A 144,179-nucleotide genomic window follows, 5' to 3' on the forward strand; every position below is an offset into this window, starting at 1 on the left:
ATGGGGGAACACTACCATCAAAGCCAGCTTCTACTGCAATCGGCCAGTCGCTGTTGGCTGTTGACATAGCTGGGTTCAAAACCAGACCATAGGACTCAGTCTGCACTTGTAAGGAGCAGTTAATGATTATTCCTGATATGTGAGCATGCTTAATTTGGAGGGGTGGTTATTGGACAAAAGGGGAGTAAAACTGTGTTAGTTTATCTGTTTTTCAGCATTTCTGACAAATAGAGGTGTAAAAGGTATGTCTCATGCAAGCATCAAATGAAATGTGTGGATAAGCGAGGTATTGGACATCAGATAATAGATTTAATCGATTTCAGACCTCCAGGACATGGTTTGAGATCCACTGACTTGAGCAATCAGTTCAGTGCCCATTTTTCCCAGGTCGTCACCATACACAAGACATTAATTCTTAGTTATCCTGGTTAAAAACTGATTTTACTGTGCATAGTACTAGTAGATGTAAGATCTAATGCGATATTTATGCCAAAATAACAGGCAAGGAATTTACTAATTATGGACAAGCATAGATAACTCAAAGCTGAGAAAGTAGTATTCCTATAGGACAGCTACAATTTGAATTAAACACAAATCACAAGTGCAAGAAGGGACATCCTTCAGTAAGCGCAGCTTAGTGATCTTTCTAATACTTGGCATCTACATCACTCACATAATTGATTACACAGTACGTCCTCATTACTTCCACAGCTACAGAGGCAGGAGCACTTGTAGTTGTGTCTAGAGTACAAGAAAACTCGGAGACAAAAGCTATATTTTGAAAATTTATTTACGAACATAATCTCTGAGGGACAACAGAATTTCTCGCGCTCTCTGTACATGCAACTGTAGAAAATAACCATTTTTATTTTTTATTTTTTTTTTACTTATTCTCAGTTTCTTATTGTTTTTGCAGGAAATCAACACAGCTAGAGGTGACAGTACTGATTCTGTGACAGCACTGACAACAGTATCAACAAACCCCTGCCCTCCCCCCTCCCCCATAGCTGCTCCAACAATATGTACACAATTCAACTACATTGTACAAAAAATTACATTGTTACATCACCGGCAGCGAGCTCATTGTCTCCTCGCTGTTTGAACCCCACATTCTACGCAAGTTTAGACTAGTACAAAGAGAAGGGTGCAAAACGTCCTGGGAGATATTTACAGATATGTACAATGTCTCATTTAAGCATTACAAGAGGAAAATTTACACAGCAGAGACTTAGACTCCAACATACCACAGGTGTCAGAAAGATAATAAATAGGTTTTTTTTTTTACACCATTTAAAGAGTAGTTCTCCATGCTTTATTATCAATTAAAATTTTTTCAACACAGCTACTGTCCGGTTTAAGTTAATACAGAAAAAAAATGAGAAAAAGGCTTGAAATTGTGATATTATCTGTAATAACAATCCATTCAGTTAATAAACAATTAGCTTTATTGAATAGTAGAGGTAAGGTGCTGCAGATTGAGGTGGTCACAGAACAGTCTAGCTAATTGCTAAGTGCACTGCTGGTCAGGTATGGGGTTGAGGTGAGGTCACTCAACTTAGACACAGATGATCCTTAATAAATAAAACAGCTAAAATGTGAATTTCTATGTTCATAAGAGGTCATACGAAATGGACATATTTAAATATGCAAGAGAATAGCTTATGAATGTGTACTGTGAAAGGAACTAACATACTAGACCCTGACGTATTCCTGACCAACAGCCAACCAGACAGGAGCTGAATTTATGTTTTTTCAGAATTCTTGGGCATATCTTTCAAATGGTGTCATTAACGTATACATGCTATGCACTCTAGGGAAGCATGCAAAGCAGTCATCATTCAAATATGACAAAATAAATTTGAATCGTTCAGTAATGTCTGTGTCTGCAGTGGATTCCATCTATTACATGACAGGAATCCAAGACACAAGAAGTCTTCACGATTTCAAGCCTTTGCTGGTAAAGAAACAGTTTAGAAATAAAAGGCAGGGCTCAAACCAGAGACACGCACAACTGAAACACAATATCTTGTAAACAATAGTAAGGATGCAGAGCATAGTGACGGTATACATTCTGTTCATAAGCAACGCAGTTAAACATGCTACAAGTGTTTGTTTCGTACAGAATAAGACAACATTATCACCCAATATACGGACCCAAAAGTGCACAGACACACAGAATTCTGTCTGAATAAGGAAAATGTAAGATGTTTTTGATGAGCCTAATTTTTGGCTATTTTGGTGAGTCTAATCCTTAAATTCTAGATAGGTATATGGATTAAATATGTATGTCTCACCACACCAAATATATCACCAAGTGACTGCTACACACTGTGACAAGTGGTTGTGGTTGAGTAGAGGCATCTGCACACATTTATTATTTCTCTGTTGTTGGTGCATTTATAGATTGTTCTTGCCTGGTCAATTGAAAGTAAAACATTGCACTCCTTTTACAAAAATTTGCCTCAAAGACCTATGTTACTGTTTGTGTGCGTATGATTCTGTTTCCACTGACTGTTAGCTATATGGACACTTGCAACAATGTGATACTACAGTAAGGACAGTCAATGTAGTTAGGTAAACAGTGTTAAAGTTACATGTAAAAATCACCCCACCCAAAACAAACCCAATGTAAAAGCAAATTACATTTCAACCTGTAGCAGTCTGGTAATAATGACATTTTATGCAGATTATCTAGACATCCCAAATTTTCTATGATTTGCCACATTTTCCAATCCTTCCCTCCCATGTGTATGAGAATACTGTGTGTCTGTACTTGAAAGAAGGAACAGTAATGCTAAGATGTGGCTAAAAAGGGAAAAGCAATAATTGCCTGACTGAGCCCTACACTTTAACATTTAAATGAGAACAAGATACATAGAGTGCTTCCTAACACAAGGGCAGAATCTAAAAAAAATGAATAAACTCTGAAACATTCATACAATCCTGATTAGATGTCTTGTCATCAAAAAAAAAAAAACCAAACAAAAAAAAAACATGGAAGTAAAACGTAAAAAGACAATATATAGATAGACTTTAGACTTTTAGACTGCTCTTTCACTGAGCTCTTCTTTCATGTACACATGTACACAAGTAGTTTCACCAAAACAATTTTTGCTTTTCACATGTAAATAATTCAAGGCTAATTCAAGGCAAATGATTGAAGGAAAACAACCTATGTGATCTCTCTGGTTATTCATTTGTGCATCTCACTTCCACTGTGGTTTGTAATAAAATTTTAAAAAGCCACCCTCTGGCTAACTGAAGAACTGGCTGACTGGCTACCATAGATTATGGTATGAAGTCTTTTTAAATTATTATTAAAATAAAATTAAAGCACAAACAGTGAAAGCTGACTTCTGGATCAAATGAGATGAAAATCAACACAAAGACATTTACAATAAAGCTCAGAGAAAGAGGCAAGTATGAAAACATAAAAAAAGGGGAAGTCTTGGAACAAAAAAAGAAAGAAAAAAAAAAAGACAAAAGAAAACAAAAATAAGTCTACCACATCCATAGTCGTGGGAATTATGGCCCTTAGCACAACGTGAATTCTCAATAGACCCACTGACTAATGCACAACTCTGAAATGCTTTGATAATTACACTGCCATTATTATACATGGGTAACATATTGTGGTTTGATTCTGAATATTATAACATCTCCATTACAGGGCACAAACAAAATGAGAATTGAGTTCAAAGTTATTTGATGTTATCTGTTGCCTGGTGTACCTTAATTTTACTTGTGCAATGTCTGAGAAAATTAAATGCTGACTGTAAAAAGGCATTTTCTTGGTTTCAATTTTTAATTAAATAGTTCTGTAATAAAGCAAAGCATAATATACCTTTTCTTTAAATAAATTCTTAACCATTCTGCTACATCTGACACTAGGATTGTGGTTGTTAAAGTCTGAATGGGAAGGGGATTTTCTAATGATGTCAGTTACGGCTGTGAAGACCCAGATGACTGGTTCTGACAAACCCTGGGCAGAATGTGGAGGACTTTTATGACCATGCACAGGAGACCGTATTTAAATACTGAAAATGTGTACATATTTTGGCCCATTGTTATAAGGGAAAAGTGCTGCCCAAAAGTGAACTGTACATACAAAGATAATTTTATTCATTTTTTACACTTAACTGAGAGTGATGTTACAGTACATAAGTTATTTACAACTGTGCAGTAATGTGTGGCAAAATAAATTATCTAGAAGGCAGCGAGAATACATTGGTTAACGCATACAAAACTGTACAGAATTTACGTGATACAATTTTTTTTTTCAATTTTTGTTTTCCATTTAACTAATATTGGCTCCGTAGTGTTTCAAGTCACTTTCTCAGAAAGAGAAACAATGAAATGCCCAAGTAAAGAGAAAGACAAAAAGAGGATATTGTCTGCTCACACCATCTCTGATAGTCTTTGCCTCTTGAGTTGCAACATTCTTCTTTATCTTATGCAGTTTGCATTTAACAAGTGTTTTACACCTAGCTGTTGAAAGAGGGGCATGCAAACTCATGATCGGGAGACTTCCATCAGCTGCTTCCATTTCCCCTCCAGTCAGACAGACCCATAAACACCGTGGACCCCCTCCACCTGTTCTCACTCTGCACTGGTACACCATTTCAGCTGGATAATTCTGTCTGGATTCCTGCTGTGCAGTGTTGCATGGGCAGTAAGATGCAGATGTCCTGTGTAGGTCCCTTTGCAGAGACTTCTAGGGACAGCATCTACAGATCCCCTCTCCTTCATGTGGGAGCCACAGATGGTTCCTACAGGACCCCTTCTCCCTGGCGTGTCTGAAGTTGTATTTGCAGCGGTTCTTCCTGCCACTGGTTCTGATCTGCACTGATGGAAGGGTTTTCTGTCTACCCCTTTATTTTGTCATTTTATTTAAGGGAACCAAAAATGAAAAAATACTGCTCATCCTCCCATTTCTAAAAATCAAACAGAGGCTGTAAGCTTCAAAACAAAGCCATTTCGATCTTTTTCTGAGAACAAAAAACTCATATGATTGAAAGTGCAAGTTGTGTTTTTCCCGGTAAAAAGATGCTTCCTCCTCTTGTGGAAGGGAATCATTAGCAAGTTTTTTTTTCTTTTTATAATATATATATGTTTTCTCAAGAAAGAATGTTTCTTTTCAAACTGGCTAGCCCTTACCATACGATCTATTTGATGTCTTTTGAATGGTGATATTAGACAGCTGCTACATTCCTGTCATGCAGGCAACAGCACAAAGTCATCATTGACATCAACCATTGGCACGTAGAAGGAAGGAACCTCATTCACGCAGAGGGACTTGTGACCAGCAGGGTCCAGCTCTTGCACTTTGAGTTGCCACTCCATCCTCTGCACAGCATTGAGGGCTGCTGCCTCATGCTGCTGTCGCATCAACAGACATGTCTGGCGGAATGAGGGAGAGAGGGCTGTTACGCACCATCAAAACAGGTGCAATGCAAAGCTGCAAAAAATGAATGCTCAACAAAAACTCACAATCTATCAAATGGTGCTTTGACTCATTTCTTCCTTATAGCTCATCTTCATAACATACGCTGCACTATATGTTTTATGGTGTGGGACCAAGTACAGATGTGTTTAGAAAGTGCTTTAGGTGACATAGCTAAAAAGCCATCAGAACCCTTACCTTCATGCGGTCATACTTGTCGTCTACATCTTGGATCCAGGATATGAATTGACGGGCATTGAAGCGATCTCTCACTGACTTGTTCTCATCACCCTGAGGTACAGGAATACATTATTATTAATATTAGTATTAATATTCATATTCATATATCTCCTGCAGGTGCCCTGACAGACAGTTAGAAGGGTGTGGTTCAAGGGTCGGCCACTCCATTTTTTAGGAGGCTACATTCTTACTTTTAAGGTCACCTTTCAACAATCCAACTAGCAGACAAAGCAGCTCCTCAGAACTAGAGTTGTCTAGTACTTTTTGTACTGGACTCACTTGATTCTCAGAGGGCATGTTGTAGACCTCCGAATCCAGCAGCATCGTGCAGGCACTAAAAGGGACGGCCTGATTGGCTATTGTCCTTGCTGCTCGGCAGTGGACCCGGAGGACTTCCTGTTCACATGACACAATCAGCTTCTCCTGCACAATAAAAGAATGGACACAGATGAGAGGTAGAAAGAAAGAGTCAAGACAGAATATTCAACAAGAGCTGGAAATGTTATACCCTTCTATAACTAATTCTGACAGTAGTGGAGCAAACTGATATAGTGCACCTTTCCAATATAAAATCTTATTTAAACATTATAGTGTTTCAAAAGTTAACATATACAGTACCTATAAGCCTTTCTTTTTCTTTTGGGAAATGGTGAATTTTTTTGGTTGAACTGTAATACTCCTGCTATAAGAGAAATGCATAATTTTTGTCTTAGACCCTTTCCTGACTTTAGGAAATTTGCAACAGGCAAAGAGTACAGACAAGGAGACCTTTCACTTACCCTTTCAATGCTGTGCTGCAGCCTTAGCTTCCCCCTCACTGCCTCCTGCTGTCTGAATAGCTCCTTCAAGGGCTCTGATAAAGATGGAGGTGGAGCAATCTGAGGAATCAGAACAAACAGTTATCCAGAAATGCCTCTTCAGTTCTCTGATACATATATACATATAAAGAATGTTCACTGCTTTAAATGGCATACAGACACATAGTATCCAATGACAACAATAAAATTAGATCAAACACAATTACAAAAAGGATCCTTTTGTGAATCCAAATTCATTTAAAAAATCTGAAGGTTTTATAAAGTAGTGCATTCTAGGAAGACATATGGCCACTTTAAAAAGCACTTACCACAGGGATGTGCAACTTGCTGAGTGGCTTGCCATCAAGGAGATAGGACCCAGTATAGGTCACATACTCGGCATAGCACTGTGGGGCCTGGGGTGTGATGTAGCACAGGATCTTCCGTTTCTCCTCAATCTTCTTGCGGATTTGAAGGTATTCAAAGTAGGGATTGGAGCGGTCACTGTGGTAGGGCTCGATGTCATCCAGTTTGATTGCATTGACAATGACGGCCAGTGTCTGCTGGATCATCTCCCGTGTTTGCTGCATGGCTGTGTTGACAAGCTGTACCTGCACCTGCTGCTGGCCAGAACGGGGGAACTTCCTCTTCCGTGGGTGCTGTGCCTGGGCATCCTCCTCCTCCGTGAGCCGACTTTTGTTCTTGCTGGCGATGGCTGGGGTGGAGCTAGGAGCAGTGATGACAGGTTCCTTTTCTCTTTCCAATGGAATTGAGGAGCAGGTGGTGACTACTGTGGGGGTGTTGGTAGTGCTGTGTGATGGGGCGGACGATGTTGTGCTGGTCGTGACGGAAGAGTTATTCTGCTTGCTTTGGTTGGCTAACATTTGAGCCCGGTTCCTTGTTATTCTCTGTGGGATCTCCTCCACCTTCTTCTGAATTTCAGCAGCAGTCATGGTGATGGCTGCCTTGGGCGATGTCTCATGAGGCTCAGACACTTGGACTGTGGTGGACTGTGTGACTGCTGATACAGGAGCCAACTGGACTGGACTGCACTGAGCTGGTTCTGTGGTGGCTGGACTTTGTCCACTGTTGTTGGTTTCCCTGTTAGTCACAGTATCAGGACAAGCAGTCACAGTAACCAATGAAGGTGTCTCCATTGATGAGTCTGCTGCCATGTGATCCTGGTTGTTATTGGCATCAGCTGTGGGTAATAAATGATTTCCATCACTTTCGTCTCTCTCATCAAACTGTGTCTCATTCTCTGCCATGGCAGTAGAGCTGCTCTCTGGGACTTTCTGGGGTTCCAGCTCCAACTCATTCCCTGACTTGCAGTCTTCTTCAGAAGGTGCAAATATATTGTGCGCAGTTTCACTCAGTGGGACAACAGCAGGGGAACAGGGGGCTTTTGTCATAGCAGGCAAATCAAACTCCAGATCTGGTTCTTCTTTCATATCATTAGCTGGAGATGCAATACAAGCGGGAGGTTGTTTCAATTCTTGCAGCCTTGAATCTGTGATATCAGGCTCCTGTTCCTTGTCTTGAAAAGGCAAGTCTGGGAGAGAGAAGGGCCCCAAATCATCCAGCTCATCGACTGCAGTAGAGAAGGGGTCTGCCCAGGGCACCACCGGCTCCTGATTTACAGCGGGAGCCACACTGCCCTCTGCTATGTACTTGAGGGCGTCTTGCCGGTTGTCTGTTGTCAAGCACGGAGACTCGGAGACCATCTGACTTTGTTCAGGGATCGACTTACATTCAGTAAAAAAAGATTCCAGCCTGTTGGAGGAGGAAGGCAAAGATTCAGACTCGATGGGTACTGTAACAGGCTTTAGTGAAGTTGTGACGTCTTCTACTGTGCCTTTATGCCCAACATAGTCAGAGCCAGGAACATGCGTGGAACAGTAAGACCTAGGGAAGACAGAATAGGGTGAGGTTGCTGACAATGGACAAGGTAGCACTGTGGAGAGCTGATGCTGCAAATTATCCTCTGGATGTGGGATGGTCTTTGAGGTTGATGTCAAGTCTACGAATGACCTTTGAGGAGATTTCAGAAGGATCTCAGAATTTGTGGTCCAACTAATTGAGTGATCACAGGAGTTTTCCATTAGGCTCACAGGGGGGTGATTAGTCGTGAGAGTAAGCACATCCTCTGTACCCCTTCTGTCTGGAGTTTTACCCCAGTCCTTTTTCATTAACTCCACAGCACATGGGGTAAAAGATGAGTCATCCCTTGGGTGCTCCACATTGTCATTGCCTAGATCCTCACATTCTTCTGCCTCCCCTGGGTCATCTTCCTCTTCATCTTCTTCATCTTCTCCCTCCTCTTCCTCATCTTCTTCCCTTTGTTCCTCCACAACAGATGGCGGGAACACACTAGCAGTGTCAGAGGCGATGACACCAGGATCGTTGTGCGGTGACAGCGGCAATGGATGGTGGGGCTCAGAGAGCTCATCGATGTCCAGCGGTGGTAGAGCTGCTGGGGCAGGGGTAGGAGGAGCAGCAATGTCCAAACAAGGCTCCTGAGGGTCGAGCCTATGTACTGGAGATGAGGGTTTTGACACTAAGTTACTATAGATGCTGTCAGGAAGGTGTTCTCCACCATCGAAAGCAATGAGGGCAGCAGAGGGCCCTTCTGACATAGGCTGGGCTGGCTCAAGCCTTGGAGAGCGCATCCCTGTGTGAGGAGAGAAAACCGGAGACAAACAGTTGAGCCGATCCACTGATGTAGACTCCTCAGCAGGGTGTGGGGCTGAATACTGGAATTCAGAGGCAGCAGGAACACTTTGCTGTCGGAGAAACTTATTTGTATCTGCGTTTAAGTCCTCTTCTAAAGACCTTCTGACATCTGCTGAAGCTGAACGACTGAGGATGGGCATCGGAACATTCTTAGCAGGGGTCAGACAGCTGTTCTCTTGAAAGCTGTGTGGCATATTGGAATACCTATCAAAGAAAGACGGAGAGCAAGCATTCATGGACATCGTCATAGCGGATGTGTTCTGGCAGTCAATGCTGTCAAACATGAGATCAGGATAATCCTCTGCACTGCAGGATGGAGTACGTGGAGTCTGCAAGACCTCCTCATAGCTGGGACATGAAATCACTGATGTAGGAGTGGGCACCCCAGTAGGCCTGCTCTGATCTGGTCTTGGAGAAGCTGGGAGATTCTCCTTCATCTGATGTCCTGCTAACCAGTCTTTTGAATTCTGACTGTCCACAGGCTGTGACTTTCGATCAGGAGACATCATCTGAGCTGGAAGACTAACATCCTTGGGCTTCTTATCTTTTAATGCAGTTTCTAAAGAATTTGCTTTTTTAGATGACAGATCAGAGCGGTTTTTTCGCAGGTCTTCACTGGATTTGGTTTTATCTTTCAATTTAGGATCTCCTGACCTGTGCCTCAGTTTCTCAATCTGTTTCATTCTCTCCTTATGTCTTTTATGCCGTTCTTCAATTTCCTGGTCCTTTTGACTAAGCATTTTCCCAAAGCTAGTCAACCAAGCTTTTTTCTCAAGGTCACCATCAACTAGGAGCTTTTCCCGTGGGCGGCAGTCTTTCCGATTTGTGTCTCTGGACTGACTGACCCGGTCATTCTCGTCCTTTGATTTTAACTTCATGTAATCAGATCTGTCTTTGTCCATTATTTCTTTGCTTCTGTCCTTGTTTTTGACCTCAAATTTTGGACTGTCCTCCTTGGACTTTTCTTTCAAACTGATGACATGAGGACTCTCCTTCAATCCAGACTTTTGATCTTCCTTGTGTTTCAAAGCACTGAAGCCATCTGTGTATTTGTGTTTCTCATCTTTTGCTTTTTCTTTATGTTTTTCTTTTTTCTTTTTATCTTTGACCTTATCACTGGTGATAACACTGCTGGCTTTGTCAGCTTTTTTAGACATTTCTTTTTCAAACTCTATGGTCTTGTCCAAATCGTCATCTCCATCAGGCTTTCCTGGAAAAGTATAAGGGTCAGCCTCCAAAGGCATGAGCTCCTTTTCAAAGGGCAGGCTTTCTCTGCGCCCATACATCTCTTTGATTTCCTCAGGTTTGTCTCGTTTGTCAGCCTTCTCCTTTTTCACTTTGTCTTTCTCATGACTTTTTTTGGATGAGGATGAGGATGAATGCCTATGCCTCTCTTTCTCTCTGAATTTGTCCTGGGGGTAGGATAGAGAGAACAAATCTCTTCTCTCCTCTGAGATGTCTGGAAGGCTGATGTTGGATGAGTCGTAGAAGCTGCTGAGCACTGGCTCGTGGCCACGGTCTGTGAAGCTGTCTGATGAGATCTCGCTGATCTTGTCATTGAAGTCATCCTTGTAGTCGTTCAAGGCCTCCTCTTCCAACTTCTCCAGGAGGGATTTCTCATTTTCGCCACTTCCTTTGGAGGCCTTCCTGTCCTTTGGATGGTCTTTATCAAGCTTGTCCTTGTACTTGCCCTTGGCCTTCTCTTCACTTGAGTGCCTCTTATCCAGCAGCTTTGGCTTATTTTTCTTCTCTAGTACTGAATCAACAGATACCCGCTCTTTGCGGTCCTTATGTTTACCATCTCCACAGTCCTTCTCTTTCTTGTCTTTGTTTTTTTCAAGGGAGCCCTTTCTCTCTCTCACACTATCAAACATGGCTTTGTCTTTTTTCTTGTCTTTATAATCCTTTTCTTTTAGCTTCTCAGTGGAGTGCTGCTTCCCCTCTGCCAAGTACTTTCTGTGCTTTTCGTTTTGGAGGAGGTCTGCCTCATCCCTGTCAGGTGTTGATTCCTTACGATGGATTTCTGACAGGTTAAGTGAATCACTGAATTTAACTGCACAGTTGTAATTTTCTTCATCATCCTCACTCTCATCTGTAAAGATGTCTGGAATCTTGTACCAGGTTTTTTCCCTCCCTTTCTCTATTTTTCTGTCTTCTTTCTTTGTCTCCAGGAAATCCTTCTCTCTGTCGGCATACTTATCCAGTGAGGCCTTCTCCTTCTTGTCTTTTCCCTGCTCTGAAGACATTTTCCTCTCCTTTTCTTTACCGTGGGTGTCTTTATGTTTGTCTTTAGTTAACTCCTTCCTGTCTTTGGAGCCTCTGTCCATATCTTTTTCCTTAGGAGGTTTCTCAGTGGTATTTTTCTCAGCTTTCTCCTTCTCCAGCTTCTCCTTGTGTTTTTCACCTTTACATTTCTCTTTCTTCTCTTTATCCAGACACTCCACCTTCTTTTCCTTCTCTTTTCCAGAGTTACTCCTCTCTCTGAGCTCTGACAATTTGCCAAGAGAATCACTCTCAGATTTATCTTTGAAAAAGGTTTCACTTCCATATTCATCTCTTAATGTGTCATCTTGTTTATTTTTTGAGTCTTTCTTCTCTTTAGTAAATTCATATGAATCTTTTCTTTCCCTGCCATCCACAGAATCTTTCTCCTTTTTGTCTTTAAAGGACTCTGCAGAATCTTTCCTCCTCTTCTCCTTTTCCATCAAGGTGCTGGAATTTATTTTCTGTTTATCTGTCATGTCCTTTTTCTTTTCAATGACCTTTTCTGAGGAATCTTTTTCCTTCTTTTTGGCCGTGCCCTCTTTATCATTTCGTCTCTCACTATTTTCTAGCTTCTTCTCCTTAACTTTGTTTTCCTTCTTCCGATCTCGGCTCTCCTCTTTTACAGTCTCTACAATCAGTTTAACTGTACTGTTTGCTTTGTATTCTTTGTACTCTTTCACTGGAGCATCCCAGCTATCATCGCCACAGAGAGAAGATTCGGAAGAGAGATCTGACACCCATTGGTTGTGGGGATCATCAGAGGCACTAAGCTTGCTGTCTTCTTGGTCTAAAAAACGATTCTTGATATCAAAGCCCTCATATTCAGGCTCCTCCTTGAGTGCCTTTTCCTTTTTTGACTTTTCTTTCTCCTCTTTTGGGTTCTTTTCTTTCTCCAACTTCAGATATTTTTCCTCCTTTTGTTCATTCTTTCTGTCCACCTTAGAAGACTTGTCCTTGGACTTTTTCCGTTTTTCATCCTTGTGAGTCTTCTGCTTCTCCTCCTTAGGCTTGTCTTTTTCCTTGAGGCCTCTCTCTTTTTCTGCTTTGAAGGTTTTGTCCTCCTTCTCCTTGCTTGCCTTGTCCCTAGCCAAATCCTTTGTTTTCTTGGACTTCTCCTCTTTAGCAGCTCTGACACTATCTTTTCCAGAAGTCCAATCCTTGTCCTCCAATTTGCCCTTGGACCGATCTTCCTTTTTAAAATGATCTTTGTCATGCTTGGAGGTTTTAACTTTGTTATCAGTTGGAGATTCTGTCTCAACAATGTGTGACCTTTGTCGTGTGTCCTCAAAATCAAAGGAAAAGCTCTTGACAAATTTTTCATTCATGTCTTGGTTGAGCACCAGGCTTGGGGCCTTCTCTTTCTCTTTGCTTTTGTGTTTGTGTTTTACTTTATGCTTTTTCAACACTTTGCCATCTTTGTCCATCTTGGAGACTGCCCCATCTATACTGGAACTCTTATATAAGTCAGAGGAACTCTTTTTCTCACCTGAATTTGTGTGAACGTTGTTCTTCTTGCGGCTTACCTGTGCCTTCTTTTTCACTTGTTTCACAGATTCAACACTCGAGTCAGCTGAGGAGTACTCTGATTCAGTGGAAAGCTGGGTTCTGATGGAGTCAGAGAGGGAGCTAACATCAGACCATGCTGGGGAGGACACAGTTTTCCATCCATCTGTCCTCCACTGCTTTGGGTGCTGCTCAGCCAGTGACTGTGCCAGCTTTTGAGAGCCCAAGCTCCCATGAGAGGAGGAAGATGAGAGCGAACTGAAAACAGACGACTCTTTTAGGCTCAAAGCAGTAGAGTCCTTTACACAGTTTGAGCTCTGTATAGAGCCTTTGTCGTCCTCACTATCCATATCCTCAACCTCAGACTCAGAGGTGCAGAACTTATCACTTAGTTTGCCAAACCGCACCTCCTTGTTGGTGTTGTTTTTTGTTTCCTTCTTCCTCTTCTTTTTCACTTTGTTCTTCTCTTTCTGCTGCTTGGAGGTCAAGGTGGCAGAATCGCGGCTTTTGGCGTTGCTTGCCGCTGCCGGTTGCCGCACTGTGGGTGCTGGAGAGAAACACAAGGTTTGAACATCCTCGTCTGAGCTGTTTGTGTCAGAGAGGATACGCCGTGCAGCCTTCTTTGGTGTGAGCGAGTTGCTTTTGGAATAGGTTTTGACCTCCATTTTGGGGATGGAAATGAAACTGTTAGCTTTGCTCGCAGAGTCTTTGCGAAAATCTTTCTTGAGCAGGTGCTTGTCGTCCACAGGGGGGATCCGTTCCTCCTCATCATCCTCATCAAACTCATACTCGTCTTTCACGGGTGTAACTGTGGCTTTAGGTGGACCAAGAGTTTTTCCTTTCAGCTTCAGAGCCTTCTCAAACTCAGAGTCTGTGTTATTGCCATCGATAGAGCTGGATGGGCCAAAAGAAGGAGCATCTTCCTCCTCTGAAGAGTCTGTTTAAAAAAAGAAAAGCAATCAATATTCAGCAGGACAATTGCTACAGTCAGTCTCTAAAACTGAAACCATTAAGTCTGAGTACATAATGAAACCCTCCTCTACAACCTTACACAATTTTCGTGGCAAATTCTACATACTTCTTCAACCCATTCATACTAACCTGATGAACTCTCCTCGCTAGAGGTATAAGTGCCTTTGCCAAGCAACAGATTCAGCATAGTCGGGGAGTTTGCCACTTTCAGTGGGGTTTCACCCCTTCTGTTACTTTGACGAGGATCCCCTCCATATCGTAGTAGCAACTTCACTACCTACAAAGAAATACAAGGAACACAAGCATCAGCTATAAGTAAAAGAACATTAAAAAGTTGAGCTTCATAACAAATACCCCCAATAAAGAATTTAAATTCCATAGAAGTTTTTCCATGATTCTGTTCTGGGACATGAAAAGTGAAAACCTGAAACATCAACAGTAAGCACAATACAATGCTTCAATATTTATGTATTCAACAGATGCCCTTTTACAGGGGGACACATATACCTTAAATTTTATACTGTAGGTTAGTACAGCTGTACATTTTACTGAAGCAGTTTAGAAAAAGTACCCAGTTGAAGTGCACATTTCCAGGACTGGAAACCAGCAACCTTCTAATCAAAGTTTGGCTCCCACACACCCATGCCACTGATGCAATGGTTACATCCTTAAACCGAGGTCTCACTATTTAATCCATGCATGAACTCACCTTGAAGTGTCCATTGTTGGATGCGTCATGTAGAGGGGTGTCATCATCCAGACCTTTCGTATTAACCTCTGCCCCGGCTGCCAGCAGCTGTTTGGCCACATCATAGTAACCCCGGTTGCAGGCCTCATGCAGTGCAGTCCAGCCTGGCAATCACAATGGAGAGTTAAACAGGGACCTGGAGGTGGCAGAGGTGTCAGAGTACAGAACATCTATGGAAAGCAATGAATTAAAATACAAGATGCTGTTAGTGGTTGCACCAAGCTCCATGCTCAATTCTTGCCTCCCAGGGTATTATGGCTTCTGGTTTTCATTTAACCTGAACCTGACATAATTAAACCTTGTAACTGCACAAAATTCTTTGCCTTTTTGAACAATAAACAGAAACAGAAATAAAAATAAACAGAAATCATTTCTCTGAAGGCTGCAGTTACAGCTATGTTTATTTTTGTTCCCTTTAACAACAAAATGATTAAGTGGTATGCATTTCAACCCTACAAACTCCAACTCCAAACCCAAGGACAGGCCAGTCCACAGAGAGGGCTGTGCTCACCTGCAAAGTCTTTTACATTCACGTCAGCCCCCTCATTGATGAGCTCCTTGATGCGCCGTGCCTCACCACGGATGGCAGCCCGGTGCAGCCGTGTCTCACCCCTCTCGTTGCGCTTGTTCACTTTGTCTTTGGTTTTTGAGGCAGAGTTTGGCGTTCCCTTCTGACCCAGACTAGACTGTGACTGATGCTTTGGTGTTGTGTCTGGAAAAGAGCACCACATTTCAATTTCATATATGGCACTAATATGGTAGAAGGAAAGTATACTATGACTGAACTTCCAAAGAGAAAATAAACACGATCATTACCATTACCCACCAATGTGTGGCGCTCTTACACTGCCAGAAAAAAAGTCTGAGACCTGTTCACCTTTGTGAATGCGGTAAGCACAACACAGGCAAAGTAAATTCCCTCATAATTTGTACATTACTAAGTTTGTTAAGTATTCACCTTTTTGAATAACCAACATTATGTGAAAATCTCATTTTATCTCACTTGTGCCAACTTTACAATCCTTTTATAATGGTAAAACAGACCCCTTTCTGTGTCATAAACATGTTCCTCGATAAGATTTCATAGCAAACAAATAGAGCCTGAACAAATCTGGGTCACAAAACAGAAGCGAAGACACTGCAATGAAAAAACCTCTAGAAATCTGGTTTTGCAATGTTAACCTTTTCCTTCATACAACTGAAAGCAATCCATTGGTAATTTGGATTGTACTGTGTATTGGTTAAGTGTATACAAGAGACATAGGTCAAGAATTAGCAGATAATAATTTAATTACTGCTAGAAACCATTACACTAGCTAGCTTGAAATTTGGTATTTATTTAGACATTTTGACTTTCACATAAATTGATGATGTTATCACCATCATGGAAAACACCACCCAGCACAAATGATGCTGCAAGCACACCGTATATATTTGTGGAATGTTCACATGAACCTTTCAATTTATCGGCTCACCAAAAACTTTTGACTTCTTGAACGCAACACCAGGGTCATGGCGAAAGTTCTGTGCAAAAAGTTATGATGGTTACATTTAGCATTTTCAAAGATGAAGCCACACTTATGGATCAGTACATTCCTAGTAATTCTGTTTGAGACCCAATCTGTAATAGAGGTGCAAATAACAAACAAGCAAATCACACAACTTGAATTAATTTTAAACAATTTTCTGTAGATGAAATTACATGTCACTTTTAAATTTACCAGACCCTCTTATTCAGAGCAACTATAAATTTGTGACTATAAATTTTATAAATAAAGACCAAGCCGAAAAACTAAATGTGTCCAAACACATTCAAACTCATTCATCAGCTCCTCACATATAGGATAACTAATATTCCCATAAACACGAATGTGAAACACACAGAAGAATATAACAATAAATGAATGCAATAAATTATCACAAAGGTTGAACAAATAAAGGAAAGATGAGTGAACAGTGTGTTAGATGACAGTGCCTGAAAAAGCAAAGCAGGAAACAAAATGTTTATTGGCTATAATTAATGCTTTGATTCTTAAGAACCAATAAGTAGCATTAAACAGTGATTTTATTCCTTCAGTTCTGCCATAAACATGCTGATACTTTCAACACTGCTGACACCTGGACTGAGTGCCAGGCATACCCCTAGAAGGTTATATGGTATAACTGGCTGAATTTATTCTATCTGAGTGAAAGAGTTGAGGGTCCTAATTTGGGATCATGATGGCCTGAGAGGCGACATCATCAGTGGGCCTGTCATCTGTTATAGTTAATCTCAAAGGCCATCTGACTCTTTTGGGTCAGACAGTCCCTGATGCTATCTGTGCTCCAGGAGGAAAGTTAAAACATTGTTTTGGTTTAAGTTCCCAAGGCTGACCTCAATGTTTATAATTACATAGGCTGTATAAAATGCAAAAATGTTATTTGATTGGTTACCTAGAAGGGTCACTGCAGCCTCAGTAGATGATAACTCCTGATGTTTAATCTCTTATGGGTACTTTTAGTTTTCATCAAGTGGGAACACTGTGCTCCTCTGTGACTGCACCCTGAACAGATACCCTCTGGGCTCTGTGTCTTATTTTGCCAAGGTGTGATTTTGCCTTATTTTGTTTATACCCCTGTTAATTTCCCATTCCTTATGCTTTTCCCTCAATTTAATGCTCTCATGCCTTTTATTTTACCACTTGAAGCCCCTGCTATCCACGCATGAAAAGATCCTTGTTGAATTGAATTCTCTAGAAAAAAACTATAAAATTTAGACTTGAAATGATGTTACAGAAGTTATGCAATGTGGATATAGTGAGGCCTAGTATGAGAATGACATCGAAAGACACGGCTGTATACTGCACGTTAATGTTAGTTTAACGTTAGTTTTAACTAAAACCCACCTGGACTGTTGACCGATTCTTCAGCTGTCATCTGCATGAGAAGAGCCACCTGCTGCCGCTCAGAGAGGGGGTAACCAGCCCGGATCCCTGGCACACCCATCCCAAAAGGCAGGCCTGACTTCCTGGTGTTAGTGGGCTCCTTTTTAATTCGCTTCCGCTCTGGACCTTGCTTCTCTGTAAGGACAGGACAAGTGCAAGGTCATGGCTGAGGACAGAGGACTGATAACTGGGTAGCACAGTCACTGTGAGGGACAGAGAAAACTTCCACTCCAACTGAAATAAGTAATAAAAAAAAGCTGTCTGTGCCTCTCTTCTTATGCTCCAGCACAGAAACTGAGATTTGCCATTCCTAGTTGATAAAAACAACCCCATCATCCTGTCTTATGCACTGCTCCACCACTGAAATACAGAATTTTCAGCTTTGCACTATGTAAACCAATCAACTGATATGACTTTGTGTGTGTGTGTATGTGTGTGTGTTTGTTTGTGAGATTGAATGTATGTCTGACTGTGTTTACTGTATACAGTTATTCAGAGGGTCAGGTGAATCCTCCCCTAATTTCCTACCTCAATTTGAAAGTGGTGCCTCACTGAAACATTATCCAGTTATCTTGTGGGGGAAAGGGACACCAGAGTAGAGGACTGCTGGCCTTGTAACTGGCATTTTTCTAAGGGTAGACCTTGGCTTTATGACAGCATTACAAACAGGTTGTGGGTTCATTTCAATAAGGCCAAGCCAAGGCCATCGCGCCGGCAACTTACTGGACAAAAGCAGCTGCAAGACACACCCATTTATTATATTTGTGTTAACATACGATACTGCCACAATGGAGAGAGCCACTATTAGCAGCAGCTTTACAGCAAATCATTCCACACTTCTAACTGACACAAAAATGCCAGTGCTGAATTTCCCAGACTTTTCTGAAAGTATTTCTGACAGCAAAAGCTAAAAACAAAATGAAAATAACAGTCCTTCTGCCTCAAAAGATGCCTGAAATCTAAAGAACATCTACAACCATGCTTATATCTGCACACAACATGGTGATTTGCTCAAGGCCACAGCATAATTAATACGAATAGGAATCATGGCCATGATTACTCTCAGTCACTAACACTTTCCAGGGATTATTTTCTATAGTTAATGCTGATGAACTTCCATGAACATCTGTAAATGGGTAAATTTACCCACCTCTCCACCCCCCCTGCCCTTAAATGCATTTGGATACATTCCTTCTATTCAGACACACATTACAGAAACCACAGAAGCAGTCCTAACAAGTTTGCAGGCAGTGGAAGTTGAGGGAGATGAAAAATGCAGACATTGCCTTTTCAGCCTTTTAAAATTCAGGGGCCCTGTTCAGTAATGAGACTGGTATTATAAGGGGCTGGAAGGCTGTGTAATACTAATACTGCCTGGATTTCGGTAAAGGTCATTAGGAACTGACACAATGAACTATCGTTGTTAGAGCTGCTTTTCAAAATCTGGACAGACATGTCTCTGTATGGACTTTGGGGCCACTGAGGAGCTTAAAGCCTGCCATTGGCATTCCCCTAAGTAGGAAGGAGAGGCCGCAGATGTTAAAGCAGAAAAACCCAGATGTGGTGCAAAGTGCTAATACTGCCTGCTGCAGGTCTAATTCTGGCTTTGAGAGGAATAACTTCATTCCCTTCAGGTGGGTTCATGTCACAGTAAGCCTGAACACTAACGAAATGCCAGTGACAACCCAATGACAGGTCCAGTAAGGCTGTTCTGGTCCCAGTGACGTTTTAGGAGGACTTTGCACACAGAAGGTTCAGAACTGAGCTGAAAACTGCTGCAGTTTAATGAGGAAATGAGAGGTTTTTGTTACTTATCACATGCACATCAGTATCACCACTGTCCATCACCATTTTTAACAGGTTATTACTATTTACAAAGCATTTTAAGGCCTCTATACACCAACCCCATGGCCCCTGAGGTGCTAGGACAGGCCATTCTTCAGGAATAATTACCATTCTGCTACCCTACAAGATGGGTGAGGAAAGACCAGCCTGACACTTTCCTGAGCCCCCACTGTGAGAGGAGAGGAAAAACAGAAACTCCAGAACAGTACATGGTCGACAGGAAGCAAATTTTTTGCTCTAATTTTGACAAGCCAAGTGAAACAAAAATAATGTCAAATTTTGTCCATGCTTCATACTCTGCAACCAACAGATGGAGACAGTGCAAAGGGAAAGCAAAACCTCTCAAATAATGGTACAATTTCATTCATATGCGTGTTTGCATATGAATGAAATTGTACCATTTGAGTTTGCATTTGAGCACCTATGCATTAATTTTTAGAAGAGTTCACAGTCTTTTTCCTTTGTTTCTGATACTGAACGCTGACAGTACTACTTTGCACAAGCAGTAAAACAGTTTCAGAGGTCACAACCTCCAGACCACGATGTCTGTTCACAACCAACTCCAGACTTCAGAATGGACCAATTTCTTGGGTCTGACTTTTGCCTACAGTCTTCCATATCAGTGCTGGCCTTTGAGGCAGTAACTATGGCAAATGCAGAACCCTAACCCTAACACTAAGAGTTCTGTTTGAATATTGGGAACAGCATCTGGAGGGCTGGCTCACCCCAACAGCTTTGGGAGTTGGCAGCCTTTGGGTCTGCTCTATTCACAGTGAAAAAAAATATCCTTCAGCCTAGTCTGTCATCTGTAATTATGTCTGCTGATGAAAAAATGCTATGCATGTTCATGGTGTTCAGACTTCTTTATTCCCACAAAAATTCACAATCCACAAACAAAAATACACAATATGATCCTGCAGCATCCCAGAAAACAGTCGTCCCCCCCCCCCCAAGTTACTCCAGTGGCACAATGACAGAAAGGATTCAGACTAAGGTATTGTCGTGCTGAGTGCTGCTGTTACTGCGGGTTCATACGTGGCCATGAGAGTGGCGACAGTACTACTGGTGGTCTGTGTTGTGGCCTGAATGGCTAAAGGGTGCAGAGAATTTGGGTCAGCAGCTGAGGAGGATGGGACTGGAGCCCAGCAGAGGAGGGGACTTTCCTCCCTCCCCTCCCCCCAGATACACACAGATCCAGAGCGTGAATCCAGTTCAGTCTCAGCTTTATTCTTAGCAACACCCTCCCTCAGCTGTTCGATCATCCTAAAACATACGCCCTGACATTGAGAAACATAGTCCAGGACACAAAAGCACACAGATCAAACCATGCAGTATGGCACATTCCAGAGCCACAGAGCCACCCTGTGGATTAAACCCAAGGAAAACATCAAGGTTGGGGATATTGCAAAGCATTTCCTGCTGCCCCAACATATAACAATAGCGAATGGCTGCAGTTTCCCACCCTCAACGGCTGAGGCAGCGCTCTGGAGCTGGCTAGGGACAGTCAACAAACAAATGACGGAGGTACAGACAGGAAGTACACCTAGAATGTTGTGTCACTGTCTTTTCTGCTGTTAAAAAATTGAAACAAAATAATTGACCTTTTTCTGAACATAAAAAGTGTGTTTTCCTTGATCCATCTGAAAAGTCAGCAGACCACAGTGGGCATCCAGAAGGACTAATAACCTCTCTGATGGGTATGTACTCCTGGTTGGCCTTATACACACACACACACACACACACACACACATACATCTGTGAAAACAAGAAATTAAGTAAATGTTCTTCGTTGGTATGAATGTACCAAAAAAACACCAGGACAGATATAGAGCCTGTGCCTCAGAGCCTTTCTCCTGCAGTGATAAGGCATCCACATCATTTGAAAAGCCAAAATGTAATTATAACTTGCTACCGAAAACCAAACCAATCCATCCCAGCCAAAAGTTAAACACAGGTCTCATATGAGTCACAAACTTACAGAATGTACTGGCGTAAAATTACCAGTAGATGGCAAGTGCGACATTAATTACATTCTTCCCCTAAGGGAAATTCAGGTTTTGTGCACACTTTTAACAGAGGTCTCTGGTGCAGTGAAGGCGTCAGGCTTCAATACACTATTTAAAAGCCACAAGAGGCCCTTCAACTCACCGAAACAAATAAAAACTCTGCTCTGAAGTGGGACTGCTGATAGGTGACGTTAGCATTGTGCTAAAATGTGCGGGTGAATACACCTGCCTGTATATAAAGGATATTATCACCTTACATGCATGTCCATGTCTGTTAGTGCAAGGTACACACTCTATCTGCCTGTGTGTCTATCAGTCTGTCCATATTATGGAGTACACGGCTGAATGGTAAGCGCTACCGGTGTGTGCAGGAAGAGGGAGAGATGCCAAGGTCAACCCAGCAATGTTGCAAAGCTCCTCTATCTGCATCTCTGCCCAGTGACTTTACACTGGCCGCTGTCATCACTGCTGTCATTTACTGCTGCTGTAACTCTTGCGCCAACACTGTCCCCAGAAGGAACAGTGCCAGACGGCAGACATTTAATTATTTCACAGCACATTAAAAAACCCAAGTAATGCATTATTTAACATTTTTATATGTCCTTATCCAACCAAATATATCCAAAGTTTGATATTGAAGCATACTGAAACTACAGGATATTTAAAAGTTTTGATATTCAGAAGTCTGAGCAGCAATTACATTCCAGATCCATAACCTTAATAAACTTACAAAATAAGAAAGAAAATCGACTATTTCAGGGATAATTTGTTGCCTATGAATTTACAGAGGATACCCATCAGTTGGTAACAACTTTTGTCACACAGGGAACCACTGTTATAGCCTGCACTAACCGAAGTACGCACTGAAAGCAGCCGAGCAACAGTAAGTGAGCTACAAAAACACAGTTCTTCAGCCGGGTACAGCTGTTAAACAACAGCACAGAGCAGTGAGTCCAGCAGATTCAGATCTCCACTATCGAGGCCTGATCTAGAGCAATATTAGTGCGGCATCAGTATAGCCCTCCCTGACCTGATACAACACAACATCACTGTAGCATCACTACAGCTCTACTAAAGCTGAATTGCCACAATATCACCGCATTAACAGCGTTCTCACTTACCCAGGCCTATCAGGCCTATAATGTAACCATCTACTCCCCAGTGCCAGTCTAGCACTGACACAGGGCACCACATGATAACCTGCTCCTAGCATCAGACTCTTCTCCAGCAATGCAGACCATTCTTTCAAAGGAGCTCATAGCTAAATTACAGTCCCCAAAGTCCAGAAGTACAACTTCAGCTCTGAGAACAACACTTCACCCCTAGCCCTGGTCACTGTGTCCTTTCTTCCAAAAAAAATTGTCCTCCATTCCCCATAGAGCAGTCTCTCCTGGGCAGAAAAAAAAGCTGAATAAGGAAGGGTGGTGAGAGCTGGGTTTATAGCCAAATACAGTCCTCCACTCCTTCACAGCAGTGTCACGTCTGGTGGCTCTTTCCTCTTTCATCTCCTGCGCAACTGCTTTTTAGCCTTTTTAGCACAAATTGATCACAGTAACGGCAGAGATGAGGGAGTATATGAATTACTCCTTTTTCACGGTCAGATGAAACCGCCAAAATGTATTATTATGAGCTATTATATTATTACCGTTTTCTGCATCCCTGTACAATCTCACAGATGCCAGTATTCTACACACAAAATTACAAACTGCAAGACATTTATCTTCACTCCCCAGTTCAGACATAAATGCATCATGGCTCACAATCTTTTCCATCATTAGATCAACCTAAGCCTGGGTAGGGTTTGACCTTTGACCCTAGCAGTCTGGATGACTCATGTGGAAGTGAGGTGACTCCAGCGTGTAGCCTGCAGATGAAGAAGGGGTGGGAGGTGAGGGGGTGGAGCTGGAATGCTGCAGTCAAGTGGCACACAAAAAGAGAGAGTGAGTAAGAAATAGAGATAGAAGGTGGGCTGCTCACAGAGGATCCTGGAGAAGTGCAGCACCCAGAAGAGACAGAGGCGGGAGTGTTTACCTGAGAGCAGCCTGGAGGTGGAGAGTGAGGTGGCAGCGCTTGGGGGATCCCAGGCCTCCGACGACAGGCCAGGGTCACAGTCTACCAGTCCCAACAGAGGGGAGGGGCAGGGGGAGTGGTAACGAGCACACCCACACACATACAAAGCATGGACACACAGCGAGAGGCAAGGTCAGAGAGACCACAGACACCACACAGACACACCAGGCACACATACAAACAAGGGAAAATGACAGCAAGAAAACAGACATCAGCAAATAAAAGAAGTAGTTGGAACAAGATGCAAAGAATCAGGCAAATCCCATGGGGGGTTGTAGGTGGGAGACAATGACACAACAGTGGTGTCATCAAAACAAAGTTTGGCCCAAATTATTGTGGATGGTTCAACAAAGAAAGGACCCAATGGTAAACATATACAAAAAAGGAGTATGATAATGAGGAATATGTGTGGGTTTTCATGGAGCAAAGAAGCAGAGAATTGGAAAGAGAGAGAGGAAAGAAGAGGATCACATGGGACAAAAGAAAAGAGAAAAGCGTTAGAGAGATAAAGGGAGATACACTGTAAATCACCATGGATGCGTTTCTGTAGACAGGCAGATGCAGATAAGCGCTGCACACGAACAGACAGGGCTTCAGTGTGTATGATTCTATGAGACACGATGGCGATGTAGCTCCCTCCAAAACACCAGCGCAAGTCACAGGGAAGCTGACATCCTCTGCCCTGATAGAAAGCTCAGGGCTCCACCCCGTATTTACATCACAGTAAACAATCAGGGCTTTGTTTCAAAAAGCTAAACAAAATTTCACACCCCCTGGCTATGCCTAACAGACAGATACACCCTACTTTAAACAGCTCTGCACAAGTTACCATGGACTGTACCCAGCAAGCAAAAACTGCACCACAACCAAAACTTCACATCCATAAAAAAAAGATCCAGTTGGAGAATTCTGGGAAGAAAACAGCTGCTTTGGGTAGTTAACTCATGGCCCACAAATGAAAAGGAATGCTTTTGTTGACACCATGCTTCTCTCAAAGGGAAGTCTGATAAATACAATAGCAAGTGATACAACGTAAGCAAGACAATATTCCATAGATTTGGAGCAAAAAGAAAAAGTTCAGAACAAATACACAGGGTTTCCCCCTGAACGTTTTAACCCACATGTAACACAAACCAATCCAAGACACTATATTTTAGATCAGAAACAAACAAGATAATGGCAATAAAATGGCAATAAAACCTAAACATTTATGCTTGGGCTTTAATCAATACGCCCCTGAAAACATTATCACGCTCATCTTGGCTTTCTTGAATTGCTGTAAAAAATATATATATTTTATCCATACCAATATTTTTGGGCTCCTCTGCGGACAAATCTCTTGTTAACTGAATAATGTTCCATGTGGCCCTTTTCAGGGCTCTGTAGCAGACTTGGCAGAGAATGGACATATGGAGACACAAAGTCTGCAGTGGCTCTGTCAATCACAGCAGCCCATTCTCACACCTCCCAGCACGCTCTGCTGTTTCCTGTGATACTGACAGGATATGAGGCTGTACCGTCTACATGCTCTTCCCCTCTTTCTCACCTGAATCTGAATCTTTCTGATCTCCATTGGCTCCGACAGTAAAGGGCAGCTTCCTCTTCGGAGCCTTCTCTTTCATCTCTTTGACTCCATCACTACGGTCCAGTTTGGGAGTTTTGTTTGAAGAGATTTTGTCTTTATCCTGAAAAATGCAAACAAGAGCAATAAGTGATTTTTCTGACCTCCACTAGCTTATTTCAACCACAGAAACTTTTGTTAACCAAATCAGGAATTCAGAGCCTGACACACATCTGCGATGGACCTTCACAATAAATGAAAGGTGAAACCAAAGGTACAATACCAGAATAAAGCTAACTGAGGTTGAAAGAGAAAATTATCCTTTATACCAATGAGAGCTAATGATTGTAGCATGAAATTGTTACTCGCTTCATCTCTGAGGACAAGCACTACAATAAATATCAAGCTGTACTCTGTGCAGAGATGGAAAAGAATTGGTGTAGAGATGAAACAAAGATGAGATGAACATAGAGGGTGTTGTACACAGACAGGACACAGGGAGTGCTGTGTATAGAGGGACCCATGAAGCACTCTGTCCCTGCTGTACTTCCTCCGGCCACCAGCCATGAGACAGTGGGAACAGTGCTGTCCTTTAAATTCCCCTGGAGCGGAATTATGTCTGCTCAGAGACTTCCAGCAATTCCAGGATGTGCAATGCGTGACTTTTTCCTGGAATTTCCTCTCCATACTGCAAGCAGGACACAGGGAATTTCAGGTGGGAGGGAACTGCAACCGTGGGCTCAGTGGTCCATGGCAACAGGAACCCATCAGAAGCCCCAGTAACCACCAGGAATATCCTCCTCCAAAGGCTTAATCTGAAGGCCTGAAAAAGCCTGGCTTAGCATATCAACAATGTGAAGGGACAGGGGCTGTAAAAGTGCCCTACCCTTGTTTGAATCTGAATATGAAACAATGCACACAGATAAGCTGGAGAGGCATGAGCCTGAGCGTTACAATCATTTGAGAGACATTTAGCAACACCCTCAGTTTTACACTAAGCAGCAAAAACAAAATTCTGACACCCTGCAAATGGACCTTGCTTTTAAGTTGGGGGTAGGTATTCTCATAAACATATACTTTAATGAGTGATATAATACATTAATCAAGTCAGATTATAAAACCCCAAAAATGAAGCTTATGTAATTTTATTTTTGTTTCCAACAGCAGGATTTGCTTTCAGACTAAGCCAGCTGAGTTCTTGGCATGATCCTGTCTAGAATAACAGAGTAATTAGAGAGTTTACCGGGTTCAAACCTTTGTTTTTCTCCAGATGCTCAGTCCATATCAGCTGAATAAATCTAAAGCGCTCAGACACAGGACTGAGGGCAGTAATAGCAGGATCACAGCAGCATACTGCTCCCAGTTCCCACCATGTTACTTTTCCTACTGCTGGCAGGGAGAGCAGCTGCTTGCCCTTCATCAGTCATGAGATTATGATGTCACCATGTGCACACAGCTCTCTTCCCCTCCTCTGGGTGCTGCTTGGCACTGTACACAGTACAATGATAGGGCAGGAACCATCGGTGACCTGCTCACGGAGAGCCATACCCTATGTACACTCTGTAGAAACAAGCATGTGCATTGTGCGCACGCATGCGCACCGCGCACGCACGCACACACACACACACACACACACACACACACACACACACACACACACACACAGAGGAGCGAGCTAAATAATGAGATGGCAGCGTGCCGCCAATTCACTTGAAAGCTGCCTCCGTGGCCAGCCCTGTTTATAGGTCTCCTAGCAACTCTCCAGCTCTCTCTGTGTCTGATGCAATCCAGCACGGAATGCTGTACATGTACACCAGTCGCTTCACAGCACTGCTGCAGCTGCTTTAAGCCCAAATGCCCAGTCCTCCTCATTCAGCTCCTGACCCCACTGCTGCTAACAAGGACTCAGCCAACAGGCTGTCACTGCAAACAAACAGCACTGGGGCTGCCTTAATCTCTTGCCTTGCAGACTGCACCTCGACTGTGATATATTACTTATAATAATGTAACCCCATTAGAGTCCAAATCAATCAGAAAGGTAGACACTGATATGGATGAATAATCACTGAAAATTGTTCTTGTTTATTTTTTTAGCTTCATTTTCCAAGGATGACTGTTATTCATATGCACTCCTGAATGATGCTGACATAATACGGAAAAACACAAATTCACAGAATGACAACAGTTTCATATAGGAAAAAGGCTTTGGACCTACAAAGCCTAGGAAGACCAAAGCCCCTCAAACCAAAGCTTGAGCCATCTAAACCACAGAATTACTATATTGCACTGCTGAGAAGTAAGCCAAATCTAACAGGGCACAGTACAGCTGTTGCATTATCTATATTTATATATATATATATATATATATATATATATATATATATATAAATTAATTCTTTAACAAACATCAAAGTGGATAACCCTTTTTTGCCTTGCATTTGCACATCCAGCCACAGAACCATGAAACTGAGCACAAAAGTCAGAGAGATCACAATGGGGAAACTGTTTTCATGTCCCAGGACCCCATCTCCTTGCTACAGGGGGGTGCTGCTTATGAGGGTATCAGGCTCTAACTGAGGGGCATGGGCTCAATTGTGAAGAGGAAAACCACTGTACTTTTATGCAAGCTTCCAGGGAAAAGAGGAGCCCAGTGGTGTAATAGACAGAGAGGGGTTTGTGCTCACCTTCTTCCCAGCCTGCTTCTCCACCATGTCGGTGTTCAGTGGGAAATCCTCCAGCTGGGGTGTTTTCAAACCCCCGCCCTTGGGCATCATTCAGCTTTCGCCACGGCAACCCTCATTCACGCTTCCATCCCATCGTCATCCACCGTCTGCCAAAGAGAGAGAGACATATTAACCTCCTCACCTGGAAACACCTTTTCACCACTCCTCACAATGCCCCCATCAGCACGAAATCAAGCCTTTCATATAGGGCAATTAGCAGCCACGTCTGGTTGCATTCTGTGGCTGGTGATCCATGCAGTCTAATCTCCCCTCCCCATGGTTCTTTTCCATTTAAGGGTGGCCTGCGTTTGACTGCGTGGCCATACATAAATGTCTAAAATGTGGTGAAAAACTTCACCACAGAGAATTCTTCTGAGATCTTCTGGACCTCTACATTAACCACATTTTGATACCTTAAAGAAATTCTGCTTTTTGACAGCACAAGACAGAATGAGAAAATTAAGATGGAAGAAAAAAAACAGTAAGACTACTTCAGATGCAAACCTGCACTTGAGAAATGAAATACTTTGATTTTTGCAACCTGGCAGCCAAAAATCTATAAACATGTACCTGTAGTTTTAAAATACTAATGTTTAGTCCTGCATGGCTCAGTCTGAGCCCTATGGCCAGGGTTTGAAACCAGCCATGACCATAACAGCAAGGGAACAAAGTGACTTTGTTCCACTGGGGACAGGAGTGGGTATGATGGCCAAAGATTCCTTGTGTCACCACTCTCAGGCACCCCTGAGTTGCTTACTGTCCAATGAGTCCCCACTCTGCTATAGTGTGTTGTGTAGTGTGAAAAGTTCCAACTGAAAGTGTCTGTGACTGCATCAGTAGATTACACATGTGCACATACACATTAAGACTCTGAGGTATATTTTTATATATATGTGTTTTTGAGTGTAAGCAGAAAGCATTCATTGCAGAAACACAAACACACTATTAGTATGCTGACAGCACAGACCAGAGGGGAACAAAAACAAAAACTGACAAGTAATGGAGATGCTTTTCACTAACAACTGAGATTTTTTTCAGGAAGATCGAAGGTTGCAAAATGCCCCATCCAGGGAAAAGTGTCTTTGTGACCAGCCTCGACAAATGTGTTGCTGTTGCATGGTAACAGGACAGATCCTGTTAGGTCATTCATGACTGCAGCTCCTTCAAAATGCCACTCTCCCTATTTTCTTCTTTCTGAAATGTATTTACTCCCTCATACAGCAAGAAAAAGCACCACATAGGGAAGACCCGCTACAGTAATCAGTAACATGACTACATGATGTGTGAGAATATTTTCCCTTTCTTGATTCATGACATTTTAGCAGTGACATTTACAATGTGGAGTGATGTGGGTTTCCCTTTTCAAGAGGCAGTATTCCATGTTCAGTACCTGACATACAGCACACTGTTTCTGTTGAATTTCACATGTCTGAAATGTAGAAAAAATGCTTTATACAGGTAAGCTTGTAGAAAATGGTACATTAATGTGACAGTGAAACTACTAAGTGTACACAAAATGAATAAATGGGATCCTCCGATGGATTTGGAGTGTGTCAATTCAATTCATTTTCAGGGCTGATGCCAGCACCAGAATAACCACAAAGAATATAAATACAAGAAAACAGTAAGAATATAAGAACATCAGACATCCTATACAGGTACAGTTGAGCATTTAGATCCTGTACAGGGCCTTTGCAGCTTTTAGTGATGTGGGTGAACAGTATGCCACTGACTTCTCCGGTCCTCTGTTGAGAGTTTGTGAGGTTTTGGCGGTGTAACTAAATTGCATCTTATTTTTCTTCTCTTCAAGGGAAGTGGAACACACATGAAGAGGATATGCAAAACATTATTCATTCCAAACACACGACTCATTTTCAAAAGACTCCCTCCACTTACCCTAATGAAAAGCTCTGGAGCATCTGCAATCAGCATGTGTGTCAGACCCGGCTCTCCCCGCAAGCCATCACAGTCATCAAGCCAATCCTAATTCATCACACATGAGTATGCACTGTAGGTAGAGTATTGTATAGTGAGGCCAACTTCTAATGCAAAGATTCTGCTGTATTCTTCTTCCCACACATTTCCACTTGTATTGATGCAAATGTGAACAACAAAGCAGTGTTTCCCCAAGACTGCCCCCCTCCCCAACATGCAGTATGTGTGCAGTCTGCACAAGATCCCCTGTAGAGCACATAAGTACATCGCTCCTGGTGCTAGCTGTATACTCCCCCTCTGGCTGCAGAGTAGCAGGCCTTTCTCAGCCATTCTAATAGGTAAAAGGACAGGGAAGCCACCGCTCAAAACATTCTGGTTGGTGCACTGAATGAGTGGCAGTCATAGGCTTCTCAAAAAAGAAACCACCTTCTTGAAAAAGACTACAATAAATTCTAAAATACAGACTGACAAACACTTGTTTGGTTCTTTTAGCTCATCCAACAATTTGGGCAAAGCCGTGCACCATTCTTGGTAATAGTGTTTGTGGAGGACAGGATGGAGAGACTGACTGTATGAATACGAGGTCTCTTCTACTCAGACTGAGGAGTGCGGACTTAGGTCAGCTTCCTCTCGCTTCTCTGGGACAGCTTCGTGCCTACTCACAGACTTAGGAAGCCCCTTCTAACCCACACAACCCATCTTAATGCAAGCTAAGAAGTACTCTAAGATATAACACACATTATGCAGTATTATTGTACACAGTACTGCAACAAAACACTTCAGAATAACATACATAGTTTGCAAGATGTCCTTTCAATTTATTCCTGAACACCAGCCTTCGAGAGCACGCCATACTCTTGACTCCAGATTAGTTTGCATCATACTTTATTCTCTCTCTGTGAGAACTGACCCTGGTTCATCGACTGGATTCCCCATCTCACTTCCACTCAATTCTAACATGATATTAAATATACCTCCTAATGAGCTTCAGCCTTGTGAGAAAGATGAAAGCCAGATTTGGTTAGAACACACAGGGGTCAGCTTGTGATATCAGAAAATGGTGAGGACACAGTCTCTCTCTGCAGGGTCCGTGCAAAAGCCTGTGAATCACAGCCGAGCAGCGCTCTGTACCCAGACTGCCTCAGTTTATTCTGCAGTGAGAGATGAGCTTAAAAGCCTTCTAAATGCTTCGGCTTTCACCCCTGTTCATTTTGGCTGCAATGTTCGTTACTTTTGGAAACTTGACACATACATGGTAAGCATGCTGGCACATAGCCTAAACGGTGCAAATATTCAGTTTAGGAAAAATAAGCAAGAGCAAACACAACAAACACCACAACAAACCCCCCCCCCCCCCCCAAAAAAAAAAAAAAAAAGCTACCCACATGTTAGCACATCTGCAGTGATGAACTGAGCTTTTCCTGTGGGAGCCAGGCCTTTTTATAGCAGTACAGTACCACGTGACAGCCTAAGTAGTGTTTGTGAATGCACACAGTCCAGTGGGAAAGCACCTTCTTCTGCCTCTATCTGCTCACTGCTCAGTCCAACCAAGGGACCTGAAAGAATTAAGGGGTCATGATTTGAGGACTGTGATGACCTGAGAGGTGATATCACTAGCAAGGCTGCTCCTGTTTTCATGATTAGTATCAAAGGCCACCTGACTCTTATTTCAGGCAGTCCAGCATGCTATCTGTCTTCAGTGAGGAATGTCAGGACAACACATAGCCTGAAAGCCCACTTCAAGGTTTAAATAGACAAAAAGTAATTTGATTGGTTAACTGAAAGGGTGCTGGGGCCTTGGCAGACTATATTCCTAATATTTAATCTGTTATTGGTGTTTTTTGATTTCACATCAAGTGGGACAACTGTGCTTCAATGCGATTACCCTCTGGGTTCTGTGACTGTCTGATTTTATCGTCGTCTAGAAGACCATTTGTTTACACCTGGAAGAATCTTAGAGACCTCTTACACATCTTTAACCTAAGCCTTGCTATTTCCTGTCTGAGTAAGGGCCTGCTAAGGCCACACCATATTGCAGTGATTACTCCAGCCTTTTCCAGACAGACATCTTAACACTGTACTCTATTTTGGCCATCAGTGTCCATCTCGATACCTGTATGACCCAGCACCACTGAATCAATCTGTGAAAGATAGGGATCTGGGCATGTCACACTGTGGCATACTGGGTGTGTCATCTCAAAAACACAGGCAGGAAGACAGACAGGAAGGAAATACAAGAATATCACTGAGGCAGAGCTTACATGCAGGTCGGCAGTGCCACTCAAAATGGTTGTCATGGTCTGGGGGATGATGGGGCAGAAAATGGACACATACATATTCAAAATTAAAGATCCCGAGCAGAGGGAAGGAGTGTCGTGTCTCAAGTGCATTTTGCCTGAGCTCCACATAAGTTTGTGTCACCTGAAAACAGCAGGGCTAGCCAGGGTCCGGCCACTGACCCATATATTGCAGTGTACGTTAAACATACAGGTCGACCACAGCCACAAGGCCTATGTGTCAATGGCTGACATGACTTACAACACATAATTAACAGAGACATATTCGCCTTTAATACAATTGGTGTGCTCTGTTCTATTTTATTATGATGCAGCCCCAGTTTGAAACCTATACCCTCTGCCTATGCAAAAACCTAACTGGCCCACAGAACTTCCCATCTGTAGCCTATTTACATTTAATATAAAAGCTGGTATAGAATGCGCTGTTTGGTGTGCAAATAACTAGCTGCAGAAGCCAGCCAAGCCCACTCCGGTATCCAGGCAACCAGGCCTAGATTGGTTGTGTAGCCCATGACCTGTGCAAATTCATTTCATTAGGCCTCTTTTGTGCAGAGGGGGAAAGACAAACACAGAGTGTGGAAATACATGAGGCCTGTTATTAAGAGCTGGGCCACAGGGATGCCCTGCTCCTCTGCTCATACTCCCAGCTCATTACAACTCCACCTCAGAGAGGTGTGCAGGGCCACAGCAGGGCCAGAGGGGACAACATTCACCCCGACCAACAACCATTACACACAAACCTGCCTCTGGATCCAGCCAATCACAAGGCAGCTTCTGAGAGCAGTGAAATAGCTGCTAGTTTCAAAGGAATATGAGCATTTTAGTTTTACTCATTAAACTGGTCTAAGAAATACATTCTGCACCCTTCTCTTCAGAGTGCAGTGTGGACTCCAAGCAGACAGAATAGCCAAGGGGCAGCTTCTCTCCACCTCCTCCAATTCTAATTCTACGCCTTATCCAAATACTACTGCTGTGTGCTACAAACACAGCATACTGAGCATGAGCAGTGAACTGAGAGAACTGCTGCTGGGGCTGCATGTCTGTCATGTTCACTGGAAGCTGTTGCTGAGAGGAAGATGCTATCACATTTGACCCATTTCTCCTCACTCATCTTGCAAACTCTACCTTGTTCCTCTCTTTCACACTCTTTATTTTTTTTCCTCTTCTGCTTTTCTCCCCACATCAACAACAGATCCTGAAAACACCTACAAAAGATTCAGATATGAGAGTAATCAGAGTCAGAAACATCAGATATTGTTGCACTAATATGGTGTAAAGGATCCTTGAATCAATTTCAGCTTCCTGAGAAGAGGTCAGGATTGAGTTAGCCGATAATGGACCAGTGCTTATGCTTGCTACTTACACAGAGCCAATATTACACATGCAGGTCCTGTTGCCTAGTGATGCTTAACAGGAGCAAGAGGAGCCAGGCTCAAGTAGTAATCAAAATACATTCTTTCCTGCATACAATCTCATCCATGGTTTGGCGCTTTTCTTCTCTCTTACCCTACATTCAAGGTCCACTTTCTATGCATTTTTAACACAGGCTCCTCCATAACCACCCTGCTCTAACAAATGGGAGAAAAAGAGGGACACTGCACTCAGCTCTGCTTCAGTATCCTCTCTACAGGACATGTGATTACACATTGGCCAATGATCACCACACAATTCTTCCTGTGCTCCATTTTTCTGGGCACGACACAGACTGGCACATGACATATTTCATGCGTGTACACAGCAAGTTGAGTCCTAACCAGCTTCAAATAAGGCTCAGAAATACAGTCACTTTCCACACCTTTAGTAGGCAATTTGCTTCAATTCTTTCTGTAAATCTTGTGGAAAAACTGAGAACCTCTTCACTTAATCAGCATATGGACACACAGTAACAAGCATGGATTACACAGGAGAGACTGTCCAGCACTGTGATACCTGGAACGTCACATAGTTAAGTGAGAAGGGGTGGAGAAAAAGAACACAAAAATAAATGAATGAGAAATGTCAGAAACAAAATGCTGACTAAAATGGCAAACCATATCCTACACAAATTCTACTTTGGGAAATAAACAAACAATAGAATACAAGCAAATGAAATCATACAAAACATAGGTGGCTGTGTGGTTTTCAGAAAAACATGCTTTCATGCAATGAGTGGTCAGCCCAGAAGACTAAACTATGTTAAAAGTGCATAAAGGACAACACTGTGATTATCCAAAACACTATACCAAAGAGAATTTCATTGATGATTTCTCCAACTGACTGATTACAGTGACATAACCTAATGTTCATGCTGCTACCTCACCCCTGTGTATGCTTTATGTGCATTGTATATGTATTATGGGGCCTTCAGATTATTTCAAATTCTAAGTCAGTTTTCTACATCTAAGTGCAGTGCATCTGCATCTCTTCAGCTGGACAAAGGAACAGGCAGATCTAAGACACTGTAGTCTCTGTGCCCCGGCCTGATATCATGTACTGGTGATTACCACAGGTGCTCTCTTTGTGAAATACACAGTGTAATACACCTCTAAACTTGGGAAGAGGACTTTTGCACAATCGGCTGCATGCTTGGTATTTTTTCTTTTGGATGAGATGAAACTTAATCATAGACAAATGCACACTGTATCTTTTACCCTTTGTGTCCTTTAGCTTTCCCTGCTTCCCAGCAGGAACATTAGCACCAGCATGAGACCTTTTCTGACATTAGGTTCAGTACAGACAGTGAGTTGTTAGCGAGTGTGTGTGTGTCTGACACACATGCTCCATTGTATACATCCTCCTTCTTTGCTGATTTCCAAAACAAATTAGTAAATTGCGATCAACTCACTGCTACTCATCCAACTCCTAAACAAATGACATCAATAAGATATGTCACAGCTGGTGCAGACAAGAGGGGCATGACCATTTCATCAGATTTTGCTACTTATAAAATTTTGAAAAAAAAGGGATAAAAATGCCTTGGTTAATATCACTGAATTAAGGTAAATTATCTACACTTTACACCTCTTGGCACAGAAAAATAGAGAAAAATAGGGCCAGATGCTGTGTTCTACTTTCGTATTGTACACACACACACACACACACACACACACACACACACACCCTCTTCATATCAGCAGCTCATTGCAAAAGTAGCTCAGTTAGCCTCTCTCTCCCCCTCTCTCTACGATTGGTGTACGCTTAGTGCCTCACACAGTAACTCTGGATTTAAAATAAGACTCATTGTCACTCAGATGTGCAGAATGATATTAATCTGCCTGACTCACTTGCATAAATAATGGCCTTCATTTTGCATACTAATAGGAATAAAAGGTCCATGTACATTTGTGCATGTATCTAATGCATGTAAATCCTGTCTATCTAGAGCCAAGTCCCATGCACTATTTTACTTTGCTAAAAGCCATTTCAGGCTGCAGTCCCTCAAAGATCTGAGCTCTGGTGGGGCATCTGGATTCTACCTTAATTGAAATGTTATTCATTTAGAAGTACTCAGTTTAGCTCCATTATTGTAATTCACAGGGGCTCCCCTGTACGTCTAGCTTAATTGAATTATCAGTGATATAAATAAATCTTGCAGGGAAGTGCTGGAAGGGCAATCCAGCCTGCAGATAATAAAAATAATCACAACAATAATAAAGTGCAAGCAGTGCATTTCACCCAGACAGCAGCTGGATTATCTGGAGTGCCCCATCGTCTGGAGGGAGCTACTAGCACCGGCCATTCAGTCTGGCTGGAATGACAGACAGGAAGCCAGTCACACCACAGCTATTCAGCGCTCTTTAGTACACACACACCTCTACCAAGCACTGCACTTATCCTCCACCGCTTGCTTAGGAGGTAGTATCCAGAGCTACGCTGAAGTGGACAGTACAGAAAGATGTAATGTAAATGTAATGTAATCCACACTGCCTCCCAATGACTGAGGCAGGCTCCTGAGGAGATGCTCCCCCACTCAAGGTCCCAGTGCACACGCATGCATGCATGCACAGAGCTCAACAGGCCATACTGACCCCTGCCCAAGCTGTGACAGCGTGGGCCCCAGGCACAAAGCCCATTCTAATACTTCTCTTAACAGCCAGGCATTTACGCTGAAGCTTGAACAACGCCAGCTTTGTCCCTGACTGACGTGACAAACCTGCCCAGCTAAAGCCAGTGACAAAATCAAGTTCTGCTCATTTTTCAGCATAGACACACAGGCACACACGTCAGCCCATTGGCCCATTCAACTCTGCCTTAGGGGATCATGTGTTCCACACACACACACACAATCGCGATAACTGTTTCCCCTGCGTGATCCCTCTCGGAAATGGTCAGCTTTTCTGTGAGAAAATACAACACAGAGAGCCTGGACAATTGAAGTCACTGGCAGCTGCAACCATGCAACTCAAGCAGAGCTTGGGGGCACCTACAGCTCCTGCCACGCCAAATCAAGTCGTGGAAGTGGTTCCAGAGAGGCGGCTACAACAGTGCTGCTCTCAGTCTCAGAATCAGAATCATGCCAGTTTTAAGCACTCTACCCCCCTAACAAACTTTAGGTGAGGTATTTATTTTACTTTTCTCACTACTGTGGAAGGAAGCACACTCTCCACACTAATGGATTACTTCAGGGCCTTGCATCCCTCCTGAATGGCAGCAAGCTATTGCTCTTGCTGTTCCTGTCTTCAAAACTACAATTCTGAGTCCAAACACACTCACTTGGACCATGCTCAATCATAGGTAGACAAAACATCACATGTATTCATGGAAATCCAAGAAAGACTGGTCCATCAAAACAGTATTTTTCAATGGGTAACACTTTAAGTTGAACCAGAAGTAGAACAACCTATAGGAAAAATTTAACCATTTTAAAAATGATCAATAAATATGTCAATTTAACATGTCACACAGTTAAAAGTTTGAAATGTGATCAATCAACCTGATAAAACCTGATAAAAATGAGTTGCCATCAAGAACCAACACACATATGTGATGCTTTTCTGATAGCTTTGCAAAGCTCACTGTCCCCAGCCAAAGACAACACTGTTGTAGCAGTTGTAGCATTTTATAAAAATGTCATCTTCCAAAAGGTGGCAGCACTGTCTGTTTGGGAGTGGGGCACTGTGGCAGGTGGAGTACGGTGTGAAAGCTGTCAGACCCCATGGAAAGATGCATTTAAATAGTCATTGAAACTCTACACCAAATGCTACTGTGATCTGAGGAAGATGAAGACAATTTATGATTGCGAAGTCAGGCTGTCACCATACCAGAATGTTACTCCACAATGTCACTTAGTGTTTCCACACAAACAAAACTACGAAAGAAAACAACTTATGAAAACAAAGACGACAACTTTGTAAAAAATTATCTGAGAAAAAAAATCACTTTTAAAACGCCTGTAGCCAAATGACAAAAATTCCAAATTTTAAAATAAGGAACTAATACATGCAACTGACAATCAATTTAAGATTTTTGAAAATGTTAGCTAATTCATTTACAAAAGTAAATCTTTCCCCTCAGCTTATATTATAACTAATCAAAAAGACACAATATGAAGGTAAATTACAAAAGATAATTTAGTAGTCTTGAAATCTCACATAAAAGCTTCTTTAGAAACATTGATCAGACTAAGATATTTAGTTATCTGGCAACCTTTTCATGTTATTATGACACAAAATACAAAAATTAAAGTGCTAAGAAGGGAAATGGCACTAACCAGTAGATTGAAGTGCTGTGTAATGTTTACAGAAAACTTCACAAACATCCACTTAAGTTTTAAATTTTATCCCCTTGTGAGTGCCGTCACTACAGTTGAGTATGCGCTCTGACTACCATACCAACGAGCCTGGCTCTTTGGCGTCGTGGTCAAAGTGGCATGGTTGGTACCCCGTAGACCCGGGTTCGAGGCCGGGTGGGGTGACTGCTCTCGCCCTTTGCTACATCCCTATAAAAAGGATGTGTCAATGGTAAAATTGGTTCTTGCTTCGTCTGACAGTGAGAGGTGGTTCTGGAGCTAGCCCTCTCATGTCTGCCCAGAGGCAGGGCTGGAGGCCCAGCTGTGAGGCTACCCTGCTGTCAGCATTGTCCATCCCTCCTGTACTGTATCAATACCTGTGATCCTCTACAGGGGTCTCCTCGTACCCCTCTATCCCAAAATTAGAGGTCTACCTCCATCCCTGTTCCCAAACATCAGACCTCTTACAGAGGACTCCCTCCATACCTCTACCTTTGTAACAGCCTGTCCTGGGCCCTTCTTCCATGTTCCCATGGGGATGGCCAGCTGATCCAGAGGAATGCCTGCACACCTCTTTGTGTTGCCCTTAGCCTGTCTCTAGTTGGAAAAGGCTTCTAAGTAATTTCCTCCAGCCTCTGTCCAGGCTCCTCTATGCTCAAGCCTCCCGCCGCTGGCAGCAGCACACATTAGAATTCTCCTCAGGTGTTTCCCATCCATTGCACTACTGCTAAATGAAACAACGACAGCAATGGAATAGCTAACATGGTGTCCCACAGCTTGGATTCAGCAGGAACATCTCTGGTGTCATGAGAGAGAAATGTGAAGCACGCTGGTTGGGGCTGTGTTAATTAAGGCTTAGGTGAGGTAAAAATAAATGGTGAATGAAACAGAATAGTGAGAGAGGCACAGAGGAGGTACAGAGGGAGAAACTATTTGACCTTTATAAAAAATAAATGAACATTATTAAATAGTGTCAGGCATGCCCTCGCCTGCCCACTGTGCCAGGATGCTGTAGCTGTCAAAATCTCTCCAAACAGAATGAGGTTATGCAATGATGTGTGCAGACACACGTCCAAGATTACAACTGAAACACCTCCTTTTATGAGGTCAGAATCAGAAAATCCCTGAACCTTGTGGCCATACAGACATTCTTTATAGGCAGAATTACCTCAGGGTAACTACTGGAGCTTATCTGTAAGATGAACTGCACTCTGGGGTTTTACTCCTGGCAATGAATGGCTGGCAAAGCCATTATAAAGATGGCATTAACAACCACAATGAGAGAAACCTGATCTAGCTGGCAAACTTCAAAATTCAAAACAAAACAAACAAAAAAGAGCTACAACAACAGCAGCAGCCTAACAGACCAAGACAGGACATTTTGGTTGAACTCTACACTGAAAGGATATGTGCATGGGTATGCAAGTATTTAGAGATGTACACATTCAAATGAGAACCAGCCACAGTGATAGGATGGGATGAATTTGAATTCTAGACGGGCAGCAGTGACAGGAGCGGTGTCTCAGATCACAGATGAATAATATATCAATGGGAGGATAAAAGCAACAGCAGCTCCTGAGCACAGCACACTGGGGGGGCAGAGATGTGCCCGAGGGGCTGCCACGCTCTCTCTAGATGCCCACTGCAAACAGCCTGGTTTACGACAGCAGCTTTGGGATTTCTGGGCTGAAGGGATGTGGGCACTGCCCAGCGACGCCTGCAACAGTCCCCAATGCAGTGTGAGCATGAAAACAAAAGACTTTAAGTGCCGGGCAACACACTCTAATTTACTCTCAACTTTGTGTCACCCCAACTCACTACCTCATCGCCTGCATACCTTTAGTGCACGTATCCACGGAGATTCCCAGCTACTGCATACAAATATATCAGCTCTGTTGCTAGAATGGAACCAGCAGATTAACACAGTGTGATGCTGCTGAATTTTTCATAAAGTCACAGAAGTTTTCATCTCTGTCTGCGAGGCAACTTGTGTAACTCCTGCCTTTCATCGCTGCCCTGGAGTCTGCTGATAACTCTCCACTGTGCAACCTATCCCAGCATGCACTGCTGCTCACACACACAGTGGCATACTGTCTACTGCTAGCAGGCCACACAATGGAAGAATCAATACACTTGTTAGGCAAAGTAGACTAGGACCAATTAGTGGTTTGGATGAGTGCCTCGTCTGAATTTGAAACAAAACTAATTAAACCAGTCAAGAGAAAGCATACATCAATCAGATAACTGGATGTTCTAATAAGCTGTTAGATCTTTGCATATCACCTTAAAAACTCAAGGGGCTTTTATTATTTCAGTTTCTTGTATAGTCACTTTGTTTACTGGATTTAATCAGCTACAACTGTGTCCTCAGCAGGCGTAGAAGGCACCTCATGAAAAATTCACCTATTACCGTGACACCAAAGACTCCACAAAGACGGTGATGGACCAGTGGCTCCGTGGACTGATCACCTGGACACACTAAGCAGCCTCATGTGATCACACATCCAGCCGACCAGTAGAGTGGGGAGGGAGTCACTGCCTGTGTCCTGTTTTAATGATGAACATGCAGGCATGCTGGCGCATCCGTCATGCTGGGATGAACATAGCTGAATGTGGTGTCTGAGAGCTCTACACTGATCTTTTTGGCTCTGTGGAGCTGTGATCAACAACATGGTTTTGATTACTCTGAACTGTACTTTTTAACACAAAAAAGAGAACCAAACAAAGACAATTTCAACAAAAGAAAGAGACAAGAGAAAACCAACCAATCCCCACTGCAGAGGGCTCTGTATTGCATGGCAAGTCAGAGTGAGAGCATGTTCACCGGCAGCTGCTTGGCATTTAGAGTGCAGGGGCCCATGCTGCATTGCATGCTGGGAGCTCTTCTACACAGACACACAGGCATACACACATGGGCCTTGTTTAGCATTTAGGGGTGGGAGGGATGGGGTTGGGTGGGGGCAGAAGGCTCCTCTTCCAAAAAAAGGCATAACAGCCCCTTCATAGCCAGGAGCCCTGCTTAGAGGACAAGCAGTAGCAATCATGCCATGAGCCTGCTGGTGCTCCCGCTTGCTCTGGCAGCCATGCAAGGTCAGCAAACCACCACAGGGAAGACGTTGCATGTACACGCACGTGTGTGTGTGTAGGACTTGTGTAGCCCTGCCCCTGGAGTAAACCGGCCAACTCCCCTGTGAGATATAAATTTCATTTTTCCACTGCAAGTGATCAGCTGAGTAGCAGAAGTGCGTGAGCCACTTCAAGACCGCAAGCTTCAGCAAGGTAACATTATGTTAAATATCTGTAAACGGGGAGAAATAATAGTTAGCCTACAATAAACCTTCTCATTGGCTCCACACTTGACAACAAGACTAAGTGGTTATAAGAGGTTTGACGAAGACTCTCATTGCTTTTAATGCATGCCTTACTGTGAGTGCTTGAGCAGAGCAGTTTCTCACTTCAGGCGAATTACCTTCCATTTTATTTGCCCCCTATGACTCAGCACAGGCAGAAATTATCCTGATGAGTAACTAAAACAGGCTGAATTTAGCACTGCAAGCTTACAATGAGGAAATTTCTTTCAGATGAGATGTCAAACTGAGGTACCGACTCACTGTGGTCATTACAGATCACATGGCACTTACAGCAAAGAGAGGGGAGTTCCTCGGTGTCCTGTCTGAATTCCTAATTAGGCTCTTTCACCCTGGCCATCTAGTAGTCCCCCAATTTATTTGGCCAGCAATTCCTTCTCTTTCCTCGTCAGCCAGTGGATGGTGAGAGCTGTGGTGCAAAATGGACACAATGCATCACCCAGACATGCGCTACACCTTGGCACTGGTTGAGATAAGTCACCCCCATGCTGTAAAATGTTTTGAGGTCCTTATAAGGTACTACATGAAAGCAATTCATTATTGTTGAAGAAATGAAAGGTATAAAAAGACTGAGCAGCACACCTTAAGACTGCTGAGGGATCACAGCTTCAGTTCAAACACCTGAGTGTGTAGTCCTTGATGACACTCCCCACCTATGTGCCTCTCTGTCTTCTGGGAAAGTTTCGCAAGCAGGGATAGGTTCAGCAGGTGACCCAGGACAGCCTCACCCAATTTTGGAACAATGTCTACAGTCACATGATTCTGCTAGTGAAAACAGTCAGTTGAACATGCCTTGTTCGGAAGATGCCATGTGACAGGGTTTTCTGCCCAACAATGATTTGACAAATCCAGACATCAAAGTTACAGCCCCCCTTTGAGAACTGTAAACCATGCCAGTGTGCACATTTCTTTTGTTGAAAAATGCACTCCCCCTTGCTTGTCTTGGGAATTATAGAAAACAGGAGGGCTGTGATGTGTTCTGCTACAGAGGGGCTTTCAGGCCTCCTGTCCCCAGTCAGCACAAAGAGCCCTACCCATGGGGCAGACTGGAGGCTGGAGGCTGCCGCACTTGGCCTGCATTGGGTTTCAGCACATGCTGGGTGTATGGGCTGGCCTCTCTCTGCCCCTGAGTCGGCATTAGGGGGCAGGAGACAGCAGCTGGGCTGCATGTGGGCGGCGGGTTGTTTTCTGGTCAAAGTGCTACACAGTGATGGGGAGGCTGGGTCTGGTGGAACAAGTGCAGGACCTGAGGAGAGGGACTGCTCACTGCTGAGTTTCACCACAGGGCAGCTACCAAAATGTCAACTTACTCTCCACAGTTTCAGACACTTTGCATCTGGGTCATAACTTTTTTTTGTGCAGCAGAGGCCTGACATCTTGGGTCACTTATATTGATTAAACCCTCAGGCATTCAGCTGCAGTTTCAATGGAACAACTGAGGTAAAATGCCTAGCACAAGGTCACATCCTCAACATACCTAGGATTCAAGCCCATGACACTTCCACATTTTCTACTGTAGAGCTGGAGGCAGACCAGAATGAGCTGGAGCCAAAACTGCTTGACCCAGAGATTGATTTTCCATTGAATTACCCATAGTCAGAGCTAGTGCTGGGTGGTATGACCAAAAATGTGTATCACGGTATTTTTTAAGATTCTGGCGGTTTCACGGTATATCACGTTTTTTTTTTTTTTGCGCACGACTGGGCCCTTATATAGGTTTGTGGCTTATTCTACTGTCAGGAGTACATAGAATATAAAAACATTTTAATTTCATATGTATAATAATGAAGACTTTGATTACTATAGGGTTTGCTTGGCCCCACAAAATGACCCAATATATGAAGGAATCAGTAAGCATGAAACAGTTGCAGAATGTAAACAATTTTTATTGTGCAAACTGCAACGCAGTAAAAACATAACTTAAAAAAGTAGATATGTAAACAACTTTAACATTGCTTCCTTTTCAAAACAAAATGGATAATTCTATAATCACTATAAACTGACCTAAAACACTCAAAGTGTTTAAGCATTCAAAGAGATATTTCTCAAACGTTCTCTTCTGCACAGCACTCCGTAGCGCTTCTAGCGGCGAACAATATTATATAATTTGCTGCCTATTGAAGCATTATAACTGTAGTTTCAGCTATGCTATGGCATGGCAGTATATGAAAAATTCATACCATACGGGAAATTAAAACTGGTATACCGCCCAGCACTAGTCAGAGCCACAGCACACAATGGCATAGTGAATGCTGCAATCTTCCCAGATCAAGATGACTCCTTGGGCATTGTCTCCAGTCCAAGGATGCGATTTTCATGAAGAAGAAAGAAAAAAATAGACTCCATATAACTTCTATCTGCCACTGGTTGTTGGCTATGATTAGCGCCAGCAGTGTGATCCTTTCTCCCTTCCTGGTTCTCAGTTCTTAGCACAGATGGTGACACAAGCAATGGTGTAAAGCAACCTGCAGACTTGGCCTACAGCTCTCCAGTAATTGGGCAGGCGCTAGTACCCCAGTGGGCTGAGATAACATGAGGAAGCATGAAAGCATGGAAAACCAGCAGGAACCTGAAGTATGCAAGCCAGTCTGGTTACAACTCTGTACGCTCCCTACACAAAGCTGTAGTAAACATTTCTCCTGAATGAGTGCAGTGCATTACCTAAATGACGTCAGGCAGCCCAGATACTTGATTGAGGGGCACACCTTAGGGTTGGACTAGTGAGTAGTATGAATGAGGTAATCTGACATTATAACACATACTACATTCCGATATTCTTAACACTATCAGCTTACTGAAATAATTTAAAGACTCAAAAGTTGAGGTTGACAGGAGATATATTGAGAAAAGTGGCCATTGAACCCACTGAAGCCTAATTATTAAATTACTACGTTCACTGGGAATTTTTTTTGTGAACAACTTTTTATTTAAATTACGACTTTGTACACAAATACTGAGAATCACCTCACACATGTCTATAATATTTACAAATAATGCATACACTTACATTAGCTCATATTGATATACCAATTGCACTGTCTTCATCACACAACTGACTACTTCACAGATCTCTTATCAATCCTAAAAACATATTCCAGTGCTGCAATTAAACCAATGAGAAACCTTCTTCGGGGTGTAAGATAAGCTCTGTGTGTAAATTTAAAAATAATAAGGTGATGCGTCAAATTCTTTGATGATGAAAAGGAGTAATCCCAAACTCTCCTCCAATCAGGAGCTTCCTTATACACACCTAGTCAGCGGTTCCAACCTGTGTCTAACAAAGTGATTATATAAATGTGATACCAATCTTTTGTCTACTAAGAACCAGTCCAGTAACGGGTGAACGACTAAACCTCTGTCCAGGCCAACTTTACTACCACGAATAGCTGAGCAAATCTGTAAGGTTCATTGAGAATTTGTGCTCTGTAAAGTCTGTGGTTTGTGATCATGACAGTCATAATTCAGAGGCTGCTTCTACACTTCTACAACCAATTATCGAGTTGCATGTTCTGGCAGCAGCTGTTCACCCTCCCTGCAGTGTTAGCGAGAGGTAGTGAGAAAAGGTAAAATATGTGGCCAATCAGGTGAAAGGTGGGTTGTGAACCGAAGAAGACACGCCTGGTACATGTCACACCCAAGTACAGAGACATAATAAACACATACTGTGACAGAGTACTGTCACTACAGTTGAATATGCACTTCCCGAAGGGACCCGGGTTCAAGGTCGGGTGGGGTGACTGCTCTCGCCCTTCCCTACACATACCTTTCTATGGTTTGAGCCTATAATTATAAAGGAATCCTATTTTTACCCTTCTGTCCATCATGCCTGGTGTGGCTTGCCCATTTCAGTGGACAAGGGGGGGGTATCAAAAATATTGAGACCATTGGTCTAAATATGACCTCACAGAGCCAACTGCACTGCACAGTTGTGGGTGGGGGACATTTCATTTGTTTATCTGTATTTCAGTAACAAGTATCATGGATTCATTGTCAAGTTAAAATACTTGATTGCAACAAAAACAAATTCATGCACAATATATGTTATCCTCAGTAGAATATAATAAGAGATTTTTTAAGTACAGACTATTGCTTACTGGAATCCTAAAACTCCCACTCACATTGATTTTGCAACTAGCACTAGACTCTTTTCTCCTCAAGTGAACACACTAAATATAAATAAAATGCCCTTAGTATTAGCCTGACTATTCACCCTACAGTCTTGATTCTAAAGATTCTCACTACTAGAGAATGAAACCTTGTCCTTTCACATGTATCATCTATGGAAAAATGCAAAAAATGCGCCCCAGGCAACACCTCCACGTGTGTGAGTTCTATCCCTGCACTAGTGGAAGCTCCAGGAATAGAGGGAAAGGCTGCCTGAGGTAATCTATTTTCCTTCAATGGTGTTCGCCACTCATCATTTCAAAGCCGCACCTCTACATTGCTTTTAACCAAACGTACAAGATTTATACAACTAAACCTCAGACATCACCAAACTGGGGGGTCTCAGCAGCCACGGCTCTGAACATGCATGTGAGCTATGTGTCTTAGCCTTCCCTAATGGCATTTTCCACAAGGAACTACCCCATTCTACTCTGTGCTACTATACTTGCCCTGGCATAAAATGGACACAGCAGGACCAGAAGCAGCATACAGTATTCTCCATTTGCACTCTCCTCAAGAGCTACAGCTTCCCAGAATCTGCACGACTCTGCTCCTTCTCAGCTTGGAATTTCCTGTTGATGGCCCACTACTAACAGCTGATAGTTTAATGGAAAATTGTACAAGCACAACATACAAGTACAAATTGCATGGGACATCTACCCTGAGTAGGTAATTAGAACAACAGTACTAAAGAGGTACATGGGAAAATGAGATGGAGTGCACACAAGCACACACCATATGCCTACTGACTCCCTGCTCAGCAGCCACTGACACAGCCATTGCTTGTTCTGGTGAGTAAACACACACCAAGCAAAAGAAAATTACACTAAATAATGGAGAGGTGCAGGTGACTGTAAAGTAGTAAGGGTTGAGATTAGCTGCTGTGAGAAGTGATGTGGCCTCAGATGCTATAGTGCTAACCTCAGGTATACAGCCTGTAGAGTGAGACTCGTCCCAGGCTGCTGGTTTAACCAGACAGCAGCAGGGGGACAAGATTCGAAATTGCCTGGCTGCTCAGAGGACAAGGGGCACCCTGGGAATTGGTGTGAGGAAAAGTGATACGCGCTAATCTGCAGACGGCATACCCAGCTACTTGTGTTTCCTGTAAAAGCAATCCTTTTATCTCCCTCTTTTACTGTAATGCACAGCATCCTTCAGTTTTACTGTCTCAAACCCCAGACTTGTTTTGTTTCCTTCCACTGCATTCAGCCCACATTATAATAGGTAAATTCATTTCAGCCTGGCTCCACGCGGAACTGTTTGATTTTTATCACTTTTCCCTGGCCCTGTGTAGACGAGATGACTCATCAACACTGAATGCCTCTCACACGAGGAACAGCTCATATTAACAAAGGGAGGGGGGGAAGCACTCACACAGAGCAAAAAAATTAAATAAATATATTTAGGTCAGAGCAGTTTTACATTTTCAGTCCAGCTCTTTGATTCATAAAGAGCACCAGCAGCTGCCTGCCCCCTGCCCCCTGCAGTAGCCCCTCTCTATGCATTCCACTCCATTGCATAACAGGGCTGTGCTCCACAAGGCCCCCACTGACCAGCAGCACAATGAGAAGCTGCAGGAGGCACATATTCATATGGGGATACTTTGCCATGTGTGGAGAACATTTAAAAAAAAGATGACTTTCCCACATTTCAACAACCAGGCCATCACAAGACAGACAGAATATTTTTTCCTTTTCTAACACTGGGAGACAACTGAAAGAGAACTGGGATTGTTTCTAGCAGGAATGTCTGAGGTACACCGAGTCAAATAGATTGAATTCTCATGTGAAAACACAGCAGATACACAGCTTTTTCTATGAGGATAAATCCTGATCCTCTTTTGAGGCTGATGATCTGTCCTCATCAGATCAGCTACAGGAGCCTTCTGCTGTGTACAAAGCCACTACAGGCAACATGGCCCACAACACAACAATAAATTTGGTGTTTAATCCAGTGATCACCTATTATGGATAGGAAAATATATACAAACTTTTGTTTGTACATTTTTAGAATGCATGGGCTAAACCTTATACATATTATACAGTTCTGTGTATGTGCAATTTAACAAGAAGACGACCTGAATAATTTATTCAAATCTTCCTAAATAACTCAGCCAATATCTGTTGGCTTCTATTTGTTATGGGCATAAAGTTGAATATGGCTATTGAAGGACTGACAATTTCAACAACTGCTTGTAGGATTACACAGTTAACAAGACCACTACGAATTTCAAGATCATGATATTTAAATGCGACATCTGAGATGCTGAGAAAATCCTACAAAAAGCCTACAAATGCCTTTTGGAGCGTAGAAAGCACTTGTTTTTACCAGAGTTACATTAAATCCATTAAGAACAGACCAGCAAAGAGAGGAGTGAAATAAATTGGGGCCCATTAGCAGACACCCTTGTGAGAGGTAGCAATGTCTTCCTGAAAAGGCCACAGCAGCAGCAGAAGGTGGGAATAGGGGGACCTACTTCAATATCTTTCCTACCAGTCACAGACCAGGACTGGAAAGCATGGCTATGAGCAGACTATGCCCATCACATCTGTAATAAAACATAGCATCCTTACATGAGTACTGGGCAGGAAGACAGTGATTCACATGTGTTCCGCCACAACCTGCTCTATCCAACCATCCACTCTGCACTGCTGTCAGAAAATACACTCAAACTGGCTTAACATACAACTTTAGACACCTCCACTGCTATCAAAAACACAGAGTGACAGTAAAGTAGCAATATCACACTGCTATCACTGCATCAAATTTCTTGTGTTTGTCACCATCAGGACCCCCTCTTTTCAACAATACTCCCCCTCTTTTCAATACTCAACAATACTCATTATCAACAGACAACAAGTATGGATCTGTTCCTAAAAGAGTCCACCTCTCTGCTACCCGTAGAGGTTTTTCAAAGAGCAATCCAGCCACAGGGTGGTAATTTCACCAAGCCACTTGCAAACCTCCACATCTTTGCATTCTTCTTCCTTATTTCCACTACCATCTCAATATGCTTACAGCAGGCAATTTACCTTAATCCAGGTGCTCTGTGTCCCTCAACAGCCATTAACTCTATTGGCTCACCAATCTCTTATAAATGAATCTATATATCTCTTGTATGATCATGATCCATTTCTCCTTATGCTGCTTGAAATGGTTTAAGCCTATGCTTTGATCTGAGGGAGAGAGTATTGTGATAAGCTGTTTATGCTTAGGTCATTGTGATGTCACACAAGCAGGCAGAAGGACAGAAGGCAGTGCATGGCTGCAGACAGATTATGATATCTTTCATTACAGTATTAAGATCTTACTTACATTTAACTCCCATGAAAGTTAACAGTGACGCAAACTGTAGAGCGGAATTTGGATGAATTTTTTGACTTAATAAAATGTTCCAAATTGTTGTTGGGGAAGTGCAGCATTTCATGTTACAGTGCAAACTATTCCCTTCTTTGCATACATTGGTAGGGTGACTGTGTGACTGAACCGCACTTGAAGGGAAATAAACTGCCAGCTTCTCCCTAGGGGAGTGTGCCAAATCTCAGACAAAAAACAACAAATAAAGATATGGCATCAAAACAAGGGCACACGCAGAGCCCAACAACAGCAGCTCACAAACTGATCCATTTTTCTCCTATCAGTGAACCAATAGTGCTTCTCTGCAAGTCCACATTTTCAGAGCATGTGAGAAAAAAGAGGGTATTTGAAGTGTAAAAATGTCACTATGTCTTACATAGGCACAGTGTAGAAGAATTCTCCACTTCTGCATCTGTAACAATTCATAAAAAGCATTCTGAAAATCCCTATGGCACTAAAGTTAGCATGCAATTCCCTCCTATTTTCACAAAATATATTATGCACTTCACCAACTCATCTGGAAGACCAAGAATTTCAGACACCTTGGTCCATGCTTCATTTTTTTTATTTATGTCCCTGTACGCAAACAGGGACACATCATAAATAATGGGAAAACCCGCCACGGCAATTGTCAACCTCTCCTCCATTGTGCTTGGGAACTAATGTTTGGTGGGAACAAAAGTTTACACGTTGTGTTCTGTAGAATTCTCTAAAGTGGAGCACTTCTAAATTCCGATTGGTTGCCGCCAAACCGCGTCATAGCTCATTACCATTAAGTTGCCTGGACTTCAACTCTATTGTGACGCCCACACCGCCCAAGACATGCTGCCAACGGTCATGCCGCTGAGAGACGCTGGCTCACAGAAAATGAATGACTTCTGGTCTCTTTGACGCTCTCGCTGCTCCCGGTGTGAATGTAGTGTTACTCAAACACTAGTCTGAGATCTGGGAGGACCTGGGTAGCAAGAAGAAAGTGGGGTCTGCTATCATAATTGGCTGGGGGACAAAGGGAAAAAGAAGCACTCAGGAGGAGCAGTTTTTGAAATGGTCATTACTGGGACTTCCCGCCCATTACAATGAGCGCAAGACCGTCCAAGATGGTCACTACTGGGTCCTCCTACCTATTACCATGAGCACATGCTCGTCCAAAATGGTCATTACTGGGACTTCCTAGCCATTACCAAGTGCACATGTTAATCCGAGATGGTCATAACTGGGACTTCCAGCCCATTACCAAGAGTGCATGACTGTCCAAGATGGTCATTACTGGGACATCCTGTCTATTACCATGAGCACATGACCTCCAGTTTCTCTTCCCACCATCACTGCACTTAGTATGTAAAAAAGAGGGACCGACACCAGTCAGCTTCTCTTCATACACAGAACGAGTTGCAGCTCTCTAGGCAAATAAGCCTCTACTCTCTCAGAGAGATATACAAGAATATTTGCCTCTAAAAACAATTCTGGATTACTCAATTCATATGTAACGATATCACAAACCTTCTACGTATATTAAACATCTACAATTTCTAATTCTGCATTTGAGTGGCATGCAAGTCAGATAAATTAATTAGCATGGGTGACCCTGATCTTACACAATAGAACATTTCTGGCTTTTACAGAAGTGGAAAACCACCTTCACCAGCACTTATGCATGTTTCCTGTGAATGTTCAGGCTACAGAGTTCTAATTTCGCTCAGCTGACTCTGCAGAGGTAGACATTCAGTTCCCTTTGATGGCAGACTTGGATCGGGTTACCTAATCAGCCCCAATCCTCCCTTCCTTCCCAATACAATGGAGCCTTCCCCACGCACCATGTGAAGCCCAATCAGCAGGGGAAGCCTGTTTATAGAGGACAGCCCTGTTCGCTTAAAACGAGTCTGCAAAAACAGGCCAACATGACTGCATTCACAAAAGGAAAGGAAACCTGTCCGCTTCAGGAACATGAAACGGATAACACCCAGCCTAAATCAGAAAGCCCAGAAAGGTACAAAACACCAATCTGTACCTCCTATAAAGCCACAGCTACTTCCTGCTTTTGTTCAACAGAACAACCTAATGCAGGGTCTCGTTTGTTGCCCGATTCCTGAAAGAAAATACACTAGCTTCTTGGAAATTTAGAGTCCCACAGGACACATTTTGAATAGGGAAAGAACTGACCATGGTGGTTCCATTAATGCTTCTAATTGTCAAACATTGTTTTCACAATGTCTCTAAAGTACGGCCCAATATGTAGCATTGATCACCAAGAGGGGGAGAACTAAACATACCACGCGTGAGCCTTGCCCTACAGAGAAGCGTTGATGATCCTCAAAAGGCTGCTGCAAAGCTGGATTTCAGACATAATCGTGTCATTACAGCTACATCCTGATATTTTGATAATTTGAGAAGAGCAATTACTGAAACTTTCAGCCAGATTCTCTCATCCCTTGCATTTGGCATACATTACTGGTAACTGACCTGCAAATGGTCTTCTGGACTTAAATACTGGCCTTTTATGCTTGATGGTAGATTTTTCTGTTATTCTGATACATCACCATCAAAATTGCTGAAACAAGATGTGTGCCAAAACCTGATACAACAGCAGTGCTATCTACTTGAGAGATTTATGGTCAATGCTGGCTGCACCATACCTCAATTCATTTGACTCTAAGATGACCTGCGTGCATGCACACACACACACAAACAGCCGGGTCAAACGAGCAACATAAGGGCTAAGTGGGCCATATCACAGCGAAACAAAAGACAGCCAACTATGGCCACCGAGTCTTTCCAAGTCACACAGTAAACAACAACAGAAGCATCTCCTGGGAAACCAAACACCAGCAGAGCTGTTGAAGAGAGGCGTGCCGCACAACTTCCATGGCCTGAGTTACTGCTCCCTCCCCCTTTGTGATACTGCAGCATTCACCTCAATGAGAAGCAGCCTCCTCCATTCATTGCTCCACACTCACACAATCCATAACTCATCTGTGAGCCTGCACTCTATGCACATCTGTACTCCTGGGACCGTTCAGGTGTTGAAATCTCCATTGCCTTTGTGAGAGCAGTAATGACAGATCCCATCGAGCCACTTCTCTGCACCACCATCATCCTCAGCCCTGCTTTAAATCCAATTGTGTCGTATATCCACTTGTACCCTGTAGTGCTGCTGGTATCGTTCCAAGCTCCGAGCATTCACTACAGTTAAGAGTTCGCAGCGTATGAAAAGCCTTTTCTGCATCAGAATACTTGAGAACAGCACAGCTTGCTGTGAACAACAAATACCTTGTTTTTAATTTCCTTGTTGCATTTAGTCCTGCTCAAATGGAGAGAGATTATGGAGAGGAACATAGCACACGAGGCCACTGAGGACTGCTTTCAATCAGAAGGTTTCTTTGCTGTTCAAAACAAACAAGGCACTGACATGCAAAGATGTAAACAGATTTCTCTGAGCCTTTTTCCCCCAAAACCTCCAGGCCCCTAATAAGTGTCAAAAACAACATATTTACCATCTTGCATAAATAGTGCACTCAGTGAATAAGGGTTTTATTCCATGGCTGTATGTCATTTGAATTTCAATGTGTAGGTCTAATCCTTTGATATCTAAATCCTCCATTGTCATTTCCACCCTCAGCATTAATATAGGCCTAATCCTCTTCAGACACCAAAACCAGCTGTAGAGCTAGTGGTGGCTGAAGATGGAGAAGCCCTTGTCCAGCCTGGTTAATGGCAGTGCTTGACCCTGTGCATGCTGGGAAGTGTACTGATTGGGGGCAGATGGGCAAGAGGACATAACAATGGCAGGTAGCCCCTCAAGCACACAGTGGCATGACTCCCGGGTCTGCGAAATGCTGAATAGACTCCCTGAATTATTGATGGCTGCAATGGTAGCCTGGGCCAACATGCAGTAATGCATAGTACTCCTCAATAAGCCAGAGGAATACCATTACACATTACATCATCCCTTCACAAATGGCCCCTCCTCCCACTCCAACACACTCCACCATGACAGGCCAGCCCTCTGGATGCACCCTTCTTAGCATCATGCCTCTTCTGTGATCCATTATTAATCAAGACCAGGGATCACACAGTCTCGGAGGACTGAGAGATACAGTGCACACACTTGCACACAACCAGTTTGCACCTCACACAAAGAACAGAGGAATAATTTAAACAGCAAAAAAAAAAAAAAAAAAACACTGACTGTTAAATTATGAGACAACAAGACTTTACAAATAAACAGAAGCCAAGATCTATATCTAAAATTACACACAATCTGGCCGGTACTTATATCAATATTAATAATTTTCAGATAAGAGTACTGATTATGGCTACATGCAGAGAAATGTGTTTCAAATGCAACACGCTTACAACCTCTCCCCCATGATCCATGCTAGTGATAAAACAAATTACTGAGTGTGGTGCTTGCTAAGAAAACAGACCATTCTTAAAATAGGATGAGCACCGAAAAGGACACCGGCATAAATCAGTCAGTCTATACCATCTAAACAGGACACATTAAAGGAATTGACTACAGCCGGAATGCACAAGATTTTCCGTTTGTACATGTGACCGAGCTGGAATGTCGCTTGCTTTGTTGCTAGAGCACCACAGCATAGGCCTGTGACTGCGTATAATCAGGAGGACACCAGCTGGTGTTGTGGGCCACGGTGTACCCCAATGATTCCAGTATGAATGGGAACCAGGAAAAGCTTTCCTGTTTAGCATTACATAGGACCAAAGATTGAGGACCTGGGAGAAATAATGCTTATGGACATGATCACACATAAATCCTGGCCTACCGTAAATTACCAGAAAACCTGTGACATACTATGGAGAGTGTTTAAAACAGAGGATCTAGAGATGCTTCCCTGCATTCATAAATTCTGCAAAAGTTGTTGCCTCTGAACATCAATGTAGTTTCTGATGGATGCTTGACGTCCTCTCGCAGCAAGAAGACATCTGCTACTGTGTTGCAAAAACAGTCATGCAGTTAGCTAATCAGAGGATGAGAGAGGAAACATGAATCTCTGGTGTTGATATGTGAATGTTGGCCCTTTTCCCATGACCAGGCAGAGAGTTAAGGTCTGAGCTGGGACAGAGTGAAAACAGGGGCTGTGTGGAGCCAGATCTGGAGCTTTTTAATAAGAAGCCAAAATCAGCTGCAGTACAACTCAGCAGGTGGGGGAGCATATCAAACTTAAGGGGAGAGTGGGGGGGCAGAGAAAGCAGAGATGGAAGAGGAGTGGAAAACAGCAAATGTATATGACAGAGGTAGAAGGCTCAGGAGGGCATGACAGCAGAGAGAAGGAAGAGAGAGACAGGCAAAGAGCGGACAGAGAGATGAAGCAGAAGAATGTGAAAGCAGCTGGAGAAACAGAAGGAGAGGTAACATGCTGGGCCCAAAGAGGCCATAGATCTAGAGGAGGTCACTTCCCACACACTCCAGTCATTACAGAGGGCTTCCACTGCCCTGTAATAGCCTGTTTGCTTGGCTCTAGATGATGGAAGGATTTGGTGAAAGGGAATTGTCTTTCAGTCTGCAGCTTTAAGAGAGCTGAGCATGAGACAGCTATTTAAAAGATGTGGAATTTACTATGAGACCCAGCTTGAATACATAACTCTGTCTAATTATGGCAGTAAAATAATTACCACATGTGGAATTGTTTTTCACCAGCCGTGACACTTCTGTGCTAAAACTGTGTGGTAAATGAGGTCAATGTTTCAGCAACCAGAGGCTGACTGTGATAAATATGTGTTATCTGCTGTCCTTGAAGGGCCTTTAGATTGACCTATATGTCTTGAGGAATGTTTCACAGCCAAAGCACAGAGGCCCACTCCAGGGCTTAAATTAGCATTGTTACAATGTATTCATCTAACATAACAGTGCACAGCATGCAAGTCAGACAGTGCAAAGAGAACACTGTACAAACTCTCTCTCTCTCTCTCTAACACACACACACTTGGGGTTTTGTGAGAAGGGACCTCCAGAAATATGCAACATGAACAAACTCACCACAGAAGCCTGCAATTTGCTTCACTCTGTTAACCAAGCAGACCTTCCACCCTTCTTGTACACACAAGTTCTGAACATCTGAAGTACTTGGCTCCAAAACACAAAAGTTACAAAATATTTTGGCTCCAAAACACCAACTTTCCCTGCATGAAGGCTGAAATTGCACAGAGCCACTTCCCTGCAGGAGCGGCAGAGAAGGCAGGATAAGTGGACTTGGAAGCAGCATGCAAAGTCTTATTTAACCAGTAATACAGTTGGACTAAGAGAGAAAGTCAGAAAGACTGCAGAAAGACAGAATGAGAGAGAGAGAGAGAGAGAGAGAGAGAGAGAGAGAGAGGACAAAACAGGGGATGTGCTGAGAGAGCAATGTCTTGATAACATTTCAACTGAGGCCCGGTAAACCACAAACTTTTCAGTGTAACAGAACAAAAAGATTTCTGTAGAATTCTTAGGAGAGGTTATGAGAGGAGAGACCAGAAGGGGAAAAGTGGCCTGGTGTGTGCATGTGTGTGACTGCATACACTGCAGCAGCCAATTGCACCAGTCTTATTCCAAAAGAAAAGGGCAGATCTGATGAGGCAGTTGGCCTGTTAAAACAACCTGCACGCACAACTAGTGGCGTAGCTGCCCCTGGTTTCATTGTTGCCTGTGGAGCCTGTGCCGCCAGCCCGGCCCGCCCCTCCCCCCAGCCTGGCTCCCTGCCGGCTCCCCTCCCCCTCACTGCGGCAGCGCAGATGGTAGCTCTGTGACCTCGTCGTTCCTGCCTCCTTGTTTTGATCCTGCAGTCCTGATTGTTCAGTCTAATCCCACACTCCGAGTCCCTGGCTGTGTGCCAGGACTGTTATTAACCACACAAAGGCTTTTCATTCCAGCTACTGTCACTGCTGCCCCCCTCCCCCCTTTCTCTGTCTGTCGCTGGAGCCAGCTCTGCTGCTTTTAGCTCTGCATCTCTCCCCAGGCATGTGTGATCAGAAAGCTCCACCACGGCACATCGCACCCAACATGAAAGGCTGCCCCTCTCCCTCCCTGCCTGTGTTTCGCTCTGCCATCCTGTCACGTGTCCCCTTCTTCCTCTTAAATAATTGTTGTTTTGCAAAAGGTCATTTTTCTTCTTCCTACATGACGGGGGAAATGAACTGTTAGCTGAGACCAGGGGGCTGGGGTCTCCTACTGTTCTATGTGGCCCTAGTGCAATCTTCCTACTCAAGCCCAAATTGAAAACCTAATGAATGGTGGGACACGTCGCCTAGCAACAAAACAAGCCAAACAGATGTCCCTTGGAGAGGCTGGGCTGACCCAAACAGCTCCCCTGCCCCACCACACCCCCTTCACATAAACACAAACACACAACCTACCAGCCGAATGACAGATTTGTCTACAGTGCACTGAACAAGACTGCTTCTCTGCACCAGCTGGACTTTTGGCTGCATGTGACTATAACTGCAAACAATTGTTTGAATTACTCTAATCATTTAAAAAAACACATATTTGCAGGAACAATTCCACTGCCTCAGAGAGAGCTCAAGACCCTTTTTTGTTAGGAATAATAATCAAATGAAATACACTTAAAAGCTTGAAAGTTGCAAATCGAGCAAACATCAATCCAGGTACAAAAATTCAACATGAATGCAAGACAATCTCCATAGAAAACATCAGCATGTGTTCACCACCTAGAAGCTGAAGGCCACATACGTGTTTATTATTAGTGCGAGCTGATTTTTAGTTTAATGTTTTGATCTATTAGTGTACAGGTCTCATACTGTAACAGTAACAATACGACATTTATTTCATAGCAAAACATACTGGAACCACACCAAGATTCTGTTCAATTATTTATTATAATTCAAGCGAGCTTGTTATTTTTTATGTCTCATAAAACAGATTTTCCAGTGGTTTGTCTCATAGCTAATTAGTCGCGTAACCCTGTTAGCTAGACTACCTGTATTTAAAGATAAAGGCCTCTATATTGTCTCAGTTTTGCATTTCCCTTTATTAGCTGCAATCTAGTTACAAATCCTTTATTAGCTGCAATTTAGATACAAACTTCTCCACCCATGTAGTTACAGTAGTTTCAAGCTTTACATTATTTAGTGTGCTGCTATAGAGTAAATATATTTTCAAATGCTAAAGCAGCCAGTGAAATAAGTAATTGTTTGCAGGTCCTGTCATACCTTTTGAGAGGACAGCAGGAGACTAAAGAGACTACTTATTTCTGCTCTCCTTAAAGACACAGACAGAGGTCTCCCAAATAGCAATTACTTTTAAATTCACACTTATGGCTATCTTTTCTCCTAACATACGCTTCTGCAAGAAATTGATTGTACAAGCGTGCCACAAGTGTGAGCAAATTTACCTCATATTTAAAACTGCATTGTATGCAATGAATTCAGAAGAGCCAGCCCATATCCTCCTCTTCACATAAAGTGTAAAACAAAACTGCACATACAAATGGTAGTCTCAGGATACTAAATGATGGGCACCTGTTATTGTGGCCCTTTGCCAATGGCATTTTTTGGCAAAATCTGGCTCTTACTCTGGATGAGCTTTACGCAACATGTCAGAAACTTGAGGGTCTACCAATGTGACGTTCAGCTGGCACAGTCAACAACAATATTAATCTAAATGTGGTTGGAAGGTCGAAATTACAAGCGAAGTATTAACATTTCCTGTCATGTTTCATGTTTGCAGTTCAAGTAAAAACAACCCAAATATAAATGTTATATCACAGAAAATGCTAGATTTCCTAAGGATTAGGTGACTGAGTAAGATCTGTTGGCCAAGAGTAACTGGCATGTAGCTACTGGAAAGTAAAATCTTATTTTTCAGGACGTAATATAACATTAGCCCAATTATTTTATTACGTTATTATAAAACTAACACTAAGCAAGTATGTTTATAAACTAATATGATTTTATAGCTGATTAACAGGTTTTGCAACTTGCATAATCTGTTTAAATCAACAGAGATAGGGTCAACTATGTGCAACCAGACGGTCAGTCCAGAAATATTGTCTGGTTCACAATGTGAGTTGATTGTGAAACATCAACTCAAAAGCAGTCTCCCCTGTTTCTACTTGCTTGTGCATCAACCCAGAGCTGAGTCTGCACAAATCAGCTGGCCAGCTTGTTATCAGGGAGGGCTGATGGCAGACATGATTACAGGAAACTCTATATAAAATAAAGTTGTTCTGTGGAGCTTATGACGAAGTTTACGTTACTGTGCATACTGTGAACTGTGCATTTAAATATACAAGGTGTTTTCCTCAGCCTTACTCCTGATGGCCACACATAAGAGATCTAGACCAGGGGCAGAGGTGCAGCAGCAGGACTGCAAAGTAAGACTCCAGAAAGTACACTCACTGACAGCATCTGCCTGGTCCCGCATCCATTTCAGAAACACTCACACACAGCCCTTAGGGCATGGAGCAGCCTATCCCTCCATTTGGACTGTACTTAATGATACCTATGCTGAGAGGTGCAATCAAGATCATCACTGATGGCTAAAAAGCAAAGCAAAGCACATCACTGTTTTCAGCTATGTTGATGTTCACACACACTTCTTTCAGCGCTGCATGGAGCTGTGTGAGCCTCACCACCTTTACTGCTCCAGTCACGGCCAATTTCTATGGACAAATAAAATATGATTGAAGACTGAGAACAAATCTGACACTACTAACACATGCCATGCTGTGCCTGTACCAACACAGAGCTGTAGAAAATGCGGCTGCTTAATACAGTATTGCACCCTTAAGTGTTTACACAGCCTCAGACACACAGCAGTTACCCCACACAAGCTGTGTGACTCATCCCTGAGCGGGTGGAGCTGGGTGAGGGAGGGGTACAGACACACAAAGACACTTCATATGCATTTATGAGGACCTTGCAGCAGGCCTACAACAGTAGCAGAGATGTCACTCCCATAGCAAAGTAAAGACAAATCTGGAAAGGTTTTATTTTAAACTAATAGTAAAAATCAGACAGATGTGAAGCCTTTAAAAGAATGTCCGCCCTTAGGCTTATTTTAGTAAACAGTATTTTATCTCTGATGTATATTCTGATTAGCCAGCTCATGTATGTGTTCACAGCTTACTAGAATACTGAAACACACCCTTTAACTGAAATTGACTGTTAGTTACTACAGAATGCTTGATAACATTAACACCAACTACCAGTGATTAAACTGTTGTGGCTCACCACAGTGGTGTGCAAGCACTTTTTTAATTTCAGGCAAAACTCAGTGAATGCTGGCTTTCCTGTAAGAAGCTGCCACTTAGCTGGTATTCTGTTCAGCCAGAATTGCAATGGCAAAAGTCCTTATCTCATCACTTGGGCAAGCAGAGAGTTTTGCTGCCAGGGCTCCACTAAAAGAGCTCTATAGTAAGCTAGTGCCATAGTGAATTTTAAGCAATACCACTTTACGATTTCAGCAAGTGTGTTTTAACTAGCAGATAAAATCTATTAAGGCAAATACTTAATACTGTGACAAAGCGAAGACCAGACAGTTCATCAATCACTACTTATTTTTCTACTCTGTTCAAGACTGTACAAGATCTTCTTAAAGCAATCTGACACCTCCCAATTTCCTTTGACTGGCTGGCTATTGAGGGGAGTGGGAGTGGCTAGGAGCAGCTCTGTGAAAGGAAATGTATCTGAAGCACAAAAGGGATTGTGGTTCATGTATCTAGTTACCCAATGCTGTGAGAATGGCGTCTCAAACAGACAGGGTTGTGGGGCTGATGGGGGGCATTCCCATGTGACTGTCCCCCAAGGCATGAAAGCCAAGTGAGGAGGGCAAAGTCAGCACCTGCCCCAACAGCAGCTGTTCTCCCCACACTCTCCCCTCATTATTGCTCAACACTGTGTGGCTGCTGTTTACTGTGGGAACTGTTACCACCAGCCACGCTGGAGCAATCTGCCCGGGGCAAGCCAACCCCATGCTCCTCTTATTACCTCATAATCACTACAATCAGACAACCAAAATGAGGAAACGGAACACCCTGTGATACAGCATATGCGACTGCCCGGCTTATGTGAGTAAGGGTGAGTCTGATATTGAAGATGGGGCGTGATCCCTTGGTGCTGGTCTCAATACACCAGTGCTGTGCTCTGAAATGATCTGCTTTCGATTAACTGCATCTGTGGTTTTCCGTTCTTGACCTTGAGGCAGGGGTTGGGGCGTGGAGCTCCATGTAAACAAACCTCTCACACACAACCGTGCTGGGGAGTGGTGGAGTTGTGCAACCTTGGCATGAGCCTCGAGTTCCATGCCTGTGTGTCAGGCTGCACTGAGGGCACTGCTACACCACAATGCTCTTCTACCTATCATTATCCACAAAGATTTTCAGGTACAAGAAGAGTTATCATGCCTAATCTGGTTCATGGCCACTGCAATAAAGATGTGATCAGAAAAATACAGAGGGTCTAAGAGGCTCATTCTACCTCTGACTAAAAGTCATCATTTCAAAACCAAGGACAAGTCACCACTCCTGGGATGACATAAATGCTATGTAATCTTATCTTTATTCTTGTGCCAAACACAGTCAATTTATGTACCCAGTGTTAAAGATGACGCAATATTAATGATGATACAATATTAGTGTTGTGAGTGCTTGTCGAGCAAATGGTATCTGCACAACATGACAAAAGCTCAGAAACTATAATCACCACCAAACAAGTTCATTCATTTAGTCATGAGATGAAGGAACACACCAGCATAGCTGTCTAAATGGGACAGAACCTACCTGATTCTCTCTGAGCCGTGGTCACTCTCCCTTTAACTTGAACTGTAGTGTCTCTGATGACCTCCCTTCAGTGTGTCTCTTGTAATGTCCCTGCTCTGCCTGTGTAACAGTCCTGTTAAGAATAGTGATGCAAGTGTCTTTTAGTCTGGTGTTTACAGAATAAAAAAAAAAAACAAAAAAAACATTCAATTCAGTGCGATGTTCCGATTTTATTGCTTTAATTCTTTTGATATCTCATGGAGGGAACACAGATAGAAAATGGAATGTTTTCTTTTGTATACATCCACCGGATTCACATACTTCTAGGTGATCCACAACATGTTTTTAAATGTTTCATTTAGGCAGTATTTTATGTCATTAATAGACTGTTTAATCCTCTCAATGGAATTGTCCTATATATTGGAAATCATGTCATTAATAACAGATCTGTGAACATTACACTAAATTTTTTTTTTTTTTTTTTTTACAATGTTATCTATTTATGCAGCTGGATATTTACTGAGGCAATTATGGGTTAAGTACCTTGCTCAAGGGTACAGCAGCTTGCTGGCAGGAATCAAACCAACAACCTTTCGGTTACAAGTCTTGCTCCTTAACCACTATGTCACTCACACACTCTCTCTCACACACACACACACACACACACACACACACACACACACACACACACACACAGTGGTTATTGTGTGACTTTTGAAGTGATGGCTGCTGTAGGTGGTTTTATGCAGGTTGTTAAAATTAAAAAGACTGTAAAAACAGCACTTAATTACTCTGACCTCTCATTCACATGTAGCTAATAATCAACTCTTGCAATTATTAAAATAAACCCTGAGCTGAGTTTTTTGGATTTATGCTTTCAACAAAGCATAATCCTCATTACTTGATCAAATGTCCACAGTTGACAGCAGAACAGTATATGAAGCAAACCTGTACTAGGAAAACAATTTAGTATGACAAAAGTAAAGCAGGGCTGCACCAACTGTGAAATTCTGGGCCGATACTCATACCAATGTTTAAAATAACAATTTGGCCGATAACCGATGCCGATACCGATGTTTAAAGAAAGATCTGGCGCGCTTAGCTAACTAGCTAGCTAAAACACTCACTACAGATGGCAGTCAACAGGCGAATATTGGCCGATACTGATGTGCACAGCCGATATATTGGTGCATCTCTAAAGTAAAGTGCTTCCTTGTTTCAATAATCATAAACACAACTTGAAAATCTATCCATTCAGTGACATTTTGCCATTAATACAATGAAAATGAACATTCTGTTCATTCTTTTAAATAAATTATGGTGTATTCCATGGCATTCCTGATACCATGGCAACTTGGCAAGAATCAACATAATTGATATCCCTGTGTTTATTAAAATACCATTTTGACAAATGTCAGTCATCAGTTAAGGAATCAGAAATTTCAACAATGTGTTGGTGTCAGAAACTTCAAAAGCCATGCATAACGTCTATCATGCCATTCACATGTATTCAATATTTGTTTCCACAACCTTTGAGTTAAATTGTTATATACTGGAAATCTTGTGAAAATATGAAAATTAACAGAGGAGAGTTTTCTTGACTCTGTTTGATATCTTAAACAAGCAAAACAACCTTTAATTTTGCAGTTGGTAGGAAATATGTCTTACGTTGAGGCTAATGTTATACGTGAGTAAAGCTTTCTATGTGAAATCATAATACAATTATCTGAACCTGTTTTGCAGGTCCAAACATTACTGTTGGCAATGGCATTAATATTTGTCTTTCTATATGCACTGTACCTGCAAAAAAATCACAAGTCACATGTTACAACACCTATAATATTAACCTAGTATGACAATGTCCCATCACAGCTAAGTAATTAAAGGCACAGGTCTACAACGGTGCCTCTTCTCCTGAGATACACAGAAAACGAAAACATAAATAAATAAAAAATAAAACAATAAAAAACAGATTCCACAGCAGCTCTCAAATGAATATAATTAAAAAAAATCAGGAAAAGCCATGGATAGCTGTGCTGTTATGCTCTGACCATCTGCATCATCAGAGCAATCAGTGTTTTCCAAAAGAGGTTAGAAATTATTGTCATTTGGGAGCTGCTGACAATCCTTCTTAGCATTTTCCTTTTAACTTTCTGTCTTACATTTTCTCTTTGCATACCCACAAACTAGCCTGATCAGATACCAGTGGCAAATACTATGAGCAGGATCACATTGAATATGTCTTACATGGCTCTTGGCAGCAAACCCTGGCCCAGAGAATGAGTAGAACCGCACCTCTGAGCCAGCCAATGACATCACTTCAGTAAAGCTGCACTATATTTAGCTAATCACCCCTGCTGTGGCTCTCTCTCTCTCTCTCTCCCTCTCTCTCTCTCACTGCTTGGATCTGCCTCTTTCTTCTCAAAGTGCCCTGAAATCTCCCTGTGTTTTCCCCCTGGCCCATCTCTGAGGTGAAGCAAAGGGAGGGGGGAGGGGGGAAGAGTAGGTCGTAAAAAGGCACAGGAGAAAAGGAAGAGCCCTTGCTGTAGGGAGAGATAAAGAGAGGGCCATTGAGAAAGAAAGCAGGGAGTGGTGTGAATAATTGCACCATAAATCAGGCCTCTCCATAAACTCGCCTTTTCATCTCGGAAACCTTTCAATTTCACTCTTTCCATTTCATCCCCGGGCCTCACTATTCCCGGTGATCCTCCCTCGTCCACATGACTGCCAACATAAAATACACAGAAATCAACAGGATAAAACAGGAAGGCTTTCAGAGTTCTGTGCTGCAATAGTAGCCTTGTTCACAGAGGCGGACATGTGCATTGCATGCCTGAGACCTGCATTTCAAACATTCTACCAACACAGCATAACATCCTGTGAAGCTAATCTCCATGTGTGACTATTTATTTGGCATCACTTTTCTGCAGAATGATACAAACTATCATGCAAAAGAGAACACATTAGGCTCGCCTCTCCTCCAGCTCTACAGCCACCTCAGAGTGCTTTATTCAATACACTAAGGCAGGTCTGTTTGATTTCACAGACACAAGACACTCTGGCTGTACTGCATAATTTCGTCTCAGACCGTCATAATTTTATTTAGAAGAATAACATTTCTGAAAACATTTGGGGTGCTGGATGGGGCATATGCAGACTGCCATGTGAACACTATTCTAGCCAAATTCTTTCAAATCTGAGTTCAGCACAGAGATGAAAGCCCTGCATATAGGGCACCAGGAAGAACACTAGGGCCCACAGTCCTTAACTCTCATCATGAGCACTAGAGCACTACAGTCTGCAGCCCTTAGCTAACACCAGTGGCACTAGGATACTAGGGCCCACACTCCTTGGCTCTCATGAGCACTAGGGTCTGCAGGCTGAGACAGCCAGCCAAGAGAAACACGCCCATGATCTAAAACAGGGTCCCTCTGGAGACGGACTGAGGAGTGAGGCGGGAAGGGGGAAGGAGGTAAAGAACAAAGGCATGCAGGGAGGGAAGGGGGGGGGAGGAGACTGCTCTTATTTTACCTCCTACTGCAGTATTAGCCTTACGTGTGAAATCAAAGCAAGCCCTGGTTTAATGAAGAAATGAAGCTCATTTTCCTTTACATATCACTCCTTACAGCACCCTGTTCCTTGCCTTCTCTTCCCCAATTCACCATTTATCTGTGTACTGGCTAATGAAAGACTAATTGTAAGACTACCCAAAAATATCCCCTTCAATAACATCTTTGCTGCTGTATCACCAAAATGATTGGTGAAGCAGTTCTATGTAATCTATGGCAGGCACATGGTTTAATATTTCCAGAGGAGGCACAGAGCTTCACACGTGCTGAAAACAGTTTGGCAGGAAACCATGTCCTGCCCCTGCCCATCTCCTCCCCTCAGCTCGGCTGTTCAGCTGCTGTAATGTGCACCATTAGTCACTGGGTTACTTCCCCTGTTTGAGTGCTGGCACTGTGGATGAGCTCTCGCTTCTCTCACAGGGCAGACTTTGATCCTGGGCTGTGGCCCTGACTCAGGGGCTGTAATAGGGTGCGGCTTAAGGCAGGAAGGCCCCACACTGGTCAGGGAGCTGGAAAAACCCCAGGCGTGTACTTTGGGCCTGGAAATCCCTGCCTGGCCAGACAACAGTGGGCCATTCACTCCCTCCCTCATTCTTGGTCTTCACGAAGAAGCCACTGCCCCTCATACACAGCGCTTGTACCTCTCAGACAGTGCACAGAGACTCCTTGAGCCCATGCAGTGGAACTCGCACTGTGGCAGGCTGCTTTTGCACAAGTTAGAACAGTTCAGATAAAATGTTACAGCATTCAGTGTGTGTCAGCACAGACCCCCTGTGGGCCTTGCATATACTATAGTTATTGAACAATTTAGGAGCTGCCACAGTTAAATGAACCTGCTTAACCAATGGAATTGGAAGGGATATGTATGTGTGGCCTTGGGAATGCTGAAATAAGACAACTTATCAAACTAGTCCAAGAATGATTCTGACAATGAGATATTAGCAAAAGACATACTGAGATGATAGTGGTGAATCACATCTCAGTCAGACCACATCCAGACAACCCATCACTCCAATGTTTATCCATCCTCAATACATATTCACATTCCTACCACACATCCCCATTCCCACCCACATCCTCATTTTCTTACCAAGAATTCACAATCACTCATTTCCACTGAAATCCTCCTTTACCCACTATGCATTCACAATCCCTATTCCCAGTAGAATCTTCATTTTCCCACCACAAATTCAAAATAGCTATTCCCATTTCTAACCCAATTTACCCGTTTCTCATCAATGACCTGTTAATGAGTTCTGAGGAACACACACACACACTGCCTGCTGAAGCACAATCACACAAGCGTTCTCAGCCCTCTCCATAATCTATGAGGAGTTAGGGAGGCAACGTAGAGTGCAGTAACAGGTGGAACTGCACGTGATACTGATTTTATTAGATTATCCACAACGGGCTCAGGGAGTGCCTTTCTGCTGCCACACGGCTGTCTCTGCAGGCAGGTAAACACCACGTCCAGCTCATCACATTCCTCCTCACGTAGTGAGCCAGTGCACACTCCTCCACTCCCCTTACAACCACAGTGTCCGCTACACGGTCACTGTGGCAACAGCAAATGCATTAACCCATCAAGGAGCACATAGAGGGAAGCAAGCCATAACTATAAATTCTATAAATTACTATAAATTTAAAAAAAAAAAAAAAAAACAACTCTACACTAGTTCAGCACTTATTTTAACTTATTTTGCTGACCTACTCTTAGCATTGTGATGCACTTATTTGGAAGTTGCTCTGGATAAGAGCATCTGCTAAATGAAGAAATGTAATGTAATAAATGAGGATGCAGAGAGAACAAACGTGAGGGACAGGGATGCCGTCTCACAAACCAGTACAAAATGCACACTGGTTACATGTTACTCTGAGCACAGCATGCTATATATGCATGCAGGTGAAAGCTGACTGCTGAAGCTCCATAAGCAGACTGACAGCCCTCATCCTGCTCCGCTTCAGAGACCAACTTCCAGTACAAATCTGCCACTGCTCAAACTGAATCTTGCTAACCAAACTCCGACCCCCAGCAGAACCACATGTGCTGGAGGGAGACCCATCGCACTCAGTAACCTGTGGCTATTAGCAGCCTTGTAGTCTAGTGTTATTACTGATGCAGTCTGAGGTCACCACTACTGCTGGACTCAATGACCTCCTTCAGAGAAAATCAGATTAAGCAACATCCTTTAGCGATGCATTCCCTACTGCTGGGGACTCCATGCCATACCGGCCACTCTGTGATTGCATATTCTGCTTTATTACCTTGCAACAGCTGGTCCTGTTGAAAAATGCACACTCTTACATAGCAACATACTTTGGTTACATGGATATTGTTTAAATGCTTAATAAGGTTAAGTACATACAATGCCTTACAATACACATAAATGTGCAATGCAGTCAATTACATCTGCAAACATTTTAAAAGGATGTCCTATGTGCTATCTACCATTTATTGATACAAATTTTACATACCAATTTACACAATTCATTACACTGACTCAATATATTTCAGGCTGGCTCCTTAAAGTCAATGCACTCCTACGTTAGAGGACAATGGAACACACTGTGTGGACACAGTATGTTATCCCATTAAACTCACTCACTCCTGTAATGCACACACTCCACAAAGTCCTCTAATAAACTCTCTTAGCAGAGAGTCAGAGCTTGGCAACAACTCCAGCTCATGCATTCACTTTTTACCAAGACTGTTAACTTCACAAAAGATCATCATTTGAAGGAATATTCAATAGAAACAGGTACATTTAGACCTGGAATGTTTTAACATATATTCCAACTGATTCTTAATATGTACGACATCATGGGTTTTCTTTGTGTTCATTTATAGAAAATGTTGGTTGTAATGTTCTGAGAACCCAGAAATATCATTAGCGAAACTGTCAGGAGACTGGCTGGTTCAGCAATTGTGTCCTCATCAGCATGTTATAAACTGGTGTGCAGGTGTCATTGTTTCTAAAAATGCGTGTATCAGGAGACAACACACACTTGGGTGCTGCTGTATTGTGCATTTAAAAGAAGCCAAGGTGGTGCTGAGCTGGACCAATTTCATTCCTATTTGTTGTCAAGCTGGTGGTTCAAAGTTTGAGGTTTACCCTGAAAATGACATGCTTTTAATTCTATACTAATTATATAGTTCACTATATACTGTTTACATTAAACAGTTATTTGCTATTTTAGCAATGTAATCCATATTTTTTTAAAAAAGTGAAAAGCCTGAATATAAAATGTCTGTAATTTTGCCAATTACTCCTATTACCTGAAGCCCAGAAACACCTCCCTTCATGGCATTTACTCTGGTAACTACCAGTAACAAGAAAGTGAAGAAAGAAAGAAACTTACCCACATCCGCACCCCATAGATACTGGGTAGTTTGTCTCAAAACTCAAGAAAAAGCAGCAGAGTCAAAGGTAGAGTTAGTCAGCCATAGGTTGTAATCAGAGTGAAGAAACAGCTTTCAAATAATGAAAACATATGCAACAGCTAGTTTTGAAAGTAGTTATTTAGAGGCTTGTTAACATTTTTGTGATTTTAGTGTCAGTATTTTATATGCCAACTATATATCTGCCTTACCTGTTAAATTTCAAGTTTTATTACATATTTCTGAACTACAATTAGTGTTCTACATTCTTGATGAACTTTTAGTAAGGCATACTCCTCTGAAAAAAATATATAAATATATTAAATGGGAAAGTAAATTCTTCATTTAAAGTTAAAATGACTGCATGGCTGCATGAAAGCTTTATGTGAATGAAATAAACTTGAAAGATGATGCATTACTTTACTTTCCCAACTGTTTGTCCAACCATGGCATGAATCACAGAACTAGCCAAAAGACTCTTCCACTGGCTCCACACAACATGACTAAAGTTAAGCAGAATAGCAATAATTGTCAGGCTTGAGCTTGCCTTGACTGTTCTTGAGTCCTTTGCTGCTAATGTAGGGCCTCATGCCTCAGTGAGGGCCGTGACCACTAGGCCCTAGTGTCACTGCCGTACTGCTGTGATGCTAAACTGATGACAGCAGTGACTCTCAGGGTGATGAGAGTATTGACTGGCTGAAAGCATTAATGTCTTCTCATTTCATAAAGTCAAGGATCAAAAATGCACCTCCATACCAAAATGTTAACAAAAAAGACCAGCCCATGACTACTAAACACCTATTAACAGAATATGGAGAAAACTCTTATCCATTTATTCCCTTGATATGTTTCATCCAACCCTGTTTCCTCAGCATCTCTTCCTCAGCTACAGAAGAAAAGGCCAATGGCCTTAATACTCAAGATTCATATGATGAAAAATGATTTGCCTTTGAATGGAGGTTGTAATTATGAGGCTTCATTTGCAAAATTCCTAAATCAGGAACACAGGATAACATCATAACATCAAAGCTATGAGGGCAGTGTACTAGATACTGGTCTCAGGCTGGTAGGTTCCCTTTTCCCAGATCGCCATGCCACTGTCATTGGAGAACTTCACTTCCTCCCTCCAGGTGGGCGATACACACTCCCTCTAGAGGAGATCCTTTCACCATTTCATCACACTTTAGCCCCTTTCACACATGCACTGGATGCCGGAACTTATCTAGCCATTACCCGGAGGAGCTGTATATCAGAACACAAATGTCCGAATCAGTCGGACTGGACATGAGACGGACTTCACTCTGCCAGCTCCCTAGTACAAAATCCGTCTAATGTCGGATTGAGTCCATGTGTGAAAAGAGCAGGTCATGTTCCGGAGAATCCACGGTGAGCGAGTGGGCCTGTTGGTGACGTTTCTATCTTTCTATCATGTGACTGGCGTAAAACCGGAAGAATACAAACATCTGCTTCGTACTCTTTTCTGCTTGCCTGTGTATTGCTTTCCACTCTTTTGTTGATATTGCGGATATGTCCAAATACATGTTATTTTGAGTCCAACGATCGTTAAAGAGATAGTTAGCTATAGTTATAAATCTTGTCTCTTACGATGATTAATAATGTTGGCTAGTAGTTTATTATCTGGATTGTAGCTAGCTAAGCTGTAGCTAAGTAACAGTGATAGGTATAGTGAGATAGGTGAACTGGTGACCTAACATTACATAGCAAACAATAAAAACGTACCTTCCTGTTGTAATAAATAATAAATGTATAATTAATAGTGGTGTAACGGACCTTAGTCGATCCGTGATCTGTGATCCTTTTTTTCGCTGATCCGAAAAATGATCCGATCCGTGACTCAGAAACCATGATACGATCCAAACCGTGAGTTTTGTGATCCACTGCACCCCTACTAATTAATAATAAATTAAGTATATGTGTATCGGTAGCACCATTTGGATGGCTATGTGCGATATTTTTTATAGGCTACTCAAAAGTACAATAGCTTTGTTTGCCTTGTCCTCCTCCGTGCCACTCGCGAATGCTTTTCGTGAACTCGTAAATACTTTTCACTTGTGAGAATGCAAGTGTAATCTAACAGGAAAATACCACGAGGAAATCTGAACATTTCTAAACTCGCAATGATTTCATGCGACAATGTAACATACTACAAATGTAATCATTAATGGTCGCATACTAGGTACTACACTGAAAAAAAAGCATGCAATATACAGTATATACTTGTGTAGTAAGCAGTACACAGTATGCAGTAGGTGGTTTTGAATACAGCCACTGCGGTTTCTGTAGCGTACTTTTTGCATCATGTCCTGCCTCCTGCATGCTCTACCCAGGCACCACCCCTCTCCTAAACCAAACCGGAGTATTTCCAGTAGGTGAGAATGCGTTTGACACAGACGATCTCCTGTTGTGTGCTACATGTGTGAAAGGGCAACTCCGGACAATGTTGGGACCTGATTCTCTGGACAATTGCCTGGAGTTCATATGTGAAAACGACTTTTGAGATGCCTGGAGGAAATTCTCTATACGAACGCAAAATCATCATTGCATCTACTCCAGTTCTGAAATGTACTGTAAGAGCTGCACTAGTCATCTATGAACAAAATGAGTGAGAAAGCCATTCAGTTCCTCAGCACATTTCCCCTTGTCCTGTTCTCCTTTTCAAACAGGACACATATAAGAGCAGACTGCTCCACTCTGCCCACACTAGAACTTTAACACACAGGCCAAATCTTCCCTTTATTCAGAAACATAATTTTGTGAGGGAGGCTGATGTCACCAGCTGTTAAATTACCCAAAATTGGAATTCCACCATTGAGCACTCTAAATCCACAGCACAGCTCAGTTTAGTCTCAGACATGTCCTCTTTCTTCTGCGTCATTTCATTGCAATTTCCTCTGTAGTCTGCAGGTGTAAAGTGAGACAGCAGACCCTCTCCTCCTCTTTGCAGCATGGACTTATCACCCACAATGATCTGTTTCCATGCACAACTGGCATGCTGGAATCCACGAATCTGACCAGAGCTCAGTGAGAGAGTTCAGCTATAAATCTCGCTGATGCAATCTAATGGAACATTGTATTACGATGGGCTCGGTAAATAATGGAGTACTTAAAGCCAAGAAAGATAATACAACCCACCAGGGGGAAAAAGCTTCAGAAACTCCATTATAAGTATTCAATGGAAAAAAGTTCACAAAAACATATCTGCCTGACCGGAAGTCATTTCAATCGTGTCACATGCATTGCATTGTTGGAATCCCTTATAATAATGCCAGCTGTTTTCTGTACACACAAGCCCGTGTGGCAGTAATGCTGGACAAATCCTGCATCCTACCAGTTCAGCCAGCAGAAATTGGAGGGTTCAACAACAGTCTCTGCAAAAGGAGATTAAACAGCAAGAAAAGCCTACGTCCATCAACCCTATTGCAGTAACTGGGAGAAGCTAACCATGCAGCTATGATGCACTTTGTGGGGCCAAAACTCTGACCCCAGATCTGTCAGTTTGTTCAATGAACCATTTGTTCAGTTTTGAGCATGCATGGATTTGTCCAAACTGGGATTCTACCCTGAAAGGGGGCTCTAATGGAGGAACATGGCACAGAGACATCAGACGAATCCTCTGCCACTGCAAGTGAAATGATCCTATTTAGTTTTATTGCACCAATGCATATATTACGTTCTTTGATCAATCGCCTTAAATCTTTCATTAACCACAGAAAAAATTTGGATATTTGGATTGACTTTAACACAGCTAGCTAGAACAGTAACACAACTGTTCACCAGACAGGTGGTTATTGCCATGGTTAGCTGTGGACAGCACCTTAAGACCACCTAACGCTAGTACCTACCCAGTGGTACTCTGGATGTGAATGAGTATGAACCCAGCCTGAGGTTAATGTGCAAACCTCTGATTCAGACAGGCACTGTTTATCTAAATGGAAGCATGCGTGCATATGCATTTAGACCCATTTCCCAAGCCTAGGTTTAGAGCTGGATACTGAACTAGTGAAATTTCCGATTACTTTTTAACAGTCTAAATCCATGATGATTACCTCTCTGAAGTGGCATTACACCGTAAACACAGAACAAATGTTTGCCAGCAGTGAAAACGGGAATGAGAATTATGACAATAATAATGCTATTTTGGTTGAATATGTGTAACCTATTCCTCTGTTGTGAGTCACCCTAATTGCCTCCATGAAAACAAGCTGGTGCTTTGAACCCAGTGAACTCAGTAAACCAACAAGTACAACCCATTCTTTACATGCACTGAGAAAGGCTGGTAAAAGGCCATCTCTTCGTACTTGTACAGAATCACCAAACCTAGGAGCCTCCCCAAAGAATGGAAGAATGGAGTTGCAACATTATACCAGCCATCAAGAGCTACAGTTCCCTGATCATTTCTGAGAAGTTTTTAGCTAAACACATACGGTGAAACAAAAAGGACTGTCCATGGGTGCTTCTTTACTCCAGAATGCCACTGATGCACCATGTTGATTCCACAGCAGTAACAACAATTTGTTTATTTTCAAAGAGCTTAGTTTCAGTGGTGTTTTAACTCTAATATGAGATACCACTGTTTGATTGATTTAGCCATGGAACATAAGAAGATGGAACAATGGTTACATTTACATGCACACAGTATTCCAAATAATGGTTCTTACCCTGGTTAGGGTCATATTCTATATAATCCGTTTACATGCACCATGAAATGAATACAAATCAAAAGAATCCAAAAGAAATCCTGAAAAGGACAGGCCTGGATTTTCACACAAATTATCTAATTTGGGAAAACAACCTGGAAGACACTCACTTTTGCATTACCTTGTATTGTTTTCTTAGCAGTTTTGCAAAAAAGCTTACTACAAACCATGATTCTGATCAATATTCTCAACCATGGCAGACAACATTGTGAGAAAATAAAATACAGGTGTTCAGTAGTTCATATCTGCCACACTTCCCCCTTTGATGCCAGAGTGAAAAAACACATACACAATGGATGAATATGTCGAGCCAGTATTGGTGGCAGACGGTTGTAATGAATCTGTACAGATACAGAGTGGAAGGAAATGCCATAAGTAGCAAAGCTCATTCAGAAAGATACTCATTCAGAAATCGTATAACCGGAGATTTTTGTGGAGCTGGTATGAGCAGAAAACATGGCTACCAGGCTGCGAAGTAGTTAACACTTTGTTTGCAATGTAACAATATCAAGTTAGCTAGCTAACTAATTTGCACAATGCAATGTGACAATGTCTAGTTAGCTAGCTGTCAATTTACCCATTGAACGGATCACCTTAGCCAGCATCGTAACACCCCCCCCCCCCCCCCCCCCCCCGCGGCCCCGCCCCTCTGCCCCTAGAGAAAGGACATTTTTTCATCACTTTTCTTCATTTTTTAATATTGTGATCAATATCATGTTGTGGACTTTTTATTGTGGCATTATCGTACCATGAGTTTTTGGTATCGTTACATCCCTACTGGGTATAAATTCTGTGAAGAAATTCATCTGGTCAGCTCAGTGATCAACTGGTTAATTAAGATACGGACAATGGAAGATGCATGCTAAATTACTGAAAGATTTGAATGAATCCACTGCATTCCTGGGATCATACAGAGGCTGCCGGAATGGCCAAGTAACCTCCCAGTGATGGATACAGGGACTTTGTAAATAAAAGAGGATGGCCATCTTATATGTTACAAGGAGTATTGTGTAACAATTACTGTCATAGCTTTGGAGTGTAAACTGCAAGATGCAAGGTAGTGCCCACGATGACAAGATTCCTCGTAAATAACTGAAAATGCATAGACGCAAGCTTACAGAGGGAATATTCAAAAACAAGATGTTTACACGACTCATTAGGCCTAGTCTGTTTAAGAGATAGCACCCACTTTTTATTTGGGTTTTTTGTGACTGGAGTACTGGCTTACTCTGTTTGTGGTTATTAGAATAATGTGTTTACATGACTCCTGTCGCAGTAGGAATATTTGAATATTCAGGTTAACACTGAAATATTAATGTGCTTGCAAATGACAAAGTTCAGATATTACAACATTGCGTTACACATGGTTACACATGAATGAGTTTGCAAATTTTTAAGCATTAGCTCATACAGCTGACTGGAACATTGCTCTGACTGGACAAGTATAGTTGTAATACTGTTTACTGACAGGGTATTTACTTGCAGCAAGTACAGATATTTATTGTTTAAAGGTTTTTTATGTGAACTCTGGTTAAGGCAGTACTCAGAACCTTTGCAGATGTTACATGAGTAAACTGACTGTTGCAATCAAAAAGTTTGTTACAACCATTAAAAAGTAAAGAACCATACTGGTGCCTCTGAATTTAACATATATATCTATAACATATTTAACAATATATTGGATTTCCTAACATTTGAGCCATAAAATAGCCTTACAGAGGCAAAGACATATGCTCAGACTTGTACTGTATCAAAAATAAGCTACATTAAGGGTTTGCCACAGATGCATGTAAGAACAGGATTTTATTGAAACAAAAATACCCAGAATTCCTTACAAGGTATAAGAGCCAGATGTAACAACTTCATTTTCATGCCAGTTTATATTAAAGTCTAACTAAAATCCTGAGGCTAGCAAGAGCCCACCCCATCAAAAACAGCACAGTGAGCCTTCTCATAGGTGCCATTCCAGCAAACAGCACAGAGTGAGGGAACAAGAGAGGGTCCTCGCCCAGCCACTGGATGTCCTTTAGGACAAGAGCAACCCTGCAAGTGAACAGTGTGCACAAGAAGAGTTCACCAGGTCTGTCACCGTGGAAGAGCGAGAGGAACTCCTTCCTGACCCCCATTTGATTTATCTCATTTCCATGAACCTCACTCTTGCCCTCCCAGGCCGAAGGTCACTTGTCATTTTTGCTTCAGGGAGTGCAGCAGAGGCCATTCTTGCAATTGCTTGGAATCCCTCAAGTGATGACACCACTGGTTACAGGGTTGTCTGAAGTTCAAATTGTTAGTGATTGCTTACTGTTCTCACAGATTAATCTTCACAATGTCCTAAGATTTTCTCCGTGTTAGCCGTAATTTCCAAAAATCATAAGACATAAGATGAGCACATAAGATGAGCTGCTTATGTGCACGGGAGGAATGATAAAATCACACCTAAAGTGTAGTTTAGGTCTCTAGAGGGTCTGCCTCTTTCACCAATTCCTTTGACTCAATATTGACTTTCTCCCTACAACTTTTCTATTTTAAACTCTATTGCAGTGAAAAGTGAGTGTTTTCTAAACTTTGCTTAGCAATAATTGATTAGTTGTAAACCAAAGATTGTGTGGGATGCTCTCTGAGGAAACCCTACAATTTCTATTATATTTTGGTATGAAAAAGAAATGCTTACCACCACAGACATTTCAGACAATGCCACACATACTGTACCATAATATGGTTTACCTGGATAAGCCAACGTCATTGTATTTCAGTGGTAAGGTCTGCATCGATGTGATATGCTAACTCTGCTTGTGTTAGACATGGATCTTGACTGTTCTTACACTGACAGAAATCATGTGACCCAGCTGGTTGTTGGTCAAAGATTACCAAAGGAAGCTGGAGACAGCAATGTGGTGGGGTCGCTGCACTTTTCCCAACCTGGAGGGGTCCATCCCCTTTTGGCCTGCAGAGTGAGTGTTCTGATGGTTTAACCAGGCTGTTATGTTCTCCAGCAAAGATCTCCTGCACACATGCACACGTGTGCACGTACACACACACACACACACACACACACACACACACACACACACGTGTTTCTTGCATGTGGAGAACAACATAATGACAAGGATGCTTCAGAACTGTAATTCACAGTTTTTCAGATTTCCTGCAGTGAGAGTTATTCTTCCTAGAAAGCTGGCATGGTGTAGGAAGGGTTAAGCCCGTGGGGACCCATCTGTTGCCTCGTCTGTTCCTGGCTGGCGTCTGGCCCGGCTCTCGGTCAGAGAGCACGAACACAGAGAGGCACACTATGACTCCTCTTCTGCAGCTGACCCACCACAATGTCCACCCCCCCCCCCCCCCCAACTCCCCACCCAGACTGCTCAAAGTGCATCCTCTGTGTAAATCGTCACCTCTGAAGGCTTTTCTGGTGGTCGCACTGTTGAGACAGGACGAAAGAAGAATGACAAAATCATATTAGATAGAGAAAGGAACCACTCTTGCCTGCACAATGCTTTAGAATAATGTTAATTATGACTTTCCCTCTTCAAGAACAGTAATGGCCTGAGAGTGTCAGCTGTGCACCAAGGTTACACTGCACTGCACGAGAGTGAAGGAGGAATCAGTGAATGCATCCACACTTTTATTCTATACCTCCACTCTCTACCTGCAAAACAGCAATCACAGCATTCTTTACCTTGTTGTAAAGCTGAGGTCTGCACACTGTTGTGTTTCTTTGTGCATTGATGCTGCAACAAATATTTTCTGTTCTCCTTTCCAACAATCATGGTCAAGGGTCCATACCTCCCTTTTATGAGGTCTGCATGTAACCTACGTTAATGTTGGTCACACTGAGACTGCTCCACCAGTCAGCAGCACAGCACTTCCCGTCTGAGATGTTTAATTCATTAGGGGCAGGGGCGGGAGGAGAGGGGAACAGGCTCACTTTAAAGGGCTAAAAACAAAGGACTGGTGTTTTTAAAGGCAGTTAAAGAAAAGAGAAGTATTGCAGTGCTGCTTGGCAGCTTTGCCATCACTTTACAACAGTATTGTGTAGAAAGCTGTTAAAGCAATATTCTCTGTACTCAGCTGCTTGTACATGTGGAAACTTCAATGGAGAAAATAACACTATACATCAATTTTAATTCAAAGCATGAATTCTCTCTAGCATTTAAGTTGGGGGCTGATTCTGAGATTATTCCAGCAGGCCAGCTGTAGGGAATCAAAGCCAGGATTCGGGGAGAACACAGAGTGCCCACATGAAGTGGCTGCTGTTGCTCTGAACCCAATAATAGAGGAGCACCTGGATCCGGAGCAGCTCCAGTCTCATTAACCCTCTCAGCTGCTTTAAATGTGATGTGAAGGACGCAGCACTAATCACAGCTGTGAACCACAGTGCAGTGCTATGTGCTTAGAAGGTAACATGCAGGGACACGTGTGGACATCACACCTACACCACACTCCTCTTTGTGGGAACTGAGGAGTGTCTAATGGGGCACAGAGAACTGCAGGACACAGTCTGGTGCAGATATCCTTCAGTATAGCAGGGCATGATCATGCACAGACAGACAGAAGCCCTGGAGCTGAAGGACAGGTATACCCATTTTCACAGAGTAAGAGAGAGTGATTTAGAAGCATAAGAACTGAACAAACCGGATGTAAGGTACAAATAATTTAGATAGGGACACCTAGAATAAGTGGAGTTCTTGTTGCCTAACTCAAGAGATATGAACACGTGTTGGACGAAGGGAGCCAAAACGATGTTAATCAGCACAATGACAAAACATGCTTTAAAACAGAGGAGGAAAGTACAATCAAAATACTAGCATGGGGACTTCTGCTTTGATACAACCTCCTAATGGCTGTGGTGTTTACAAAATGATGCAACTGGAGATGTTCTGTGACATTGTGTATATGTGCACTATAAATAGCATGAGCAAGAAAGGAGCATTTCCTTATGATGAACACACACCTAAGACCTTCCTTCATGTAAATGAATACAATTTCAGACTACAAGCACTTTAAACAACACATTTTGTACGCAGGCACTTCAGTGCACAAAGGCAGCTGCTCAGCTTGCGCTCAACTGCTGCCAAATGATTTTCTAAATGTTTTTTTTTTTCTGGCAGCTTTAAAAACAGGCCATTCTGTAGTAATTGAAATACAGGCATATTTCATTTGTATAGCCAGTGTCTTCCTCATTTTACCCATATAAAGGGTTACTTTTAGGTGTTCTGTGAATCCTGCCATTTCCTGGTGGTATGAACTTTCCCAGGACTGTCAAATGTTAAAGACTGAGGTAAACAAGCTGTGACTCCAAGGTATATATGGTGTTGATCTTGCATTGAATTTGCACAGGAGGGAGTGGAGTCCAGTCAAGATAAGAGGGTAATCGACACACAACACGGGATTATTAACATGGGCACATAATCTCAAAGGAGTGTGGCTTGTCAGCAGTGCAAATGGCTCGATACCCAGCCGAAAATGCTTTTTCTTTCGGACCTGGACTGTGAACCAGCCGCAGACAGTTCGATCTAGTCTCAGTTTACCAATGTGAAAAATCCTCAAGTTACACCTCACAGCTCTAGCACTCCAGGGGATTTCAGTTGACTGCAGACTGTCCTGCAATAGATACTGCTTGACATAAATGATCAGACATTTTGCAGATATAGCTGCAGTTATGGTCAGATAAACAGCCGGAACACATGGACAGCAAGGCCTTCTGTTACTAGATCGGCCAGCTCCCTAAAATAGAACCAAACCCTCAGTGGATCCAGAACACCAGAGATTTCAGCTGTGTGGACAAAACTGAGATCGAAAGAGACTCTTAATATTCCACCACAATGGCATCTGGTAATTAAATAAATGTACTGCAATCCTTTCGGATTTTCCATTTCCTCTGCTGTGAGGAACGCTGGTGTACTCGGGCTCCTGCCTGACCACAGCAGGCCCAGGAGAGCGGGTCCCATCGGCACCAGTGTTTCCCACTCCCACGCAACATTAAACTTCTAATCTGCAGCCACAGTCAAACAGCACAGTCATTATTTTCCAGACAGAGAGAGAAGGCTGGCAGTGGCCGGGGGAAAAACAAGAACGCTGCTCAGGAGGGAGGGAGGGGGGAGGAGGGTCAGGCCGGCTTCTGTCCCACCCCCGCAGACAGAACCGCTCCACTGCACTGTTGCACTCGCATCAGAATGTGGAAAAAAGGCAGGGAGCACTCCCTCGCTGAAGTCACACGAGTGGTCGAAAAACGCTTTTAGTGTGATTCGGACAGGGCCAGAGCGGTAAAGCGACTTTGACGAATTAGAGGTGAGAGGAAAGGAGGTGACAGCCGATTTATCTTTCCTAAGAGCCTCTTAGCACTTGTGCCAAACATGAAGCAAATGCTGGCCATCAACAGCTACAAAACAAGCCGTGACTATATTTAGAGCATGAATGTTTGACATTTACTACATCTACCAATAATGGCAAAAACAGTAAAAAAAAAAAAAATTCTTGTTCTCAAGAAAGATTCCACAACCCAATTACAGATAGCAGGGTGAGCTGAGACAGAGTGATTCTAAAACAATGTGATGCTCTCAATGGCTTTACTTGTTTTTTAATCACCATCTCTAAGCACTTCATAACGCATACTAACACACAAACAGAAGCAGCCAGGAAACACCAAACTAGGGCCCCTTTCAGTCAAATTAAAACAGAAACACTCATTTGCTTCATTGGGTTTCGCAGTTCACAGGCCTTGCTCATCTAAGACATGAAGATCACTGTGATCCACTGTGGCATAGCAGCAGAAGCTCTGTAGAGCAGGCATTGCGGGGAAACCCTGGCCAGGCTTGTTGCTCTAAAACAACACCGAAGGAGTGATGAACGGTTGTTTTTCTTCAAAGAGTATTGAGAGTTGAAAGCCTTGAAAGAAAAAAAATGAAGCAGACCGGATTGGACACAATCCTTCTGTGAGACCATGGTGGGTCTGAGGCACACCGGAAGCTAATGGGCAAGGCTGCTGTCCTCCGTTTTTATTTACTCCGTTTACTTATTTACTTTTTATTCCTAAGTGTCTTTCTCTGTCTTCAGTTCAGGTCTCCTGCACGGGTACTAAGCAGGCTCTTGAAACCAAATTGCCATATAGCTGAGCTGTATTATTATTTATCCTTTTCGATCTTACACCTTCACTTCCATTTCTAAAACCTGTACTGGCACAGAACCAGAATAGCCATAAAAAAAGCTCTGAATGGCTGTGTAGCACATAAAGTATTGGTCTTCCAGAGGCTGCTCCTGACGAATGCACTCAGGAGAGAAGGAGGAAGCAGCAGCTCAACCATTCTGCATTGGTCCAGGGAGCTCCTCAACCATGCATGTAATTTGTGCCACTCATAATGGTGTGGCTTGGTGCTGGAAAAAAAAAATCAATTATCTAAGCAGAGACAGTTCTTAAGTGACAAGCAAACACTTATTCAGGAAAACCACGACATTCTTGCAAAATTGGGCAAAATATTGCTCGCAACCATTTTACAGGACAGACTGATGACAGCCTGAGTGTTGAGCCTCATGGCTGGTGCTGCTGTGGGACAGACAGAGTTGCACGATGTCCAGACCAAGTGTCGCCTTGGTGGGCTGGCAACAATCTCTGCCTTTCATGAGAGATTACTTTCACAGCACAGAACCTGACCTTCTACTGATACTCAGTCATACTATTCTCCACACTTCTGCAAAATGACTGGACCATGAAGTCAAGACCTCAATGGAGCAGGCTCAATCTGCCTAGCCTAGCCAAGCTCTGACACTGGCCCTCTATACTAGCTGCCACTCTATACTAGCTGCCACTGCTGTTAAATGACTTGTGGCCAGCTGCTATTCTGGACAAATTTACAGAAGATAGTTTTATAGCACTAAAAGATGTTTGTGTGATTGACTAACTTCCAGCACTTCTACTGTTATACATATGCACTATAAGCTAACTTGCTAGCTAACTCAGCAATGATATTAGATAAACTAGTTAGATATTTGTCCTTGGATTAGTCCAAGTCAAAACTTCCATCTGTTGCATCAGCCCTAACAGAAATGAAACTATCCTTGCCATTACTGAATTAGACACTGCTAACACTGACAGCAGCACCAAACATCAATATATGACCACTGAAAGAAATGCTAGTCACGCATACAACATGTAAGAGACCAATGAACAAAGCCTTGAATCAATACCATGGACCAGAAAAAAAGAATAATGCATCAAGGTGTCCTGAGCTATCCCTTTGCAAAGTGATTTCTGAATCACAGCCAATCAACAGCTATTGTGGGATGACTGCACTTTCTTGCATCACATCTTTACTGCTGATTGTCCTCGAATGCTGGACTGTAATGATACAGAGTGACTATAGCAAAATGGAAATGATTAGAAAGGTGGTCCACTTTACTTTCCTCCTCTTCCTCTCTTCCTCTTTTCTATTTTTGGCAAAGGTCTGCTCCTTTAATATTGCTAGTACTAGCATTGATGCAAACACAAACACACTGTCTTTTATGGGACAGTATTTTTGATACTCATATTCAAAACTCAATCGTCAGCAGATATTCAATGAATTGTGAAGCTTGCCAATTCATTAAAGTATCAAAAGAATATGTAAGATGAATGGCAACAGATTGTTACTTTGTGCTTAATATTTTAAACATTACTATTTGGTACTGTTTGAACATTAAGAAGTGCAAGATTAAGAAAGGAGAAGCATCAATCTTTCTGAAGGGTTCAATCATGATGATGACAGATGCTATATGAATAACTAGCTGGCCAGCAAACCAAATGAATATGTTTGGAGTTAGGCCATACATTGCTGGTTCAGCTTACTAGCTGCCTACTGTTTTGGCATTAATGTGCCAGATCCTTGCTATAAGATAGCAAAGTTATCTTAATTGTGTTCCCATTTTCTATTTTCTATTTTAATGATGTGGGGCTTGACTAGTAATCAGCAGATCTATTTAGGGAAAGTCAAGGACAGACACTGGTGCATGCATGTTCAACTAAGAGAGAATTTAAATGGAAAAGTGAAACAAACACACAAAATGACAGCTTGCTGGTTTCAGCATAAGCTCAGAATTTCACCCACATTAGGCAGTGCAGCATTCTTTCTCTAACACATCTCTGCTCACTCATGGGCATGTGAGGCCTAGACTGGGCTGCCCATGGAAAGAAGCCACAGACCTGAACAGGTGAAAATGATGAATATTCGGGAGACAACAGAGGTGAAAGTTCTTTTTTAAAATTCCATTTCTGAACAAGCTATAGATACCAAAGATGCATTCCTAGATCACAAAGCCTAATAAAAATATAGCTCTAGTATGGTTCCTGGCTCTCTGGGGCTGACACTGTGGCGTTCCAGTCCTCAGATGTGACTGAAATGCCCTTGTGTAGGGCGGTGCAGTGAGTTATGCTTCTCCTTCGCCCTCCACAGAGCGCTGCTTGTTTGAAGCACACAGACTCTTTCAATAAAGCATTAGTATGCGGCCTGTGAGGAGGAGAGAGCTGAGTATTAGGGAACAAAGCCCCTATAGTTGTCTCAACTTTAGCTATGCCAGTTATGTAATATGACTGGCAGCGACAACTTCCCGGTTCGGAGTATTGCAGACTAATCCCATTGAGGGCCAGGACTCATTTCAGAAAACCACTTGTAATGAGCAGAGCTGAAACAATGCCTGAAAAATGATCAGAGCAAAAGAGCCCCTTCATTCAAAAAACACCATCAGCACATACTGCTGCAAATGTAGATTTAGACACAATCTTGACTGCTGTGAACTGGAAAGTCATACCCAGACAGCTATGGCTCTGCAACACCATTTCTATGTGTGCAGGAAGGACAGGGATGGTTACATATGAAACTGATTTTCTTTCCAGCACAGGATACCTGGAAACCACACTAGCAGCATGTCCTGCAGAGAGAGAGAAAAAAAACAGCCCTACCGCCACAATAAGATTTGGAGTCAGTCTCCGTGGTTTCCACTGACAGTAAGCAGATATGGTCTGAATTAAGACATGAACACAAGACGCTCCCATAAGAGCAAATCTCCTGACTGCAGGGGATAAATACAGGGGGAAGGAAACTGGATTCTCTGCCTGGCAGATGTAGAGATCCTTTCACACGGCCTGGTCACTCTCAGTGCATTGGTTCACACTTGCAGAGAAGGCAGTGCTGCCCACACTGCGTACTGATGAAGGCACAGTGTCACATGAGCTCCATGCAGGCAAGGGACACTTCATTTGTGACTCCACTCCCCGGGTGGGGGGCTGGGGCTGGAGCTGCCGCCATGACCCACTTTTGCGTCCCTGCCTCCAGATTGAGGAGTATACAGACACAATCAGATGAAAAAAATATACACACATGCACACACAAGAACACACACACAAAAAGACCACTATGAGCACATACAAAAAAACCCCACATACCAGTAGCTAAAGAGGTCACTGTCATCACTGTCAGCTAGGCAGCACAGGTGCAGGACTAGACTTACACCGACGCGCAGAGCCGACCTGCAGTTTACAGATGTAGGCAGCTATGTCAAAGCAGCAGTGTGCCATAGCGGATAATAATAATAATGGTGTGCATTTTTATAAGACCTTTCATGGATCTCCAAGCACCTTAAAGTGAAGGGGAATGACTCACCACCAATGTTTAACACCCACCTGGTGATGCACAGTAGCCTTTTTTTTTTACCAGAACACTCACCATCCGCCAAGCTGAGGTAGAGAGGGAGGGAATTATTTAGGCAATTAACTTGGGTGACGATTAGACTAAGAGCCAGATTAGGAATGTGGCCAGAACATGGGAAACCCCCTGCACTTTGCAATGAGTGTCATGGGATCTTTAATGACTGGTGAGTCAGGACATGAGCTGAGTATCTCTTCCTAAAGCTGTTATTACCAACTTACATAACATGAATTGCTTCAGTAAATTTCCAGCTGTATGGAACACATGTAAAAATGTAAGACACGAGGCCTAAGAAAAAAGATTAAATAAATTTAAACACATAACTAAGTGCTTTTTGCTCACTGGGCTCTCCTCCCAACAGAATAATAAGCAGGCCCCCTTATTCAAAGCCAGAATAATCCCAGCTCTGCGCATATTCTCCAGGCAAAACAGGGCACAGTTATGGTTCATCAAGGCACTGGTCCACTGTATTAAAAGCTCTCCATGAACATTTAATACTGTTAAAGGTAATCTTCCACCACGGTTGACACTGCACACCAATTCAGAGGAATCCTGCAGCACTGAAGCCTCTTTCCCTCTCTCAGACACAGCTGACACCACTATTGCAATTCCAGCTGCACTGCACATAGCACTTCATAATCAGCCATAATCTTCCCAAAGATATAAAAGTCTAAGCTGCTTAGGTGAGAACACTTGTGTGGCATGTCCGTGCCTACGCCGACTCCAGATACGGGCATTTCAGCCCTGCGCAGATAAGAGCAGTGCTTCTGAGGATGAGGGAAATGAATCAGTGAAGAAGAAACTGAGTCCATCACTCAGGAGCAATAGGATGGAATGCAACCCATCTTGTCCCTCAGGCTACAGAGACTCACTGTGCCGGTGGCTATAAAAAGAACCGACTGCCTTCAACCTAATGCAAACCTTTGCCTAATACTCTTCAGTTTGCAATTCTGTGGTCATCACCGCACACTAACAAACAAAAAAAAACAAACAAAAAACGTATCACTCAAGCAGACCTGGTCAGTCACAGCAAAAAAAAAAAAAAAAATGAAAAGCAAGATATTTACCGATTCCATGGTTGTCTTCAGTGGGGTGAGGTTTAAATCCAACAAAAGGCTGCAGCAAATTCCAAAAGATCCTAAGAAGCAAAGGGAAAAGGTAGAAAAGCCTGGATTAGTTAACAGGACGTTTTGAGTTTCACATTCCTGACCCAATATGGCATGACGAGTCCTATTCCCCTCTTAGGTTTTCTCTACTTTGCAAACCCCCTCTGATGCATCTGCACAGGGCTTTGGCAAACTAGCACAAAGGAAAAGCTTTGCATGCAGAGTGTGGTTTCTGGGAACTAAACAGGCATGATGAGGATCTATGACAAAATTCTTACGTCAACGGTTAACAGTCAGATGACATCAAACTCCTTTCCATATGCCTTATAAGAGACCCCACACTCTATTGTCAGTGGGTATGCTGCAAGTGAAAAGATAGCTTTATTGCTTTTCAAAGACCATCCAATTATACCTGTCAAGTACTCAACATGAATGTGAAAAGGCAGATTTCTCCAGCAGACCCCCTTCACTTCTCAAGCAATGTGGTGATAACTTCATGAGAAGTCATTATCAAGTTTGTGGAGTCACTGTAGAAACCAATTGGAAATGTTCAATCAGACCAGCACTTCTGCTGTAGCTGAACACAATGGTGCTCATCTACAGCTTCAGTGGAGCTTAGCAGAGATGAGGAACACAATTAGCACAGCAGTGAAGGGAAGACTGAGGCTGGCACTCTTGTAGCATGGGGGGGACATCAGACAGTTTCTCAGCAGGGACATTTTGGATTGGTCTAATCAAGACTCATTAGAACTTCATTTTAACTGGGTTTCAATCCCCACACTTCCACAGTGAAGACAGGCACATGTGAATGGGTATTCACAAGCAAAGCCTTGAAACGGGTAATGTTCAAGACAAAACAGACTATATACTGAGTAATTTTAATCCTTAATGGCAACTCAGCAGATTCTCTGTCAGACCCAAATGATTCTTCCAGCAATTGATGCTGTACATATTAAAACTCATTATCTGGTGGTAGAGCCATGTCTTCAGTTTTCCCCTCCTCTGAGGACTGATATGCTAACCTTGAAAGCAAAGTCAGGCTACAGGATGCTGCATGCAAAGTTGGATTCAGTGCTTCAAACTGCAGCTGGAGAGCTGCTCCCTTTCCCCTGAAACAAAGTGCTTTCAAACTGCAGACAGCTCCAAAAGGGGCTGCACCTACAACTACTGAAATAGCGCGGCACTCAAGCTTGAGCACTTTGACGGGCAAGGCAGTTAAAAGAAGTGTCTGGAAAATTTCCAAATATACAACCAGCATTTTAAAAGTGTTTAGTCCCACAAGTATAATATGTTTATTTTCAGCATCAGAGCAAGAAAAACAAAAGTACTTTCAGCCACTAGTGGCCACATCTCTCTGCAAAGAAAGTGCCTCAAATGTTGGGCTAACCCCAGAATCAACAACTCTGTACGCCTAAAAACAATGTAACGTGATAAGACTGTAATATGACACAACTGCAACATATGCACCCGGTGGCCCCTAGTACCACCACACACATAAATCTGGTATGCATTCTAAGAATTAGACTGTTTTGCATGTTTTTTTGGTCTCATAAATACAACTACATTCTTGCATTTAGGCCTTCACACCCTGAACACTCTTAAGCCTTCATAAGGACCAATACAACTGAAGAAATCAGGAATAATTCAGGGGAACTGCTGGGTCTAAAATTAACTTTTCGGTCCACTAGCCAGGGTGGCTGCTGGTCGGACAAATTGTCATTAAACATTAAACTAAAGAAAATCACAGATGTATGCATAAGTTAGGGTATTATATTGTATCAACTCTCCATAAAATTCTTGCATTACAACTGACTATTCTTCGATGAACAATGTTTGTCAGTGACATGCCTTTCTTTCGTTCAATCTACAAACATAACATTCTTCCGAAATTAGTCATCAATGTTTGATTCCAGCTCATTTATGACTCCCACTAATCTTCATGTGGTAATTTAATACATCAACAATCTTCCTGACAAGCTGACAGTCTAAATTTTATTTAAATTTATTTTTTGAATTAAACAAATGCAAGAAGCACTTCAATATGAAATCATCAGACGCAAAACTTTAGCTAAGTTGCCAGAGAGATACACATCTGTGTGGTAGTGTTAGCAACACTGTATATTTTTTAGATAAGAGTGTAGCTAGCAACCTAGCTAGCCAGCAACATAACTTGACAGCTAGAGGTGACAGCTAACATAGGTGACAGCTATCTGCAGCTACTACTAGCTAGTTAATTAGTTAAGCAGGCAGACATTACCTGAGTATATCTCACACACCAAATACACCTTTCAAGAAGCCTACACTACTGTCTTCATTTGCCATCATTGTCAGGTTCCTGCTTGTCAGATTTAGGCCTATTCTTCTTAGGGATCTTGATGATAGTAATATGTCTCCACATTAATAAATCGATAGTAGAGCCAGCTATCAAAATATACGATGTGACAGACAGGGTAAAGAGTACATAACTACCCCACAGAGTGAAACTAGACAGTCAGTTGTTGAATCAGGTCAAATTTTCCCATGGTAGATGAATTTGCACCATGCTGTCAAACGTGGACTTTACAGAGATGACCAACATGAGATTTCACAACTGACACAGTGGTCCTGCCATTGACCTAACCTAAAAAAAAAAAGTAGGTTAGGGGCAGGGGACTGAAATGGGAGTGTATTTGGACATTTTGTCTTTGACTAAGATAGCAGACCATGATAATTGTGCTTATTTACGCAAAACACACCTACCAGAGTGGCTCGTGACCCTGTAAGTTTAGCCAGCCAGAGAGAGAATCTACCCGCATTTGCTGGGGGGGGGGGGGGGGGGGGGGGCGTTAATTTTGTACTCTGGAACTAAACCTAATTTTTTAACTTATGGTTTAAACTTACAAAACAGGGCACCTCAGAGTGGACACAGTCTTTCATTTAGGAGGGCATTCTCCTTAAACGGATTTTACACTAGACAGTATTCACCTTCCAATAAATCTTTTCAGAACAATGAGATTCAGTTTGCTTGTGATTATGATGCCATTAAAATTAACCCCCATATCATTGTGCTGTTGATCTCTCACTCATTTTTACCAGGCTGCCTATTCTAACAGCATATTTTGAGGTACACTAAGTGGTGATGAATGCCACACTCTTACATCAATATGATCCTGCACTACTTCAGCACTGCCAGCAAATTGGTAAAAAATGAAAGCATTCTATTAAAACTGATAACAAGTTATTCACAGCCTGATAACAAAGTTGGGCAGGAATCTGTCCCATAAAACTCAAAGACAGTGATTGCCAGACCACTTCATCTCTTATTGAGATGACTACTTTAATGACTAAAAAGTAGTAAATCTTAAATTGCGATTTTGAGCTTTAAGTCAATCAGGGTATTGTACTAAAGTTGCTAAGGGCCAATACTACTGCAGAATTCATTGTGTCAGAACAGATTTTAGAGCTTAAATGCAAGAATCCTTGTTATATTTTACTGGTTTGCGAAGCTTGTGATGACTGCAAGGGGTTATTTTTGGCCCCTTTAGTGCATGGAGGCACAAGGCTTCGGTCAGGCCTTGTATCCAGATGGAGAAGCACATGAAGCCCAAGGGCCATGTGTCTGCACTTCATTTTCTCCCCATGCAGTTCCATCTCACACAACTCTTCAGTGTCCACCAGGATTTCACACTAAAAGTTTGCTGTTGGTGCCCTGCGGCAGCCTGGAGGTACAGAAGGCTTCTCTGATGCATTCAGTCCTCTGTATTTGGCATTTCCCTCACACCACCACCTCTTATTCAACTGCATTTGAAAAGCCACTTTACTTACAATAGATCCCACCATATAAGTAAAAGAGTGCTGAACACTCCAAGACCCACTTTTATCATCAAATTTGATTTTCTAGCTTCCATTGGAGTAGATGAGTTAAGCAAGTTAAACGAGTCGAGGAAAAACCCAAATTTAGACTATTTATATCTGCTTAATTCAATCACTCTGAAATGTGTTATGTACAGATTAGAAACAGCACCATTCAGGTTCATTATGTGTGCCTCTGCATGTCCAAAGAGTATAAAGGCAAATGCCGAACAGTGCTGATCTGCGTAACTTTGGGTTGTGAAATCTGGTTACTGAGAGGAACTCATCGCAGTGATCACACTGTTGAACCTCTGAGAAGGTATCAGAATACCAAAGACTGCTGCTTCCATGTTCCTTTGAGGTACTGGGATAAGACTAGGTTAAACTGCAGACTAAGCCAGCATGTCACAATACTTTCGAAATAAGCCTAACATGCAGAGTGGAGGGAAAGACACAGTCATTCCTCTGAGCTCTGGTGGTGTGCAAATGTCTGGAGGGGAGAATGAGGAGATGCAAAATGTAAAAAAAAAAAAAAGTGGCTTTGTGAACTGTGCACCTGTGTGGGACACTGGGCATCGTAGGATTAAGGAGATGGCTGCTCCAATGCCCACCTCAGGGTACAATCATCCTTTATTCTGCCTCTTTTCAGCTTTCTTCCCTCCTCCTACTCCCCAAAGCACTGGATTTCAGGAACTGCAATGAATCCCCCAACCTGGTCAGCTCCATTTATCTGGGAAATCAGGATACCCCCTTTCAACCTGCCTCTGCCCCATGCCATGCAGCAACTTCCATTTCAACAGGTACACCTGTACTGTAGTGAGGGTTCCTGTCACATCTGACCTCAGCAGCTCTTTCACCTCTCACTCTACTACTATTGACAGTGTCCATACTGCGAGTACACACTTCACATTTCACATATCACACAAGTACACACTTGAAGAGAAACAGGAAGGGAGGTATTTGGTAAAGTATAAAGACACAATCCTCTGTTATCATTTCAGTGCCATGGCTTGTAACGAAAGAGCAACTGCAAATTAACTGCACAAAAAAATTGTAAATCAGTAGTAAAAGGCATAATTATCTGGAAATCATGTCAGACTCTTCGCTAACAAAGCTGGAAAACGTTACTAATCTAAAAGTGAGTTTTAACACTGCACAATATTGGAAAATTATGTCCTCTCTTGCGCCGATCTTTGCCAATATTACAATAATCTGAGGAACAGTGTAGATAAATCACAAATTCAATCACTCAATCTACAGGAAGTAACATTAGATGCAAAATATAAATATGGACAAATCTGCAAGACATTCTCATTAAACATTCTCATTAATCTTCATCCCACATGAAACATTTCCATTAATCTTTCAATTTTACACTAGCAATGTAACAATTTAAATGTTACATTGTTTATCACTGACCTCAGTGGGCTTTTTTCATTGTAGCGAAGGACAGTACCCTTGAATTCCGCCTTGCAAAAAAAGGCTAGGGACTGGTATGAAGCATTTTGGTTTTCATTTTTGGTTTTAATAATAATAATCACTACTTGATAACCAGATCACAGTGATTCTCTTTAGTTTGAGCCTTAAAATCCGACTGCAAACTTTTCATGAGTCATTCCAGATGGGGGCCTGGCAAATGAGCACATGTAAATGCAAAATCGTTTATCATAGTTTCTGATCACTTAATTAAAACACATTAGACACTTGGTCAAATGTCACCACTGTTTTGTGACCGTGTGAGAAACATTAACTGATACTGTAAAATTCAACATGTAACTTCTAACAGTAACCTACTACTAAATCAAATATGGTTGAAATCACTGGCTTGTTCAGTCCCAACGCACAGCAAAGCTGATGAAATTTTACATTTTAGAATTACAGAACTGTTGTAAATGTACAGCAACAGTCATTGTTAGGTAAGTACTATGCCTGGCTGAAGCCATTTAGCTACCTAGCCTATTTATTCAGTTCAAGTTCTGTAAGATAGGGCAGTTCAGTCACACAGAAAACAGGCTGAAATCTTTAGGAGAGAATTTCAAAATGAAACATACTTTCTTAGGTAGTTTTCCCAATAAATGACATACAGTGCTGTAGAAAATAGCATATCAAAGCATATACAATTTGGCCTGCAACAACAGGTGACTTGAAAGAGATGTCCATGTAACAGACTCAACATTTCTTTTGCACCTTATTGAGTATCTTGGCTGTTTTGCACAAGAACACATGGGATAGCATGGGACAGCAAATGAATGACAGAAACGGGAGCCTAATCTACATTATTTCAAGCATCAGGTACCAACTGCAAGAGGCTTATTGTAATATTTTACTGAAGCAAATCAAATTCCCCCACACAGGAGAGGAACCCGATGCAGCTGCCAGAGAGAGATGGATGAAAACACAAAGCACTGGCTCCTCCTTACAACATCTACATTATTGATCAGGCTGCCTGCTGCTGGGACTACACTGCAACCTCACCTCCTACACAAGCTAGAGAGCTAACGCAAACGCTCTGACCAGTGCTGACAGTCAACACCAGCCTGCAGAGGCATCACGCGTGCTTTTGATCCACTGACAGCCAAAACAAATGCCTTTGCAAAGAAAATAGCTATTCATATTTTTTAAAGCCAGCCATGGCAAAAATATGTATTAAGATTATTCATAGCCTTTGTTTATCTGCAAATCCTTGACTAAGCTCTTCTTGATAGAAACATGGGTACGAAAATCACCCAGGATGATAGAGGTGTGAATCGTCACTGGTCTCAATATTCGATTCGATTACGGTTCAAAGGGTAACGATTCGATTACAAAACGATTCTCGATGCATCACGATGCATCTTGTCCTCCATGGTTTTTTTAATTAATACAAGAATACAAGCCCTCAGATGCGAATTGTTTTTACTTTTCAACTTTTTGTTTAACAGCTGTTTTCAAAAATCATATCAAATCATATAACATAAAAATCTTTTTCAAGTAAGATTACCACAAGGTTTATGTAAATAACAGCATCACAAAACATTTTTGTTTTTAGTGCATTGTAAATACAGTGGGGAAAATAAGTATTGAACGTGTCAAACATTTTTCTCAGTAAATATATTTCTGATGGGGCTATTGACATGAAATTTTCACCAGATGTCGGTAACAACCCAAGTAATCCACACATACAAAGAAATCAAAACAATAAGTCCATAAATTAAGTTATGTGTAATAAAGTGAAATGACACAGGGAAAAAGTAACACGCTTGCTGAAATTTATTTAATACTTAGTAGAAAAGCCTATGTTGGTAATGACAGCTTCAAGACGCCTCCTGTATGGAGAAACTAGTCGCATGCATTGCTCAGGTGTGATGACCCATTCTTCCACACAAACGGTCTTCAAATCTTGAAGGTTCCGGGGGCCTCTTCTATGAACTCTGATCTTCAGTTCTTGCCATAGATTTTCAATTGGATTCAAGTCGGGTGATTGACTGGGCAGCTTTATTCTCTTTCTATGAAACCAATTGAGAGTTTCCTTGGCTGTGTGTTTGGCATCATTGTCCTGCTGAAATGTCCACCCTCGTTTCATCTTCAGCATCCTGGTAGATGGCAGCAGATTCTTATCAAGAATGTCTCGGTACATTTCTCCATTGATCCTTCCTTCAATTATATGAAGTCTGCCAGTACCATATGCTGAAAAACAGCCCCACACCATGATGTTCCCACCTCCAAACTTCACTGTTGGTATGGCGTTTTTGCGGTGATGTGCAGTGCCATTTCTCCTCCAAACATGGTGTGTGCTATGACATCCAAAGAGTTCAATTTTGGTCTCATCTGACCAGACTATATTCTCCCAGAATTTCATAGGCTTGTCCAAATGTTGTGCAGCAAACTTTAAACGAGCTTCAACATGCTTTTTATTCAGCAATGGAGTCTTGCGCGGTGAGTGTGCATAGAGGCCATGGTTGAGTGCATTACTTATTGTTTTCTTTGAAACAACTGTACATGCTAATTCCAGGTCTTTCTGAAGCTCTCCGTGAGTGGTCCTTGGCTCTTTGACAACTCTTCTGATTATTCTTTTGACTCCTCTGTCAGAAATCTTGCAAGGAGCACCTGGTCGTGGCCGGTTTATGCCGAAATGATGTTCTTTCCACTTCCAGATAATGGCCCCAACAGTGCTCACTGGAACATTCAGAAGTTTAGAAATACGTCTGTAACCAATGCCATCAGTATGTTTTGCAACAATAAGGTTGCGAAGGTCTTGAGAGAGCTCTTTGCTTCTACCCATCACAAGATGCTTCTTGTGTGACACCTTGGTAATGAGAAACCTTTTTATAGGCCATCAATTAGGACTAAACCAGCTGATATTAATTTGCACCGATAGGGAGCAGGATTGCTTTCTAAATACTGACAGATTTCAGCTGGTTTCTTGGCTTTCCATGCCTTCTTGCACCTCCTTTTCTTCATGTGTTCAATACTTTTTCCCTATGTCATTTCACTTTATTACACATAACTTAATTTATGGACATATATGTTTTGATTTCTTTGTATGTGTGGATTACTTGGGCTGTTACCGACATCTGGTGAAAATTTCATGTCAATAGCCCCATCAGAAATATATTTACTGAGAAAAATGTTTGACGCGTTCAATACTTATTTTCCCCGCTGTAAAATAATATAAAAATAATGGTTTTACATAGAAAATAAAATTCTTTTACAGCTCTAGCAGCTACATACTTGGGGTTTGCTAACTTTAGCTCCAGGTGGAAGCGGGTGATGTGATTCCTCATATTTGTTGTATTGCTGAAGTATTTAATCTTGGATCAGCAGGTCTTACACACAGCATATGTTTTGTCAAAATCGTTTTTGCCTATATTTTCATAAAAACCAAAATCTGCCCAAATATCTGCTTTTAAGATACTGGGTGCGTTTTTTAATCTCTGGCTGCTGGATAGGTTGTTCTCCCTCCGCCATGCGCACGAGGGGGGGTACTTTTTTGTTACTTAGCCTACTTTATTTTCAATAAAAGCAGGACACTGGCATGTATGCACTGCATGGATTCCACACACCCAAAGAGAGGGCCATTACATTACTGCTCACCTCCACAGATTCTACACATCACAAAGAAAAGGCCATCGTATTACTGCTCACCTCCACCCACCAATTGTACACATGCCAAAGAAAGGGTCATTACTGCTCACAAGCATTGTATTGGGCAGCTTTTTTAGTCTCAGTCTTGACAAAAACACATATTAGTCTCAACCACATTTTAGTAATTTTTCCCTTCATAGTTTTAGTTAATGAAAACACTAGAAAACAGCATCTGAGCAGCAAAGAGTATAACACTGATTCTAGCTTGTTCAGCCAGTATTAGGGTATAACATTGAGAATGGTTTACATTTGGCCAGGCATGCATGAGTATGACTGGCATAAACAGATATCACACAAAAGCTTCATGGTAAACTGAACATCTGATAGTCCATCATGGAAATTTTCATCTTGCCATGTTTTATTTGAGACTTCAGTTATGTAGTTACTCTCTCCTCTTTGTCATAGGAAAAAAGGTCAGTAATGAATAGTTATCACCATTGTTTTTGTTGATGAAATCAACACTGCTGCTCACCTCTGTGGCTTCTACATATCCCAAAGAGAGGGTCATTACCATCCCTGCTCTCTTCTATGGATTGAAATTTATCATGAGAGGGCTCTTATCACTATTGCTCACCTCCATGGATTCTACACATTGTAGAAAAATGCTTATTACTGTTACCAGTCACCTACATGGATTCTGCATGAGAAGAGAAGTTGATTAATGTTACTGCACTCAGATTCTGCTATGACCACCCTGTATGTCAGTTGTTTGTGGGACTCCGAACCTGAACAGTAGCACCAGCAGGAGAGGAGAGGACAGGAGAGGTTCAAGAGGAACTGAGAATCATACACACTCCTGACACAGTTACCAGCCCCCTTCATACAACACTGCCATGCTTGGCTTTTCAAACATCCAACTTTCTGTTGTCAAGGCAACCAGTTCTCTGAACTGCAAAACATACATTGCGAAATATTCAAACACTAACCTCAATTTAAAAATCTGTGTGCTGCTATCTGGGTAGTGCATTTTTTGGTAGACTCTGCACAGTAACGGATCGTTCTTTCAATTTACAGATGACAATGTGACTTTAATGGCTGAGTGGAGAGGCAAGAAAGAAAAATATGTAATGCATATGTAATGGAGAGCTCCGTCCGAAAAGATCAATACACAGGAATACAGTCTATTCTCCAGTCTCAATGGTTGTGGTTCTGAAAAGCCTGGCTACACTTTGTATTCATCCACAAGGTCGATCAGAAAAAAAAGCTGAATTCTCTGAGAGGAAGCAGCACCCTTCTTTTCTCCCTGTGGAGATAAAGAAATGTCATGAGGGAGAGGAAATGACATCAGTGCTGTCTGAAGACAACGGTTGGAGGGGTGCGCTTTCAAAATAATATCCCAATTCATTTACTATTGCAGATCATATTTTGTAAGTTCTGAGAGCTGCCAATGCTATTTTTCCTTCTTTAACCTGTCAATATATGAGTTTCAAATGAAAATGACCGAGAACAGCAGCAACTCTCATGGGAAAGCAACAGAAACAGCACCCCCACTATAGGAACCCCATTCAGAAAGGCAGAGACAGCCTAAATGTCAAGCCTGCTCACAGACACATAGCCTAGCTGAAGGCAGTTATTTGTGACTCAGAGTGAAATACTCTTAAGGGACTGTCTGTACCCATCCCCCATCCCAGCCGCCCTCATCACTCACACACACCCCTCTCTCGCTGTTGCAGAGGTAGATTGTGGGTCATTGAATGTGTTTTTCCAGCCTTGCTCTGCCAAGCTCACATTTCAAATCAGATGAAGCACAAGCTCTGCCTCTCATTTGACAATGAGATGCCTGGCAAACCTGGGAGCAGCATTTTATATCATATATCACCCAATTAGAGAAGAAAAAGGGGGAAAAGATGTGGCGTCCAATTAACCCTACAAGCTCTCTGTACTGACTCCACCCAATAGCTCATTTTTCTACCAGCTGCTCTGTCACCATAGCAATATCTTCCATGGATTTACATAGTTTCTTTGGTGAGGCCACTCAGTGACTGAATAGGTAGGTGCAGGTTCAGACATGACATTTGACATTTATTCTTTAAATCTGAGTGCTTTTTACTCAACAGAAGCAGGCAAAACATCCATTTTGTGTTTAGCATTGTCCAACATATAACCTTGTCCACTTATAATTGAGAGTGTCATAAATATGCTTACGCTTTTTGATTTCAAAAGCAATGTTTTGCCCATATGTAGAAATTGTAGGATTATTAAGCATGAATAAGAACCCCTTGCCAAGAGCAAAACATTTTTTGCTGATTCCTTTCACAGCTCTTCTCCCTTACACTGAACTGACTTTCAACAATAACAGAACTTTGTTTACTCCTCCTTAAAGCGACAACTCAATATTGTGGCTTTATATATCCATGTCACTGAATCAAACACAGTGGCAAGTATGTGTACAAACCACAGGTCTGTCCCACTATATCTGACCTCAAAAAGAGCAAACACTTAACATTCAGAGATGAACAGGGCTGCAGTGCCTGGTGCACCAACACTGCCACTGAATGCAGAGAGAGGACAGATTCCAGTAAGGCCTATAAAGGGGAATGAAAGAGGGAAGATGCTTGTCCCTATCCCTGCGTTTTGTTTTTTGTTTTTTTGTTTTTTTTGTTTTTTACAGATGTGGAAAAGCCATTGTCCCACAAACACATTGCACACACACCCACACCTTCCCCTTCAGTGCCACAGGGTGTGTGAGTTCCTCCACAGTATGAAAACAAACCCTCAGAAGGGGGCTTGGGGACTGGCCATTTCTCACTCTCTCCTCATCGGAAACCTGCCTGCCTAGAACTGGACATGCATGCATTAAGGATGTAAAGAAATTAGCAGCAATGGAGAAGAGAAAAAAATGTGTGTGGAGAAGTAGAGGAGTGCCAGTGTATTTCTCTGAACACTGCTGTGGAGAGAGCATTATTTATTTAAGGGCTGCTGCCTCTCCACCTCCACACACGCACACACAGTCAGACACGTGCACGGATACACACAGGTGCATGCACACATGCACACAGACACAGGCGGACACACACAGACACACACATACACGTAAACAGTCAGGCGCACAAAGACATGCATGCACAGATGGACACAGATGGACAGACACACATACGCACACATGCACGTAAATACAGACCCACACAGTCAAACACACATATGCACACAAGCACACACAAATGCAGATGCACAGACAAAAAAGTTCCTTGCAGAAAACAAACCACAGATAAGAAACCCACATGCCCGCTCCTCTGCTACAAGTTAAACCAACAGCAACAAATAATGTCCCCATGCTCTGCTGCTTAATGAACTGATCCGGTGACACCTGTTCATGTGGACAGAGCCAGTCAGTACATCTGAGATGCATTGATTCTGTGTGCATGCTGTGTGGATAGGGTTTTGGCCATCTCCACATGTGACACCTGACCCACACACATCCTGTAGACATGGTGCATGGACATCTACTTATTAAAGCAGGCCCACCCGCATTCCTCCACCTCTTCCTCTTCTCATGTTAAAGATACCACATACAACCTATCTCTGCAGACAGACAACTATGTTTCTTCACTAGGCTGTCATTATGGAGAACAGAAACCCTTAATATTTTTCTCCCTGCTTTCCACTCAATCAGACATCTGATAATTCCAAGGATCAATATTTGGGAAAAAAAGCCCAAAATATTAATGTTATAATAATACAACCAACCTTCAGCAAGCACTTCAAGCTTATGGCAAGCCAGCAAGGTTAGCTGCAGCTGTCAAAGTGCATATACGACATTACCAGACTGTTTAAATTACCTTTACTGGATACATTCAGAACAATATAGGGGTGGCATTGATACTCACCCAAATGGATACCTGCCAAGGTTTTTGGGCAGGTTTACCAGCTAAAAACAATAATGTTAACCTCACAAACCCCATCACGCACAAAACATTCAATCTGAAATATGGCATTTAACGAAACACAAAAATTGCCAGACAGGCAAATATGGAAAACATATAAGCCTATACAATCATATCAAAGCAGCCAAAATTGCCATATAAAAATAATAGAAATCATCAAATAAAATAAATTGTTAAAAATGCAAAGAGGTGAGACTTTGTAGTAAATTGCTGGCACACAGCCTGTTCTGCCCTGCAGTATAACAGAACATGATTGAGATTCAAGAGCCTATGCATATTATATGCATATCAATTGCTACAATGACCGCCATTCCACTATCATGCTCCCCTCTCTGCCCCCACTTCCAGAATTCAAATGAGCTCAAATGAAATAGAAAGAGAAGCTTGGAGGATGCTATCAGTCTTTATAGAATCCAGAGGCTGAGTCTCACCATTTAGTTCAAGCCACATCTTTGTGTGAGCAATGGGGAACACAGAAACCACTCCACAAGCTTTGATGAGACTAATGGAAACTGTGGGCTAGGAGCCTACATCTAGGAGTCAAGCATCTGGAAATCCAGAGCTGTCCTATTGGCTAGATAGCATTCCTTAGCTTTAGTGTAAAAGACTCATAAATCATTGCACATTTAAGCTCATTTCCAGCATTTCTTTAGGACAGGAGCTAACACCAAGACCCTACCCATCTGAAGAGAAATGCACCCAACACACACCATCTCAGAACCTGTTGCCACTCTATCAGAAGATGCAAAGTGATAAGAGGCACACCCCAAGTGTTTTTTGTGAAAATGTTTATTGGTTGCATAGAGTAAAATAAATAAAATTATTGACCAATTCAGCCATCTTTGTTTATTCTGTTTCCTGAAAAAACAGTAATTTTAAAACTATGACTCAGATTTAGGCTTGTCTTGACATAGTACTTTCTACTGCCCAAGGAATCCAAATTAAGAGCCATATTTGTAAGCCTCAAAACCCCATAATTCAAATATTTAATTGAACAACATACGGTACAATATCATTGTGTTGTAAGGAGCTGTAGTCATCAAACTGAATTGTGATGGTAATTTTATGGTGGTGCTACCTGGAGCTGGTCATTTGGGGAAAAAAACTCACACAAATTTGGAACTAATATACAACTACAACCCTATGGCTTTAGGAGCATGTTTCATGTCACAGCATACTGTACCTTGGCCAACTTTGGAATGATTCTCTGACAAAGGACTAGGGGAGAAGGTCGGACAAGACCCCACTGAGGTTTAACACACTCATCACAGCAGCTCTAGGTTCTCAGCCACCATGCCTCTGCAGCTTCCAAAGTTCCAAAAATAATGATGTTACATACAATTTAATTATTCATTGAGTAAAACATCCATAATGTAACAGCTGCTGCTTTAAATAGACTTCGGCTCTGGCCCTACAACTGAAATATTCATAGTCCAAATGTGATTTACAATAGGTAAACCAAAGGTTAAAATAGCTCTCCATAAGACAGGGGCAATTTGCTTGATCTCTGATCTTTCATAACAATAGAACCATTTCTTTTATCCAGTGGAGTTATCACCTTGAAATCTCTGCCAGGAACAACCCTATGAAATGCCCCCAGAGATAAATGCCTGCCCACATACACTGGCAAGTGATTCAGTGTGTTGCCCACCACACAAACAGGAGCAATCTGGGTTGATTCAATAGAAGAGTGATATGGGAGTTTCACACAGGCTTGAAATGCAGGCTACTTTGTGGGATGTAGCGTTTCACGGTGGTGCCATAATAACAGCACCCAGACACACGCTCACACACACAACACTGATAAAGATCTGCCTCTCCTGAGCCTGGCTAAATGGAAGCCAGGGTCTCCAGTGTAAACACTACGCTCTAGACAAGCCTCTGTTTCCGGGGCTCCGTTCTGAAGGATGCTGACAATAGTGTTTGTGGCTCTCACTTTAAAAACAGGCACGCTTCCTCCTCCACCAGCATGGTGCTTGTGGGAATCAGCATGACACTGGTAGGGGTGTGGAAAAAAATACTCCTCCATCATGTCTGAAAAATGCCATTCACAGGCTTTGAGAGTGGTAAAACCATTAAGATGCAAAACAGAGAAACGAAGAACATTTGATTGAGTATTATAACCATATGGCAAAGACCATACAGCCAGGGTTCAGCTGGGAGAGTAATGGCCAGACACTGTTGTTTTTTCCAGCGTGCATGAGCGCTATTAAACACTTCCAGATAAACAGGCAAACGAATGTGTGTAACAGCCTGCTACTGAAATTGATTGGACAGAAACACTAGCAGATAGGCATTGTAACATTTGCAATGGAAAATAGATACTTTTTTAGTTTAAACTGGTACTTAAATCTACTGTGACTAGGAATGCACCGATCCGACTTTTTCAGTCCTGATACCCATACCGATACCTGGCCTTTGGGTATCGGCCAATACCGAGTACCAATCCGAAACCGGTGTTAAATTCATAAGCTGTATTCCTCACTAGGGATGGCAATCCAGAACCAGTTCCAGTTGAGAACCAGCTCCAAACTGTCCGATCCATCGGAATGGTATGCCACCGAGGTTATCAATTCCTTTTATCGATGCCGGCATGTTTTTCTGACAGTTGCGCATAGGTTCTCTGCATATGACGTCACAAACCCGCGCACTTTCCAGATGGAGGGCTGGCAACTGGAGGCAGGTTCTGAGGCAAGTTGGCAATGACCATCAGCACTGCAGCAATGCCTATGGTTTTTATGGCTGTTCCAACCAATCAAATCGGGAAAAAAACAAGGGCTACTTTCGAGTCCTGAAAATAGTGGTACACAAAGGGGAGAAGTTTAAAAAACTCACAGAGAAACGGCAGCAGACATGGATCAAAAACCTCCATCTGGTGGAGCGGAGTCTGAAAATGCTCGTGTATGCAGTGACCACTTTGTGAAAGGTAAGGCTAAAGTCATTTTGCTACCTACATAGCTACCTAAAACTGACAAAAAATACAGACTAGGGTGGTGATATCACAGGAAACATAGCTAACTACTAACTTCCTGAAAAAAAAAACCTTTGCAAACCAGATTGCTAGGAATTGAATGTTACCTTCCCACAGACGCAACACAATCAGTACTGTGGGTTGTGTAATAGGAGTTCTGCAGATGTAGCTATCTATGTTCCCTGCAATATCACCATCCTGATGGTTACTTCCACTGTATTTATGTCAGCATCTGAGATGTATGCCTGCAATCATAACTAGTAATGCTATAGAATACAAAGCACAGAATACAAAGCTAACTCAGATGAATGCACTATATGCATGGAAAATGAGACTTCTTAGAGAAGTTCCACAATTGCATATATCTATAGCTGTTTTTCAAATAATTTTAAAATCAAAAATAAAACAGAAAGGGAAATGAATGTACAACCCTGGTGCACCAGATATCTGTGACCATAAACACTTTTCCCTGGAAGCCTCCGAGTAAAGGTTATGGCAGCGTCTCAGACCATGACAACAGCAACAGACACAAGCAGTGAACTGCCTCACCATGGTTAGGTATGCCTTTCAGTCACGCGTTGCCCTCGACCCCTTCCTGTGATTGGATTTCAATGAAAATGGGCTGATTCAATGGCTCCAGCTGCCCCATCAATAGGACACTGCTGTTACAGGCCCAGATGACTGTGATTCAGCCAGGCCATTCACCCCCACCCCCACCTCATCACCACAAGGAAGGAAAGGAAGCACAAAAAAACAGCAGCTATGAGGGTAGAGGACAGGAGAGAAAAAAGAAAATAATTAAAACACTTTAGCAGTCTTGTTTGAGTCTGGGCTTTCCCATCACAGCACTAGAGCCATCACAAAATCCACAGCAATGGTTAGTTCTAACATTTTTCAGTCTTTTCTCTTCAGAGCTGATTTAAGCCACCATATATCTACACCGGATACGCTCTTCACAGTGAAGCAGTGTAAAACATTCAGGGCTGAGGAGGAGCTGCAAAGACAAATGACTTCATCTGAGACTCATTTCTATTAAGGATTTAGGTATACAGCAAATAGCCACAGCTTCCTTTCTAATTGTAGATCACTTTGGTTTAAAAGCATCTGCGAAATACCAAACTGTTAATTGTAAATTGTAGGAAAAGTGAAAAAAAACTGTGTCCTCAAGATGGCTAAAGAAACATGGGTGTCTGCAATAATTATCCAGAACATGTTCCAGGGATCACTACCATATTAGATCGGTCTTCTGGGGGATAACCACAGAAACCGAGTAGATGCTGTCCTGGGATGCCAGTTATGCTGAGACACACTCAGCAAAATGTATAGATAATGAATCACCAAGTTCTTTCGAGAGTCAATCAAAATATCAACTGCTGTCTCTGGCTCCTCCTATCCCCCAGCTCTCTGTGATCATCTTCTCTCAGATCTGCCTATGTTAGCCAAGCTGCAGCTCTCCCCCACACACACGCACACAATTCTGAGCTTCTACCGAGCCACTATTCAAACTGTCAGCAACCAAACCAACGTTCCTGCTTAACTTTTGATAGACGAAAAAACCTTCCCATTAGAAATGAGGCTTCCCTTTCACTGAAAAACTTAGGTCACACAGTGAAGGGGGTATATTAGTCAAATGTACACTACGACCATGTAGTGCAACAAAATAAGACTCGAAAGCCACATATAAAATGGCAGCACTGCTATGAATAGACTCTGTGAGCAAATGTGCCAATGATCAGAGAGGCAAGGGATCTGATGTTTAAAACACTTGAATAATACAAATGAATATGCCTTTCAATTTTGCAGGTAAAAGTCAAGAGATTTGTATAGACTTGAGCAAGCAGATTCTTCCTACCTAAAAACATCTACCTCTTAACAAGACTGCACTCAATGTTGCATGGAGCATGCCTTTAAAAAATGTACACACTTAAATGCAACAAAGCCCCTGACTGCACCACAAAAGTATTCACCAGATGAAATTTAATCCCTTGTGAAGTCATACTATGCTCAAAATCCTAAAGGTAAGACAACCATGTCCAACCATGATTGTCAAGTAGCCCAACATGCAATATAAGAAATTAAGTAGGACTGAACATGACAACATTCGGATTATAAACTACCTTTTGCATCAAAACAATTTTCCCCATTTCCCCTCTGGTTGTTGTTCACTTATGTTACTGCGCTCAAAGATGTGAAACTTCAAAGTGAACCTGCAAATGTGAAGAAGACAGTCTGATTACACACCAATGCTTTCCTGTTTATAAGAACTTGCAACAGCAATCACTACATTACGTTTGCACAGCAATCTTATCCAGAACAACTTACAGGAGCTTCAATTTTTACACATTATTCCTTTGCATTACATTCACATTCATTACATCCATTCATTCATTCATTTAGCTGCAAATGTAGTGAATGTAAGGTTTAAGAACATTGTCCAAATGTACAACAGCAGCACCCTTTAAGTTATCTTCAACCTTTTTCATGTTATGTGACAGTTAAGACTAACACTGCATTGCCAGACGTATAGGTGCCACAGGCATGAAATTAAAGCAATACTGTACATTGGCAAAGTAAAAACCGCAAGGCAGGTGAGAACCTTTGCAGAGCTGGTGTTAGGAACTGAGGACAGAAAAGTCATTGTCAGGAACAGATGAAATACTACACCATAAAATACCCCCCTGCCCCAATTCAGCTCCATATCCCAGGGTACAAGGAGGGCCTGCAGCCATTCTGTTTTTAAAACTGCACCGGTTAAATGACATTTGTCTGTTGAAGGGTCTTGTGAGAGACGAAGGTTATAAAACATTTATACCGCTTGAAAAAAAGGAATGCAAGGACAGCAAGTGCAATTCCTGTTTATAAACAGACACAATGAGGGCTGTGAGTAGGGGCTTATGGATGTCTGCTAAATCCCTTTTTCCCCAAAACCAACCTGAGACATTACATTACATTTACATTTATTCATTTAGCAGACGCTTTTATCCAAAGCGACGTACAAAAGTGCATACAGTGGACAAACAGGCACAGGCACGAGGGCAAGATGTGTACAGGGAGACCTGCCCTCTGTTTCCTCTACAAAACCAAAAATGGACACAGTACACCACTCTGAATTTTTCCTTCCCATAAAAAACAGTCATCAATTCAGCTGATTATTTTTGATAGCACCAATAGAAATACTTTGCCACAAATGCTTCCATATTGGCTGGGTACCCAGTCTCCTGCAATGGTGTCATTACAGAATGAATCATTTACATGTGAGGAAGTGGACATTCAATATAAGGAAAAGTGTTTCAATAAAACAGTTCTGCATTCAGCCTAACTATGCAATCTCATTAGGGCTTGATGGCAAGAACTATTTAATGATGTTTCCCAATAAATTAGAGAGGAGATAGATTTGCCCATTGATTGACACTAATCTAAATAACACAAGACAATCCAATTAACCTGCATGGTTTCTACAGATACCCCACAAAAACCTGCTGACAATTTTATCAAAAAGTATTCAAATGTGGAAGCTGTGTGTTGTTTTCTAGAAAACAAATTGTTTTTCCCCCCCCAATTTCTGATAAGTTCAGTGTCCAAATACTACTATGTTTCAGCCATTTGGGCTTCTATCCAACTGACAAGTATAGACACCAAGTTATGAGCCAAAAGGAAACCTACAGATCTGGAAATGAGTTACAACAGAGACAAACAGTCTTAGTATTCTCTGTGATACACAACTGATGCCACAGATATTTATGGTACATCTTTGAAAGCAAGAAAGTGGTCAGGTTAAAGATTACCAAAGGTACAGTGTGTAAGTATAGACATTTGTTTACTGGACATTGTTGGCCTATACACTTTTGATTTACTTAGAAACCTTCTGAATGAGCATTCAAATTGTAGCATAGCCAGTTTCTGATGTATCACTTGTACGTGTAAAAAGGATGGGGAATTTGTTTTCTCCAACAAGTGGTCAGCTCTCTTAAGGGCAAACTGCTTATTTTACTGAAAAATTTGACTGGCAATACCCAAAAATTAAGAAATCACAACCTGCCATGCTTTCACTAACCTGGTGCTACTACAGCACATTACAACCCTACACAGCAAGTGCTTTATGTTGGGGAACAGTATGAAAGTCAATTTGCCTGCAATTACAAATGTCCTGGTAACCCCTCTACTTAATCCTTGAATTGTACAAAAACACAACACATTGCATTAGTACTGATTCTAGAAATTATCTTTTTTTCCTGACACAAAACATCAGTGGACTACTGTGCAATCATTCTCTCATATGAACTCCGGACAAATGTCTGGAATATTAGGTCCGGACATTGGCCGGAATTGCCCTTTCACACATGTAGCACACAACGTGATAGATGCGTTCTCACATATTGGAAATATTCCAGTCGGTTTAGGCGAGGGGCGGCGCCCGAGTAGAGCGTGCAGGAGACATGTACAAGCTACAGCTTAGCTAGCTACTAACCAGATAACAAACTGCTAACCAACGTTATTGATCATCGTAAGAGACAAGATTTATAACTATAGCTAACTATCTCTTTAACGATCATTGGACTCAAAATAGTATGTATTTGGATGTATCCGCAATATCAATGAAAGAGTGGAAAGAAATATACAGGCAAGTCACATGATAGAAACGTCATCAATACGCCCACACGCTCGCCGTGGATTCTCCGGAACATGACCTGCTCTATTCATACATGGGCTCAATCCGACATTAGACGGATTTTGTACTAGGGAGCTGGCAGAGTGAAGTCTGTCTCATATCCAGTCCGACTGATTCAGACATTTGCGTTCTGATATACAGCTCCTCCAGCTAATGGCTAGATAAGTTCCGGCTTTCAGTGCATGTCTGAAAGGGGCTTCAGTGACAAGGCAGGGAAACAAAATCAAATGATATTCTTGTATTTCAAAGTAGCCCCAATATCCCGATTCAGAGCACAGACTGAGGCTCACTGAAGGCTTACTGATGTGATACCATAAGCTGACCTATGGTTAGTGAGCAAAAAAAAAGAAACAGAATGTCAAACAAGTAAAAGCACAAAATGAGTCTGTGAAATAAAAAAATAAATCTCTAAATAAGATTCCCTGCTGTTCAGCAACATGCAGGAATAAACATAAGTTTGTACGTATTTAACTGTATCACATGTATTTTAATTGAAATTGGAATGTTGACATCAAACAAGAATGATTAAAAATGAAAACTATCTGAAAATTAACAACATGAAATCAATTCATAGTTCTCTAAATTGGCTGCTCTATGGATGGCTTTACTCAGTAGAATCATACCATCAGTTCAGGGTCCTTTGAAACAACTGTTTGGCTTACTTTTGCTTATTTAAAAAAAAAAAAAAAAACATTTTGCAAAATCAATAAATATGAGATGCACAATTAAGAAGACATCAAAAATAATAAACGACTGAAGTGGAAATTTTGGCAAACTGTAATTAGGCTTTTTAATGTAACAAAAACTTGCGTAACATACTGCAGTAAGAATTGTGGTGGTAAAGAGCATAAACATACAGAAGAAAAAAAAGCAAACAAAAACATTACACAGTCAAGGTGGAATCATCTGCTCTCACACCTTTCATACTTCATAGTGATGCTTTTGTATCAGCTTTGCAGAAGGGAGAGGATACAGTAAAAAGAAACAGTGGTGCACTGGTAATTTGACCATGCACACTAGAGTGGGGTTGCTGCACTCCCTGCACACTGACCTCAGCATAATGCGAGAAAAAGGGAGGATGTGGTGGCACCTTCTCACAGAGAAACTTCTCTCTTCTTGCTGAGTGTGTTCAAATGAGTACACAAAAGCAACTTCAAAACAAAGCCTGAGCACCAAGATGCTGAGGTTGTGGTGAAGACGAGCTACAGCATCTTGTCAGAGCTAAGTGAGGCTAAACAACACCAGCAGCTAATGTGAAAACAACAGTGGCATGATGAGGCTCAGAGTAGACAGAGAGGACAGAGTAACAATCAGAATTTATGAAGGACCTGCATTATTGTCCACACTGGTTTTTATTTCTTTCTACTACATCCAGGGCATCTCATTATATGGCAGGGTGGGGAGGGGAGAGGAAACAGAGAGGCCATGTCTGGAGATGACCTAGCCTGGACCTGAAATGAAACCCACAATCAAGGGGAATTCTGGACGAAAGTTCCAGTATGATGCCTCCAAGCTGTCTTGCATCTTCAATGAGCATCAGAAATCTCAGCCCACAAGAAGGCCTAAAATAAGGTATCCAACAGGAAATGAGCCTTCCTAAATCAGGCTCCAATCATAGGGCTCCTGTACTTTGACGTTTACTGAACATTTGGTCCTGCCCTTGTTTCATGCCCTAGAGTAAAATGCTGCAAGACTGCAGTGAAGTCAAGTCATAAGCAAAACTGCTGCAAGAACTTACACATAACAATATTATCTATGTTCCTATTCATTTACCATCTGTGATAGTGAGTGTGACCACTGCAAATGGTCTTGTATTTAGCAAGTTTACAACAGACTGGCCTAATCTTGCCATGTACTCTACACTGCTTTTAAGAAACAAATATAGCTACTATGATAAATTATGTTCTTAAATGCAAAATTACAAATGGATGCATAAAAAGAATGTGTTAAACACTCCCCTTCTCATATTTTTTGAGAGATTCCCTTATCTATATTCTGCAAAAACAGAATACAACATATTTGAATGTAAAGCATTTTAGCACTGTGTATGTCAGACTATAATGCCACTGCACAGGCAGCATTGTTAACCAAGCGGTTTCAAATATAAAACCAAAATTTAACTCACTGTTTTACTCATTTTTAAGTGGCATTGAATGTCATCAATGACACTGTTGATTTTTAAAAGAAGCTATCCAGTGTGACGATGCTTCAATTGTAGGAGTTTTGCTAATTCCTATTTATTCCTTCGTGCTCTTCTGGTCCTAGAAATTTCAACAGTACACACAACAGAATGTCCAATTTTTCAGCCGCACCTCTTAGATTTGTCTGGCAGAGACTACTATAATACCTGAGATGGTGATGTCCAGACACTTAGCTAAATTGCACAAGTTTGTTTCTTAAAATATTTTATGTTAGATGATATGGTAACCAACACTACTTACACGATCACCTGTTTACTCATGTTCTAAATGGATTTTTCCACTTATGTACCAATTCACTCAACATCATTTTATGAGGTTTATTTTAAAATAATGTGTTGATAAGATTTACTAAAAAAAAATAGTTTTAAACTACTGATACAGTGATTTTAATAATGAAATCATTTTAACTTATTTGTTATTTACAATCTAAGAGAGCAAAAACTAAGCATTAAATAGACAGCGACTAGCGAGCCACACACACAAATTGTAATTTGGGTCATTACCCACCCATTTGATGTGAATCCAATTGTATTGCTAATTGCATGACTTGTTATGGCTGAAGCATTCAAGCAAACCTTAAAGTGCAGTTGCACTTTATTTATCTGTGCTATTTTTCAACCATTTCCAAACCCACCATTGCTTCATATCTCAATAACAAACTCATAGTAAAATAACAGTAGCAAATACAAATGCTGAGTAAAAGTGTGGGTAAAAAGTACACATTGTTTAACATATTGTTTAACGTATAAATTTATTATAGTTCAATAAATTGAAGTCTATTCAATAACTAGGGGAAAAATACTGCCACCAGTAGTGCAGCAGCATTTTGCCTGCACTGCAACTGCACCATACACTTCTGCTTCTCAAAAAGAATGTTGAATTATTTCAACAGTCGTGTCAAATTCAACGCACCATTACGTCAAATCCAAGTGAAATCTCTTCATGAGATCGGTATTGATCTGATATTACGTCAGAACAAACTTGTGACCAAACCATTTTGTAGCAACAAAACAAAACAAACAAAAAAAAAACAATTTGTACTAATATATCAGCAACTGAAGAAAACAGTAAAAGATCACATGCCTGTGAAATGCACCCTCAAAATGTTCTGAAGCAAGATCTGAAGGGATCCATAGTATTACATCTTGCCAGTTAGGACAGGTATTCTTTAACGTGTAAGCACCATCCTCTAAATGGATACACAAATAAAAATAAAATGCGACTGTGGCAAAGAGGAGTTACTACAAATACAGAATGAATTTTATGCCACATAAACTAAAGGCTCACATCTGAGCTCACTGCTTCATCACATCAAGGCTTACACAAGGATAACTGACTGCATTGAATTGCCCAGCTACCTTTCACATTGATTTTGGCACTTGCAAATGTGCTCTGATGACATGCATTTTCCACAAAACAAAAGCATGATCGACGCAGGACTATCCTTGCTATAAACAGACTGGGGACATCACTCTCAACAACAGATATGTTAGTAATAAAGCAGTTGGGGTGTTTCAATAAAAAAAAATCTCAAAGACCAAACTAAAGTGCAGCTCTGTAAAATCACGACTGAATATTAGGTACTACAAGCTCATCAGCTCGGTACTACAAGCTCATCAGCTAACTACTATGCAAAACAAGACGAAGTAAGAACCATGCTTAGTCGGTTTAAGATAGCTAACTAAGTATAAACTAGCTACCAACCAGTGCATACCACCGTGGAAACTAGACAGGCATTTCTATCTATCTAGCTAACTAGCTAAAAGTAGCTAACGTCAGATAGCTACCAAAAGTGAAGTAAACCAAGCTGTGAATAAAGCTAAAGTTACTTTGTTGTAAGGAGCAAATAATATAACTAAGCCAAAAAGTATTTGGCTTCTTAAACTGATGAAGACCAGCGTCTCATACTAAATAAATACCAAGCTAACTGTTTAGCTACACTAACCTTAGCTGTGCATTTCCATGTACACCGAAATGAGCATGTTGGCTAGAAGCTATCGAAGCTATCTCCGTTGGTGTTACTCTCCAGCTACATATCCATTAGCTATCTATCGAACTACCGTGCCAAACTGGTTGGCCTGCTATCAACAAGCACTCTTAAATGTGGGGTGATGCTATTTATGTCATGTAAATTATGTGTCTTTAAGACACAAAAAAACATACCTTCAACGAAATCTGAAAGCGTCCGCTTGTTTATTTTGGGTACTCCTTTCCAAAACTTGGTTCTCCCATTTGAGGCCTTGCTGCTTAACGGACTGTCGTCCGGAAACATCCGACAAAAGCAGCACACATTGCATACACGGCAACAATATAGTCGCTAACCCTAATGGGCAGCTAGTGTAAGTAACCTGACAGAAAGAAAATCTTCAGAGATTCCCGCTGTTTGTGCTGCTTCCAAAAGGATTCCTTCCTTTTTACAAGGCATACATAATAATTTGCAGTAAGTTCTTTATACCGACGTCTTGCCTGAAATTTCGTTATGTAATAGAAGAGTTTCCTTAATCCCTTCCACCCGACTCCTTGCGCACAATCTACAGACGGCCTTTGACTTCGACTTTGCTCCTGACGAAAAGGCAATGAGCTTGTTTGAGACCCAGTCGTTGATAGGCTGCAGAATGTGGGTGGGTCCTAATTTGTATATAAATATATAGGAAATAGACGCCATTGTGGCTCAAGAAGAGGCGCTTGGGCTAGCATATCATAGAAGTCACTTTGAGCTAACATGGGAGAAGATGTACAACAGTTTCACAGTCCTTTGCGATTTCCCTTTAGATACCCTTTCAAAGGAAATTGAGTATGTACCATGACTGTGGATAGGCTCGATTGTAGGCCGATATTGCGTTGTAGTCTGCACAATAATCGAAACTAAAGAAAACACATTCAGCGACGGCTTGTGATTCTGTTGTTGTCAGTATTAAATGGTTAATACAGTTTTCTAAAGCGATACATTCCCCGTTGAATCTAGTTTTATGTTAAACTTCTTGGTTGGCAAAACAACATTCGTGTTTCGTAAAGTAAGGTTACACCGTCTTGGTTTCCTCGCAACGATACAACGTCGGAAGGCGCATTGGCATTACAATATGAGGATTTAAATTGTAGTGCATTGTGGTGTTTGTAGCTCCAGCCAGCCACGGTAAAAGCTGACATATCAGTTGGTCTTGCCGTCATTTATCAGTAGCAATAGCAAATAAATTAAATATAATTACGATGTAGAGTTAAATGCGAAAACAGTCTAGCCAAGAGTCTAGTTATGTTGACCAGCTCGCTAGATGAAAATGATAGGTATTTGTCATTAACCCTACATAGCCACAGGTCTGTAACTACTTAGGTCTAATTTAAGTTGGGAATTTTACCAACTCTGCGTACACATCCACTGTCGCTACCGGTTGTTTTCTGAACATTGGAAATATGTAAATCATTGCAGTTGCTTGAAAAGAGTATCCAGCCTATCGCGTAAAGCCTTGCATATTTTGTTCTGCACGCATGACTGTTGATAAAACTGTTGTATGTTCTCCCAAAGCTGAATGAGTGCTGTACGCAACATTGCATGCAGAAAAATTGTATGAATCATATGTAAACCAATACAACCGATCGCGTGTTTGTGAAACATTATATATTGGTTATTAGAAGATTAACTGCCATGTAACTGTCTGAAGACTGAAAATATAGAATACCTTACCTTTCATTTCCTGGACATTAAACAATCCTCTTTTTTGGTTAGTAAGTACAGTTTGTCGTACACAGAAAAGGCGAAAATGAGAAGTAGCCCCATGATTATAAAATTATTTGTTGTATGTTTGGGACTTTATCTTTGGGCACACTTTTTCATTTATCTTTGGAAATACTGCTACCTGCTGGGCACACTACGTATTTGGGGATACTTCTTGAGTTACCTTTAGCAATACTGCTACCTGCTGGACACACTAGGCCCACGTAGTTGGGACGGTTTTTTAGTTACCTCTGGAAATACTGCGACCTGGTGGACTCAGTGTATATTTGGTCACACTTTTCGAGTTACCTTTGAAAATACTGCTCTCTGCTGGTTATATTCATAAATACACCTTCAAAAGAACATACACATTGCATTTTCTTTATCCACATAGAAACCTTCATAAAACGCAACGGTATCCTCGAACTAAATGTTAATAAATAATTTGCTTTAATAAATAAAAGTCTTTCACTCTGATGTCTATCATGTTATAATACCAGAAATGTATATTAAGACTAATGCATGTAAATGTTCAGCAGAATAAATGCATGTGCTTATTTAGTCAAACAAGCTGTCTAGGTAAAGGTAAAAGTTTGCTGAGGAGATTTTATCATTGGTTGTACTTTTCTGTACATTCACATCTTGCAACTGAATGGTTCATTGCATTGTCTATGCCTCTGCTTTGTTTTGCGTTATACCGAAGTCTATAGATATGAGTTGTTGATTGTGTTATTTTAGGTGACACAAATTGTCTCAGTGCTTCATAGTCTGAAGAAAGAAACATGAAACTTATGAGGTATAATTTAAACACAAATATCCATTTTCAACACTCATTAAAATTTCTGAGTTGGGCAGTTTATGATGCATCAAAAAGCACAGTTCCTGTTGTACCTTAACTTCAGTGGATAAAGGAACTTAAGAGAAGCAATTAAGAGGAATTTATTCAGTGCATGTTATGTTGATACACATAATGTAACATTTCCTAACTCGTTACCACTTGAATCATCTGCAAATGTGGGCAACTGTCATATTCAGTGGAGTCAAAACAAGTCCAGTTTTAATGTGTTCTTAAATGAAAAGACAGTAGTTGTGTGGGTGTCTTTCTTACAGATATTTCATTGTTTATTTGCTCAGCAAATGTCCTCACCCATTGTGATGTATACAACATACATTGTATATTATTGATTTTCACACCTTGAGATTTACTGAAGTAATTTAGGTTAAGTATTTCAAGGGTATAACAGTAATCCTCTGATGGTTGTACTCAAAAAGCTGGAGTTAAGCAGAGACCTAGCATGTAGAGCCGAAAGGATTTTCACTCTAGTTTTCAATTGCCTTTCAAAGATTGAAAGATTTATGTTTGCACTGTTGATGTAAAGCAGCAAATGCTTGAGACAGGAGAGATGTGGCTCCCTTTGTTGTGGCTTCCTTGTCGTCTTACAGAAGATGCTACGGCAGGAGCAGCAGGTGCACTGGAAGACCATCTCACACTGTTCATTACCGTCCCCCCCACAAGCCTGCTTGACCTCCTCAGCCCCAGGGGGCAGTGGTTGCCATCATCTGAAGTAGTCCTTTACAACAAATGAGAAATACCTACCTGTACCCTGCAGCCATTGTCTTTGGTCTACGTATCCTATTGGCTGTATTCACAATGAGACTTGAGCTGGTTATATCCATAGTTGTTGTCACAGTAGTTCTGTGTTGTATCTGGCTGGCAGTTTAATTAATGGATCTATGCTACTTTGTATGGCACATAGGATAGATTGGTCAATGTTAACTATTTCCACTATCAAACATCTAGGGGCAACTGAAACGGTCTTGGCTTGGATTTGCAAAGGATCAAGATGTCCCCCATTCTATTAGGAAACAACAGTTTCTTGGGATGTTAGCTTATTGTGGTTTACTAATATGATATGCTTTTTTTTTTTTTTCAAAAAATGCCACTTTTGTCTGTTACTCAAGTAAGGAAGCAATGTCCGCAGTTAATTAACCTTAACTGCCTCTGAGTGGGCCGACATCCTGCAAGTACAACTGTAAAAGTAAAGAAAAACACTAATTAAAAATATTACAAAAGTTTTACAAATTAGGAAACAGAACGTTCCACAAATATGTTTGCAATGAAAAATGTTGTAGCAGTTTTAAACATACTTTTCACAGTAAAACTATTTTTTAAAGCAATAGTTATCAATATTGATTTAAGTAAACATCTGTAAACATCTGATGTTTATAGCAATAGTAAACATCCGATGGAATGTACTGTAGTTAGTTGTGTATATGATATGTGCTTTTTGGTATTCAAAGAAAGCTCATAGCAAGCTTTACATAAAGTGTTTAAATGCAGACTAAATAAGTACAAGTTATGTATTACTTATAACTGAAACTGTGGTTTTAACATGTTAGCATTTTAAATGAAATGAATCCTTTACCTGAAAAAATAAATGGCTGCAAAATCACTTTTTTAAAATTTAATTTGTAGAAATAGTGGTAAACATTTTCTGAATAGAGCAGTTCACATAACTAAACCAAGAAAACAAGAAAATGTTACAATTACATACATGAACATACCTGTGGATATCCGCTGATACAATTAGAAACCTTGTTGAAATGTAATGCTCTTCATAAGGCAATCTGATTGAAGTGAGATCAGACAGTTCTTTGTGGTCTCACATAATGAAGAACTATGTAGTAAATAGGCTGATTAAAACAAAGTCACCAATGTAATTATGTTTTTATAAAATGTGTATACATTTTGGACACTGATCTCATGAACCACTCATGAGAGGCGATTGAATACATTTGATGATATGATTAATGTCAAGGCTACTGAATATAAAAAAAAAAAACCAGGAGACAAAGTGCCAGCTTTTTAAGTTAATAATGTCTTCATCCTGTCAATATGTCAGAGGTTGGACTAATGTATAGTGTTGCTGGCTGTTTTGACAATATGTTTTATTTCTAAAAAAGAATTATCGACTGATGTTTCTTTTGCTTACTCTCCCTCCATGACATTAAAAGCAAATATTCAACACTTACATGAATTTAAGTTGTGCATTAAAAAACAAGTGAAAGGTAAAAGTATTAAACAATTCAGACACTTTAAGTCAGTACATGCTGCCCGTAGAAAACATGTTGAAATAGCTTGCACATGTACAGTTATTAGCCATATTGTTATGCTTGTGGTCTGTATGCTATATCGGAAGGCTGTTAGGGCAAATGGAATGAAGTAATAGCAACATTAATAAAAACGAAAAAAAAAAGCAATAAATATCTTCAACAAAGGCTGCAACCTCTACCAAATGACCGACATCCACGTTAAGGATTATTTTTATTCCATTAATAAAAACACAAGAGCACTAAGTGCAGCTTGGGTTTACGTATATGTTGCTGTTGGTTTAGCATCCTTGCATGTTTGTTGTTTAGCCCATTTAACTTTAATTTCCATTCAATTCCATTCAATCCTTAACCAACTAACCTACCCCTTTGACATGAGGTCAACATCATTTTCCCACGCAATGGCATCTTATCACCCATCCTTATGAATGCACTGATATGAACTAAGAAGGAGGCTGGATAGTCTCCAATATTTATTTGATAAATAAGAAAAAATCTGCCTCAAAAATGTTCTCCTCTCCTCCATCTTTATTTACACCTCTCCTGCCTCACCTCAGTTTTCTGCCTGCTCCCCCCTATTTGTCTTTCAGTCTGACATTTTCTCACACTGGCATGTAGTCCTTGCATTTTGCAATTCAAGGCTGCTCACCATCAAGGCTGCTCAAAAGCTAACTGCCAGATTAACATCGCATGTGCAGTTTTTAGGATTTGTAGTCACAATTTTGACTTAGCTTGTAAATGTGTATGATCCCAAAAGTGGAAAAAGTATAACTGACTCCAACAAAACCAATACTTTTACTCTTTTACTATATAAACCAAATACATAAAAATGGCAACCCTGTTTTCTCTCTAACTGTCAACACAAGCCCCACACCAAATCCAGGGTCTTTTACAGACATTCCTCTCATTACTATTTGACAGCATACGGAACATTCCTTTCATAAGCAAAAAGATGGACACATTTTATGTCACAGTATTGCATGCTGATCTCCCATCAGAGCCTGAAAAAAGAGCTGAAGTTTCAAAAGTAACAAAAACAGTCATGACTTAATCTGACATGATGACAGTGACCTTTACCAGTGTACACAGAGTGAAAATGCAATCTTCATTGATAAGTAGCCCCAGGCATGTGGCAGTCACTTCAGCTCTGAATTCTGCATCCTTCTGGTGTGGAGTAAGGAGAGGTCACTCTTTTCCTGAGTGGGATGTGGTATGTGTGGACAGTGGTGAGTAGGTTACACTTTTGTGTGGGAGTGTGCTTGTTGCCAGGTCTCCCTAGCGCGGGTCGTACATGTCAGCAAGTTTCTTGAAACGTGGTCCCCATTCATTTAGGTAGTCATAGTCTTGATCTCCATCAGAACTGCCAGAGGCAATGGAGCTCAGGCTGCCTGCCAGCGACCCATCACCTTCGTAATCATAGATAAGTGCTGTGTCGTAGGGCGGCACGTTGGGGTCATTGTCTGCAGCATCCAGGCCCTGGAGATACACAAGGAAACACTGGTTTACACTCAGATTATTAAACTCAAAGACTGTCTGTTCAATTAATCTGTAGAACTGTTTTTCTTTTGTAATTACTACACCATAAACATGGCCTCACCTACTCAGAATCTCCACATTCAAAATAGTGAAATCAACTCTCACGTCATTTATGAAGTCCTCAATGTCAGTGGGGTCCCCTGGAGGTTTCCGTGGGTAGGAGGGGGATGGGAGATTGTGGGGAGCATCTTTTCTGAGTGGCTGTTTTCCTCTGGGGAGGGCGGATATTGGAGGCGGGACCACCTCATTGGGGTTCCTCAGCTGTTCAATGTTGTATGCATTCTGGAAAGAGTTCAGTATGGTTAGTAATCAACATTATGGGGAATTAACCTCCACAGGTGTAAATCCCTAAAATTGTATGAACCATATGAAGACAACTTGCAGCTAGTCCATAGATTTCACCAAATTATTGTGAGCATATTTTACAAAAGACTCAAAATATATTGTATAAGCATGTTGTGTTTGTCATTCAGACTTTTCTCAATAATAACCTGCTTGACATTTAACAAGTTGTTTGTTGGTTGACAGTGATGAGCACACCTTGACTTTATAAAGTCATACTGTACCATACAGTTTATGTTAAACAATTAGTGTGCGCCTTCTTGTCCCTTGAATGTGTGAAGTAAAATTTTATGATTATGTCTTATTCAGTTCTGTAACATGATTGTGTCTTACCCACTTTCTGTAACATGATGGGTATTAAGAGCAACGTGGTAATAGAAGCATTAGACATGCATTGTATGGATTCTGTCCAGTATGTGCTCAAACCTCATCTTCCTCTCCTCCACCCTGTTCATCGTAGTTCAGGATGTTGTCACGAATGTCATCGTCTGACACCCCTCCTAAAAGCCCTCCTTTTGCAATATGAGGTCGTCTGCAGTTCCCTATTGCAACCACCAACAGCAGAAGTACTGAGTGAGGAAGAGACAAGAGACAAAAAATTCAACATAATCAGTACTGGTCTGTATAATTTCACTCCAGCTGAATCAGCTTTCTCACTGTGAAACATATTTTAAATCTAAGCAAGAAAAACTTGCTGCACAGCAAATGATAATCTTATGATCTCATCAAAAGAATCTATATGGTGATGAAAATCTGTCTGTTTCCATGTAGGCAAGGTGTGTGTGTGCATGCATGTGTGTGTGCACGTGTGTGTGTGTGTATGTGTGTGTGTCTGTGTCTGTGCGTGCGTGCATGCATGTGCACACGTGCATGCATTTGTGCATGAGACAGTAAGGTTGACACTTACAAAGCAAGAGTAAAATGCTTCCAATGATGATTAGGAGGGCAGTGAAACTGAGCCCCACCCTGGTGCTGAGAAATGCTGCAGCTATAGCCTTACATTCCCCAGCCATGTCACAGTGGCAAACAGTCACATTAACAATGTGAAAGTTGGACAGAGTGGGTGTGCCTGCATCAGACACTAAGACTGAGAGGAAGTACAGGCCAGAGTTCATATCTGTCAGAGGCTGCAAAAGAGCATGTGTCCCTAGAGTGAGAGAGAGGGAGAGAGAGAGACAGAGGGAGAGAGAGAGAATCACACATATGTTGTCAATCTACCTGAAATGACTGAAATTACCTGCATAGGTGTCTTAGCATGTAGATGTTAGTCTACATATAATACCTAGGTGTTTGTAGTATTAAGTAATTATTTATGTATAACTCCAACAACAGTAAGCAAGCAACAAACAGACGGCTTGAACACAGTCTAGTGCTGTGACCAATGTAATGCATGCCGGCACTGTGCATTCAGTTTGAGCTTTAAATTCAGATATACTCTTTTTGGAGTAGGTTCTAAGCTGGGGACTCACCATTGACCTGGGAGATGGTCCAGTTGAGGGATGCATCTGAGTCAGGTGACAGTTCAAAGGTGAAGGGCTCGGCTTGCGGGCTCTGGTCTTGGTCTCTGGCACTCAGAACCAGACCAGGATTGGCCAAGTCAAGGCACACAGTTCCACTCAGGGGGAAGAGCTGTGGCGGGAAGTCATTGGTTTCCAGCAGAGTGATCTCTACTGTAGCTGTATTGGAAACACCGCCGTTGTCTGGGAGAAATACACCAATCAGGGAACACCAGTCAGCACCTCCAGGTTCCTACTCTGGCAGAAGAACCAGACTCACTAATGACAAATCAAAATCTTGGGTGACATTGCAAAGATAGCTGAATATTCTCTCCAGGGTAAAGGTTTTTGTGACATACTTAGTATGTATGATTTACTAGCCAAGCATGCAGTGTTAAAGACAGTGCAGACAGAACAGCAAACCCCAAAATAAGTTACAAATGGTTAATTTGCTACCTCTGTCATAGATTTCTCTCTCACAAACTGTAAATAAAAAGTTTTGCACTTTTGCACTTTTGTAAGTCGCTTTGGATAAAAGTGTCTGCTAAATAAATAAATGTAAATGTAAATTAATGATACATTTATCAAGCAATTGATCCAGTTTTCCATTGACATGAAAACCATTGAGACAACCATTTATGGAAAAAGACAAAGCAGTTTCAGGGTCAGTTCTAAGGAGGACAGAAGTCTACACTGAGTATAGAGTAGAGAATCAGACATTTGGGGGCAGGAGGTATGTGAGGGAAAATAAGAGTTTAAATTTCTCACCTTTGTCTGTGACTTTAATCACAGCATAGTATATATTATTTTTAACATTGAGCGACCGCAGGTTGAATGCCTGTCTGGTTATCAGTACTCCAGTTTCAGGGTTAATTGAGAGCCACTTTTCAGGATCATACTCAATTTCATAACTGTTTAGGGAAGAACAAAATATTTGTTCAGTCAATGAGCTTTAAACAGTGTCAGCATACTACAATATCATAAGTCCTAAATTCATAGTTACAGAACCCATTTGACACTTTTATTTCTTGTATATTTGTATGCAGAGAAGGAGAAATGCTCTTCAGTCTATTTTGTCTCAAGATTATTGTTTAAGATACATTCTTTATACAATGTTTAATGCTACATAATATATATATAAGTACTTGTTCATGTTTAACCAAGAGTAATGACAGGATATAGCCTGTGTCATACATAATGTTTTACATATACAGAACAGAAGGAAAAGAAAGAGTGGGAAATCTGGCCATGGAATATGGTTCTTAGCAGTGCTCTGCAGACATAATCCAAAGTAGCGGACAGATGCACCTGAGGTCTGAGTTGTCTGGGTCATAGGCAATGTCTTGGACTAAAACGGTGCCTGGCACGATTGACTCCGGAACCTCCAATGATATCGGGTCAGATCTGAACTTTGGGGCCTCGTTTTCATTGGTAACCATGATGGTTACCGTGGCACTGCTGGCAGAGTCATGAGGTGCCTTGGAACTGAGTGGAGCCTCATTTTCTACAGTCAGGATCAGATGGTGCTCCTTCTGAGACTCATAGTCTAGTGCCTGAACAAAATTTAAAACAGTTAATGTGAAAATGAAAAATAGTAAACAGTTAATTTGAGATTACTCATGACCTTAACAAGACACTGTTCATTCGATGGTGTACATTTAGAGATTGAGGAACATTTATCAATTAATATGAGATTTACAGTTCAGAGGCTGAACAGAAAATGGTCAATCTGAAACTCGTATAACACAGATTCTTCTGAATTTTCTGGACTGTCATGTTTTGCTTTTATAAAAGTGACCACCTATGCAACATGCTCCATACTTTAAAGTATTCAGCATCAACCAAAACTGCAAGCCAAGTCTCGTTTACTTGATCAGTGTAGTACCACAATCTGTCAGTAGATGGTGGAAAAGCCCTTCAGGTTGATTGCTGCAAGAATTACCCACTGGGTAATGTTTCAGGTTTCAGCATAAGTACTGTATATTAAAACAAATAAATCTCCATTTTGTGTCATTGCATCCTTCTCATGTCCTCATCCAATGAAAAACATCTTACCGTCACCACTGATATAACACCCTCGTTTGTACTTGGGTCTGTTCGGATTGCAAAGTGTCCACTCGGGTCCCCTTTGGCGATAGTATACTTGACTTTCCAATTTGCTGTGCCTGGCTCATCCTTGTCTGTTACACTGATTCTGCCAGTGTCCTCCACTCTGTTTTCTACAGCTCTCATAGTGTACTGCAAACATAAATTGCAAAAAAAAAAAGATGCAACTCAGTGTTTTCAAAAGGCATGAAAAGAAACAGCACATAAACACAAATCTGGTTTGAATGTGCATCTTGATGTCGCTTTTATGGTCAAATTTATTCTGGCATGATCTGCATTTTGCAACAGGTTAGAGTCATTGTTGTCTGTCTGATGACATTTCCCCTGTCTCTTGTTATCAATTGTCCTGAAGGTATTCAAACAGGATTGTAATGTATGTTTATTGTCAGGCAAAAAAATTCTGACATTAATTTTTTTGTTTGCCAAAATTAACCCTGTAATTGAAATGCGCATAGGGGAATTTCCTGCAATAAAATGGAACACAAGAAAGACAAGCTGTAATGGATCAGATAACATATACACTGAACATCTGTGGTAGTCATTGGACTTACATAGTCTTTGGTGAATCGGGGCATGTGGTTATTGATATCAGAGACATGTATGACAGCAGAGGCAACATCTGATAGTCCTTCCCCTGACATGTCCGCCACTTGCAGTGTCAGTCTGAAGGCCTTCACCACCTATAAGGCATACAAGGGAGACCACACTTAGCCATGTATCAAGGGCGTGTGCAAATGCTGATACAATGATCTAACAGCATTGTGACATGGTGGGAGGATATAAACCAAATTGTACAAAACATAACCTCTGTATTTCACCCTGAGTAAAAATAAAATATTACAGTTATCAAAAGACAATTTGATGGCAATTTTTTAAAAACTGTGTTGCTCTTCATCTTTACTGAAGTTGAAGAATCAAAAGAGAGAAGCTGTTATATATTTTTTAATTAATTCAAAACAAGATCAAATCAAGTCTGAAATTCCTTTGTGGTTACTATAAATAGCTCCACTGTATTGAATCATATTCAACCCCATAAACAACCTGAAAGGCAACAGAAGTGTCACACAACTCCAGAAATGCATTTAGCTGTCTCTCTCTGGATGAAATAACCTCCCTGTGCATGCTGGGGATTGAAGTCAAAGAGTAGCTATGTTGGAGGGATGACTGTCTGTTTTAGCCTGAATATTACAAAATTGCAAAACATATGCATGGCTTAATGTTCCAGGATGCTTCAGTGGCTCATATCTGACTGATGTGTTGCAGGGGCATATAAAGTCAAGTATCCATTCACTTCTAATTCACTGGAGAGAAGAATATACCATGCAGCATCAAACAGAATAAAAACTGAGAAATTAAATGTAGCATTCTGTGCCCTGCATTTATTTGTGCTGCTTTAAGACTATGCGTTTCCCTGTCAGGGTGGTGCATGGATGGTGATCGATGCACTGAGCCACACAGCCCCACCCACCTCCCGATCTAGCCCCACGTCTCGGGTATAGATCATTCCCGTCTCATTGTTGATGCCAAACATGGTCTTGTTGATGCTGAAAGGCGGAATGCTCTCCTGCCTGATGATGGAATAGCTCAGGGCTGCGTTTTCTGTAGCCGGATCATCAGCATCGGTTGCTGAGACATTGGTGACAGCAGTACCTGTTCAGAACAAATCCCAGAGAAGAGATCAGATTAAAATTACTGCTGAGGCCTTGTATGGAACTGTCTGCAACCAGAGGCAGGACTCAGAGAAACACCTAAACCAGACCGCAGATGCAAGTACATTCATCTCTCTCTCTGAGTACAGGTAACAGGCAGCATGGCAGATGAGGAGATGTCACCAGGGCACATCAACGGTCTAAATTTAAAGCTTCCATGTCATTGCTTGGGAAAACAAGTAAGACAGACAAGGCTGCCTTTTCCTTGCTCTGTGAAGGGTACAGTTCGAACATTCAGCACCTGCTGGTCTTGCACCACTTCACCTGGAACACAGAACTGCTGTATCAAATTTTGACCTTTGGAAGACTGCTGTGCCCCTACCTGGTATAGAGAATTCTGGGACAAAGCCGACAAATTCATTCTGTGTAAAGTCTGGCCTGTTGTCATTCTGATCCAATACCACAATCTCAATGGTGGACGGGTTCTCCAGTCGCTCTCCACTCGGTGATAGGGCAAAGGCCTTGAGCTGAGGAACATCAAAAAGCTACACTTAATGGTCTCCCAGCATCACTTTGGACTGGATGACAACCTGTATGTAGGATGTACCTGAAGAATTTCATATAATTCAAACATTTCCAACAAACATGATTGTTTGAAATCAACACTCAGCCCCTTCAGCAATGCCAGCAATGTTGCCATATGGTTATTTGACTGAGTCTAACTACAAATGCAATTTAATGTATCAGTTAATTGATTATATACAATCCCATGTCAAGGAAACGGTCCAAAGATAGATGACTGTGACATTTTTATATGGTAGATGGAAAGCATAGGGCAGTCACTGTCTATTCTTTTGAGCTGTCCCCATTGTATTTACCTTGAAACTGCTGTATTTTTCTCTGTCGAGGGGCATCTTACTCTTGATCCATCCTGTACGGTCCTCTATTTCAAAGAAGTCTTTCGGCTCCTGGTCCACCCCTGGTCCTTCCAACTTGTAGATGACCTCACTAGTGAAAACCTTATCTGATTTAATCTGGAAACAAGACAGTGTACGATGAGGAATTGTATGAGGTACCACAGAACAATGTAAATTTCCTTGAAGTATAGAGGCACCTGGACCAGATATTCCGGGACATGCTTGCTGTTTTCGGAAACTCGGATCGGTGGGATGATCCAATCTCTTTTCACTCTGTTGTGGCCTGCACTACTTGTGCCACCTGCTGCCCGTCGCCATGGGTATAAAACAGATTGTTTTGGCTCCTCTTGCACCACCTTGGTGATGCAGCTGACCTGAAATACATCACACAACAGTAGAATATTTAATTAATTTAAGTTAAATAAAATGTATTTTACTGTCAGCAACATACTCCTCTCTCTACCATTATAACCTGGGGAAACAAAGCAATTGTATATCCAATCATTAAGGGAAGATTACATGGCCAGACTGAGACAGAGCCAGTCTGGGGTTTTGACCATAACCTTTTTGGTTATATTTTTAATAAACACATTGAGTGAAGACCTTGGATTAATTTCTCCCCCGCAAGAGGACAACATTGTCATTATTATTACAATAATGTAATGTAATATACTAAAGCATTGGTTTTTCTAGTTGGTTGAAAGTGATGAGTGCATACTACTAGCTCACCAACACAACTACTTACAGCAATCTGATTTTCCAAAGAAGCCTCATCTAAGTACTAACCAAGTCCAGCCAAACTTAGCTTTAGCCATGAGTCAGAAGGCTACAAGATGGCATGACTGCTAGCATACATGTAATACCTATGACCAAACCACATTTGTGTAGGGTCACATTAATCCACATCCTGAGACATTTACAGCACGCACACACACCACACTTACTGTAGATGAAGAAGGCACAGCTACAACCTCCCTTAACCAAATCATTTTAACAAACAAATAAATAATCAACATTTTAAAACGATAGTTAGACAGATGTCAAATATAACTTTAATGCTATACCATTCTTTATTGTAACAATGAGGGGTTAAATATCTGGAGTCAGCCAGTCTGGCGAGGGCAGTTACTGCAGAGGTTTCCACCTGACAGCAGTGACCTGCCAGACCAACATTACACAGTATTACTCCTCCCTGTACCTACTCCTGTTGGATCAAATTTTCCCATCACTTCATGTGCTTGTAAACCTACAAAAAGAATGGAATTGTAGCCATGGCTAACTTTAGCTGCATGTTTCTGTGCCAGGCAGGGTGCAGCTGGCACCTCTGATCCTCACTCTGGTGGAATGGTGACCTCTTGCCCCATCCCTAATGTGGAATCCACAGGCTGGCGTGGGCGATGAGGGCAGAGAGACTCTGTCTCGGGTTTCACACCCAGTTTCATCCCCTGAGCAGCTGTCAGACCAGGGAGCAGGCCCCCAGCTTTCCCACTCGGATCGAGGCTCCCACATACAAGCCCTCCTTTATGTGCCGCTCTGCACCTGACCTCCACACTGAGGAGCTGGGATCACTCAGCATATCTGCTTTCATGTGTTGTTCCAACATACATACACCAAGGCTCTTTGTATTATAATCTTGCGCTTAAGAAACAACTCAGCACATGCTTTGGTTCACAGGCAAGCCATTAAGCACAAACTGTGAATCAAATAAACACAGTCCTGAGATAATGATACATGATCCATCTGAACAGAGGACACTAATTGGTCTTTTCAAGGATATTCACAGAAATGATGATTCACAGTAAGAAGTAATGATGAGTAAGCAGTAAGGCCTTGTGGTTTTGATATCCAACACTGCTTGAGTCAGTTACAGATTACAGACAACAGATAACTAATCATCTTATGACTGGATTATGATAAGGTGAAGTTATAAATTACAAGTCCATCAATGTGCATCCATTCATAATCAGGTGATGGGCAAAAAGCACCTAATTGTATGTTCAATAACCAGACAAATACAACTTTGTGACCCAAGTTAAATGGTTTTGTAACAACCAGAAGATCCTTAAGGGATTCTGGAGACACTATTGTGTGTACAGCACACAGCTGACTACATCTTTACCTGTTCACCTTGACTACAGCACCCCCATACTCTCCAATCACGGTTGCAGGACCACCTTAAATGATGTGCTCATGAACAAAGTAGTATTTTAGTAGTACTGCATTCTTCGACTTGCACCACCCTCCCCAAAGATGTACACCCCCAGCTATTCATTATGATCTACTGATTCTGGTTCCCTTCATCAAACCACCACAGACCTCTGAAACAGGGGTGAAAGAGACAGCACCTCAGTTCTGGGAACACTGTTGCAATCCATTCCTCAGAGACCTTGGACACAACTCATGACTTTAACTGCACTTCCTTCCTTATGCATAACTGTCTTCCTGTTTATTGCCCTTCCTACTTCAAGTTATAGGTGAAGTATTCTATCAGTTAATAATCTTTTAGCTTTATTACTAGTATAATTTTTTGCATCGCTAAGCATTGCAGCTGTTGGATCTCTTTCCACCTCTTTGGATCTGTGGAAAGCACTTTCCCGGGCCTTGTGGTAGATTGAGCTATGCCTCTGTTCAGCTGATGAGGAATGCCAGGGATGACAGGCATGTGCAGCTGAGCTGGAGGACTAATCTTAGACTGCCATGGACTTGCATCAATGCTCAGTCTTCTCGTGCTCATCAAGAGAGACGTTAATGCTTAAATACCATGTCATACTGCAGCCCCTCCCACAATATGACTCACTTTTTCAGAAAAAAATGGAGAATTGTGGTGATTTGTGTTATTCAGTGGCTAACTGCTTATGAAACTTCTATCACAATCTTTATTATTGTTAAAGGCTCATTATTAAAGGTGGCACGTATCAAACATCTTGTAATGTCTTCAGCAGTCCAGGAATCAAGCCACACCACAAGGGTGTCATCTTATCAATTAGCTGATACGCATGAAGGGCCGTTAACAATCAGGGTAACACCTTTCCCTTTGCTGATTGACTAACTCACTGCTTTTCAGTGACATTTAAAGATTTGAACAGTTACACATCCTGATGGGTGGCCTAATCATTCCTATTGTAACAGCAGGGAAGTGAAAGCTCTGAGATTGGGAAAAACACTCCTATTCTTATTTTAGATATTATTACAAATTCAGTATAATGAATTTTATAGTATACCACCATTATAAGAGTTGCTTATATTTTCTTCAACTCTTTCTAACCTAACCTTCCTTCATTTATCCTCCTCTGTCCACATTGTGGTGAGTAGAGAGAGGGGTGGCTACATCTAGATTTTGGGTTCAGTTTAGGTATGAATTAAATGATGGTACTAAGTTCAATAACCAAAATGTTTCATGTTTCACAAAGGTGATGATGGCAGATGAAGTTCAGCTCTGGTTAGTGGCGCTTGCTCGACCCACATGTGAAGATTTTATTGGAAGGGGTGAGTGTTTACGTTTAGAGGTGATAATTTGAAACGGTGCTGAAAATACTTGCCTGACCCAACACTATGAGAGAGAACCATGTCTGCAGACGCCGGCGGGGTGGGGAATGCCAGCAAAGGTCCCTTGATCTCTGCCAGCTCTGAGCATGATCTGTCCTTTTGCCAAACTAGACTCCCTGAATGAGATCTTGCACTTTGTGAATGAAACCCAGACACTAAACCATCAATTCTATATCTTGGAGATGGGTTTAAATTCATGGGTGTGAGAGTGCTGGTAATTTTCCAGGGCATGCCACCCCCTCACCCTCTACCCTAGCTCCTCTTCTCTATCATGTGGCAAAATCATGCTGTCCTTCCATGCACTAGAGTGACAGAGCCTTTGTCACTGTGCTCAGGAAAAGTTACTGTTGTGTTGTGATGAGGTTGCTGTCTCACAGCCTCGCTTGCTTCATCCCTGTGCTCCTATTTTTGGGCGGCCTCACTCATGAGAGCAGATGTTTCTTCTTTGTGTCGGCAGCCCTAATGAGGAGATGAGAGCAGTCTCCACTTCATGCATGTTGGAGAGAAAATAGCTCCAGCCAATTTGGTGAGGAATTTGATAAATGCTGAGGGGAGGAAACATTAGTTCCTTGAGTTCTCGCCACCCCTCTCCCCCCAGAATTACTCTTTTAACAGGGGTTGTTATAACATCCACAATTTGGTGCAGTTTTCAGTTGTGCAGCATTTATTATGCATACAGAAATGTATACATTTAACCATCACCTAATATTTATTTATTTAATACTGCAGACAAATGGAAGCACTTTTTAACTTTTGATGGCCAGCAGATTGAAAATATACTCCCCCATAAGTATCTAGGTATTTGGTATTTTGGTACAACATGTACGTGTACTACCACATAAAACAGATCTCTGTTACTACCAGGAGGTTAAAACAGTAGTATATTTTGAGTACAATGCCATTATTTGGTTTCCCCTTATACATCTTTATTCTTTTCTAAAGGATAAGCATCTTTCGAAATAGATCACATTCTGTCTATATGTGTCATATGTATTATGATTGGCTTATGCACATGCTGCAATGTAATGCATTTCTCTGATGAGTTTCTTGCCAGGCCACTCTTGAAAAAGAGGTTATTAACTTCAAGAGAATTCCTGGTTAAATAAAGATTACATAAAATAAAATAAAATGCTTTTTAGATTTGTTTGCCATTTTCAAAACCTGTTGTCAAAGCTGACAAGGACAGAAATGTATAGGCAAATGGAACATATATTACATTAAACAAAACAAAAATGTCATGAATAATTATAGAAAATAAAATGACTACTTTTAGAATAAAATATTATAATTAGCCTTGGTATAATTATATTTTTCACTTTTCATGCGAAACACTGATAAAAAATCCATTTCTCAAAACCTTAAAAGGCAGGTATAAAAAATACAGATAAATGAATTAAATGTGTCTAAAATGGATGTTGTAACATGACACTAAAAACGTCTTGTCTTGTATTTCATGTCAGTTTTTTTTGGTCTAAACACAAATGATGAAGTTGGAAAAGTGGGGCACACCATGAGCATTAGGACTTTAGGACCATTTAGCCATACAATGCTGCCCACCAGTCAATCATGCAACCCTTTGAGAATGTACTAAAGTATTGAACTTAAGTCCAGGACACACAAATCAGCAACAAGCTACTCTGCCATTTCTTACCACTTAATGTCCATCTGTTGTGTGTCCTACTAGTTGGCTGCAGATAGACATAGAGACACCTACATCCTCTCCATGGATCTCTGACTGCTTCTGGCCATGGCTATACACGAAACAACTTATAGAAACCAGTTACTTTTTTATTGCCACATTGTGTCATTTAATGATTATTTTTTATTGACTTTCGTGAACCTCATCACTGAACATGAATCGGCAGTCTTTGCCACCAGAAACTGATTTGCATCTTATCGGCATTCATAAGAGTGCTTATAAGACGCAGCAGTTTACTATTTATATATCTATGGATTTTTCACTAAAAATAAAAACATAAATCCTAGCAAGGTAAATTGAAGTAGAAGAAATTGTACCAACAGTGAAATTATGAAACAAATGTAGAACACTGATCCTCAGTTCACGGTTTACTATAAACCAAGTTACTCTCATAATTCAGCCAGAAGATGGAGAAATACACATTACTCTGCAATTCCCTGTCTGGCGTGAGTGATTGTTTCCAGTGAGGGACTGTCTGGTACAGAGTTAACACCAAGTTTTCTGTGGTAGGATTCATCCCCGATTTCATGGTCTGGGAGAGTCTGCCTCCTCATGCTTCGCCTGGGATTAGAGAGCAGGACAAACAGCACATGTTCCCATCTGGGAACAGCTGTCCACTATCATCCGCTCTATCAAAGGACCCATGCTCAGAATGAGCATACACTTCTGTTGGGCACAAGGAAAGATTTCAGGAAAGATATCATACCCTCTGGGCTTCGTGCTCATGAAACCCTGATGTCCCTCCAGCATTCAGAAAAAACATTGTGAGAGACACCTATTGCATCTCAACATGAAATTCAGCTTTCACATCTCAGGGCCAGATTTACTCTGCATTGACAGCTACAGGGATAATTACAATTGAAAGCTGATGTAACTAGTTTGTATGTGAGTGAACTTTGTTTTTTGTTTTCACATTCACAGAACAACACTTGTGTGGTGACCAGATCAATATCAATGAACAAGTCAAATGCCAAACGTCTCCAGTGTCCCTGAAGATCTATGATCCAAGTCATCATTACCAGCATGCAGTTACTTACTGTGGTATGCACGTGGTTCATGAGTGTTCTGATTTATTTTTGTCCAACCTTTGCCTTGATGAATATACCTCTCTGCTCGTGGTTAATGTTAAACTGTGAATAACTGGACTTTCCTGTTGTACTTCAAACTCTTAAATAACTACTCTGATCAGCTGAAGGTCATAGCTGGGCCATAAGTATTATTTCATTCATCTAACTTCCAATCCTACAAGACCCGCAAAGTGGGACAGGCTCAATATTAGAAAGAAGACCAGTTAATTATAGTGAAGCTACTTCTTCTGCTTACTTGAAAATTGTTTTCTTTGATTAATTGCAATGTGATATTAATCATATAATTATATTTATACGCTGCCCAGACCAATTTAATGCCTTGAACCATTTGTTTAAAGCGGATCATTAATAATGATCAGTTTTTTTCCCCAGACCTGCACAGAAAAAACAGCTAAAGGGCATATCTTCCACTTTTAAATCTGAGTTGTATTACTGCAATAAACAGTGGGTGTAATTGATTGAATTTGCAATTATGCTCGCAAAATTCCTGTTTGTATTACCATCATTTACTTTAAGTGTAGTAATTATGTTGATGACAGCTGTGCACATGATCAAAATCATTTCAAAACAATTATGAAATAAAAAGTCAGCATGAGTCTAAAACATCCATTGTTTTATCTGACTGATCGTAACTTAAGAATGCTTAATTGAATTAGTTTTAATTATGAAATTAGTTTTTATTTGAAACAGTTTTTCACATTGTGGGGTAAAACAGCGATAAGCTTTAATTATCTTCAAGGAGATTTTATCATACAACACAAACAAATTTTACATATGAACCGAGAAACCTTGTTTTACCAGTTTATGCACCATAACCACAATATGATGTATACACTATGAGCCAAAAAATATCGCCTAATCACTGATCATCAGGGTGGAAATAAGGTAGTTTAGTTTGCATTGTGATTGTGCCACAGACCTGTTAAGGACCACAAACCCCATACCAGTGTAGAACAGTGTAGCCACAGCAGGGGGGTTACTCAGCCCAGGTCTTGAGGGCCACAATAATCCAATGAATTTGTCTTAGCCACCCATGTAATCTGAGTCATTTTGAATTATATCTAGCTTCCCCCAATTATTTTCAACAACTTAAAAAGTGTAGGAAAATCTTAATTGTGTCCCTCCAAGACTACCTCAGTCAGTCCAGGAGTACGCTCACTGCACTTTGGAATAAAAAGCATACAATGTAAGACATAAACACCACCTACCTGACAAACCATGGCCAACAGCAAGCACACCCCTGCTTGCAACACAGCAGTCATCTTCGTCTTCTACTTCCGATTCTCTCACACCCTCCAAAATGTCCTGATAGAAGAGAACAAGATTCTTGCGGCAGAACTGTACGAGGGGCATGCAGAGTTCCTGGCAGGATGGTGGAAGGGAGCCGAATGTCTCGTGGACAGACCCCTCTCCCTCACCAGGATGTGTACTGGGCGGATGAGTGACAGCACATGTGCACTGGGGTGCATGGGAGGGCTGAAATCCAAGCCCCTGACACACATGCACACACAATGGTGTAGGCAGACAGAGCAAAGGAAAGAGGCACGGCAGCTGGTTCCAGGTCTGAGAGAGCCATTCTGAAGCATCCACTCCCTTTCAGAGAGTGCTTCTGTACATGATCCTCAAACCAACTGCTCTTTGTTCACTACCAAAAAGAAAGGGAAAGAAGACAGAATTATTTTGTTTTGGGGACTCAGTCTGTGAAGCTGGTCTGTAATATCCCGTCTTCATTTTGACACACAATTTTTATTGATCTACAGCGCTTGGGGGAGAGGGTTTTTACTCAAGCCACAGAGAGGCGAGAGGCCCTTTCTCCACGCCCATCATTCTATGACCTGCTTCACCTCCACTAGCTCTGAACGTGTTCCCTGAGGTGAAAGGTTACTTTGGATCATGACCCAGGTTAACATGAATGACTCATGGATAAGTCTTCATTACCATCTATCTACTATCTACTATCATCCAGCACTGTTGTTTATTTATATATACTGTATGTATAGAAGAGAGAAATTCAGGTGGTGCACTCAAAAAATACATTTATGTTGTATTCAAATTTAGACATTTCAGGCAATCTACAGCCACAAACTGTCACAAAAATAATACATTGTTCAGTACCAGATAATATTACAATTACAGTTTAAAATAATACTGTACATTAGATTTCATGTAGTACTTAATAATGTATGAAATTATCTAATTATTAATTAGATATCTTAATAATGTATCTAATTAATGTATTAAAATAATGTAATATATACAACACATAATACATGCAAAATATTTGTAAATTTGTGTATACAAAGCAACTGATATCAGTCAAGGGATGGATTTTTTTTTTTTTTTGCATAGGAATTTTGTGATGCAAATGATTACTTGAACAATAATTCCACATGCAATACTTAAGAGCTTGTGCAGTATTTTCCCTGTAAGTAGCACCAGTGTTTTAGAGAAATTGTTACATATTTTTTCATTGTGAATTAATTCATCATCTGTCTGTTCAAAATGAATGACCTTAGATGCAGTCATTGTAAAGTACAGCTTTATTTGAAATGTGTTTTTTTTTTTGTTTGTTTGTTTTAAAAACTGAATATGACAGACATCAACAAACAATTTATGGTGACCTTATTAATTATTATTATTATTATTTCAGAAATGTAAAATTGTCCACAGTCTAAATAATGTAATGTCCCCATTTTTCTATTCAGGTATTTGTATTTTAGTTTCTACTTCATTAAGGTCAGAATTCTCACCCATGTAGGAACAGTGTATAGGTTTTACTCTTTCAGCAACAGTCTTGAAAATCAGATCCATGACAACTCCATGTTGGTTTTACTTTAATTTAATGGAACACCTGGAAAGACAGTGAAAGGCTTCGTTGACAATGTCTAATGCTCATACCTTATGCTTGTATTAAAAACAGTGCTCATAGTACATAGTGTCAGTGTATTTTCTGTCATAGCTTTTGTGTGAAAGCCATGTACCAGCGAGTTCATTCAAGTTATTTATATGAGTTGTGGCCATGTGTATAGCTAGTGAGTGACCTGTTGACAAACACACCACTCCTAAGCTCCTGTATCTGTATCAAAACTTCCACTTAGTCCAATCCCTATACTGTATTTATTGTATTACTGCTACATTTTCTACAGCATATTTCCTGTTCAGTCAGGTGCCTGTTATATGTTACATACATTAATATGTGGAAATGTATGGAATGGAAATTCCACCATGTAAAACCTATGGAAAGCAAATTTGTAATTGCATCATTTTAATCACAATTTAACTTTTGAATTGTAATGTGACACCACTTATTTCCACCCGTGTCAGTGATTGCAGACCATCACCAGCCTCAAACGTCAGTGGTAAAATGTCGTTACACAGCCTCTTTAATGTGATTGATGGCCAATCTAAATGAGATTCCAGATGAGACTGTTCAGCGGAAACAAAAAAGCGTGAAACCCTAACCGAGAGAGTAACAGATCTGTGTGTGTGCTGCACCATGGCTAAGTGAGGCTAAGTGAGTTATGGCAGTGAACTAGGTTCCTGTGGGCTGGGCCAGGAAAGAGGAATGATTATGGCGGCAGAGTGGGATCCAACAATCTGACTTGGAGGGATGAATGTGCAGCACCTGTTTCTGTCATGCTGTGGAACAGCTGGCATGGCCCAGCCCGACCCTTTGCCCCCGCAAACCCAACCACCGCACCCCTGCCAGGAACTCCAGGCCCTCATTCCACTACAGACCGCATTCCCCAACTCTGGGCAGCACCCCCTCAGAGGAAGTTCCTCCCTGCCTGCTCTTAGTCATCACTAATCCTTTCTCATGCACACAGCCAACTGTTATACCTTTTTCAACGAATAAAGTGTATTTTCTGGCTATTGGTATTCGTGCAAGCATTACAATCCCCTTCTTAAAATGTCTCAGACATGACAAATGAGAAAAGATCACACAGGGTAAGTATATAACTGGAAGTGCCTGAGTTGACTTTAAAATCCTCATTTCATCAAAATGGCACAGAATTGTCCTTAGAGACTGATGGTCATGTTTTTCACAGCACAAGCTATACCATGACACACACAGGACCAGTCATGCTTTCCTGAAAGGCAAACAGTGAGTCAGGGTTTCGCTTTCATCTTGACAATTGAGGAAAAAAAAAATATTTACGTAAAGCATGTCCCAAACCTTACACTCTACAAACAACATCTGTAGTTGTGACATTCAGCAATGTATGTGTTTCTTGGGGTCTTTTTGAATTGGTTTAATGGTATAATACAACAACAATAATATGTCAATATGCTCCTGCTTGTATTTAATCAATCATTAAGGACTGTAGATTTGGTCTGGTTGCTCTTTAAACTACTGTGCAATTCTGTACATAAAATCAAAGGAAACAAATAAGTTAACATCCATTCAAGACCTAATGGGATGGTAACCAGGGTGGATTTCTGAAAGAACTGTCTGGTCACTCAGTGTGGGCTCTGTCTGTTGTGGCCTTAAGTGTCTCTAACTGTTGACTAGCAAAGTAAACATTTGCATGAGCAATTACCTAAATTAAATCAAGCATTGATTTACTTTTTATCACTTTTTGTAAAACAGGATTTTCAAGAATCATTTTAACAGTATTTACACTCAAACTTGAAGACTATTTACTCCTTACGTTATATGTGAACAATTAATTAAGTTTTCGCTGCATTTGGTCACCTGTAGTGGATGCTTATTTGTTTTCTGGTAAATTAAAATGTTCAATATATAAACTTTTGTCTGTCGAGTTCTCACTTCAGTGATACAACACCAATGAAGAACAGTCTATTGCTAGCTAGTAAGTCGTAGAAACATTAACGTTGTGGTCATACCAGAGTATGTGTAGCCAATTTTCATCCATTTCAGATATGTGAAGTGGGTCAATTGACAATTTGTGCTCTATTTTGTCATTGTATTTGCATAAGCCTTCCACAGGTGTTTTAGGAAATACAGCTAATTAACAAATGTATCCACATGAAACAACATAGATTTAATAACAGGTGACAATGAAAACACGTTTGAATAGATTAATGGAGAATGTGGAGTGAGTGCTGTAGTAAATTGTGCTGTAGTTAATTGAAAATTGATTACAACTGATTTTTATTATTTTGTTCAAATCTAAACTTAATTATAGTGCTGTAGCTGAAATAGAAAGGTGTCATATAAATTTAGTAATTCCTCATAGCTTTAGCATTAGCTTTTCAGTGTTACCTTGTGTCACAAGGTTTTGGTATAACTAACCCACCTGTATAACTAAGACACTAAGGCAACTGCTGCTTTCTCCCAATTAGCCATATTTACCTTGTAATCACTTCACTTTTTTCACTGAACACAATAATACTGAAGTGAATGTACAACTGTCTAGTTATGAGACTTATACCACCCATTCTGGGGTTCATGAAGTCTCATAACTAGACAGTTGTAGTTTCACCTAATGAACCCCATATGTACTATCTACAGGTAATCACTGTATTGTCATCTCATTTTGTCATTTTGTTATTTATCATTGTGTGTATATACAAATCAGACTATTTTTAAAGTATAACATAAACTGTCAGTACTGTTCAATTCATAGACAGTGCTTAGTCTAGAATGGCATCTTGCTTTTCACTGCCTACCAAGTCATTTTAAGACATTTAATCACATTTTCTTTAAATGTTGCTAAAAGCTCATTGAAGCCTCTATATGGGCCATATTACCTTAAGTTATCCATACAATTTTGCACTGTCCTCAAAAGTTGCCATAAAACTGAATCAATGTAAATGAAAGCACAAAATACAAAGACAAGTTCCAGCTAGGTGGATATTGACAATGAGACAAAACAATACAGTAATAGATACATGTAGAAAACATACAGGTATAACATACAGTATATACCTTGTTAATGCAAAAACAAGAACAGTTATCCTTTTGTCAAATAACCTGAAAATCACAGCAAACTACAAGCACAGTAAGCAGTAAGGAGTAAACTATATTTTGTCTGCCATGTTGCCCCTCCTCTCAAGGTGCATATCACTAAAAATAGCACTTCTTGGGTGGTTAATTGGTCCTTCACTTGAAGCACCTTCTCAGTACAATACAATATTTATCTGTACTCCTGTGTAAATAGGAACAAAACATGCTGCAAAAGGAAAAGAACAAGTATTGGATATTTAATAAAATTTTATGCTCTGCTTTAATCTTAACATCTTAATTTTAGCATCACACAGAGTAATCATGTTATTCAAAAATAAAAAAACACAACTATCACAATAACAACAAAAATGCCATCTGGGCTACTGCCTCTATGTTGTGTCAAGGGCAATATTGGGTTTGTATGATGCTTTGATGACCGTACGAAGCTTCTCTTGTTGCACATCATCATCAACAACAACAACAACAATAATAATAATAATAATAATAATAATAGTAGTAGTAGTAGTAGTAGTAGTAGTATTAGTAGTAATAGAGGCTCTCCAGTGTGGATAGTCTGATTATTGTTAAGATGAGAACCAATACATTCATGTATAAAAAATTAAATCCTCCTGTATTAAAACATATTCACCAGCAGATTTCTTATCCATTTTGACAATGTATTTAACTAATTAGACTGCTGAGGATTCAACAACTTGCTGCCTACTTTCCACTGTCTCCACCAGAGGACACTGTTTACTATATTATCACACAGCCCCTGCTCTTTAGTTCAGTCTATGTTTGGAAAACTCTTTTTCAGGACCAATTAGAAAATTCATGAAAATTGGAAAAAAGGAAATCTGAAACTTTTCAAGTAGAAAATATTAAATCTTACATAATTTTACACTTGACTATATGTATTTACATTAGGAAAAATATTAATATCATGAAATAAAACATTTAAATTGTTTTAATCTCCATTTAAATACAGACGGGTGACAAATTAAAGGAAAAGTCAAAGTGTCTTAGTAAGGTGTTGGGCCACCACGAGCCGCCAGAACAGCTTCAATGCACCTTGGCATTGATTCTACAAGTCTCTGGAACCCTACTGGAGGGATGGAACACCATTCTTCCAAAAGATATTCCCTCATTTGGTGTTTTGATAATGGTGGTGGAGAGTGCTGTCTAACACATCGGTCCAAAATTTCCCATAGGTGTTCAATTGGGTTGAGATCTGTTGACTGCGAAGGCCATAGCATATGATTCACATCATTTTCATACTCATCAAACCATTCAGTGACCCCTCATGCCCTATGGATGGGGGCATTGTCATCCTGGAAGAGACCACTCCCATCAGGATAGAAATGTTTCATCATAGGATAAAGGTGATCACTCAGGACAACTTTGTATTGATTTGCAGTGACCCTTCCCTGTAAGGGGACAAGTGGACCCAAACCATGCCAGCAAAATGCCCCCCACAGCATAACAGAGCCACCGGACCCCCTCACTGTAGGGGTCAAGCATTCAGACCTGTACCGTTCTCTTGGTGTACGCCACACATGCACCTGCCCAATTGTCGAGAATATGGTGAAGGATGATTCATCTGACCATATCACTTTTTTCCACATCTCTGTAGACCAGTGCCTATGGTTTTTGTACCACTGAGCTCTCAAATATGCATTCATCTTTGTAATGAGGAGTTTATGCACTTCAACCCTACTATAATTTTCCTCTCCGTGTAATTGTCGACAGACTGTTTACATTTACATTTATTCATTTAGCAGACGCTTTTATCCAAAGCGACTTACATAGGTTACAGCTCTGTACAATGTTATCCATTTATACAGCTGGATATATTTACTGAGGCAATCATGGGTTAAGTACCTTGCCCAAGGGTACAGCAGCAGTGTCCCAGCGGGGATCGAACCTGCAACCTTTCAGTTACGAGTCCTGCTCCTTAACCACTATGCCACACTGCCGCCCACACTGTTCTTGCTGACACGGTCTGATCACGTCCTGCATTGACATTCTCAGTCACCTGAGGAAGAGTTGCTCTTCTGTTTTTCCTTACATAGCGCACTAATGCACGAGCATCACGGTCATCGAATGTGCGCTGTCAAACACAATTTCCAACTCTATTTACTGATGTCTTTCCCATAGATCTAAATTCAGATGTCACTTTAGTCACTGTTCCTTTTGAAACACTAGCCAGTTGAGCAGTCTTTGTGACTGAAGCTCCTGCCATATGTGCCCCAACAATGAACCCTCTTTAAAAGTCACTTAGATCTTTTCTTCTTACCATCTTGAACCAAAATCGAGATCAACTGGGCCTGCTCAGCATTTTTATACATGCCACAGAGCATGATTGGATGTTATGCTTGAGTGTACCATGCAGTACACCTGTGTGGAAGCACCTGCATTTGTTATGTTTCTCCACTCATTTATTCAGGGTTTTCCTTTAATTTGTCACCCGTCTGTACATTGAGCATACATTAAGTGTAGACTAAAAGAAAAGAAGTTTCAAAGCAAACAGGACAAACACCAGCAGAGGGCAATATAACATCACTAAGCACTGTGCTTGAGGAGTCCATGCTTATTTTAGAAATTATTTATCTAAATTGTTACAGTTGTCTAAAACTATCATTAATATCAGGTGAGTCATGGCTCTAAAATATACAGCTTCTCTACCATCCATTACTATGGTATTGCATCCAGCACCTCAGGTGACATGAATCATGGATGAGTATTGTCCTTGTTCTAGGGTGATGAGCAAAAACACACCAGAATCCTAGTACTGTGTCTGGTTCCTCCTCCTCCTTCCATTCTTCGTCATCATCATTAATCCCAAGATCACACATCCTCCTTTCCCTGTGAGCCTGACAGCATTGCTGAACTGGACCTGCTGATAGTTTTGCAAAGACAGGACTGAATATAACGCTCCAAGCTCTCAACAGTGCAGAGAGTGCCTCATTAAGGCATAAAGTCAGAAGGTGACAAGGAAAGTAGCACCCCTTTCAGCCAGAGGATGTGTCTGCCACAGATGCTGCTAAAATTAAACACACACTAGCATGGGCGTCAGTTTGTTTTGAAAAGTGCTGGGGACAACAACGGGTTTGACATGTTCACACGGTTTTAAAGTGGTGGGGACGAAATGGGCCACAACAAAAAGTGGTGGGGACATGTCTCCAGCGTCCCTGGCGTCCCCGGCGTCCCCACTGTAAATGACGCCTATGCACACTAGCATTCACACATTAAGAGACAATTCTTCTCCTAATGTGAGTGTGCCGCTCCACTGGTTAAAAAACAACAAAAAATATCATATTTTCTACTTACCCAAATGAACACACCATCAAATAAAAGAATCTTACATTCAACAAAAACAGCAATATAGTTTTAAGACTTACAGTTTATCCAAATGAGAAACCAACTTCATAATGGACAAAACACCACTGTGATTATTGTAAAAATTCTGTTAAAGAAATACTGTAGAAATTATATGATTTATATGAGAGGCCATTAACAGTGTGAACAAAAGACACAATACTGAAAATCTCAAAGGCTCTCTGCCATTTCAATTTAATGATATAAATAAATACAACACAGTAAAAAACACAACAGAAACATAATGCTACATATGATGCTATAGGACAAATATTGGCTGAGTTAGATGGTACATCAAACTGAACCTCAGAAGTAATCTCCTCCTCTGTCCACTATGGAGATACAACACTTTTGATTGCCTCCACAGAGGGAAACATTAGCAATAAGGCTCTGTGTGGCAGGGTCAGGCGGGGGGGTAAAAATGGAATGGGGAGACCAAGGACGATGTGTATGTACATGTGAATGTGTGTGTTGCTTGGGGGAAGGTAGGGGAGAAGTGTGCAGCATTTAGAGCTGACAGTTGCCAGGGTGGTGAGTCTAATCTCTTCCATCAGCTGTCAGAGTGCGGGACGTCAGGGCCTGCACGCACTGCGCAGCTCTCGCTGTACCAGCAATGTCATCTTGTCAGCCTACATATGCTTGTCTGCCACGGAGACACGGGGATGCAGGCAGACTGTCTTTTCCCTATCGCTCATGACCCACTTGCATGCCAGCACACAGCCCCCTCTCACCCCTTTTCCCTAAGTTTTTCTATAATGCTCTGTCACTCTTGCATCCTTACAGTTAACAAATAACAACAAAGTCATGAGACAATTGCAAGTATAGAATCATGGTGGCTGCAGCCTATACTAAGGGCATCAAAGACATTTAAATCCTCTTATGACAAAAACCAAATGCATGGATTAAGTGCAGTAACAATTACTTTTGATAGTCTTTGTTGAACATAAAGAAATACATTTGGAGCATTACTCAGTCCTCACCCATGAACAGCTTTTTGGTAAAAACTAGGAGCAGGCTTTCAACACTTAAAATTGTGGCGACATGTTTTTAGATGCATCCAGAATTTCGGTGCTTTTTTATAACTTATTGTTGGTGGGAACCAGTTTAATTCTTCCCTACATGCATAATTTCTAGTTATTCTTTATACTCATAAGAACCTCCTACAAAATTTTGCACAGTGGGCTCCTTTTGCACATTGCATTTAGGGTGGGTTCTAGGCAGTGTACGAAATACCTGGTGGCAATCGGGGGGTCCCTCCTACCCATACCTGCCAACATTTAGGTTTCAAAATACTTTTTTTCAGCGGGGGTGGGGGGTGGGGGGTGGGGGGGGGGGGGTTGTGGACGGTAAACAAATAAGTAAATAAATAATTGTCTATAGTGTGTGAATTGTGTGTGTAGATTATGTTTCATAGATGATTTGGCAACTTGGGTAATGTCAGACAAACATACAAAACTTATGGATCCGCGTATGACGATTAATCATGATAAAGTTTTCCATGCAAATTACAGGAGTTTCCCGGGAGAAACAACAAAAGGGGGGGCGCTGGGAGATGGCCTTGGGATACTCAATGACTTAGCAATTTGAAAAAATATGTGCTTAATGCCTAATGGAAATAAATGTCATTGTTTTATTCACTGAAGTCTTGTCACTGAATCGTTGGATGAAGAATGTGCTTTATTTCATGAAATGTGTGTTTATTTTTCATACAAAGTGGGATGTAATGTCAGTCCTATGTTGGAGACAATGCAGAAATTTGCTGTGATTTCAGAACCTGATTACTCAACAATGAGATAAAAACTAGTATCATCAGAAAGGGTAAGTTCTGCTGTTTATTTTGATATGTAATACTTTGTGAAGTGATAGGGACTTCGTGATGTATTCAACCAAGAAGCAGGAGTGTGAAAATGGGTAAATAAATTAGTAAAGATATTACTTTGCAGAAGTTTGATCTGTCTTCATAACGTGATTACTTCAGTATGTACAAATATGTGACTAGCATCATTACAAGGCTCCGGTTCTGCTCTTTCTTGTGATATGTGTTCCATATCTATGCAATGACGACTTCATGAGTAATTCAAACAAAAGTAATGGGTGTGGAGAAGGACGCAGAGCTGTATGCAGATTGTAACTATGATTAAATTTCATGTAAATTCAAAATTATTTATCTTGCCAGCATTTTGTCACATAGACAAGCAACTAGCATCGTTAGTGATGAATACTTCGTGAGCAATTCAACCGAGAAGAAGGGATGTGAATTTGGATGCAAGCTGTGTCTGTCGGGCTTTAAGGGTTAAAAGACATTTTTAGTGACAATTGCAAGTGACAAATAATTTTTTAAAGATATTTCCAAAGACCGCCAAAATTTTGCTGTTGAGGCTTTCAGGGGGTCTCAAGTGTCAATCAGGGGGTCTCGAACCCCCTGAGACCCCTCATATTTCACACCCTGGTTCTAGGCCAGTACAGATGAGAGTTAAGTGGTACGTTTTTCTCATATCTGAATAAGTTTTTACCAATATCATTATTTGGTCTTAGTTCTGGGAAGTTCTAGCAGTGCTGCTCCACCAGTCTTTCTTCTTTGCAGACCAGCAGAATCATGTCATCTGCATAGAGCATAAATTTGACTTCCGTTGCATGTAGAGTAGGGGCACAGGCTGAAATTTATATAAATAATGGAAGGCAGTGGGATCTGGCTGTAGACCCAATTTGAAGTAATCTGTCCTTTTGTTGCCAATTTGCACTGGTTTGCTGTATACTTACGCTTAATTATACCAATTACCTAATTAATTAGGTAACCACATTACCCACATTACTTAGGGTATGTAGGGGATAAATATGACCAGTGGTGCTGTTTGGAAAAAATTACTCTTAGGACATTGTGTTTGTTAAGAAAGGTTTATGATCTTATGATCAGAGAACTACAGAATGCCTTTTCCAGACCACTGCTTATACAATCTCGACTTTCTAAACAGGGGATAGCAGTCTTTGGTTCCACGTATAAGGTAAGAAGCCACATCTCCCAGGTTAAACATAAGCATAGCTTACTGCACACAAGGGAATGGGCCACAGGTTTTAATGATTGGAATTTTGATGTTAACTCTTGTGTTGAATTGTGGCTAATGAAATGAATTCAGGTTTTTGCCCTTAAGGATATAGACATTTTCAAATTATATTTGTTCTACATTTAAAATCTTTCTACCCAATTATTGTGGTTTTGATGTGCTTGATTTTTTGATTTCCCAGAACATTTTGTTCTTCTGAATTGATTCTTCCGTTAGTATTTTTTAGAAGTTAGTATTTTTCTTTTATTTTAGGGCACATTTGTATGTGACAGTAGCATATGCATGTTTTAGTATATTTGAGGAATAACTCTTGGTTGTCTAGTGAATGTTTTGAAGTTGATGATATCCCTTAATTTCCTTAGGTTTTTGTAGTCTATATCAAACTGTTCTTGTTTTTGTAAAATTTTTACAGCTTTGATTGGACCTTTTGGAAAACTGGTCTTTAATTTCAAGCTTTATTTGTTAGATGGCCATGATGTGTTTGTGAAAGTCGGAATATAGTTAACACAATAGAAAAACATTGTTTTTGTGAATTACTCTAATCTGTTTCTGTTCTGGCTCCTCGCCTGAGAGAGTCTTGTTCTTCATATCAGCAAGGTCCTCATGTTAGCTAGGGCCTTCTGCTTGCAGTGACAAATAAGACCAAACAGGAGAATAATTGTCATTTAGGTTTGTTGCAAACTGTTTGATGAAAACAGTAGCAACTGGATCCAGACATCCAGCTTCCCATCAAGTACCAGTTTTGCCGCTTATAATGATTAAAGTTAGAATAGTAGGAAGGAAATTAAAATTAAAATATGTTTCTGTATCATACATTCTTTGGCATTGCGGTCAAGCTGCAGGGTTGGCACCCCGTGGACCTGGGCCAGGTGGGGTGACTGCTCTCGCCCTTCACTACAGTTTCATTTTCATATGGTTATGGTCTGCAAACTCAGTAGGAACAGTAATGTTAGCAAGCAGATATAATGTCTGCCACTCTTATCACTTCCTTATATTAACACTCTAAAGACTGTCATTACAAATAAGAGGATAGGTGTACAAACAAATACAATAACCAATTTGTTTCACAAAATAAAATCCCTATAAACTATATAAAATTGTTTTGAAGTTTGACAGATAACTGACAATGAGCATTTTAGCTATCTGTGCATAAAATGTGTAATTATTGTCATTATTTTTAGATTCAGTGTTGCATAAAAACTGCACAACAGCTGAGGCTTGAGCGACTGAAGAAATTCTCAATAATGATTCAGTCAGGCATACAAAATTCTGTCCTGACTGATCTGCCATTGCACAACTCTTAATATCTGGTGATATTCTCACAGAGAGACTCAGGTTCCTTCAGAGTCCCCATGATCAGACCAGTGCTAGGTCACTGTTTTTGGGTCTTTTTCAGCTCCCTGGGAGGGGTACCTCTCCAAATTATCATTTTCATTACTGATGGATCTATGCTCGTTAGAAATTCATTTTTTGGTCACTAAATAATTAATATTCACTATGACTCACTGAAGTATCTTCCGCAGCCAGCCTAATGCACACCCATGTACCCATGGCTAAAAGCATCCCTCCCAGAAACCTCTACTCACTGATACATGGCTGGTCCTTCAGGAAGCACTTTGACACATTGAAATAAGTTTCCTACAACATCAAGTTGAATAGAGGCTGCCTCACTAAATATTTAAAAATGTATAAGTCAGAATAATAACAGGAAAATTATACATAGAAATCAGGGACATCATTTATAAAAGGGAGCTTTTTCAATACAAAGATCATGCAAAGATATTAACAGTGCATTTGATAATCAGCAGATGCTGTTTTGTAGCACAACATCTGCACTTCCCCATGTATAGAATGCTCTCCTGTAGATTGTTTTTTCTCCTCCAATTGCCTCCACTGTTTTATCTCCCTCCGTGCAGTTTGAAAACAATAAAAGAAAAGCGATAAGTCTTGCTCAGCCACTAAATAGCTGTCTCGTTTCCCCCCAAGAGGTGGCTGCACACCACTGACTGGCCCATTTATCAGGAACACACTGTTGTTTGCAGTGGGCCTCAAACTTCCAGGAATAAAGATGATAAATACTGTATCCAGTTCTCTGTGTAAAAGGGAAAAGGGCAGAGAGAGCCCTGAGACTGCAGCTATAACCTCCTCAAAACTGCATCTGCCACAGCCAGTCTCAGCATCACTGTTCCATTAAATACTATTTTTTCTTGTTATCTGTCTGCTGTTCACACAGAGAAGCTATATGCAGCTAGAGTGACAGAGGACTGGCTGTGCTGACAGATAGGATTCCACCTTCTCTGGAAAATGAAGAACTTAACTCAACTGAAACAATATAAACAGTCTAAAAGCGGGGAAGATTAAAACTGGTCAAACAGAGGCCGAGTAAACGGCGGTCTTGTTTGAAGGGAGATCTCACTGCTGGTTTGAAGTAAACATGAGCCACACAGAGTGCCAAACAGAAAGGGAAAAAAAATACAAAAACAATACTCGGTAGCCCTTGAATGTCTTTGATTCCCTGATGCCAGGCAAACAGTATGCCTCTATGCACCAGTAGACAATGGGAACAGGACAAGATGGACCAAGGGACAAGTTTCCGCTTGGACGCCCGCATGGAAGCCAGGCAGACGTGGCTGTTCTGCCTGAAGGCCCTTCTCAGACAGGCCACTGGGGTGAGCGCCCAACCCTGACTCTAACGCTCTTTGGCAGGGAGACTGAAAGACAGATGTTCCCTGCCAGTGGCATGTTGGTGGAAGAGATTTCAGTTTATGTGTGTGCATATTTGACTATGTGTCTCAATGAAGGTGGGGGCTGGGATGGTGATGGCAAAAGGAGTAATAAATCAAGTCAAATCAATTTGTACGCGGTCCTGCTGCAGCGTCATTATAAATCCTGTCACACATCTACAGCACGCTGGCTACATAAGACGACAGTAGGCCATGGAGGAATATCAATTGTCCCACACATTTATGAATTGGCTTGCAGTGAGATGTTTTATGGCTGATCAATAGAGGTTAGTGAAATAGTATGTTGGGGTGATATTCCTCTTTGTATTGATGGTGTAGCCATCAGTATGCTTTGCGAATAGACACTGAAGCTACCCTGCATGTGCACACACGCACAGGTGCACAAATAAAAAGATCGGAGAGTTTTAGATATATGACATGATAAGCTGTAACTGATCTGTGAAAGGGCTCGATGCTGGAAGAATTTATTATGATTTAGAGAAATGCATGATCTGAATGTATTTTCTCATGCTAATATTTTCACACTGTAAATTCCATGGACATATAATTTTGTTAAAACTCAATCAGGATATTGATTATTTCTTAGTAACTAACATTCATGAAGTGCTCAGTTTGAACAAATGCTGGCATAAACAGGCATTACAGAGAATCATGACAATGAAGTGTTATTCCACTGGGATATAGACCTCATTTTATGTAGATTTCTTACACATAGGAATACTGCTATGACATGGAACTTTTCAGCAGCATGTACATTTTAAGATAATCAAGACATGAAAAATGTATTATTTAAAAAAAATCAACTGCAAGCTCTAAACAACTCCAGACATATTCAGACAAAATCATTATCATTGTTTAAGAGAGGTTAAAATTCATTACTGTCAATTTGGCAGCAATGTTTCTCTTTGCAGCTCACTATTGTCCTGAGTAAATCAAGGCCCTGTGTCCTTTCAAAAATTGTTTGTAATGTATATCCACTTGATAATGTTTCACTTTGCTGTACCTCTCACACTAAGGGGTTTGTTGGTGTCATTCTTTCCCTGCTTGGTGATGAGGACAGTGACATGTGGTGCACTTCCTGGAGTAGCTGTAAGGGTTCTCACTTCCTGTGGCAGAGCACTAACAACAGCCTCACACTCTTCAGACCTGCAGCATAACGCTGCACATTCCTCGTCCCAGCTGCCATTTTAATGTGCAGATAAAATGGGTGCCATTGAATAATTAATACCCCAGGCCATTAACGAAGCATTAGAATGTGTTTTACCTCTTCATTGATTTTTTTTTTTTTACTCCGTGGCCCATTTGGCACCAGCACTCACTAATGTGAAATACGGTTGGTCTTGTTTAAATGTCAGCTTTGTAATTACACTTACCTCACATGTGTG

At 41.4% G+C, this 144,179-nt stretch overlaps 2 protein-coding genes across 3 annotated transcripts; both read right to left on the reverse strand.

Annotated features, from left to right (window-relative positions):
- Positions 1–3,445: 3,445 nt before the first annotated feature.
- Positions 3,446–109,055, reverse strand: LOC118781594 (ankyrin repeat domain-containing protein 11-like). 2 transcript variants are annotated; one of them, XM_036534581.1, is made up of 14 exons: positions 108,664–109,055; positions 83,782–83,852; positions 60,397–60,508; positions 27,792–27,937; positions 25,093–25,231; positions 17,587–17,760; positions 15,213–15,413; positions 14,663–14,805; positions 14,083–14,230; positions 6,810–13,918; positions 6,463–6,561; positions 5,963–6,106; positions 5,642–5,734; positions 3,446–5,400 (listed from the first exon to the last, which is right to left on the reverse strand). In XM_036534581.1, the coding sequence occupies exons 4-14, from the start codon at positions 27,879–27,881 to the stop codon at positions 5,215–5,217; spliced, it is 8,526 nt and encodes a 2,841-aa protein (XP_036390474.1). In that variant the 5' UTR covers positions 27,882–27,937; positions 60,397–60,508; positions 83,782–83,852; positions 108,664–109,055; the 3' UTR covers positions 3,446–5,214. The 2 variants fall into 2 exon arrangements, with proteins under 2 accessions (XP_036390474.1, XP_036390475.1); XM_036534582.1 differs by lacking the exon at positions 60,397–60,508.
- Positions 109,056–114,552: 5,497 nt separating this feature from the next.
- On the reverse strand, positions 114,553–122,942 carry LOC118782307 (cadherin-15-like). The gene is made up of 14 exons (XM_036535613.1): positions 122,829–122,942; positions 121,564–121,740; positions 121,328–121,483; positions 120,832–120,976; positions 120,269–120,450; positions 119,352–119,480; positions 118,750–118,932; positions 118,003–118,247; positions 117,463–117,605; positions 116,668–116,898; positions 116,106–116,345; positions 115,625–115,767; positions 114,962–115,138; positions 114,553–114,796 (listed from the first exon to the last, which is right to left on the reverse strand). Exons 1-14 carry the CDS (start codon positions 122,940–122,942, stop codon positions 114,596–114,598), a joined length of 2,466 nt encoding a protein of 821 aa, XP_036391506.1. The 3' UTR covers positions 114,553–114,595.
- Between the last annotated feature and the right edge of the window lie 21,237 nt (positions 122,943–144,179).

The sequence above is a fragment of the Megalops cyprinoides genome, chromosome 8 (genome assembly GCF_013368585.1).
Source record: "Megalops cyprinoides isolate fMegCyp1 chromosome 8, fMegCyp1.pri, whole genome shotgun sequence".
NCBI classification, from domain to species: domain Eukaryota; kingdom Metazoa; phylum Chordata; class Actinopteri; order Elopiformes; family Megalopidae; genus Megalops; species Megalops cyprinoides.

What these genes read in the sequence shown, in the direction of transcription:
- LOC118781594 (XM_036534582.1), bottom strand. Translation starts at nt 27,881, where the DNA reads ATGATGCCCAAGGGCGGGGGTTTGAAAACACCCCAGCTGGAGGATTTC. An exon ending in AGAAGCAGGCTGGGAAGAAG is followed by an intron (nt 25,232 to 27,791) that starts GTGAGCACAAAC and finishes TGCATTTTTCAG; the next exon opens with GATAAAGACAAAATCTCTTC. An exon ending in GAATGTAAAAGACTTTGCAG is followed by an intron (nt 14,806 to 15,212) that starts GTGAGCACAGCC and finishes TGTGATTGCCAG; the next exon opens with GCTGGACTGCACTGCATGAG.
- LOC118782307 (XM_036535613.1), bottom strand. Translation starts at nt 122,942, where the DNA reads ATGCTGAGTGATCCCAGCTCCTCAGTGTGGAGGTCAGGTGCAGAGCGG. An exon ending in GATTAAAGTCACAGACAAAG is followed by an intron (nt 116,899 to 117,462) that starts GTGAGAAATTTA and finishes TATTTCTCCCAG; the next exon opens with ACAACGGCGGTGTTTCCAAT. An exon ending in GTGGAGGAGAGGAAGATGAG is followed by an intron (nt 115,139 to 115,624) that starts GTTTGAGCACAT and finishes AACTCTTTCCAG; the next exon opens with AATGCATACAACATTGAACA.